Source organism: Poromitra crassiceps (genome assembly GCF_964638095.1).
Source record: "Poromitra crassiceps genome assembly, chromosome: 21".
Lineage (NCBI taxonomy): Eukaryota > Metazoa > Chordata > Actinopteri > Beryciformes > Melamphaidae > Poromitra > Poromitra crassiceps.
In genome coordinates, this window is record NC_139638.1 from 8,143,612 (window position 1) to 8,287,790 (window position 144,179).

General features: G+C 44.1%; 1 protein-coding gene across 1 annotated transcript; it reads left to right on the forward strand.

Moving 5' to 3' along the window:
• The first annotated feature begins 53,105 nt into the window (after positions 1-53,105).
• Positions 53,106-107,683, forward strand: LOC310795548 (uncharacterized protein). Its single transcript, XM_083657615.1, has 6 exons — positions 53,106-53,394; positions 78,257-78,355; positions 78,542-78,960; positions 103,532-103,616; positions 104,772-104,912; positions 105,187-107,683. The coding sequence occupies exons 1-6, from the start codon at positions 53,328-53,330 to the stop codon at positions 105,474-105,476; spliced, it is 1,101 nt and encodes a 366-aa protein (XP_083513741.1). The 5' UTR covers positions 53,106-53,327; the 3' UTR covers positions 105,477-107,683.
• Positions 107,684-144,179: the final 36,496 nt, after the last annotated feature.

Below are 144,179 nucleotides of genomic sequence, written 5' to 3' on the forward strand. Positions count from 1 at the left end.
ATTAATTCATAATTTTATAAAACAAAATGTAAATTGTGTAAATGTAATTAAAGTATCAGGAACTGTAGATACAGAGTAACTTTATAAACAAAATATAAGCATTAGATAATGTGCTTAGTCACAGAACCATAGTTAGTACTGTAACTAGTAACTCATATAAACAAAACAGAGGCATCAATGTGCTTAATCACTCCTTGTACCACCACAACAAGAGGAAATACACCAAAAATTAGCCTCAAACAATCACCACAAACAGTGACAGCTATACCAACATTAGCATGCTAGCTAGCTAGCACATTAGCACAACACACACATGTATCAGACAGAAACTAACTTAAAACTCTAAACGTACCTGGTAGGCTGCTTGTTACTAAAGGGGATAAAACGTCTTGCTTCTAGGTCCTCCTTCCTCTAGGCTGCAGGTTCGGAGTTTAATCTTTTATTTGCTTTCTTTGGTGAGCTCTTGGCTCCGTGGCGCTCAGTTTGCAATGTGGTGTGTGTGTGCTACCGTTAATCTCGTAGTCTAGAGGCGGAACTAATCTGACGCACCCGTGTTTATCGGACAATTGAGAACGTAACACACACACAGACCACATTGCAAGCTGAGCGCCACGGAGCCAAGAGCTCACCAAAGAAAACAAATAAAAGATTAAACTCTGAACCTGCAGCCTAGAGGAAGGATGACCTAGAAGCAAGACATTTTATACCCTTTAGTAACAAGCAGCCTATACCAGGTACGTTTAGAGTTTTAAATTCGTTTCTGTTTGATACATGTGTTCTGTGTTGTGCTAATGTGCTAGCTAGCATGCTAATGTTGGTATAGCTGTCACTGGTTGTGGTGATTGTTTGAGGCTAATTTTTGGCGTATTTCCTCTTGTTGTGGTGGTACAAGGAGTGATTAAGCACATTGCTAGCTAATGCATCTGTTTTGTTTATATGAGTTACTAGTTACAGTAACTATGGTTCTGTGACTAAGCACATTATCTAATGCGTATATTTTGTTTATAAAGTTACTCTGTATCTGCAGTTCCTGATACTTGAATTACATTTACACAATTTACATTTTGTTTGATTAAATTATGAATTAATGTAACTGCACTTTTGATACCTGAAAGTATAGATCCACACATTGTTGTACAACTAAAATGAGATTCAAATGTAAGTTATATGTAGGTTTACTGCAATAATACATTCCTTTTATTGTCACTGTAGTAGGGATGTTCATTTTGAATCAATTTCCATAATCGAAATTCGGGAAAATAAACGATTGATTATCGATAGCGTAATAATAATAATAATGTTTTTTTTTTTTTTTTTTACTCTAGTCTGTTGCGCGTTCTCAGCCAGGTATAATGGCGTTGCCACTGTGTAGTAAGAATATCAGACACTAGCGCTGTGGCCAGGTAAACAAACATGTTACATGATGTAAGGCAATCGGCGTCTTCCAGCTTAGCTGACCGCACAAGAGTCAAATCAACAGGCCTGAGCTCGGCGCGTCCTTACGTCATGAGTGCGCCTGCGGTAACGTTGACAACCACAGTCACACAGCCTTAAGCTTCTGGCATACTCTTAGCACACGCGCTGGAGGCGGGGCTCCGAGGAGGGCGCGCGCACTCTGCGCGGGCCAAAACAGAACATACTCAGTGCTCAGCTCGCTCCTCCAGGCAGTCTGAATGAAATTGAATGTAACGTTCCCAATTCTATGTATTAAATTCTAAAAAACGACCCTCAACATTTGGGAAGGCTAAGCCACACAACTAGTTCGTTATAATCGAACGCCATGCTTCAAAGGCAACTTTACGACGCTGAGGACTCAATCACAGCAGATATCCGCTTATAGCCTACCACGGAGATCTCACAGGCACAGGCAGCAAAACCCGACGCGCTGATAGAAAAATCTCCATGGACGCGCCGCGCTGCGCTCAGGCCTCGCCCCCCGACACGCCCCGTGCGATGACGTCATAATCGCCGTGCGCCCTATGCGCTTGGCTGGGCGCGAAGAGTATGCCACAAGCTTTAAGCTTCTGGCATACTCTTCGCACACGCGCTGGAGGCGGGGCTCCGAGGAGGGGGCGCGCACTCTGCGCGGGCCAAAACAGAACATACTCAGCTCGCTCCTCCAGGCAGTCTGAATGAAATTGAATGTAACGTTCCAAATTCTATGTATTAAATTCTAAAAAACGACCATCAACATTTGGGAAGGCTAAGCCACACAACTAGTTTGTTATAATCGAACGCCATGCTTCAAAGGCAACTTTACGACGCTGAGGACTCAATCACAGCAGATATCCGCTGATAGCCTACCACGGAGATCTCACAGGCACAGGCAGCAAAACCCGACGCGCTGATAGAAAAATCTCCATGGACGCGCCGCGCTGCGCTCAGGCCTCGCCCCCCCACATGCCCCGTGCGATGACGTCATAATCGCCGTGTGCCCTATGCGCTTGGCTGGGCGCGAAGAGTATGCCACAAGCTTTAAGCTTCTCGCATACACTTTGCGCCCAGCCAAGCGCATAGGGCGCGCGGCGATTATGACGTCATCGCACGGGGCGTGTCGGGGGGCGAGGCCTGAGCGCAGCGCGGCGCGACCATGGAGATTTTTCTATCAGCGCGTCGGGTTTTGCTGCCTGTGCCTGTGAGATCTACTCCGTGGTAGGCTATCAGCGGATATCTGCTGTGATTGAGTTCTCACCGTCGTACAGTCACCTTCAAAGCATGATGTTCGATTATAACGAACTAGTTGTGTGGCTAAGCCTTCCCAAATGTTGAGGGTCGTTTTTTAGTATTTAATATATAGAATTGGGAACGCTACATTCAATTTCATTCAGACTGCCTGGCACTGATCGCCGCCATTTCTGGAGCACTCACTATGTTCTGTTTTGGCCTGCGCAGAGTGCGAGCGCCCTCCGTGGAGCCCCGCCTCCAGCGCGTGCGCGAAGAGTATGCCAGAAGCTTTACACTAGCTAGCTAGGCTACTGTACTCACATTTTGAAAGTAGAACTCAGGCAGCTCACCGGCTGCGGCTTCCAGGCTTATAAACTCGCGACAAAAACCTCATCTGTCCTGATGGTCGAGTTCCATCCAGCTGCTCTCAGAGTCCGACGCGTGGATATTATTATTTGCCGAGATGTGTGTGAATTGATTCAGGTGGGCGTTAGCAGCTAAAGGCTAGCTGAGTCCATGCTGACTGCTGCTACTTCATAGTTCATAACATTATAAACAAATAAAACGACTTGAATTCACTTAAACACGTGTACCGCTACTCACACTTTGTTGAAAATTAGGAGAGAAGTGTGCGAAGTGTCATAGTTATAACAGCCTCGCTGAGGTCCACAGACCACTGGGTGCGTTTGTTTGTGTCCGCGGCGCATGCCGTTGTGAATTCCCCATGTTTAAAACAGTTTTGTTTTAAACTAAAGGCTATATGAAGCTCCACCTCACGTTAGTCGGCTGTGCAATGGAGTGGGGCGAGGAGCAACAAATTCCACCCAAACCTAGACCGCAAATAACAAAAATCGATAAAAATTCCACGTGATCGAATTCATTCCTCAACTATCAATTATCGATTATTGATGAACATCCCTACACTGTAGCTTGTAGATTGAATTACTATTGGTTTACTGGGATATTACACAAATTTTATAAATATTGTAGCCTGTACCAATTGATTTGATTACAGAATAGTAATTGAGAGAAATGGTGTGACCTTGTCAGATTTTTGTAGACGGGGACTTCCAGGATGAATCCCAGGATCCAGGGGAATACAGCGAGACTACAGATCTCCCAGTCGACTGGGATGGCGAGCCACCACTGAGCATCTAGAAGAGCAATCCACACATTCACTGCAGTAGCATCAAGGACTACCCTGCTGTACGACTGGAGCGGTCGTTACACACACAGTCCAGTGGATGAACTTCATCGGGACGCGTACAGACACCCATCGACTTTTGGCCCCAAACAATTTTTTATTTTATTTTTTGGACTGAAGGGACAACATATTTTATTTGTGGGCGCACTTTATTATTTTTGGGGAATTATAAATTGTCAACTGTGAAAAGCTGAAGTACTGAATTCATGTTTACAAACAAAAGGCTTTAAATTCATCTAACTCTTACTAAGATAATCTTGCTAAAAGCCAAAACTCTGTGTTGTCTAATTTCATTACTGTCATACATTTTTAAGGGCTCTGGTCATTCTGAAAATCTGGTACTTGTCCATGCTCATTTATATTAATATTCTATTATTATTATTATTATTATTCAGAATTACAGTACATATGCTACAGTCATCAAAGAGCATTAATTTACCGATTATCAACTCACTTTGTATCATTATAATGCTTGTTGATATAAGCAGATGGGCAATGTTTACCTTTGCTACATGTTTTCCAGACTGAGAGCTCCCAGTTCATCCTCTGGCAAAACATTCAGCTGTGACGCTTTTCACATCACAACGCATCATAACGGAATTGCGGAAGCTCTGCTCCGAGGGCTGTTGATTCGGCTTCCAGGGCGCTGTAATTGTTAAAGAGCATTAATAGATGGTTATTTACGGTTAAGTAATGCTTATTCAGCACTCTTGTGCTTTTATAAAATGTTCCTTAAGTGATACATGTTTTCAGATTTACAAGTGTCACAAAGAACATTAATAAATGGTTTATTACAGTTAAGTAATGCTTATTCAGCACTCTTACGCTTGTTGTTATTCAAGGGATGTTTTCAACTTTACAATAAGGGTCACACAGAGCATTAATAAATGGTTAATTATGGATAAGTAATGTTTTTCAGCACTTTAATAAGTTTATGAACTGTTAGTTAAGGCATATATGTTTTCAACTTTACAATAAGGGTCACAAAGAACATTAATAAATGCTTAATTACGGATAAGTAATGTTTTTTCAGCACTTTAATCTGTTAATGAAGTGTTAGTTAAGGCAGACATGTTTTCAACTTTACAATAAGGGTCACAAAGAGCATTAGTAAATGGTTAATTACAGATAAGTAATGTTTTTTCAGCACTTTAATGTGTTAATGAAGTGTTAGTTAAGGCATACATGTTTTCAACTTTACAATAAGGGTCACAAAGAGCATTAATAAATGGTTAATTACAGATAAGTAATGTTTATTCAGCACTTTAATGCATTAATGAAGTGTTAGTTAAGGCATACATGTTTTCAACTTTACAATAAGGGTCACAAAGAGCATTAATAAATGGTTAATTACAGATAAGTAATGTTTATTCAGCACTTTAATGCATTAATGAAGTGTTAGTTAAGGCATACATGTTTTCAACTTTACAATAAGGGTCACAAAGAGCATTAATAAATGGTTAATTACAGATAAGTAATGTTTATTCAGCACATTAATGCATTAATGAAGTGTTAGTTAAGGCATACATGTTTTCAACTTTACAATAAGGGTCACAAAGAGCATTAATACATGGTTTATTACAGGTAAGTAATGCTTATTAGGCACACTCAAGCTTTTATTAAGTGTTACTTAAGGGATATATGTTTGCAACTTTACAATAAGGGTCGCAAACAGCATTAACACATTGAGTGCCAAGGACGTCTGTGGACGTCCTAAAATCATAATTCATATTATTCCATAATTCTGCTGTTTAAGGTCGTACCTAGCCAGTGAGCATGAATCCCTTCAAGGGATCACACGGCGCCACCTTAAACATCGTCACGGAAGCTGCGCCACCCACCTCAGATCCTTTACTTTGTGCATGAGACAGCAGGGAAAGACGTGATCAAAGAGGAAACCGATGCATGCTTCAGCCAGAGCCGTACAGATTGCTCTGTCTGCAGCGGAGAGTGGGCTCGGCTGCATCCGCGCTCACAACTGAGCTCTTATGCTTTTATCTATCTCCACACGATTTCCTGCCAGAAAGCCAGCATCCGAAGCCGAACGGCCAAGCCTTTTCGTTCAGTCACGTTTGCCAGCGCGCATCATTTCCTTGATGCGCGCTGGGATCCGTCCGGGGCAAAAACGGAGTCGAGAAAACAAACTCTGTGCGTGTGGGAGGAGCCCGCAGCTCAGAGGTGGAGAGGGGGGGGGGGGGGGGGGGAGAGGGGAGGGGGGGCACGCAGGCTGCACAGAAACCACACCACGCCACCACATCAGAAAACACCAGCCAGAGTCAGTGAATGTGCTCGAAATTAGAGTGCAAAAGGTATTCATAAAAGTGACTATATCTTGGAAAGTAAAAAAAAACGACAGAAAACCCTTGAAAGTGCACTTTTTTCAGAGGCTGTCATTTCATAATGGAACTGTCTAGAAACAAAATTTCTTCTTTGGAAGAAGCAGGAGTGTTCAATGTTTCATTAAAGTCCAGCCCCGTCAATATAGCCATAATAGAAAAAATTCTATAGCTGTTTTCAACTGAATGGAAGTGAATCTGGCACAGGCTGCAGACAATTTTACTGAAGCGCTGTGGCACTCAATGTGTTAATATATGGTTAATTACAGTTAAGTAATGCTTATAGAACATGCATATAAATTAGGGCCACATGAAGAAACGGAACCAGCAAACCTCAAATTAACGTTAATTAAGGGTTAATGGATGCTTATTAAGCACTACTAGTCATGTTAATTACGGTGTGTTAATTAATGCTTATTAAGCATTAACCAACCCTTACTTAATGCACATTAGTTAATGTTAATTAAGGGTTAATTAAGGCTTACTAAGCTTTACTAACCCTGTTAATTCATGTTAATTCATGCTTATTAAGCATTAACTAAGCATTAATTAACCCTTAATTAATGTACCCTTATTGTAAAGTGTTACCTTTTTGGGATTGGAACATTGAGTAGACCTGCCCAGTCTGCAATGTCAGTGTATGTGGCTCCTGTGAAGATCGTTGAGGCGCTGATCAGCAGGTTATTTTCTGGCATGCCTCTTCTGTTGGGACAAGATTGCCACTGACCAGTGTGATTGCTGTCGCAGGTCCAATTAATTTTAATTTGGCTGCCTCTGGAGTTGATTACTCTGTTTGAGATAATCGATTCACACTCGTGGCACTTTATGAATAGTTGCAGGAGGGAAGACTCGTTCACCAGCCACTTCTTCTCCGCCCATGCTTCTGGTGGCTCGCCACGAGAGCTCTCAGAGGCAGAGGTAGTTCCTGGACTGGAAGGCGAGTCAGTACTTGGTTGCGCAAAGCTGACATCTGAGGGATCCAGGTCCAAATCCCCAAAGCTCATGCTGAGGTCACCAACTGCAGCTTCGGGTTCTAGTTCACTCTGGAGACAAAGGGGAGTTGTGGAATGGATAAGACACTGCACGATTGTACTGATTTTCGATTCATTTTTCAAAGTACTATCTACAATAGTAGTATTCTAAAAATGATGTAAGCTGGATGTTCGTTAATTTTTCCTGATTTTCTATATAAGAAATGCGAGCCTGTCGACTCACTTGGAAATCTGGTTCACTGGCTGGTTCCGGGACAGTCGGTGGAGCGGAGGATGTCGAGGCAATCTGACACAGGATATTTGTTTTGGAGGTAGACAGGGCCTCATCCTAGAAACACATAAATAAAAACAATACACATAGTGTCAGTGTAGCTAGGAAGGAGGGATAATGAAAATTTACACAAATCCTTGCTATTCATGAAAGGTGTTGTAACTGCAGGGCTTACCACTGATAGTGACCAAGTAGGAGGCCGGCCAAGATAGGGCCCAGTGATTGGACGCCTGGTCCGCGGTGTAGGCGTTGAGGGACTTGTGAGGACTAGAGTCACTGCTGTTGTGAGATCTGGCCCAACTGATGCAGATTGCTCCTCGTCAGCACTTGGTCGAGTCTTCGTAGGAGTGGACTGAGGCACAGCTGTAAAGTCTACCTCTGTTGGAGAGACCTCACCACTGGCTTTGTCCTAAATGGTAATAAAATAGAAAAAAAGTTGTGGGCACAGCCTAGTAACAAAATGCATATCATTACTACTCCTATAAAGGCCTATAATTGCTGGGTATATCTTTGGTCTTCAACAGGACAAAGAAGGTGACCCCCCGCTGTGTCCAGCATGGGGAGGGGAGTCGCACAAAGAAGCGTCCATCTTTCCCTTCTCCAGTTAGAACTTTATTCTGGAGAATAGTCCAGATAAGTTACACAATAGTATAGCATCTGCAATGCTTGAGACTATTATTCTATTAGTCTTTCCTGGTTGTGTTTATGACTCCTGAATGCAACACTCCGTGTGTACACACACAGACACACACACACACACACACACACACACGCAAACACACACACACACACACACACACACACACACACACACGCGCGCGCACGCACGCACGCACACACACACACACACACACACACACACACACACACACACACACACATGAAACACACATGGTTTCTCTGGTGCATCAGCTCTGCTGCAGTAAACATACACACACACACACTCTCTTGATATGCTATATGTGTGTGTGTGTGTGTGTGTGTGTGTGTGTGTGTGTGTGTGTGTGTGTGTGTGCACTCTCAAGCATTGCAGATGCTATACTATTGTGTAACTTATCTGCACTAGTCTCAAGAAAAAAGTTCGAACTGGAGAAGGAAAACATGGACGCGTCTTTGTGCGACTCCCCTCCTCCTGCTGAACACAGCGGGGGTTCACCTACTTTGTCCTGTTGAATAACAAAGACATACTCTGCAATTGTAGGCCTCTTACTATTATTCTATATATATATATATATATGTATATCTATATATAGAGATAGATTGAGATATATAGATATAGGCTATATATACACATATATACACAGGCACACACACGCACGCACAAACGAACAAGCACACACACAAAGTACTGTTTGGATCATGTAGGATCGATACATACCTCCATTGTGTCCGGGACATACTCCACTCTGGGTACAGCATTCCTCTTCAAAGTAGTACGCGTTCTTTCCTTGGTGGGGTCTCGAGCCCAGAATGGCCCACGGTAATCCTCAGGAGTAAAATGTGCACTGCAGACGCGGAGGTCGGCTTTTTTCAGCTCTGCGTGCGTTGTGTTTGGGTCCCTCTGGATGACGACTAACCATAATTTCACGATGTCCATATTTTTTAATGGAAGTCTGTGGAAGCTGAGCTTTGTCCAACTGGTCATCTTGTTGGTGCAATTGGGATATGCACAAAATCGAACCATGTTGTAAGATTTCTACAACTATTCGCCCAAAAACGTAAGTATCGTGGGACTTGACGAGACTTGGAGACCGAGATCACGAATGAGGTAATTTGATCCCTGGGAGACTCCAGGGAACAGCCCGGGGGGAAATATCAGTCTGGTGGTTGTTGAGGGATGAGATTATGACGATATGTGGCGAAAACGGGAATAAAACTGACTATTTAGATGCAGGAAAGACAGGCTGCCACTTGGCCCCCATGGAGCTCCATTTTACGACTGGCTTGGACGCTATTGATCTCAAAACAACGCTAGGACGGCCAGAAACGCTGCGGAGATCACTGGGTGAGTCATCAGATCATAATTAATGTGAGGAGAGGGGTCCAGGTAAAAAAAAACGAAATTCTCCTTTAAGGGGGCTTCAGGGGGTCCCCAGAAATAAGGAGGAGTAATTTATTTTCACTATAATCCCATCTATAAGTAACACAACTATTTTGGGCATGGGTCTCATACAGTACACTTCTGTAAATGCTCAATCAGCCCATTCAGTGGCAGGATGTGCCTAAGCATGCACATGAATGAGTGTACTGCGAGCACAGTCAAATGGCTCGCTTCAAGGTTCCCTTCATGGCTAAGGGACCATGTGTTGAGACTGATGTTAATATGCCAAGTCAGCATAATCAAAGAAGCAACTCTCGTAACGGACAAGCCCATCTTTTATTGTCACACGAACACCACAATACATGCATGCGGCCACAACACACTCATGCTGACGGTGGCCGGTGAAAAGTGTCCTCTGCATTTAACCCATCCAGGCATGTCCTTTCCTCCGAGGGGCAGGCCAGGAGCAGTGGTCGCTTTCTCGTACAGCGCCCGGGGACCAACTTCGGATGTTGTCGTCACTGGTCGGATGGCGATGACGATCTGATCTTCTGCATGTTTTTAGTGGGGGTGTTATATACGGAGGAACCGCCTGGGGGAGCACGGGGAGAACATGCAAACTCCACACAGAGAGAAGGCCCTTACGACGAGATAACCCACCTGGGCAGTAGGCACTGAAGATATGGGGGGAACACAACCACAGCGCCCACAGTGTCCCAGGTGAGAATCGAACTCAGGACCTTCTAACTGTGAGGCGACAGCGCTACCGACTGCGCCACCGTACACCGTAAGCAGTTGTCTTGGTCTCAAGTTGGGACTTAAATTAAGGTCATGTAATATATTCTGTCAGTCACATGTGTCAGCCATTTTGTAACTTTCTCTTAGTCAGCCATTTTGTTCAGGCTGGTGTATTCTGTTGTCCTCTGGCACTGTGCAGAGGGTTGGCAGGGAGTGAGCGTTTGGCTCATGGAGCCGGGCTTCCTACTTGGGAAAGCTCACGTTCTCGCGTCTGTCCTAACTCTCGTCAAATGCTCTGTTCTGTGTGCATGGTCTCAAATCATTTACGTACCCGGCAGCAGGTTCATTGTCATGTCTTAAATCTTTTGCATCATTTCAATTTAATTATTTATGTAACCTAGCTCGTTCTGAACCATTTAAACGTGTCGGCATTCGTCAGTTCTTTCCAGCGTATTCTAATTCAGTCATGTTGTCCGAGCTGCTTTCCCTCAGGTTGACTGGCGTTCCCATGAGGCGATGGTCGCAGCTTCCTCTCAAGTAGCCTTAACCAGGTCTCAACAGCAGCCATCGCATGCTTCCACGGAAACTTCAGCAAGTATTCATTCGCATCTGTTAACCTAATGCATTGCATTGCTTACAGACAATACATAGCAACTTCAGCAAAAACAAGCAATTCCTCCATCTAACCTAATTGCTTACTCGAATATAAATGTACGTATATTCATGTATACATGTGCTGATGTTCATGTGTCATCATGCTGTTTCGATGCTCAGCTCAAGCCCAGTATAAGCGTCAGGTTTCCCTCAGACGAGCTCACCCAGTCACTGCCTTGATGGTCAGATGAGGCGGAGCAAACGAGGGATCCCAGCCCAGCTGGCACGGGACGTCAGTTTAACGTCATATCGACGTTGGACTCCAACGTTGAACTGACGTTGGATTTTGGTTGAGAATGAAAATCGGGTTGACGTCAAAACACAACGTTGGCAAGACATCAGCGTCCAACGTTAGATAGACATCAGCCTCTGACGTTGGTTAGACATCAGCATCCAACATTGGATAGATGTGGAATTTTGGTTGGGAATGAAAATCGGGTTGACATCAAATCCCAACGTTGGGCAGACATCAGCCCCCAACGTTGTATAGACGTCAGTCTCCAACGTTGGATAGATGTAGGATTTTGGTTTAGAATGAAAATCAGGTTGACGTCAAAACCCAACGTTGGCAAGACATCAGCCTCCAACGTTGGATAGACATCAGCCTCTGACGTTGGTTAGACATCAGCATCCAACGTTGGATATATGTAGAATTTTGGTTGGAAATGAAAATCGGGTTGACATCAAATCCCAACGTTGGGCAGACATCAGCCCCCAACGTTGTATAGACGTCAGCCTCCAACGTTGGATAGATGTAGAATTTTGGTTGAGAATGAAAATCTGGTTGACGTCAAAACCCAACGTTGGCAAGACATCAGCCTCCAACGTTGGATAGACATCAGCCTCTGACGTTGGTTAGACATCAGCATCCAACGTTGGATATATGTAGAATTTTGGTTGGAAATGAAAATCGGGTTGACATCAAATCCCAACGTTGGGCTGACATCAGCCCCCAACGTTGTATAGACATCAGCCTCCAACGTTGGATAGATGTAGAATTTTGGTTGAGAATGAAAATCTGGTTGACGTCAAAACCTAACGTTTGCAAGACATCAGCCTCCAACGTTGGATAGACATCAGCCTCTGACGTTGGTTAGACATCAGCATCCAACATTGGATAGATGTAGAATTTTGGTTGGAAATTAAAATCGGGTTGACATCAAATCCCAACGTTGGGCAGACATCAGCCCCCAACGTTGTATAAACATCAGCCTCCAACGTTGGATAGATGTAGAAGTTTGGTTGAGAATGAAAATTGGGTTGATGTCAAAACCCAACTTTGGGCTGACATCAGCCTCCAACGTTGGCTAGACAGCCTCAAACATTGGATAGACATAGAATTTTGGTTGGGGTTGACGTCAAAACCCCATGTTGAGTAGACATCAACCTCCAACGTTGGCCAGGCATCAGCCTCCAACGTTATATAGACACAGAATTTTGGTTGGGGTTGACATCAAAACCCAACGTTGGCTAGACATCAGCCTCCAACGTTGGCTAGGCATCAGCCTCCAATGTTGGCTAGACATGGGTAGAAATTTAAATCTGGTTGATGTCAAAACTTTCGTATCACAAAAAGAAAAAAATCAACATTGAATACAGAATTTTAGAAAACAGGATTTATTTTCAGAACGTAAGAAATTAGATTATCACATTAAAGGTACATTCAGCAATGTTTTTGTGTTAAAATAAGTGTTAAATGGCTCTATATTCTGACAGCAATCACTGAAATCGAGTGTTTGATCAGTGACTTAAACCCCCAACTTCGCTGTCCTCTATGTCTCTCCTGTAGTCCTGCATGCAGGGCGGACGTATCTCTGCAACTGTAACTCGTAGAGACTCATGGATGGATTTGGGGTGAGAAAATATATTATAGTCCTTTATAGGCATCTCGATCTGACCTTCCGTTTCCGAGAAAATGTCAACTTTTGTCTGATTGGATAGTTTGAGGTCAGTGCCAATTTGTATCGGCCACCACTGCCTGGATCCAGGAGAAGTCCAGAGAACATAAGCAAGACCTGTATATGGCTTTCATTGATCTCTCGAAGGCATTCGACACAGTAAATCAAAAGCTACTCTGGGACCTACTCAGTCGATTTGGAGTCCCACCCAAATTCCTCTCCATTCTAAAGCTATTTCATGACGGCATGCAAGCCCACGTTCAAATAAGTGGACAACAGTCTGACCCTTCTACGTCAAAGTAGGAGTAAAACAAGGATGTGTCTTAGCCATCATCATCTTCAACATCTTCCTCACAGCAGTCACTCTCCTCTCCCATAAGCATTCAATTCCATCTGTCTTAGTTTGCCATAGTCTCTCCCCAGACTCAAATATTACGTTGAATCGCTGCGCTCCGTATACTACATAAGTGAGTCTGTGCCAGTTAACAGCCACTGCTGGTTTTGAAGGCGGGTTGAAATTGAATGAGTGACAGGTCGTAGCACCGATGAGAGAGCAAATGGGCTGCGCCTCCCGTGTTGTCTGATCGCAAAGTCGTTACTGATTGGAGAGGACTGAAGCCATCACTGGCATATGACTGGCCAAGTGAACGGTTCCCTCCCATAACCAGCCCTCTGAGGGAAAGTGTCCCAGACCCAGAGAGAGCTCTGCAGCATGCAGTAACCTAGTGTATCAGCGTAAGAACTCTCATGGGTCTGGCGTCGAGACTAAGTTTGCCATAACTTCTATGTACTGTATCAATTCAACAGAATTCAGATACAACAGAAAGTAGCTGGCCCCCAGGTATTTTCACATTATCAAATCTGGCCCCCATTCAAAAGGGTTTGGACAGCCTTGCCATGTATAGTCTCATATCACAATATTGATATAAAATCGATATATTGCCCACCCTTAATATTGAGTGCCAGAATCAACCTCCCAATGATGCAATTTGTAGAAAAACATTGGATTTCATTTATCAATCACTGCTTTCAATGTCTTTCTGATGTAAATGTTTTATTTTTACAACCAGATCACCCTATTAAATAAACAGCGTCATGACTCAATAATGTTACTTGGCAGAGGGTCGCTCGTACTGAGCACATTTCCTCGTCAAACTGACGGTGAAAAATGTTTGCTCGTCACAAAATAAAAAACTTATTTGAGGGAATGTAATTAGGTTATCGATCACATTCGCTAACCTGTTGCTCTTTTAAGTCGGGATGTTTGTCGGCGTTTGGTCAGCTCCCTTCGCCAGTTCGCCTCCGCACTTTTAAACATTGTTTACTGACGGGCTATGTAGTGTCAGTCCCTGTCACTGTCAGCAATGTAACGTAAGCAAAATAATCCCATATTTCGCTCTGTCCATGTCCAAGACAAGACCGTATGGGCTCACAGCAGCCATGTTTGTTGTGTTGAAGCTCTGAATGAGTGAAAGAGAGGAGGGGGGGGGGACGCCCACGACAGGGAGTTAAAGCAGAGCACCACTTGGAGCACTCTTCGCACACCCCCACATGGACACAATGTCACATGCATGTAACATAAAATTATTTCTTTTAAAAGCACGCAAATTATTTTTAACTCAGCGTAAATGAACATCATGATTGAGAACATATATATTCACATCGAGAAAATAACACATTTAAAAGGTCTTGAATGTGAAATGGCAGAACATGACTGTTACAACACAGAACTGAAGCTCAGACAACAATTGACAAGGTTTTAAGACATTTCTACAGTGATGGCAGACCAATATATATTTTTCCTCCAAAAAAAGAACACTCATGAAGGCCTTCCATTTGCCTGTCCCTCACTCTCTCACACTCACCTCACTCATGAAGGCCTTCCATTCGCCCATAGGCTTTTTGTAGGAAGGGGTTGAATGTCCATCACGGATGGCATCATGGTGGATCTCAGCTTGCAGTACTGAGAGCACTGTTGAGTCACACTTGGAGTAAGTGAGGTGTAGGACATAATAATATGCCATCGGGTAGACAAGTCCCTCTTTCAACCGATCTCTTTCGAAGGTCGCCACTGGCATGCTCCCATGGCGATCATGCAGTTTTCCTCACTGATGACCACAACTGGAGATGATAGAGGTTGTTGGCGCAGGAAACCGTTTGGGTCTTCTGAAACCTAGATGACAAAAGTCAATGTAAAAGATTAGAAAACTACCAATTAGAAAAACCATCACAGTTAAAACAATCATTATACATCAAATCGGAGAAAAATATTTTGTATAATTTTTTTGCTGACCAGATACTGAAACCAAGTTTCAATAAAGCGACTCTTAAAACAAAAATCACAGTGTGAACACTTCTCCTTATGTCATTGTGAAAATGACAAAGTACAAAACATAATGTAGGCATGCAGTATCCAATATACTGCACAAGTCTCACCGTAAAGACATGGAACTGGGCCTCGCTGCTTAAAGCTGGAGTGCATAACATAAACGAATGTTTATGTTATGCACATATTCAGCTATTGCAAAACGACTTCACACAATGCTGATTAAGCCTATCTGCACCACATAACTCTCTCTGTGCATTTCTCAGTATACCTGAGTTTTCTACCTGTCGGGCACGACTGTGTCGGATTGAAAACTCTGGTATATTGAGAAATACAGCATTGTGGGAACTTGTTTGGCAATGCCTTGAACGTAATGGACATTTGTTTATATAAACAAATTGTAAATGTACTCACTCCAGCAATTGTAAATGTACTCACTCCAGCTTTAAAGAGAAAGCCACAGAAACACAACCCCATAAGAGACGACTTTCCTGACATTTCCTGTTTTATCAGGAAAGTAGCTCCGGCTATCTATTTGCTTCGAAAATAAAATGTACAATGTCTCGTAATGTTATTACCTAGGTTATCCTACAAGTAGTCATGGCTAAGAAGTAGGGCTGAACGATTAATCGAATTTAAATCGAAACCGAGATTTGAAACAACTCAATTAGATTAATCGCAAAGGCTTCGATTTAACATGTGACATGACTGCATGTAGGTACACGTTACGTGACGTCGTTACGCAGCAGCAGCACGCCGTAGTAGACGGACGTATGTTTACGCAGCAGCACCAGCATCAAACGTGCCTGGATGGAGGAGGAGAAACCTAGCTGCAGCCCCATGGCTGCAGCAGTCTGCAGAATATAGCTAGCGAGCCGATTAGCGAACTTTACAAAAGTTGACACATTATTCACTCTGACTGGATTTTTAATAGTGCGCCACTGACTGGATTCTCTACAATGGAAGGGCAGCTATCTAACAAGACTCGGAAGTGTAATAGCTTCAGCCGAACAAGAACAAGAAGCGGCCGCCGGATGATTTAGCACCGAAGAAAGGCTGGAACTACTTTGGATTTAGAGCATCGGTTAGTTAGACAGTGTTAAGCAAGCGCGGTGCCGACAACGCTTCAAACGTCATAAAAGCTATGGAAATCAACAGATGGACCAGACTCCAGTGCTTCACCACAGACTACACCTCGCCATCGGTACGTTATTTAGCCTAGCAGCTAGGGCTAGCAACGTAGCAAGTTAACTTTACTAACGCTAGCTCTCTCCCTAAGGAGATAGCTCATTTAGCTAGTAAAGTTAGCTTGCTAGCCCTAACTGGCTAGCTCACGTTACATGTCCTCTTCCCCTCTCACTTAACATTATCAGTCTGACTCTGCCTGAATGCAGTAGGCTACTTGTATTGTAACGTTAGCTTGGTAAGCCCAGGCCCGCTCCAACCCATTACGCAGAGTACGCAGACTGCGTAGGGCATCACGTGACTGAGGGCACCAAAAAAAAAAATTTTTTTTTTTTTTTTTTGGTGCCCTCAGTCAGGCCAATCACTGAACAGCAGGCCAGGCGCCGCCTACTGGTTTACTAGTGGTTTTATTACTTTATTAAGGGTGCATCTCATTGTAAAATTGGACTCGGCCCAAATTGGGCTTCAAACGGCCCAAATTGGGCTTCAAGCGGCCCAAATCTGGCTTCAACCGGCCCAAATCTGGCTTCAACTGGCCCAAATCGGGCTTCAGACGGTCCAAATCTGGCTTCAAACAGCCCAAATCTGGCTTCAAACGGCCCAAATTGGGCTTCAAACAGCCCAAATTTTTCGCCGCCGCCCTTCGGACGCCGGCACGCACGTCGGCCTGTATCGGCCTGGCCTGCTTGGTATCTAATGCCCGGCCTGAATTATGATCCCAGTCCGCCCCTGCTTGCATGTACAGTTTAACAATCACTTGTTTGCTGACATGTACAGTCATTCTAACAATTGTTTGTTTCCCAAATGTAATGAAATGTGAGATACACTAGTATCGTTCATAATTAATGATTTTGCAGTCTTTCGTTTGACAGTTATTGAAAGTTTTACGGGGGGGGGGGGGGGGGGGGCACCACAGAACAATTACGCTTAGGGCACCCAAATGGCCAGGATCGGCCCTGGGTAAGCCTACAGTAATGTCTAAATGCCCCTCTTCACCTCCCCCAATATATTATATAGCCAATATATTGTCAGTCTGGGAAATGGAATGATTCTGTAGTAGCTAATGTCCTCTCTCCCAGCGTTCTGCTCTCTCCCTCCCCATCTCTCCTCCCTACTTTCTCTCCCTCCTACATCATCTATAATTAGTTCCAATCTTAAAAATGCAATACAGCCATGTAGTACTTATAGAATAATTTGGTTAATTATTTTGTTTTTCAGAAAAGTTGCGAACAAGCTACATAAGTGCAGAGAATGTCCCACAAATCAAGGCCCGGGTGAAGAGAGAGATGGAACAAGTGCAGGTGGCACTAAAGGTAACTTGCATTAATTCTCTCCTCTCCCACTCCTCTCTCCTTATCCTCCCCCTCTCTCCCCTGGCTTTCCTTGCAAAATAGGGCTTCACTGAAACACTGCTTGTGTATATAGCCTGCCCTGTGCCCCGTATTTGATGTGTGAATGAATGTGTGTGCTGTGAATTGCATTAATGTGAAACTTAACAGTTGTGTCTGTGTTTTGCAGGAGAAGAGGGCTGCCATCACCCCCAGATGCTGCTGCTGTGCCTCAAAGTGCAGCACAGGAAGGAGCCAGGCCATCGGCTGCAAAAAAGGCCAAGCGATCCTTGGGCAGTTACTTCAAGAGCTGCAGCGATGCTGGTGCTTTTTGTTTTGTTTGTATTGTTAAAGACTGAGACACAGAGAGAATTGCAGCTGTTGTTTAAAAGCAAATAAATGTTGCTGGAAGGAATTCTTATCCAAGTTCTCATCCTTGCATTATAATATAGAGCAGTTTGTTGATTGTGATGTTTGAATGTGGTAGGCAAATGCTCCATTGTGTTTTACATTTATTACAGTTAATATTGCACTGAAACTTGATTAAAAAAAAAATCGAAATTAAATCGAAATCGCAATATCGGTCAGAAAAATCGCAATTAGATTTTTTACCCAAATCGTTCAGCCCTACTAAGAAGCACTTTTACATTTGCAAGTGTTTTTTTATACTTTCATATTATAGACCAGAAATAGATTTTTTGCTAATAAGCATTTCCATTTTCCATGCTTCCATTTTAGAAATGGAAGCATTTTTTTCTCCTTATGCATAAAATGCGTAGTGAAACCATGACCCAAAAACAAAAGGTATGTGGACTGTGGGCTAATGTATTGTTGCAATATTGCATACAGAGTATTAAAAAATACATACATGTTTCATCACTGCTATCCTGGCGTTGCTCTGCGGTGCTCATTGCAGGTGACTGGCATTGCTGGTTTCAGATCGGCATGGCACTTGGGTGCTGGCTGCAGGTTACATCAGAAGAAAAAAGTATTGGGAAATATTAGGTTTCCAAACACTTACAAATGAATGGAATACTAAGATCCCTGGACAGACACTAAAGCTGTTGCGTGGCCTAACGTTTTCATCCAAAGACTCACAGATGCATACAGTATATTAAATGCAATACCACATACATGTTATCACTGTGATCTTGGTGTTGCACTGGGGTGCTGGTGCTTCCTGCAGGGGGCTGGTGTTGCACTGACGTGCTCCCTGCACTGACCCTTTTGTCTCACATCACAAGGTGCCATACAGCCTCAGGAAGTTTTCAGGACCGGGAAAAAGATTGTTGATTTCATCCCGGGAGAGTGAGTGCAGCAAGTCTTCTCCAACATTAGTAGCTGGAACAGAAGTTACAGTTAGGGGCAAGAAGACACTGAGCTTATCACTGAATTAATTCAGCCTTGTGTACATAACAGTTGAGGATATTCCACTATCTTTTTTTTTTTTAATTGTGACATTTCCTCTTTCCTGTACAATTGCCAGTGTTCTGAGATTTTGCTCACTCTTGCTACAGCAGACCTGCCAACCTTGGAAAATGATTTTTAGTGCCACACAGCATGTGTTTTGGCCTTGTGCTTAGTTCACATGCTTTCGCACTACAGTGCACATAACATCACTGTCAATGTGACAGTGTTAGCCAGATGGCTAATTTCCAACTGTTGTCCCTTGGCCAGAACTTAAGTTAGCCATTATTCAGTCAAAAGTTTGAGTACACTTGCTTAAACCATTGTCGTTTCATGATATATTTCAATTTGTGTGCTTACACCAGCTCAGTGGCCTTGTGGTTTGAGTGTCCGCCCTGAGACTGGGAGGTTGTGAGTTCGATCCCCGGCCGAGTCATACCAAAGACTATAAAAATGGGACCCATTTGCCTGCCTGCTTGGCACTCAGCATCAAAGCGTTGGAATTGGGGGGTTAGATCACCATATGATTCCCGAGCGCGGTGCTGCTGCCGCTCACCGCTCCCCCAGGGGATGGGTCAAATGCGGAGAACAAATTTCGCACACTCAGGTGTGTGACAATCAGTGGGACTTTACCTTTACTTTACTTTACACAAGCGGATAACCATAAGTGAAATGCAAGTAAACGTATGTTGTGATGTCAATTCTGAATAAAGTAGTTAAGTTAGTAGTAGTTAATAGTTAACACAATTGGAGAACATAGAAAAAATACTATATTGATCATAGTTTCACTGTTATCCATCTAACCATAGCAAAAAAATCTGTTGCTCATTCTGATCTCTTGAGACTAACTAGAGCCTCCTTATTTTTTAATCATTCTGTGCTCATTTATTTCTTGCTCCTAAAGCTGTGTTCACACCGAGATATTTATTTTTCTCTCTGTCGCTTGATTCAACCCTATGGAATCACTCTGTCGCTCTGTTTAAATCGCTCGTCAACAGGCACAATAATTGACGGACATCTGGGGGCTATAACGTTACGCAATGTCATGATATTTGTCCACTACGAGCCACTGTAGTTGTTTACAAGCTAAGCCTATCAGCGTGCTCCTAACGTGAGCTAGTACAGACTTCATTTCGGCTATGTTCACACAGCAAACATTAGTGCTTGAATCTGACTTGTTGCTCACATCTGATTTTTTGTGTGGCTGTTCACACAGACTTTTTAAAAGTGGCCCATATCAGACTCCAGTGTGAACAGGTCGCGGACCTGAAGTGACCCGCATGTGCAGCACACTGCTGTTCTACATAAACCCAGAAGAAGACAGCAGTAAACATGGCGGTAGCTGACGATGTTGTTTCATCTGTTGTTTACGGTTCAATTTACAAGTTATTGTGCAGTGGAAGACAGGGAATATAGTTAAGTTAAGTTAAGTTAACCTTTATTTATCCCCTTGGGGAAATCCATCCTCTGCATTTGACCCATCCTCTACTAGGAACCTTCCTAGAACTAGGAGCAGTGGGCAGCCGCAGTGCAGCGCCCGGGGACCAACTCCAGTTCTTTTGCCAGTACCTTGGTCAGGGGCACTGACAGCCAGGAGTATTAACCCTAACATACATGTCTTTCTTTGATGGTGGGAGGAAACCGGAGCACCCGGAGAAAACCCACACGGACACGGGGAGAACATGCAAACTCCACACAGAAAGGACCTGGGACGGACCGGGGTTCGAACCCGGGACCTTCTTGCTGTGAGGCAACAGTGTTAACCACTGAGCCACCGTGCCGTCATATAGGTGCAGATGATAGCGAGGAAGAGGAGAAAGAGAGCCTTTAGATTTTTTTTTAATAATGGCTTTCTGTGGAGCAATAGCTGCTACTTCTTGCTAATACTTATGAGGTCTAAAACCTCACTGTTCCTCCACTGATTACCTCCCTCGCAGCTGTCCTCCATGTTTGTAATCACAATCTGGTCCTCCCTCCTCCCGCCAGTGCAGAATAGTGACGAATGTCGCTCTGGAATGACGTAAAAGTCACATTGAAGCATTAAGTCAGATATGGGCAAGATGTCTGTTCACACCGGAGTCACATTCCAAAACATCAGATTCGAATCTGATGTTTTTCCACATTTGAAAGTAGCCCAGGTCGTCTTTAAAAAAGTAACTTTCAATGTGACTTGTACTGTTCACACAGTCATAAAAAAGACTGACCTGAGTCACTTAGGTGGGAAAAGATTAGATTCAAGCACTAAGGCTGGCTGTGTGAACGTAGCCTTCATGTCAGCTGTCAATGCGGTTTGTTGCCACACAATAACCAGCGGTTTGTTCCAAGCCAGTGTGATATTTGACACACTCTCACACGGCAGCCAATCAGCGTTGAACAGGGAGCGACTGATGCCAGCGTAATTTAGCTCGAGCTGGGATATTTCATCCCGGGCGGAGAGCGTATTTTCGATGCCAGCGAAAAACTTTAATAGGTCGGTGTGAACGCAGCTTTAGGGTCCCTTAGGAGCAATAATCTTTTTAGTTTAGGGGTTAGGATCGATTTTTTTAATGACTTGGCTCTCTCAGACAGCTTCTTTGACATGTTTTTCAAAGTGAAAACCAAGTTGTCAGGTGACGTAAGGATCCCACGCGAGAACGACCCACCCCCCTCTCAAAAGACCCAAATCGAAAATGGAATAATTTCTCTAGTTTTATTTTACAAGTATGAAATAATTTAGCTTACTACAATAATGATGTCTACTTTCTAGTGATGCGCGGGTCAGGTTTTTTTAAGGCCCGCCCCAACCCAACCCGTCATCGGAGCCAGCCCGCCCCGGCCGCCCCGTTAAAATATCTGAAAATTCCGAACCCAGCCCAACCCAGCAGCCCGCAACGGCCAATTTAATGTAATATGTCTCCGGACGCAGGAGGAGCACAGCAGAGCTTCCAAGGTGTGCAAAGCAGCTAATAACTCTGTCTCTCTCCCCCCTCTCTCTCTCTCACACAGACACACACACACACACAGACACTCACATGCTGCCCTGCGCGACAACAGTTGTAGCCTAGGCCTGCTCTGGATGAGTTGCGCTGCTGCTTTCATGTCGGTCTTTCTTCAATTAATCCATGGTCTTCAGATAGCACGACCGACTACGCTTCCCCAAAGTGCGGATGGCGTGACCGCGCAGTGTTTCAAATGGAGGTAGCAGGTATAGAGGTAGGCACTAGGCAGGCTACAGAAACAGTTCTTATTCTTCCCCATTTCTTTTAATTACCTCATGCGCTCTCAATTGTTGCAGTAGTAGGCTAAACGTAGTAGTGCAGCAGGTGCGCACACGGCTTGCAGATACGGCCAGACTCGCTGTCTGATTTCTTTTAATTACCTCATGCGCACTCAATTGTTCACAGCCTACTCACGTTGCAGTAAAATTGACAAATAGATCACAGTCGAGTCCACAACAGAAAATCTGCGGTGGCATTATATGGACACTTCAAATAATAATTACAGCGAATAATCCTTCCAAAGTGTTTGTTTTGAGAGCACATAGGCTACCTCATTGAAGCGTTTCTTTACTCCATGTAGGCTATAGAGAGTGCAGCAGGAGTCTGTCTGATTGTGTGTACCTACATGCGAGAGAGAGTTAACGTCTTTAAGGTTAATTACTCTGCGTGTTTCATTGCTCTAAATTATTTAATAATGTTGCTTTGTCACGTTCTGAGCCTGCCCCGCCCGCACCCGCAATATTTTCATAATTTGCCAACCCAGCCCGCCTGCGGGGCGGCCCAGCCCGCGGGACCCGGCGGGTTCTGGGTGACCCGCGCATCACTACCGGGCAGGCATCAAACAGCACAAGGAGGCACAGATCACCGGAAATGTCCATATCTGTGCAGATAAGCATGCAAAAGATTACTTGGATTAATGTTAATGCAAAGGCCTATGTAATTTAATTGGCTTTTCATAACTCTCATTCTAGAATATCGCTATTCACAATGTCCCATCCGCGGTTCATGGCTCATTCCTGGCGGCATGACGGCAGCGCCTTTCTCCCCGGCTGGGAAGCAGCATAGTGAGCCAGCCAGGGACTGTAAGCTGGATTTACATTATATAGAGAGGCAAAGTGAACGTCACTTCCTGCCTTTCTCTCTGTACCAGCATCTGAAAAAATATGAATGGAGTGAACGGCGAGAGACGATACTTTTTTGATCCTGTTTGAATTGTGCCACGGGGTACAAATGTAATTTTGTGTCAATTTAAAAGATAACCATGCAAGTCAAGAAAGTCGCAGTTTGTGGTAAAACTGTGCCACTATAAGTTATAAAATCAGAAAGACTATGCACAACCAGTCGCATAAGTGACATCTCTCCTGCCAGTCCACGTTGTTGATGGTGTGACGTATTGTGAGACACGAGAGATGTAGTTGATTGACAAAACTAAACCTTACGTTTCAGTTTCAGAACAAACTGCGACTTTCTTGACTTGCAAAGTTATCTTTTAAATTGACAAATGTACATGTGTACCCCGTGGCAGAATTCAAACGGGATCAAAAAAGTATTGTCTCTCACCATTCACCCCCATTCATATTTTTCCAGATGCTCGTACCGAGAGAAAGGCAGGAAGTGACGTTCACTTTGGCTCTCTATAATGTGCCCGGCAGTAAGTACATCATGATACAGAAGTTAGATACACGCTTACAATGCCAGACTTCAAGCTGTCTATCACCGTGGAAGTAAAGAGATTGTATAACAACAATGAGCCAATCACATTCCCCTGCATCCACATTTAATCCAACAAGTTAATAATAATCCTGTAATTTGGAGTAGATTTTTTTTTTAAGTTGCTTGTACTGCATATCCAGTGTGAGATGCAGATGTTTTCTTACTTGGGTCCAGCATGGGCTGTTGTCCTCAGACTGGGCAGAAGAGGTGTGAGGAGTTGGAGTGGATGGCAGTGGACGTGTCCATTGGCTGGACAGAGGGGGAGGCAGATGCATCACTTGGTTGGCCCTGGAAGCAGACACAAGAGACAAGATAGCAGACAAGTGTGTTACCATACAATGACGCAGTGTAATGTTATGTGTGGTTGTATGCAGTCATAATGCCTTATTATAAATGGTTTTAACTTGACAACAAAAACATTCTAAATTGAACCCCAGCTCACTTCCTGTTGCATTAAAAAAATCATTAAAGTGGAGGACTGGCCATTCTGTGAAAACCGTCTATAGTAGTGTTGTGAGATAATGCGCCTTTGTCAATAGTGGTCATCAAACTTCTGTTGGTCATCCATGTGAACATGAAATGAAACACACCACACAACAGCTCTACCTGTATCTGCTGGGCTCCATCATGTTGAGACGAGAGGCAGGTTGAAGGTCCCCAGCCTGACTGTTCTCCGTTCCTCTGTGGTCCACTCTCAACTAGCATCACACAGCGTAGCATAAGGAAATTGGGGAAGTAGAGTGTTCAAAACGCTCTCCTACCCGTCTCCGACGTCCAATCGCGGATCCAAAGATATAATAATATTTCATGAAGTTTTACTTCCCAGGTGCACTGGATAGATACTAGATAGATCAGTTTTATTTCTGTCATGCACCATATTTGTGGTGCCTAGCCTGTATGTCCTTACAAGACACAAATCATTCAAGTTCAACACTTGATTTGATGATTTGATCAATGTGCTGCCGTATCCGTGTGACTGCAATGTTGTATGTTTGCTCAGACGCATGCACCATGATAGTGAGATCAAACACCCTGCTGTAAATTCAGCACAGGCTGTGGAAAGACTGCTTTTTAAAGGTTGTTTCATGCAGGAATATCATTAAAACCGCCGCCTAAACTACTGGCTTCCATAGGGATATTATTATATCTTTGGATCTGTGATTGGACGTCGGAGACTGGTAGCTAGGGCTGCACGATATTGGAAAAAACTGACATTGCGATATTCCCTGCCCCTGCGATATATATTGCGATATGAAAAAATACAGATTTTCACCAGATTACCAGAATAGCTCTATTTTAAAGAAAAGAATACTTCTAGAATGATTGGGATGATTTTGTAGAGGAGTCCATCTGATTTTGGAGGGGAAATTAGGTATTTTAATGTTTCTCAACCACTGGGCTGTCGCCTATACTGTAGGCCTCAGAGCGTCATCTATCAGGGTGCATACACATTTTGACCAATGGATTTCCATGACTTAGGCTACATACATGAAAAAGTGAGTAAGTTATGACATTCTACTTTAAAATGTCACTAGCCTACACTTCACTTAGTGTAATGCAGCCTTTAAAACCAGGGAAAGACAACATGTATGCTGTATCACCATATTACCATATCCAACATCTAAGACCATATAGTCTCATATCACAATATTGATATACAATTGATATATTGCCCACCCCTAATATTGAGTGCCAGAATCTACCTCCCAATGATGCTATTTGCAGAAAAACATTAGATTTCATTGATTATAATCACTGCTTTCAACTTCTTTCGTTCTTCTAACGTTTCAATAAATCAACAATGAAACACCCCTGCCACTTTACACACTTGGTCTGACCTCCCGGAAACCCCCTCCAGAAACGACCAAGTGGTACACTCCGCATCTGCGGAGTTCCGGTTTTTGAGCGCAAGGCTGGCAGTACAGAGAGACGAGGATTCACATGCAGCCGACCGGTGACAAACAATTCATTCGTTAAAAGTAATAAATATACATTTAATTGCCCAGATATGCCTCTTCTCTTTTTATTTTCACCGACATGTTTTGTGTAAATGAGTCGCTATGTATGATTAACTCTACCGTAACGTTACTGCTATCATGTGATGCAACATCAGAGACTTGAAGGGGAGAGACAGCCACAGTGATAACACGGACAACTTATCAGTAATCAGCCTTCGTGTCATAAGTTGCGGTCTTGCTTTTTGGTGTTTCAAGAGTAAATATCTCCACTCCACGGACATGTTGAGTTACAGCAGCCAGCCTGCTGTATGCGAGTGCGCTGCAAACTGTGGACAAGTCCGCCTCCGCAACCACATCGTTTACAGACGGGCTACTGTCTGTCAGCAACGCAACATAAGCAAAAGATAATTCAATTGAGCTCTCTGTGCATGTTTGTTGTGTTGAAGCTAAGCACTAAATGAGTGAGTACAGTAGCGGGGCGTCTCTCTCCTTTGAGAGAGCCTGCATTTCACTCAGTAGCCTCCCCTAAAGTGAGAGTTTATCAAGCAACATGACGAGTTAATTTGCTTTTGACATTGCACGTCCTGCGATGTGACTATCGCGCATGCGCACATCGCAATGTCGATGTGTAAACGATATATCGTGCAGCCCTACTGGTAGCAGAGAGTTTTGAACACTTGACTCCCCAATTTCCTTATGCTATGCTGTGTGACGCGAGTTCAGAGTGGATCACAGAGGAACAGAGAACAGCGGAACATATGTGGCTAGACACACTGTAGCTGTTGGCAAAGATATGCAAAGGCATGACTTACATACAGGTTTCTCTGACATTTCTATAAAAGCGTCTCAGTCACTCTCTCATACAGTGAATTATGAATCATTCAAGCAAGTTTGTACTCAGAAGTCTAATAGATTTTACCTGAAGCATAGAGGCAGAGGGAGACAGATGAAATCCAGGTGGGGGAAAGCTGTGGATGGATTTCAGGGAGGACACTGCAGCAGCAGGTGGGAAACATCTTACAGGCTCCCAGTTATTTCCTGGTCTATAGAGTACAAACATCCTTGTCCTCAATCAATTTAATCAACCAAAATCTCATACTGTTTCATCATACTGCTTTCTTAGCTAACTTAACAAGAATACATTTACACATTAATACACAGCAATGTGTGCTGCTGAAGCTACCCACTACATTCTCATTTTGCATACAAACACTTTGATAGACACTGAGCTAATGAGCACATGTTGAGAAGTAAATCAGAAGACACAACTAAGTTGTGCTATCCATTACCCTGCACCAAATAAATTGAGTTTGGCCCAGAATTTCCATTTCTGCAAGCCATGCATTGTGAAGAGAACTCCTAGCTAGCAAGCGAACTAGTAACAACACACTTTAAACTAAAATAAGTCTAAACTCATTCAAATTAGCCGGACATGGTCTGAAAGTTAACTGGCAGGCTGTGGTACATCAGCCCAGTGTGTCCTGTACCTATAATCACGTTAGTAATGTAGGCTAACAGTAACAGCTTGCTGGGGAGTTGCAATCGTAGCCCATAACATTAGCGTTAGCTCAATGCTAACGTTAATGCTAACGCCATTAGCGTCACTTTGCGCGACTTAAAAACACAGATTTGGCTGGTCTAACCTCATTTGTTACTAGTAGTGGACTTACCTTTCCTGCTTACTTTAGTTGAATATACTGCTAATCCCATGAGACCATCCGATGAGAGCCAAAAAGTGAACATCTTCATGCTTTAACCCGCGCAGGAACTTCAAACTCAGGCCAGCTTCTTCTTCTTCTAGTAGTGTTTTATGGCGGTTGGCAAACAACTTATGGTGCATTACCGCCACCTTCTGAAATGGAGTGTGGATCAGAACGGACTTCTAAAACACTATCCTGACTATATTCTTCTATTTCGTCCAGTTTCCTCTAAAAAAAAATATATCCCTATACCCCACATTCCCTGAATTCAACTGCAATATTTATTTTAACTCCAGCTTGATTCGATTGCTCTCCAATCTGTTCTTGAGGATCTGTCTTTCCTGTTGGTAGTACAGACAATCAATCAGATTTTGATTTATGATTAGACCTCTGACTTCTTTTTTGTTATTAATTTTACTTATATTTGTGTTTGATCAAAATGTTGTAATTGCTCAGTCTTGATTTTGATATGACCAGAAATGACTAAATGTCAGACTTTATTATTATTATTATTATTATTATTATTATTATTATTATTATTATTATTATTATACTAATAATAATAATAATACTACTAATAATAATAATAGTAATCACAATAATAGCAATCATAACAATAATAATAACAATAATAATAACAATAACAATAATTATGTCAGTTGTTTCGGAGACTTCGCATCAACACCAGGGGCCGGCCAGCTCCCAGGGCACATTCTGGGCCTTCTGAGTCCATCACATGACATCCCTGAGTCCATCCATGACATCACAATGCTGCCCTGTGACATCATGACAGATGTGATGCCCCTGCCGACGATGTATGACATCAAGTAGAATGAGCTCTTCTTAACTATGCCACGAACACCACGCCCCATGCAGAGTGATTCAGGAGACGAAGCCAATAGCAGTCCGGAACAGGACGGGATAATTAGAAGTACTCAGAGATTTTTAGACCGTGTCCTGGCAGACACACCCGTGTCAACGCAAGCTTCAAGACCTGAGCCAGGCCCTTGAGAGAGACAGCTGATGGTGGGAACTGGTCCCCCACGGCTGCCTTTAAAACCTCTACAACATCAGTAGTAGTATGTGGTTACTAAAATCCTTGAAGGTATAACATTACCAGAGCCTGCTTTATAAAACAACTGGTATGATAACCCCTTATGCCATGGCCAGGAACACTGTATACACATTGCACATTTTAATTTATCTTTACTATAGCTACTGCATGGTTTCAAAACAAATGAGAGTGGTCCCTTAAAGGATTACAGTATCCCCAATAAAATATAATTAAAATTATAGCTGCTGCGCAGCAATGGGTTGTGGCCGGGCACGACCCATTGCTGACTGGATGCTTGGTGGTGGTTGTTATGTCTGATAACGTTATGTTACGGCCTGGTTGGCCTTGTTAACTTAGGTACATGTTACTGTGCCTTTAAGAGTTACTGCACCCGATGTACGGCATTGTTGTAAAAGCGTGGGTTTACGGCAGGGAAGTAAAGAGCATGAAACAAGCAACATGGTGTGATTATTTAGCCTATTTAGCGAGGATGGCTGACTTGATTTTGCCGCCGCCGCCACCTTTTTTACCCGTCCCCAGTGACCCAGCTGTTCCCTGGGATCGATGGCAGAGGTCGTTTGAGGATTATTTGCTGGCTTTGGGGCACTCGATTTGGAAGAGGATAGGAAGTGCGCGCTCCTCCGCCACTGCCTCGGCCAGGAGGGACAGCGGATCTTCGCCACACTCACGTTAACGGATGGCTCGTATGCTACAGCTACCGCGGCCCTAAAGTCTCACTTCAGCACGGGAAGGAGCCGACGCATGCACCGCTTTGAGTTTCGTCAGAGGGCTCAGAAGCCGGGTGAGATGGTCGCGCACTTTGTGTCTGCCTTGCGCGAGCTGGCTAGGCTTTGTGACTTTGGGGTTTTAGAGAATGGACTTATAGTGGACCAACTGATAGAGAAAACGTCCTGTAACCAGCTGAGAGAGAGGCTGTTACTGGAGCCAGACTCCATGACACTGGCGGATGCGTTAGTGATTGGGAAGCAGTTGGAAACGGCTCTATCGGAGGTGCGCAAGTTGGGCCGCGCTGTGCACGAGCCTGTGACGTCATTCGCCCCGTCAGTTCAGACTGTGGCTCAGGAGACGGCAGGGACCGCTGCTGCAGACGTGGTGAGTGACAGTTGGGATGTACAGAGAGTGGACAGAGGCCTTAGAGAGGGCGGGCCCAAGTGCTGTAATAACTGTGGCTCCTCTAGACATGCAACCAGAGATCAGTCATGCCCTGCTGTGGGCAAGCGCTGTCGTAACTGCAACATGATGAATCATTTTGCACGCTGCTGTCGCTCCCCTCCTGCCCACTCAGATACAGCTGTTGTTCCAATCAACACAATACAGAGCCCACAGACCTCACTCAAGCATTGCACATGTCGTGTGGGTGGAGCAAGCGTACCGCTCCTGGTGGACACGGGGGCAAAAGTGTCAATACTGAACAAATGCACGTATGATTGACTCTTCAAACACATGCCTTTGGAAGCAGCAGGTAACGCTCTGTCGGGTTATGGCCACTCCCCCATCTCCACTTTGGGTGTGGCCCGCCTTCCTGTCAGATATGACCAACAATTTGCCCCTGACACCAAGTTCTACATCACACAGAGGGGAGCCAACATCATGGGTCTTGATCTGTTCTTCGCCCTGGGCTTTACTATGACTGATGCGAGGGGCCTGCATGTCCTGCAGGTCGCCATTTCCTGGCCCGACCGTTTCCCACATCTGTTTAAAGGGCTGGGCTGCATGTCTGGATTTGTTCACCGGCCTACTGTTGACCTGTCTGTCCGCCCCGTTATCCAGCCACTGCTGTGCATTCCCCTCGCCCTCCGTGATGCAGTGGAGGCGGAGCTACGCTGCCTGGTGGAGGCGGATGTCATTGAACCAATCAACGCATCACCGTGGGTGTCCAACTTGGTGATAGCCAAGAAACGGGGGGGCGGGCTGCGCCTCTGTGTCGACCTGACGGATGTAAACAAAGCCATCATCCCGGATAAGTACCCTCTACCCACGGCCGAGGAGCTTACTAGTCATTTCCACGGCTCCATTGTCTTCAGTAAGATGGATTTACGTCACGGCTACCTGCAGACTCGCCTGGCACCTGCCAGCATGAGCCTCACAGCGTTTGTCACGCACGTGGGGGTTTTCAGATATAAACGCATGGCGTTTGGACTGTCATCGGCCCCAAGTTGCTTTCAGAAGATGTCACTCATCCTGGCCGGAATCCAGGGGGTCTCCATCTACCTGGACGACGTAGTGGTACACGCACCCTCCACCGTGCTGCACGATGCTCGCCTGGAGCAGGTTTTTCAACGTTTTGAACAGCAGGGGGTCACACTTAATGCTGAAAAGTGCGTGTTTGGAGTTGCGGAGGTCGAGTTCCTCGGCTTCAGGCTCTCCAAGGACGGTATTGCCCCGATCATGTCCCACACTGAAGCCATTCTGTCCCTGCCAGACCCGCAGTCGCCATCCCATCTCTCCTCTTTCCTGGGGATGGCCACCTACTATCTAAAAAACGATAAAAAAAAACGATTTCAGACGGCAGCCCGTCTTTATTGTCACACAACACACTACAACACATGCACGGAGGGCCACAACACACACATGCTGACGGTGGCCGGTGAAATTTGTCCTCTGCATTTAACCCATCCTGGCTTTGTCCTTTCCTCCTGGGGCAGGCCAGGAGCAGTGGTCGCTTTCTCGTACAGCGCCCGGGGACCAACTTCGGATGTTGTCGTCACTGGTCGGATGACGATGACGATCTGATCTTCTGCATGTTTTTAGTGGGGGGGTTATATACGGAGGAACCCCCCTGGGGGAGCACATGCAAACTCCACACAGACAGAAAGGCCCTTACGACGAGATACCCCACCTGGGCAGTAGGCACTGAAGATATGGGGGGCAACACAACCACAGCCCCCACAGTGTCCCAGGCGAGAATCGAACTCAGGACCTTCTGACTGCGAGGCGACAGCTCTACCACTGAGCCACCGTGCCCCCTGCGGTTCATACCACACTACTCTGACTCAACTGCCCCCCTGCGCCAGCTGCTCAGAAAGGATGCTGTGTGGGAGTGGACCCCTGCCTGCCATGAGGCCGTGCATGCCATCAAGCAGCAGCTTACGTCCCCACCCACATTGACGCATTTCAGTCTGAGCGCGCCCACCTTGGTCACCTGTGATGCTTCTGGGGTGGCGCTTGGTGCGGTGCTCTCCCAGGTCCAGGAGGGGGTGGAACGCCCTGTAGCTTTCGCCTCATGGGCACTCTCTCCGGCGGAGCAGAAGTACTCTGTGGGGGAGAGGGAGGCCCTGGCCTGTCTGTGGGCGTGCGAACGCTGGCACGTCTACCTGTACGGCAGGGCTTTCACCATCCGCACGGACCATCAGGCGCTGACGGCACTGCTGGCAACCCGGGGCTCGGGGCACAGGCCCATCAGACTGCTGAGGTGGGCTGATAGGCTGAATCAGTACAACTTCAGCCTTAAGTTTGTGCCGGGGCGTGCTAATACAGCGGCTGACCTCCTATCCAGAGCGGTCTCCGTGACGAAGGAGACGGGTGGGGTGACACCCGATTTGGAGGACGACGAAGACTGGGTCAACATTCTGCATGGGCCCCTCAGCACGGTAGTCACCCTGGCAGAGCTGCAGCAGGCCTCAGCTGAAGACGAGACTCTCAAAACCCTCCGGGCTTATGTCCAAGATGGCTGGCCTGCCACGGTGGACGACAATCTGCTTCCCTACCACCGGGTCCGTGATGAGCTCTCCTGCTGGGGGGCTGTGTGCCTCGCTCACGGCCACCGCACCATTGTACCGGAGACTCTGAGGGCCGGAATACTGCACATGGCGCACGAGGGGCATCTGGGGGTGGTCAAGGTGAAGCAACGTTGCAGAGATACAGTGTGGTGGCCCCATATAGACTCTGACATAGAGGAGCTGGTGCGTAAGTGCGCCTGTTGCCTTCTGAGCGGGAAGACAGGCCAGCCGGCTACAGCACCCCTCACTCCAATCCCTTGGCCATCTGCACCATGGGAACATATCCAGGTTGACCTCTGTGGGGAGCTCCGTGGGGCGCCCGCACATGCGCGCTACCTGCTGGTGGTGCATGACCTGCATTTGAAGTGGCCGGAGGCTGTCGAACTGAGCTCCATCACCACACACACAGTCATCGACCGCCTCACCAACCTGTTTGGGCGATGGGGCCTACCCAGTGTCATCACAACGGACAATGGGCCCCAATTTGCATCAGCAGAGTTATCAGAGTTCCTGGCACTGCGGTCCATCAGACACATCAGGACAGCAGTGTATCACCCGGAGTGTAATGGGGGGGTGGAAAGACTAAATAAAACCCTCAAAAATGGAATCCGAGCCTGCCTGGAGGAAGGGAAAACCTTCAGTGCCGCACTCAACCAAACTCTCCTGACCATCCGGGCATCCAAGCACTCCACCACGGGGGTGTCACCTGCACTGCTCATGATCGGGCGCGAGCTAAAGCAACCACTGGACTGTTTGAGAGCTGAGCCAGCTCCTGCACAAGAGAGGCCAGGGCTCCAGAAAGTCAGAGCCCGGGTCCAAGGTTCACAGGCCCAGATGAAAAGGAGGTTTGATGCCTCTCGCAGAGTACAGACCCCCACACTGTCTGCAGGGGACTGGGTCAGGATTAAACATCCCCACCGCCAGAACAAGCTGAAGTCATTCTGGTCTGAACCCCTCCAGGTGACTCAGCAGCTGGGTCTGGCCACGTACAGACTGGACAACGGGAGCCGCTGGCACGCAAACCGCCTGCACAGAGTGCTCCAACAGCACCTGCAAACCGCCTGCACAGAGTGCTCCAACAGCACCTGCACCACCCCTGTCTGCAGCGACGGCGCTCGGCTGGCAGCCCAGACCAGGAGCAAATCGGGTGGGGGGTAACCTACCGCCACAGCCAGAGGCTGTTCCCCAGCCTGCGCGCCCTCAGAGAGTGAGGGTCCCGCCCGCCTGGCATGGAGACTATGTGACTGGGTGATAAGGGACAGGGGGTTGTGGACTGAATGTTATGTTCTTTAAAAGGGGGGTGGGGGGAGAAAATGTTGTCTGATAACATTATGTTACGGCCTGGTTGGCCTTGTTAACTTAGGTACATGTTACTGTGCCTTTAAGAGTTACTGCACCCGATGTACGGCATTGTTGTAAAAGCGTGGGTTTACGGCAGGGAAGTAAAGAGCATGAAACAAGCAACATGGTGTGATTATTTAGCCTCTACCTAAACATAATAGTGGTGTTTTATGGGACTGGATGCTTGCATGTAAAAACACACATTGCTTCCACTTATATAGGGTGAGCCAGGACGGACACACTGCTTCCACTTATATAGGGTGAGCCAGGAAGGATTTATGACATCACAATTGCTCGAGTGACATCACTGATGGCATCACAATTGCTCGAGTGACTGATGACATCACAAATACAACCTAATTACCCTAGGTAATTAGGGTAATTAAGATGCTGTTTAGGCAGTGCATTTTGATGCACTGTGGGCTCAATTTTTGACCAATCGAAAAGCTGTTTGATACTTTTGTGTAGGACAGTCTAACGATGCAGATGCTGACGTTTCGTGTCGTTTGAAGAAAAAATGTGGGTTAAAAGGGCGGAGCGCTACTTTGTTCAGAATACCTTTTTTATGATTATTATTATATATTATTAAGTAGCCCAGACAGCACACACCAACACCAAGTAGCCCAAATAGCAGCAACTTATGTTTGAATGTAAATCTGACTATAGTATATATTCATAATATATGTATAGATTGGCGGTGGGGGAAGACCCACGGACATCTGTGAAAGAACGGATGACAGCTCGGAAAGACGGCACGCAACAGTGTTAGGGCTGGCACCCTGAGGCACTGCGCAAGCTAGCTACAAGTACAAGACCAAGTGCAAAGAGCAGAGAGTTAAACCACAGTGCCCTGGACCTCTTTGCTCAACCTGCTCAGAGCACAAGAAGAAGGGGTGCAAGATGGGTGTGGCTGACTAGAGCTCGCAGTTGGAGCCCTTCTACAGACGAAGATTAATCTTCGCAGCCCCACTCAGGCGAGGCGTACAGGCTGGGGGGGGCGAAACGCTGGTGACCCTGAGATACCTGCTGAGGATGTAGAAGGGTTTCCAACGGTGTGAGTGCTCTGGCCACACTCTCACCAAGGAATATCGCCGTGGGGGCGGCATGTCGTAGCTCCTGCGGTTTCTGCTTGTGGCAAGGCATCTTTGATGTGAAGTGAACGTCGGGGGTGCTTTGCTGCGGGCGGGGTCCGTGGGGGCCGCAGTGTGTTGTCCTGCGGTTTACTTCACCCATAGAAATGAGGTGTTATGTCAAGTTTCAAGTCGTTTCATCCATTTTTGGTTGAATGGCGGCCATTTCATTTTGGCACGACTGTGTATGTTCCAGCGCCCGCAATCTTGAAACGAGAAAAGCGATTGGCACCAAACAACACAAATCTACTCATATGGGACCCATATACAACAAATTAAAAGATTGGAGTGCTACCATGTTCAGAGAACGTTTTGCTAACATTGGACTCAGCGGCATAAGGGCTGTCAGGCCCCCAGGGCAGAGGTTGATCAAAGGAACTTTTTTTCCTGAAGGACTTGGGGAGTTTATTGTTTCATAATCATGTTTAGACACCAAAGACTTGTAATATACACATGAGCGTACCATCCCTCAGTAGAGTGACAGGCATGTGGGGTCAAAGTTCCAAGGTCACCGTGTGCACGTCCCACATTACCCAATGGAAAATATGGTCCCTGCACACCGGGAGGAAACCATGTGATTGATGTGGCTGAAGATTACCCTCAATAGACTTGTAGAAAAGGGTCCATAATGGCCCACCGTTAGGCCTGTTCTTGGGGCAGTCGATGCTCGCGAACCGGCGCGCCAATGACGTAATGACGATGACACTGCCGTGACATCATCAATGATGACGTCAGAGGTCACCTGTGAGGTCATCGGCGACGTCAGGCGGTCTAGGCTGACTGTGATGGCAGACGGGACTTTACGGGGTCACCGATGATGTCATAGCATAGAGTTCACCTGTGAGGTCATCGGCGATGTCAGACATAACATATATATACAAGGTGTTCTGTGACGCTGTATCCGGTATACTTACTTCTTATATACTTTTCTACTTCATAATGTCTACCCTTACCACGACCAAATCCGAACCCGAGCTGAACCCTGGCTGTCTTACAACCAGCCAGGCCCTGGTGACCGACTGCCTACAACCAGCCAGGTCACGAGTGGTATTCCTTCAACCGCATCCGAGGACCGACATCTCTGTGGTTCTGATCGACCACTGCCCGTGAGCCCTCAACTTCGATCCAGCACACTTCACGAGGCAAGCCCACAAGCTTCGCTACAAGACTAGATGCACAAGATGAGAGCCAATCAGGGTCGCTCAGAAGGCTGGGGAACAGCTAATTTGCCATAACATTGCAGCGGATGGAAAGAATGACTAAATTTTTTGCACGTGTGTTCAGCCGGAGGTCCTGAACTAGTGTAGCGAATATCGCCTCATTCCGTTAAGCCATGCCAAGATGAGATCCAATCAGGGTCGCTCAGAAGGCCGGGGAACAGCTAATTTGCCATAGCATTGCAACGGATGGATAGAATGACTAAATTTTTTGCATGTGTGTTCAGGGGGAGGTCCTGAACTAGTGTAGAGAATATCGCCTCATTCCGTTAAGCCATGCCAAGATGAGAGCCAATCAGGGTCGCTCAGAAGGCTGGGGAACAGCTAATTTGCCATAACATTGCAGCGGATGGAGAGTATGACTAAATTTTTGGGACGTGTGTTCAGCTGGAGGTCTTGAACTAGTGTAGCGAATATCGCCTCATTCCGTTAAGCCATGACAAGATGAGAGCCAATCAGGGTCGCTCAGAAGGCCGGGGAACAGCTAATTTGCCATAACATTGCAGCGGATGGATAGAATGACTAAATTTTTTGCACGTGTGTTCAGCCGGAGGTCCTGAACTGGTGTAGCGAATATCGCTTCATTCCGTTAAGCCATGCCAAGATGAGAGCCAATCAGGGTCGCTCAGAAGGCCGGGGAACAGCTAATTTGCCATAACATTGCAGCGGATGGAGAGTATGACAAATTTTTTTGCACGTGTGTTCAGCCGGAGGTCCTGAACTAGTGTAGCGAATATCGCCTCATTCCGTTAAGCCATGCCAAGATGAGAGCCAATCAGGGTCGCTCAGAAGGCCGGGGAACAGCTAATTTGCCATAACATTGCAGCGGATGGATAGAATGACTAAAATTTTTGCACGTGTGTTCAGCCGGAGGTCCTGAACTGGTGTAGCGAATATCGCTTCATTCCGTTAAGCCATGCCAAGATGAGAGCAAATCAGGGTCGCTCAGAAGGCCGGGGAACAGCTAATTTGCCATAACATTGCAGCGGATGGAGAGTATGACTAAATTTTTTGCACGTGTGTTCAGCCGGAGGTCCTGAACTAGTGTAGCGAATATCGCCTCATTCCGTTAAGCCATGCCAAGATGAGAGCCAATCAGGGTCGCTCAGAAGGCCGGGGAACAGCTAATTTGCCATAACATTGCAGCAGATGGATAGAATGACTAAAATTTTTGCACGTGTGTTCAGCCGGAGGTCCTGAACTGGTGTAGCGAATATCGCTTCATTCCGTTAAGCCATGCCAAGATGAGAGCCAATCAGGGTCGCTCAGAAGACCGGGGAACAGCTAATTTGCCATAGCATTGCAACGGATGGATAGAATGACTAAATTCTTTGCACGTCTGTTCAGCCGGAGGTCCTGAACTACAATGATAACCTTAAATGGAAGTGCGCGAGGCCAAGGGGCGTCACCCCCCACCCTTCTGAGATCAATTTAGATAGTAAGTAGCCCTGGTGGCATGTGGGCGGGCTGTGTGTGGGCTAGAAGGCTGACACTTGGTGGTCGTAGAGTAGCAGGGGGTGCCACAAACATACCAAAAGATCAGCCTTCTAGCCCTCACCTCTCTTGAGAAACAGCCGTGTTCACCCTGCATATGTTGGTGTACACCGCGCATGCTTTATCATGTAATATGTAAAAGCTTATATCTCAAAAACGACTCAGGCTAGCAGGCAGTTCCACCTGTGCCTCCCGCCTCCCAAGACCAGAGGCAGGCGTGCGTCCCGGCCTCAGGGTTAGCACCCCGGAGGGCGCCACCCACTTCACCGGTGCCCGCACCCCGGCTCAACATTTCACCCGTGCCTCGCACCTCCCATGACCGGGGTCAGGTCAGCACGGCAGCTCCAGAGCCAACGACGTAATGATGATGACACCGCCGTGACATCAGCGATGATGATGTCAGAGTTCACCTGTGAGGTCATCAGCGATGGCAGACGGTCTAGGCTGACTGTGATGGCAGACGTGACTTTATGAGGTCACCGATGATGTCATACCTCCCCGGACGTTGTGACATCACCAACGGTGTCATACCCCGAATGTGGGGGGGTATAAAAAGGTGTTGTTCTGTTATGATATGCTTCTTGGTCCTATTCCCCTTTCTGCAATCTGTAAGCTCTATACGTGGCTTCTGCCTTGCTCCTATCTGCCTGATATTTCATTAAAGCCTGAAAAGACATCTCTGTGGTTCTAATCGACCACTGCCCGTGAGCCCTTACCTAAGATCCGGCAACTTCACACTTCACACAAGGCAAGCACATAAACTTCCTTACAAACTGGTCCTTCGAGCCGGCGTGCGTACCGGCCTCAGGGTTAGCACCCCGGAGGGCGCCACCCACTTTACCGGTGCCCGCACCCCGGCTCAACATTTCACCCGTGCCTCGCACCTCCCACGACCAGGGTCAGGTCAGCACGGCAGCCCCAGAGCCAATGACCCAAACTACGCAACCCCCGGTTCCACTGCCCAGACAAGGGCAACGGCCATTGCCAATGCCACCAACACCCGCACCCAGGACACATCCGCCAACAAAGGTCGCCGACCCTGAGCATGCAATAGAGTGCAACGGGCACGGCTCCGCCGAGCCCGCCACTGGGATACACCACACTCAGGTAGGCATGGCGAACGTTGGGACCAACAGCACGGGGCACAGTCAGCCGGCCGGCGTCAACCATTCCCACAAGATAGCCGGACACGACAGCTGGGACCCCCCCAGAGGGCGGGACCAGCCATCACGATTACCTATTCCCGGAATTCACCTCCTGGCCCTGCCCGGGCTCATGGAGACAACTCCAGCCAAGGCCTCTAGGGATGCCAAGAAGTCCGAGCAGAGGAAGCCAAGAACGGGCCCCAAGCCCGTTCCCCCAGAAAGAAGCGGCCACCCGGCTCCCCCTGACGGATCAAGCCACCCTGCTCCCCCAGGGGGAACCGGGGGGGGGGGGGTGACTACACTGGGAAACCTCCATGGGGAAACCGTCATGCCCTCCGTAAGGTCTGCAAAGTGGTGACCCAACATGGGGACCAGAGGCTGGACACATACGCCATAATGGACGACCGCTCAGAGTGGACCGTGCTCCTACACCCAGCAGCACAGCAGCTGGCCCTTACAGGCCAGCCAGAGGACATGCCTTTGCGGACGGTGAGGCAGGAGCCCCAGATGCTTCACAGGGCGGCCGTCTCCCTCATCGTCTCGCCGGCAATTTGCCCAGAGCAGACCTATCGCACGCAGAGAGCCTTTACAACACAACTTAAAATCAACTAAATATCAATGTCTAATGATATTAGAATTTAACATTGTGTGGACGTTAATGTTAAAACGTTTAACAAACGTTGGATTTTGGTTACTTAACAACACAACATAAAATCAACATAATCTCAATATCTCATGATGTTTGGATTTTACGTCATATTGACATTAACATTGGGATGTTTAGAAGACGTTGGATTTTAGTTATTTTATAACACAACTTAAAATCGACTAAATATCAACGTCTGATGATGTTAGAATTTAACGTTGTGTGGACGTTAATATTGCAATGTTTAACAGACGTAGGATTGTGGTTACTTAAAAACATATTTTAAAACCAACAAAATATAAACGTCTAATGATGTTGGGATTTTACGTTATATTGACGTTAATACTGGGACGTTTAGAAGACGTTGGATTTTAGTTTCTTTAAAACACAACTTAAAATCAACTATATATCAACGTCTAATGATGTTAGAATTTAACGTTATGTGGACGTTAATGTTAAAACATTTAACAAACGTTGGATTTTGGTTACTTAACAACACAGCTTAAAATCAACATAATCTCAACGTCTAATGATGTTGGGATTTTACGTTATATTGACATTTATATTGGGATGTTTAGAAGACGTTGGATTTTAGTTACTTTATAACACAACTTAAAATCGACTAAATATCAACGTCTGATGATGTTAGAATTTAACGTTGTGTGGACGGTAATATTACTACGTTTAACAGACGTTGGATTTCAGTTACTTTATAACACAACTTAAAATCGACTAAATATCAACGTCTGATGATGTTAGAATTTAACGTTGTGTGGACGTTAATATTGCAATGTTTAACAAACGTAGGATTTTGGTTACTTAAAAACATATCTTAAAACCAACAAAATATGAACGTCTAATGATGTTGGGATTTTACGTTATATTGACGTTAATACTGGGACGTTTAGAAGACGTTGGATTTTAGTTTCTTTAAAACACAACTTAAAATCAACTAAATATCAACGTCTAATGATGTTAGAATTTAACGTTATGTGGACGTTAATGTTAAAACGTTTAACAAACGTTGGATTTTGGTTACTTAAAAACACAACTTAAAATCAACATAATCTCAACGTCTAATGATGTTTGGATTTTACGTTATATTGACATTAATATTGGGATGTTTAGAAGACGTTGGATTTTAGTTACTTTATAACACAACTTAAAATCGACTAAATATCAACGTCTGATGATGTTCTAATTTAACGTTGTGTGGACGGTAATATTACAAAGTTTAACAGACGTTGGATTTTTGGTTACTTAAAATCACAACTTAAAACCATCAGAATTTCAACGTCTAATGATGTTGGGATTTTATGTTATATTGACGTTAATATTGGGACGTTTAGAAGACGTTGGATTTTAGTTTCTTTAAAACACAACTTAAAATCGACTAAATATCAACGTCTGATGATGTTCGAATTTAACGTTGTGTGGATGTTAATATTACAATGTTTAACAGACGTTGGATTTTGGTTAATTAAAAACACAACTTAAAACCAATAAAATATCAACGTCTAATGATGTTGGGATTTTACGTTATATTGACGTTAATATTGGAACGTTTAGAAGACGTTGGATTTTAGTTTCTTTATAACACAACTTAAAATCGACTAAATGTCAACGTCTGATGATGTTAGAATTTAACGTTGTGTGGACAGTAACATTACAACGTTTACCAGACGTTGGATTTTGGTTACTTAAAAACACAATGTAAAACCAACATAATATAAACGTCTAATGATGTTGGGTTTTTACGTTATATTGATGTTAATATTGGAACGTTTAAAGACGTAGGATTTCAGTTTCTTTAAAACACAACTTAAAATCGACTAAATATCCACGTCTGATGATGTTAGAATTTAACGTTGTGGGGACGTTAATATTACAACGTTTAACAGACGTTAGATTTTTGTTATTTAAAAACACAACTTAAAACCAACATAATATCAACGTCTAATGATGTTGGGATTTTACGTTATAATGACGTTAATATTGGGATGTTTAGAAAACGTTGGATTTTAGTTACTTTATAACACAACTTAAAATCAACATAATCTCAACGTCTAATGATGTTGGAATTTTACGTTATAATGACGTTAATATTGGGATGTTTAGAAGACGTTGGATTTTAGTTACTTTATAACATAACTAAAAATCGACTAAATATCCACGTCTGATGATGTTAGAATTTAACGTTGTGGGGACGTTAGTATTACAACGTTTAACAGACGTTAGATTTTTGTTATTTAAAAACACAACTTAAAACCAACATATTATCAACGTCTAATGATGTTGGGATTTTACGTTATAATGACGTTAATATTGGGATGTTTAGAAGACGTTGGATTTTAGTTACTTTATAACATAACTTAAAATCGACTAAATATCAACGTCTGATGATGTTAGAATTTGACGTTGTGTGGATGTTAATATTACAACGTTTAACAGACGTTGGATTTTGGTTATTTAAAAACACAACTTGAAACCAACATAATATCAACGTCTAATGATGTTGGGATTTTACGTTATATTGACGTTAATATTGGGATGTTTAGAAGACGTTGGATTTTAGGTACTTTATAACACAACTTAAAATCAACATAATCTCAACGTCTAATGATGTTGGGATTTTACGTTATAATGACGTTAATATTGGGATGTTTAGAAGACGTTGGATTTTAGTTACTTTATAACACAACTTAAAATCGACTAAATATCAACGTCTGATGATGTTAGAATTTAACGTTGTGTGGATGTTAATATTACAACGTTTACCAGACGTTGGATTTTGGTTATTTAAAAACACAACTTAAAACCAACATAATATCAACGTCAGATGTCGTCAGTATTAACCGTCAACCTGACGTTGACATTAGACGTTGGACTGACATTGGATTATGGTCACGGACGTCACGACCTCCATCCAACCAAAGATCAACGTCTAATGACGTTGTGTGCCAGCTGGGAGGTGACATGAGGAGATCATCCTAATAATCAAGTCATGTTTAATTCCATCTGCTCATCTAGGTGTTTTCAGTCTACAGCTGTTCATCTGCTAATATTGTTGATCAGCTCTGAAGTTGTTCCAGCTGATCACACAACTTATGAGTTGTTCAGGTGTAAGAGTCATACTTGATTCGTGTTTTGGATCATATTCTTTCATGCCTCTAGGGGGTGTTATGCCAAAGACCTAAGTTGGCCATAGGTAATTTAAGTTGATGCCAATCGGTTGCTAATCAGAGGAGGCAAACGGTTTTGACTGTGCTGAGACCAACTCCACAGGGAATGGCTGTATTGGTTTTATTAATTTCAACTTATTGGAAGTGATGGACACTGAAGTAATTTGAATCACTATTGATGAGAAAATAAATTCATCATTATAACGTATGAGAAAATTATAACGTATGGAAACGACTGGACATAAAATTTACTGAGTACATGTCTAAACAATCAGGCCTATTAGCAGCCAGTAGGGCTAAAGTATAGGACATAGTCTCTACATCAGGTTTCCAAGATGACTCAGCTCTCGGCACCATGATGCAGTTCGGTGCCATGATGCCGCAGTTACTGTGCAGTCCACAGTTCTACAGCATGTTATGATTTACCTCTACCATACTGTTGTCCGCAGCCATGCTGCCTCATCGAGGATCTCACACAAATTCTGCTCGTCACAAGTCATCCAGCTATGTTTCATATCCAGGATCTCACAGTAATTCTGGTGCTTCAGCACATTGACGCATCCCATTCAATTGCTGTCCTCATTCAATAGTCACAATCAGGCATTCAGCATTTAACTCCGCACGTTCAGTCAGCTCAGTTATCTATCAGGGCCATCTCAACCATGCGCTTGCTCCTCTTAGCAGTTGCAGGTTACATGTCCGAGACTCATTCCTCCCAGTTCTTTGGGGGTTTTTTTACCCTAAAATAGCTGCAAATTTCAGGTCTGAGACCTGCAGTCATCACGGCTAAATCCATGCAGTATTCGGAGTTCATCATTAGCGTAATTAGCTAAAGCTGCAGCAGCTCTCTACCTGTCATCGGGCTTTAATATTGCAAGATATTGGGGCCAGCCTACTGTCTTAGCATCACTGGCCATGCTTTTGGTACAAGCAGGTCAGTCTAATTCGCTTGTGGCTATTCTGATTGGGGTTCCCTACTACAGCTCAATGGATGTTAAGTGTTACTCTTTCCCTCAAGTCATAGCGTTCAGACGTGTTCAGTTGATTGTTACTGCTGTCAAAATGTGCTATCTTAAGTCGTTTGGATAAAAGCGTCTGTCAATATAATGCTGTCTTCCCCTGCCTAATTCACATTATTTCAGTAATAAATTGGGAAGCTAACAAGTCTCCAACCCCTCTCGGGTAAGCTGCATCATACTGGTGGTGGTGTTCTGTGTATCGCATCTGTTCTCCGCTTCATACCTCTATCAATCAAGGCTCACATTTCCTCATAATTGCACATGCTAAGTCTTGCATAAGCTATGTCTCAAGTGGTCTCTCGGGGCCCTCTCACTCATAATTGCACGTGTCAAGCTCACGACACAAGCGGTCCGCCGGGGCCACCTCACTCCCGTATTTCTCGTAATTTCACGTGTTAAGCAGAATCCGCTGAGATTCCCTACACTTCGCTAGTTTATTGCAGTATGCAGTGTCTTCATTAGCTCAGTTGGCAATATCTGGTCGTTAATCATTTAAGGCTACTCTCCTTAAAATGCAATGTATCCCCTCAGTATTCAGGGCTCTGTTCAAAGCTTGAGTGGTAAGTCATGCTCATACTGGTGGTGGTGATTTCTCCTCAGTCCCAGTTAATTCCTCTGGGCATATTCTTGGTCACATTTCTATAATTCCACGTGTTAAGCAGCGTCCGCTGAGTCGCTCTACACATCCAGGCCATGCGGTCATAATCACCCTTATTTCTCATAATTGCACATGTTAAGCAGAAGCCGCAGAGTGTCCCAGAGTGGCCGCACTCTCTTATGGCTCTGCTAATAATTCTGCTCAAGTGGTCCTCTCGTGGACTCATCATCACACAACACAATCGCACATCAGAGCTGGACGCTCCTTCGCATTTCGGCTGCTGCGGCCACGTCACCATTATTATCACTGTTTAGCTCTAGGATGCGCTCCTCTCTAATCACACAGCAATCGCACATCAGAGCTGATTACACATCAGTCTTTGCACGCTGGGATGCTCCTCTAGTGGTCACCTGGCTCCAGCTCAGATCCAGTAGGCTTATGGCCATCATGGTCATCATGGCTTACTGGAGCTTTTTATTTGTCCTGAGTCTCATGTCTAATTGATGTTATTATGTTAATAGATATCCTTGCTGCCTGGTAAGGTATTGGTCGAGTCACCTTCCACTGGTATGTATATTCTCATTCTTCTTTTGGGGGGATATTCAATCTACTCTGGCTGCATCCATCTACCCCTGCTGATCATGACGTCATCATCAAGCTGATGTCATGATGGAGTCTAATCGCCAAAACTATATCTATATTTATGTGCCTACAGGGTCATGTATCTTATCATCTAATAAATCATCTGTCATTCAAGAAATTGTCTCTCTGGTTGAAATGAAGCTTAGCGATAATTCTTTAAGAGAGACGGTAATGTCATTCATTCACTCTCCTAGGATAAAACTCTAGCTGTCATACCCACTCCTTAACTCATTCAGGGCCAGTTTAGGACTGCCAATATTTAGCACAGGCCAAAGATTTTCATAATTGTTGGTCATCTTTCAAGACCCACAGTAAATTATCTATTAGCACCAGAGTGATTTGCAATACCTCAAAATGAAGATGTACGTCTCTGGGTTCACCAGGAAAAAAAAAGTGAGCTTTTAGCATGTTCTGTACTCTACTTATAGCCATTTATATACACCCTGTTTTCCCCCAGAAGGTCTCCCAGAGAAAATAAACAGGAGAAAAGGCAATTTTTGTAAAAGGGCACAATCTCAGGCATAACTCACTCTCAATTCTTTTATTTTGAACTGTATTGACATCAGACATGTAAATATTATTCGTTAGGACACAAATGACAAAAAAAATATATATATATATATATATATACACATGAAGTGCTTTTTTTTTTACATTCAACAATACAGTTTACTCGGTGTGAGTGTGCAGACAGACAGACAGACAGACAGACAGACAGACAGACACACCGACAGACAGACAGACAGACAGACAGACAGACAGACAGACACACACACACACACACACACACACACGATCCCCCTTTTAGATTTCTAACCCCACATAGGATAAGCAATAACCACGCCCTGTGGCGCTGGGATTGGCCAGGAGCAACACTGGAGGGCACGCAGCCCAGCGATTTCATGAACCAACTGAAGAGCTCTTGAGAAGGACAGCGGGCTGCTGTGACTGCCTTCTGCCCGCTGCTGCCTAGCTGTTCCTGTGTTTATTTTGATTTGTTCTGGTACACCCGTCCTCGTCCATGTCTCCCTGTCATATCCTCTCTGCTATTTGATCGTTCCCGTTTTCCCCTCGGCTATTCAACACGTCCTCACCGCCCTCGCAAACTGATCGATCATTTCCTCATTCCTCCGATGATCAAACACATCTCTTGATTACTTTCTCCCGTTTTCTCCTGGCTGGCACAGAGGAAGGCGACTCCAGCTCGTGCAGCGCGCCGAGGGCGTTTCAATGGCGTTTCTCCTGTCTGCACAAGGAAGCGTTACCAGTTTTCTGCTTTTCCTCTTGCTCAATTTCAAAACAACAGCTGCGGTATGTGTTTGATCGCGTGCTGTCGGCTACCCTTTGAAGGCAGGGACCTGTGTCTGTGTCACAGGCTGGGCAAGTGTTTGCTGCAGGTGCTGCACCAATAAAAACAAAAACACGTCAAACACGTCATTGGCGGGGAGGGCTATTTCTGATAACACGTCAAAGACGTCATTGGCGGTGAATGAGTTAATCAACCTGCATTTCCTGTTTTAGGAGAAACCCTTTAGTTGTCACGGGCTCCCATTCATCCCTCCTGTCCTCATTCACATCTTTCCCTGTCAGGAGAAAACCTTTTAACTCATTGAGTGCCGTCCAAGTAAATAGTGACGTAGAGTGCCAAGGACGTCGATCGACGTCAAATGCGTTTTTTGACGGTGGGACGTGGATCAAACCCTCAGGCATCTCTTGTACAAATATGGGAGCTATTGAAGGTGTATAACCTATTTTACGGACTCATTAGGTGGCGACAGTGCTCTCCAGATTAGAGAAAGGTCCCGAAAACAGCTGGAAAAAGCCGTGATCAAAGAGAAACCGATGCATGCTGCAGCCAGAGCCATATAGATTGCTCTGTCTGCAGCTGACGTTGGCTGCAACAGCAGTCAATCCGCTCCCATAACTGAGCCCCCCCTCTGCCTCTGTCTGTCTGTCTGCATAGTTTATCCACACGATTAGCCGCCAGAAAGGCAGCACCCGACGCCGAAGGGCCAAACCTTTCCCTGCAGTCCGGTGTGGCATTTCCGTGTGCGCTGGGAACAAAAACGGAGGCTCTGAAAATAGAGTGGGTGCGTGTTGGCTGTGTGTAGTGTGGGGAGGAGTTTGGGGGGAGGGGGGGAGAGGGGGGTGGGGCACGCAGGGCATCACACAACTACACCACGTCACTACATCAGAAAATATTAGCTTCAGACTCAGTGAATGTGCTTGAAATGCTTCATTTCACAAAAGGCGGAATATCTCAGCTAATAATTTGAAACGCCTGTATTTGCTCAAAACGACCTATCTTCTCCGGCTCATAACTAAAGAACGGAAAATGGTATCAATAAACTTTTTTTTGCTGATGATACAATAGAGCCAGCTCGTTATTTGTGCGTGGTCGGTGTTTACATAGTAATATCACACAATATTCTGTGGGCCTCGAGAAATCACTGAAAACGCTCTGAAAACTCTGGCACTGGGAGCGTCCGTTCTCCAAAAGTGGCTGGCACTCAATGAGTTAATGTCATGCCCACTCATTCATAAAACTCAAGTCATCAATCACCCCTTTCCCGCTTCTACCTAGCATCACTGTTTGGCCAGTAACATTTAGATTAAACCAATCAGAGCATGACACATCTTCCCATTCAGCCTATCATGGTCTACTGTAATAGCTAAAAACCTCCCGTTTCTCTCTGTGTCGTCTCATTGGGTTTCAGTGCGTTCCTGCATCCCTCCTCCACCCCATTCTCCTCCAGTCCTCTCTGAGGTCTTCAGATTCAGAAGCCTTCTCCAGCAAGACCAAGTCTACTTCACCACCACCAGGTCTAGACTCCAAGGGGGGATATTCAATCTACTCTGGCTGCATCCATCTACCCCTGCTGATCATGACATCATAATCAAGCTGATGTCATGATGGAGTCTAATCGCCAAAACTATATCTATATTTATGTGCCTACAGGCTCATGTATCTTATCATCTAATAAATCATCTGTGTGGCCGGTGACCAACAGGTGTTAGCACCACAACCGAGCATACGAATGGGGAGCCACCCAGAACCACCAGACATGGACAAGAGTTGGATCCACAATAATCTTTATTTATAACAAAATGATAGAAAAAGAAGGTAAAACCCCAGCCCCCCCTCAGTCCAGGTATAATGGTATTTTTCCCAAGTGTCCTCCGTAGGGCCCGCTCGATCCTCACTCCAAACACCTCCAGGGAAACTGAAGAGGGAACAATGAGTTAACAGTCACTTGACTGGGTAGAGACCCAGGCTCCCAAGGGAGATGGTAGTGGGTGGTCAGAACAGTCCAAGAAGCAACATAAGATGACACTGCAATTCCACACGTGACACTGCAATTCCACACGTGAATTAAGAACCTCTTGGGTATTCGGCTTTGTAAGCTAGAAAATTGAAGGGGGGGGGGGGGGGGACAAGGCTCCACGCTCCAATTATACTACACACTGTGTAAGTGCGGGGAATAATATAAATACACACGTTTACAATCCACTCCAATGAGACAGTTCTTGGCCCCCACGACAAGCCACTAAAGTGCATGAGAAACACAGGGAGTTTGGTTGGGCAAGCCCCTAAAGTGCATGATAAACACAGGGAGTTTGGTAGGGCAAGCCACTAAAGTGCATGAAAAACACAGGGAGTTTGGTTGGGCTGGGCCGAGGTAGATACAGACCGGGAGGTCTTCGCTAAAAGTACAGTGCTAATTGTTCAAATATACAGTTCCGGCTCGTCCAATGCAACACAATGATAAAAATGCGAGTAGAAAAAGCAGGAAAACAGGAATGGTTGCAACTGTGGGATAGTCACGAGAGGGGTACTTAGCTTAAAGAGGGGTGCGTCGTAACAACACCCCTCTACGTTTCAACGACGCGTCCCCTCTGTAGTTGTACAGTGGCAGTCTCTCGCGCTGCTGTCGGCGCTCCAAACAGTGGTGGGTCGGGATACCGTGCGCTATCTGGGGTTGTGCTACACTCCGTAGCTCTCCTGTCCAGACGTCCCGTCACTCTCAGGTTTGGCTGTCTTGCCCGGGACTGCCATATCCGTCTCCTGCGTCCGATTCCTGTTCCCCACTCTCACCTCCACGGCTGCCTTTTAAAAGAGAGAGAAGGACGCCAGCCCACTGCAAAAGCCCCACTCTCCTAATCAGCCGCAGCTGTGTTCAATTATGATTTTCCCACGCCATTCAGGTGGTCACATCACTCATTCGTCTCCTCCCCTTGAAGTTAATGTACAGGGACCTAAAGCATTTAAACTGGCTTGTGACATCTGTCATTCAAGAAATGGTCTCTCTGGTTGAATTCAATTTGAACCTCACTGCATGTTGTAGTGATCATGACGTGATTAAACACACACACACACACACACACACACACACACACACACACACACACACACACACACACACACACACACACCCACACACACACACACACACACCCACACACACACACACACACCCACACCCACACACACACACACACACACACACACACACACACACACACACACACACACAAATAAATCAGCTGCACCCAAGCACACAGCATGCCATGAGCAGAAAGATGGAGAAAACGCATCTGATCACTTTATTTCTTTAATTTAATGAACCTGGCACTGACTGGCTATTATTTTGTTTATTTTTTTGTCGATTTTTGCAGCAATTGTTTATTCTATGACTTTTCATATAGACATATATGTTCAGAGTGCTCCAGACAGGTCCCGCATTTCACGTTATGCAAAGCTCAGCTCTATTAATGCCTTAATCTGCTGCTGTGAAATAAATGTTTTATTTGATTTTGAATAGTAGTTGTTATTGCGCTTTTCAGAGGTTATTATGGTTAAAAAGTCCAGAAATAGGCATAGCGGGTATATAACCTATGTTTTACGATATAAAAATATCATATAAAAAAAAAAAATTGAAAAAAAAAAATCAGCCCCCTCCCCAGTTATAACCGCCCCCTCAGTCATTTCATTCTGGCGCCGGCCCTGGGCTGGAGGGAACACTGGGAGGTGTGTGTGTGTGTGTGTGTGTGTGTGTGTGTGAGAGGAGGCACATCATTAACTCATTGAGTGCCAATGACGTCGATCGACGTCAAAGTAAATAGTGACGTAGAGTGCCAATGACGTCGATCGACGTCAAATGCGTTTTTTGACGCTGGGACGTGGATCGAAGCCTCCTGCATCTCCTGTACAAATATTGTAGCTATTGAAGGTGTATAACCTATTTTACAGACCCATTAGGTGGCGACAGTGCTCTCCAGATTAGAGAAAGTTGAGTAAAAACAGCAGAAAAAGCCGTGATGAAACCATTCTCATGAGAATGGTTTGGCTTTTCGCTGTCGCGCTGGGAGCCGGCGCACAACGGTGGGGGGCTCCGAAAATAGACTCTGGGTGCAGCACACTTTGAAACGCGCAGCAGAAAGCCCAGAAAGCCCAGAATCGGACGCAGCTTCATCCCAGCTCACAACCGAAACCCCAGAAACGAGCGAGCCTGATCCAGACTCCAGACTCCAGACACCTACGTAAGAATGCTGTTCGTGGACTACAGCTCAGCATTCAACACCATAGTACCCTCCAGGCTGGTATGGAAGCTCAAGGACCTGGGACTTACTGTAACACAGCAATGTGCGACTGGATCCTGGACTTCCTGACAGACCGCCGCCAGGTGGTGAGGGTGGGCAACCTCACCTCCTCCCCACTGACCATCAGCATAGGAGCGCCCCAGGGGTGCGTCTCCAGCCCCTTCTGGTACGACCTCTACACCCACGACTGCGTGGCGACTCAAACTTCGAACACCATCGTGAAGTTTGCAGACGACACAGCGGTCGTGGGGCTGATCTCGGGGGGCGAGGAGATGGCCTACAGAGAGGAGGTAGGGGCCCTGGAACAATGGTGCCAGGACAACCACCTCTCTCTGAACGTCTCCAAGACCAAGGAGATCATCGTAGACTACAGGAGGGGGGGGGGCACACACCCCCCAATCACCATCAACGGCACAGTGGTGGAAAGGGTGGACAGCTTCAAGTACCTGGGAGTCAACATCCACCAGGACCTGACTTGGGCCGGCCACACCGCCACTGTTGTCAAAAAGGCCCAACAGCGAATACACGGACTCAGGCGCCTGAAGAAATTTGGGCTAAGGCCAGAAATCCTTACGGACTTCTACAGAGGCACCATTGAAAGCCTGCTGACTGGCTGCTTCACCACCTGGTACGGGAACTGTACCACCATGGACTAGGGATGGGCATCGAATTTCGAATTTTCGAATAATCGTTGTTATTATCAAGGTCGACTTTTATTATTGAAATTCGAAATTCGGATTATTATTATTATTTTTTTTTTTTTTTTGAGTGAAATGTTGCATTGTCTCCCCTGATTCTAAGTATAGTCAAATCGCTTGGTTTGAGCAAGTAAAACAATTTTTATAAGCATTTTAAGCAAGGTTTATGGAAAAATGAATGGCGGATGAAATCCCATGAAGAGGGAGAGGGGGTGACTTTGGCACCCCTTTGGCACTCAGACCTGAGCCTACTAAATATTTAATGAACCACTCATGATTGTCAAAACTGTTTTTTATTTTCGAAAATGTCAATGTCATGTAACATGTTCTTTACTTCAGTGGTGCAATGCTTGTTTGAGCTAAAAATCCACAGCAGAAGCTTTTTATATTAATTAATAAAGCCGTAGACTTAGAATCAGGGGAGACAATGCAACATTTCACTCACCAAAAAAAATAAAAATAATAATTTTTAATTTTTTTTACATTTTTATTTTTATTTTCGAATTTCGAATTAAATTCGAATTTGGCCAGCGAATTTCGAATAGTGTTTTTGCTAGAAATGCCCATCCCTACCATGGACCGCACGGCGCTACGGAGAGTGAGACGCGCGGCCCAGCACGTAACAGGATGTGAGTTGCCAGATCTGCATGAACTGTATAAACAGCGGTGCCTCAGGAGGTCCCTGAAGATCATCAAAGACACAAACCATCCCCACAACAGCCTGTTCTCCCTGTTACCCTCAGGGAGAAGATACAGGGTTCCGAAAGCACGCACAAATCGCTTGAGGAACAGTTTCTTCCCGCAGGCCACGAGACTCCTTAACATACACAAATAGTGCAGTAGCCGTACTGTAACGCACCATAGCTGCTACCATTACGTATGTCTAATGTTTAATTGTATGTTTAATAAGGAATATGCTATTTGCACCTGTATGTCAAATACGCCGAATTTAAAATGTTTAAGCACGGCTAAAGTATGCACAGGACATCTGCACCTATGTGCAGTGAATATGCCACTGCCTCTGACTTGTCTTATCACTATACTGCCTTATTGCTTGTTGTGTCTCTTGTTGTTTTTGCACTCATATGCCCTGTTATATTTGTACTATGTTGTAAACGGAGTCCACAGCACAAGAATTTCACACGTGATACTTGTATCATGGAGTGACAATAAAAATCTTGAATCTTGAATCTTGAATCTTGAGACTCCCCCGACGAGCGGCCGCCATCCAGGCAGCAGAGACTCGCCTGACACATGCAGCAGAGCGAGCAAAGCCACCAGAGACACACCCACGGAGGAGGAGTTTGCAGTAGAGGGGGGTGGGGGTGCTGAAGGAAATTACTGTTCAGATGTTTCAGGTCAGAAAATATTAGCTTCAGAGTCAGTGATTTGCTTGAAATGCTTCATTTCACAAAAGGCTCAATATCTCAGCTTTCCAGATGGAAACGCTTGTTTTTGCTGTTTTTGACCTATCTTCTCCGGCTGATAACTAAAGAACGGAAAATGATATCAATAAACTTTTTTTTGCTGCTGATACAATAGAGTCTCATCGTTCTTTGTGCGTGTTCAGTGTTTACATAGTAATATCACACAATATTCTGTGGGCCTCGAGAAATCACTGAAAACGCTCTGAAACTCTGGCACTGGGAGTGTCCGTCCTCCAAAAGTGGCTGGCACTCAATGAGTTAAGGGGGTATTTGAAGTTATAGGGCTTGATGGATTTATCAAAAGAGCTGTCATTTGATCACCTGCTGATCTTTAAAAAGGATCAGAATTAGTTTTCATTTTGTGCCGTCAGTGATTTTGTCAGATCAGATGTCATGTTTGTTTTTCAAATGATTGAGATCTCATTTCTGGAACCAAACTGCATGTGGCTTAACCTGATAAACCAGTGGTTCCTAACCGCCGGGCCGTGGACCGGTGCCAGCCCCGCAAAGCATTTGCTGCCAGGCTGCAAGTAAGTGACAGAGAGAAGAGAGAGAGAGAGAGGGACAGAGAGAGAGAGAGAGAGAGAGAGAGAGAGAGAGAGGGAGAGAGAGGGACTATTTGTGTGCGATTGGCTTGGTCTGTCTTTACAGACTACGGATCTGCCAACCTGCACCTTTCCTCAGCCCTGCACACACACACACACACACACACACACACACACACACACACACACACACACACACACACACACACACACACACACAGACAGACACACACACACACACACACACACACACACGCACGCAGACACACACACACACACACACACACACGCGCGCGCGCGAGGTAATCCAAAGGTGTAGGCGTAGCGACAAAAAAATTGTTTTGATGCTGAGTTTCATCTGCCTCAGATACTTCCTTCTTTCCCAGAGCAGTTTGGTTTCCGCTAAGCCAAGCAACTCATAGCTCCTATAGAGGAGAGAGGAACACTCTGTCCTCATGGAGATGTCGGTAAGGCAGGCGGACAATCAGGTCCCTCTCACCCTCTACAGCCTACAGATGAAAGGTGAGTCCCTGAAATAGAGCTTATATGAATCATTTCAAAGCTAATATCTGAGTCTCACCCTGGGCTCCAAGCTGATATGTAGATTTATCCAGAGTGATGAAGGATGAGTGTCAGGGCCGGACTGAGAAAATTATTCAGGCCTGGAAATAGTGCAAAATAAAACCCATCAGGCCACTTTTTAAGCGGGGGTTCTGGGCCTCCCCCACCAGGAAAATGTAGGAAATCATAGGCTACCTACGATTAGTTCATAAACTACTATAGCAAACAATCCTAAAAGTAGGCAAAACTTGAAAAACATTAGGCTACCTAGGCTCATTAGCTGCCATCACAACTCCAACTTAACTTTGGTTTTGAGACTTTTTGACAGAAAAAACAAACTCCCAATATCGGACTTCCTCTTCCCTGCCTGTGTGCTGCAGTTTTTTAAAATAAAAGTCCTCTGCTTCTTATGTGTTCTATGTGACGGTCTGGTGATTTTCATATTCAGCAAGTAGCAAACTGAGCTTGTTCACCAACTTTCATGGCTATTTGAACTCTGAATGTTCCTTAGGATTAGCCTACAAACATACTACTAAATCAAGCATATCCTCTTCAACTATTATCAGATTTCACTGTATGACAAGATTTGAAAGCTGACAATCTGAAGTCTATATAATCTGTAAAAAAAGAAAAAAGAAGAAAAATAACCATGACCTACTTCTTGTATACTTGTTCTGTGGTCTAGTATGGGGGGGGGGGGGGGGGGGGGGCTAGCGGAAGCTTGATTAGATCACCAACATTGAAGCAACCAAAACCAAAAAGAGTGTATGAGGAGACAGAGTTATGAGGAGTTTTACACGTCTTTGAATCTGTCCAACGACACATGAATGCTGTGTACTGGGACACATAGTAGGCTATGTGTAATTCAATCAGGAGACTTGCTGTATAAACAATGATTTTATTATAATGATGATTAATGATCTTTACAGAATATTATGATGAGAAAGTTAGTTAGTCTTTGGAGCTTGACACCACAGGGAGATATCGAGATCGAGCTGGGTCAGCTCGAACTGCACAGCCATTTATACTCCCCTGTGGAGTCAGGATACTGGTGCTGGTGAAACCTCTTGATGACTGATGGATCAAGGAACTTGGCGGAGGCGGGGAGGTGGTGGGTGTGTGCCAGCCAGCAGGGTTTAGAGAGACTGAATGAGACACAGAAAAGCATATTTATGCCCAGCAACCATGTGATAGGCTGCCTAAGGGGAGTGCCACAATGTGATAGGCTAGAAGTGCAGGTGAGCAAAGGTGTATGAGGTGATGTGTTGCTATGCTATTGGCTTATGGGAAACTAGGAGGCAACCACTGATTATTCAGTTATCACCAGGAAGCTGACAGGTTAACAGGTGAGCAAACAGGAGAAGTGCAGTGACTGTGAAACCGGTGAGGATCAAGATCGTCCTGTCTGAACCTACGTTAAAACTCCATTTTCCAGAAAATGAAGAAATAGTTTCTTTCTTTCTTTTTTTGGGGGGGTGGGGGGTGGGGGGGGGACGGGGTCATGGTTTTTTCCTCATTAATACCAAGTTAATACAAGTTTAGGTTTTGAACTATCCATTCTAGAGCTGGGTATTGGTTAAAATTTCAAGAATCGATTCGATTCCGATTCACAAGGTTGCAAATCGATTAATTTCGATTCGATTTGATTTGATTTGATTTGATTCGATTCCGATTCGATCAATTTCAATATTGATTTGGTTAGTGATACCAAAACGTGTTTTTTGAGCTTTAACCTGAATTACATGACTGTCCAGTTATGTAACACAATTACATAAAAGTTAAAAGTTGCAGACCTGTTGTCAATTTTAATGGTTTTAGTTACACATATATTTACTCACCAGGTGGTGACAAAGGGTAAATAACAGCCTTTTCATCTGTCAATAAAGACACTTTCACAATTATGCACAGTGATTTGATTTCAGCCTATATAATTTCTAAAAGTAGATATTAATGATCAAACATTTCCATTCATGTAGCCTACAGTATTTATGTTTTTGTTTAAACTACAAACATAAATAAACGTCAACTTGAACTATATGTTTCAACTGCCACACACAGCATAAACAGGGCGGTGTGCGGTCGAAGACTTTGAACCGGTTAGCGGCGGAGATTCACCTGTGGGCGTATCCCCGTCTCCTGTCAGCGTCGGCGGTCTATCTGCCGGGACGGCTGAATTACGGCGCCGACCTGCTGTCTCGAGGCTACCCCCGTCACACGGAGTGGTGCCTCCACCCTCAGGTGGTGGAACAGATTTGGGCCAGGTTCGGTCGTGCCCGCGTAGATCTCTTCGCATCGCGGCGCGCGACGCACTGCCCATTGTGGTTCTCAATCCAGGAGGACAGCCCCCCGTTGGGACACGACGCGTTGGCGAACGCATGGCCACGGGAGGGGCTCTATGCGTTTCCACCGATCCCCCTGATCCGTCAGGTGTTGGACAGGGTGAGGGAACAGCGTCTCCGGCTCGTTCTAGTGGCCCCGTTCTGGCCCAGGCAGACGTGGTTTGCGGACCTGGTCTCCCTGGCGCAGGGCCCGCCGTGGGCATTGCCGGTGCGGGCCGATCTCCTGTCCCAGGTGGAGGGGGAGGTGTTCCACCCCTCCCCAGGCAGGTGGAAGCTAGCAGTTTGGCTCCTGAACGGGACCAGTTGCTAGCACAGGGCTTGCCTGACAATGTGGTGCGCACTATTCAGAGTGCTAGGGCCGCTTCGACCCGCACTCAGTATGCGTACAAGTGGCGGGTTTTTTCGCGATGGTGCACAAGTAAGGGTGTGGATCCAGTGAACTGCAGCGTGCGTCCAGTTCTCTGTTTCCTTCAAAGCTTGCTTGACGCGGGGCAGTCCCCGCAGTCGCTTAAGGTGTACGTAGCCGCGATTTCGGCTTGCCACATGGGGATTGAAGGGACCCCCGTGGGGGTTTGCCCTTTGGTCTCGCGCTTCATGAAGGGGGCGCGTAAACTGCGCCCGCCGTTGCGGTGCGTTTTTCCCAAATGGGACCTGGTTACGGTGCTGGACGGGCTAACGGGTCATCCGTTTGAGCCCTTGGACTCCGCCGATTTAAAGGTTCTGTCCTTAAAGACTGCGCTGCTGCTGGCCTTATCGTCAGGGAAGAGAGTCAGTGACCTGATTGCCCTCTCGGTACAGCAGGCCTGTATGGTTTTTGGGGACGAGGGGCGCAGGGTTACGTTGCGACCTAACCCGGCGTACCAGCCCAAGAATATTAATGCCAGCTATAGGTCTATGGTAATAGACTTATCGGCATTCTGTCCCCCGCCGTTCAGTTCGGGTGAGGAGAGACGTTTGCACATGCTGTGCCCCGTAAGGGCGCTCTCGGCCTATGTGGCTAGGACGCGCTCATTACGCATTACAGATCAGCTGTTGGTTTGCTTTGGGCAAAGGGCTCAGGGCGGACCCCTTTCCAAGGATCGCTTATCACACTGGATAGTGGAGGCGATCGCGTTGGCATACTCTGCCGTGGGCAAGGTTCCCCCGGAGGGTATCAAGGCGCATTCTACGCGAGGTGTTGCGACATCCTCTGCGTTGTTGCGTGGTGTGTCGGTAAAGGACATGTGTGCCGCGGCCTCATGGTCCTCTCATCACACTTTCGTCAGGTACTACAGTCTCGACGTGTCCGGTTCGCAGTTTGCGCACGCTGTGCTGTCGGTGGCAAGAAAGTAGTATCGTTGCCACTCTAATATGTCAGACGGTTAGGCATAAACGTTGCCATATGGCCGTGGTTCACCGGTGCCTTTCGGGTCGCCCTGTGGGGTGCTCCCGGCAGCAAGGTCGGTTGAATGGAGGCACTAGTGAGAGCTTGAGTTCGAAACGAAGTAAAACGTTAGGGTTGTGCTACAACCCAGGTTTTACGAGTGAGAACGAGAGCTCTCACTACCCAGCCTTGCTGCGTCGATGCGTCTCTGGGTGCGTCGGATCTCAGCTGGCTGGAAGAAATGAGTGGCGGCCCCTGGGCTGACTGGCCGTGACGTAGTCACGGGGGCGAGGTGGGAGGCCCAGTCAGCCCAGGGGGGCACCATGTCACCTAAAGGGGCGTGGTCAGGTTTTAATGTAAAGTAATTTTTGGAGCAAAAATGACAGTCTTCCATAATGCTGCGTACGCAGCGAAGTAGGCACTAGTGAGAGCTCTCGTTCTCACTCGTAAAACCTGGGTTGTAGCACAACCCTAACGGTTTGTGTCCCCTCAAATGTATTGCATTCCAACATACATGTCTCTTACACCATATCAATGTTCACTCTAAATGTCTTTCATTCAATGTCAGTGTTCATTGAACATGCCTTTCATTCACTGTCAGTGTTCATCAAAATGTCTGGCCCAACATCCCCCCGATGGTTGAAAGGGTGTGTTCTGGCACAGTCTTTAAAGCATCTCCAGGGCCATGCGGCCTGCGGGTGGCGACCCATTGGTTGCCTAGTCCGTGAGGCTGAAAGGAGCAAGTTCGTTAGGTCCTATCTGGGCTCATGTCCGGGCTGATCACCTGTGTCCGGGCAGGACTTTTCTCAAACTATTCTATCATTCTATATCACACAAACAATACATTCAGATTGTCATCCTATACTATATCACACAAACAATACATTCAGATTGTCATCCTATACTACATCACACGAAGCAATACATTCAGATTGTCATCCTTCAAGTTTCTTAGGCAGGGCCTGGGCCCGGTTCTCTGTCTTGGTCACTTAGCTCTTCGTTTTTACACGATTTGCATAAGGGGAAGGGAGAGAAGGAGTGTGAGGTAGTGGGGTTTCTAATGACCTGGTTACATGTTTGGTGAATGGGGGTCCAGTTGCCTTGGGGCTGAACTAGACTAGTTTGGTCCCTCGGGGGACCGTGTAGAACACCGTCTGATTCATAGGCTCAGTTTAGTGACCGTGTCATAGCGGTTGTGTGACAGTGTTTTCGCCTACATGTTCTGCGGTTCAATGATTGGTAGGTTGACAAGGAATCCTATTTCTAGATGCTGTGGATCTATGAAAATTGGGATTGCACTGCCAAGACTATATGCCAAGTGTACCTGAGAGGGCTAGGCCACGGTGGTCGTGGCGGATTTTAAGATTTGTTCAACCAGAGATAGGGAGACTAGGTAGGGGGGTATGTTACCCCCACTCAGACTGGTGACTGAGGAGGATATCTCCCTGTAGGGTCTTGTGTCAAGTCTCTGGTCACGTGCACATAGGTCTTGTCCTCTCGTACTATGCTGGTTAGAGTCTGTAAGGCATGGAGGTTGAGTCTGAGTTACTGGCAGTAGGGCTCTATGTAGCCTAGGTTAGTGGTTAGTGCATACTGGCGGAGTGAGTGGACATGCACCTATCCTGGCTACCCTACTAAGTCTCGTTCACTACCTCTGTGGTGGGGCTTGCCCCCCCCCCCCCTTTGGAGGTGTGTACGAGCTGTTAACTGACACTCCCAGTGGCTGCCGCATCAGCGCTGGGTCAGGTGCATGCGTCGGGTTCTGCACCAGAGTGTTGGTTGAACGATTGTCCAACTTAAAAAAAGGAGTGCCGCGCATCGTCATGTTTTGTTCTCTGTGCCGGGGCAACGGCTGGGAGCATGCCTGCCTGCCAGGCAGTTTCTGTCCTGGGCTGATGGCCAGGCGTATGGGAACATTTGCGGTTTGAGCGGGAACTGACGTGCGGGTTTCGTTTGCGGAGAATGCGGGGAGCAGCCGCTCCTGTTTGCACAGGCGGCGGTACAGCTCGGGGCTAGCGGTGGAAACGTTGCGTGCCGGCAGCGATGTGCCAGCTTCCTTGATGACAGCGACTTGTCTGTCTGTGCTAGGCTGGCGGCCAGGTGACGCCCATGGCTTTGGCGTTTGAACCTGAGCCCAAATGCGATTGCTGGAGCAGTCGATGATTGGGACTAGCCGGTCCAGGAGATCCTGGCCAATGAGAAGCGGTTCGGTATCGAGAGGGCTGATGTGAATGGGGTGGCGTATAGTCATCCCCTGGAAGGTGATGTCCAGCAGAGCATGCTCAGCAATGGGGGTTTGGTCTTGTGTGTAGCTGGTGATGCTAACATCACAAGGCTCGATCTGAAGTGGCCTATTGGTGGCGTGCATGGCTATGCAGACCTTCTCGAAGGTGTTGGCACTCATCAAGCTGATGGAGGCTCCTGTGTCCACTAAGGCGAGGGTGCGAGTGCACCCCCCTACCACCACTGGGGTGTAGATATGATGGGCGTTGCCCTTGCGGACAAGGTTGCCCATGAAAGTTAGGGTAGGACGGTTTGGTGAAGCCTGAGAAGGAGACTTAGGAAGGGATCTGGTTCTTCGGGGTCCCCTCCGCCTGTTGACAAAGCGAACTTTGGCAGGTGGCGGAGGTTCCCCCCCGCGTCATGCGACCGGGGTTTTGTCTGGCTCCGGCGGGGAGCCAGCTGGTTTGTCTTTTTCAAAGAACATTTTTATTGTGTCAGCTAAAGCGTTCAGTGAACTGGCTCGGTGAAGAGTTAAATAGCTAGCGTGTAAACACTCGGATTCAGTAATGCATGTATGAGCACAATTACAGTCAGACACAACAGTCACAGATTCATTTACAGTATCGTATCAGTCAATCATGTATATCTACGGATATATATCATCTAACTCTAAACAATTCTAAGCCCGGACTTGAGTGATCAATTCAGTCTTACTTTGCTTGCGCGCTCAGTTCTGCACACGCGGGTGCAGTGGTTTGTTATGGTCGGTCTCGCAAGGTTCCTCCGGCGTGGAGGGGGGATGCTCGTGTAGCGGGCGTCCGCTGTCCCGGGAAGGAAGGAGAAGAGGGTTGAGAGCAGGCAGTCGAACTCAGCTGGCCACGCTGGGTTTTTGGATCTGCTGTCGTCTCAGTGGAGGAAAGGGGGATCTCACAGCTCGCTTCTCCGGGTTGAAGGCACTCGCCTGGTCGAGGCGATGCGGGTCGGGTTCAGGATATCAAAGCTAGCTTAGCTCTGATGTAGTCTCGTCAGGCCTGGTTGCGGCCTTGCTGCTCGGCTGCGAGGAGGGGGGAAGGGCGGTTTGTCTCGAGCTAAACCACACGTCCTGTCGCGACGATTTGTCACTTAGAACTTCTTAAGAGAGGACCTGTCTGCAGCTGGAGCTGCGTAGGAACTGAAGATTTTGGGGCTTCAACCCTGTATATAATGTGAGGTGCAGGGCGTGTCTTTGTTGTGGTGAGGCACTCTGATTGGCTCACCTTATCTCACTTACAGACAGGAGAGTTGGCTGTCCTTTTGTCAATCTTCGAAAACAAAGGAATGGCTCCCTTCCCTGCTGTTTTATCATGGGTGTGTGAACTCAAATGGCCGGGTGCTTGGAATGTGGGGGTTTGTGTCCCCTCAAATGTATTGCATTCAAACATACATGTCTCTTACACCATATCAATGTTCACTCTAAATGTCTTTCATTCAATGTCAGTGTTCATTGAACATGTCTTTCATTCACTGTCAGTGTTCATCAAAATGTCTGGCCCAACATCCCCCCGATGGTTGAAAGGGTGTGTTCTGGCACAGTCTTTAAAGCATCTCCAGGGCCATGCGGCCTGCGGGTTGCGACCCATTGGTTGCCTAGTCCGTGAGGCTGAAAGGAGCAAGTTCGTTAGGTCCTATCTGGGCTCATGTCCGGGCTGATCACCTGTGTCCGGGCAGGACTTTTCTCAAACTATTCTATCATTCTATATCACACAAACAATACATTCAGATTGTCATCCTATACTATATCACACAAACAATACATTCAGATTGTCATCCTATACTACATCACACGAAGCAATACATTCAGATTGTCATCCTTCAAGTTTCTTAGGCAGGGCCTGGGCCCGGTTCTCTGTCTTGGTCACTTAGCTCTTCGTTTTTACACGATTTGCATAAGGGGAAGGGAGAGAAGGAGTGTGAGGTAGTGGGGTTTCTAATGACCTGGTTACATGTTTGGTGAATGGGGGTCAAGTTGCCTTGGGGCTGAACTAGACTAGTTTGGTCCCTCGGGGGACCGTGTAGAACACCGTCTGATTCATAGGCTCAGTTTAGTGACCGTGTCATAGCGGTTGTGTGACAGTGTTTTAGCCTACATGTTCTGCGGTTCAATGATTGGTAGGTTGACAAGGAATCCTATTTCTAGATGCTGTGGATCTATGAAAATTGGGATTGCACTGCCAAGACTATATGCCAAGTGTACCTGAGAGGGCTAGGCCACGGTGGTCGTGGCTGATTTTAAGATTTGTTCAACCAGAGATAGGGAGACTAGGTAGGGGGGTATGTTACCCCCACTCAGACTGGTGACTGAGGAGGATATCTCCCTGTAGGGTCTTGTGTCAAGTCTCTGGTCACGTGCACATAGGTCTTGTCCTCTCGTACTATGCTGGTTAGAGTCTGTAAGGCATGGAGGTTGAGTCTGAGTTACTGGCAGTAGGGCTCTATGTAGCCTAGGTTAGTGGTTAGTGCATACTGGCGGAGTGAGTGGACATGCACCTATCCTGGCTACCCTACTAAGTCTCGTTCACTACCTCTGTGGTGGGGCTTGCCCCCCCCCCTTTGGAGGTGTGTACGAGCTGTTAACTGACACTCCCAGTGGCTGCCGCATCAGCGCTGGGTCAGGTGCATGCGTCGGGTTCTGCACCAGAGTGTTGGTTGAACGATTGTCCAACTTAAAGAAAGGAGTGCCGCGCATCGTCATGTTTTGTTCTCTGTGCCGGGGCAACGGCTGGGAGCATGCCTGCCTGCCAGGCAGTTTCTGTCCTGGGCTGATGGCCAGGCGTATAGGAACATTCGCGGTTCGAGCGGGAACTGACGTGCGGGTTTCGTTTGCGGAGAATGCGGGGAGCAGCCGCTCCTGTTTGCACAGGCGGCGGTACAGCTCGGGGCTAGCGGTGGAAACGTTGCGTGCCGGCAGCGATGTGCCAGCTTCCTTGATGACAGCGACTTGTCTGTCTGTGCTAGGCTGGCGGCCAGGTGACGCCCATGGCTTTGGCGTTTGAACCTGAGCCCAAATGCGATTGCTGGAGCAGTCGATGATTGGGACTAGCCGGTCCAGGAGATCCTGGCCAATGAGAAGCGGTTCGGTATCGAGAGGGCTGATGTGAATGGGGTGGCGTATAGTCATCCCCTGGAAGGTGATGTCCAGCAGAGCATGCTCAGCAATGGGGGTTTGGTCTTGTGTGTAGCTGGTGATGCTAACATCACAAGGCTCGATCCGAAGTGGCCTATTGGTGGCGTGCATGGCTATGCAGACCTTCTCGAAGGTGTTGGCACTCATCAAGCTGATGGAGGCTCCTGTGTCCACTAAGGCGAGGGTGCGAGTGCACCCCCTACCACCACTGGGGTGTAGATATGATGGGCGTTGCCCTTGCGGACAAGGTTGCCCATGAAAGTTAGGGTAGGATGGTTTGGTGAAGCCTGAGAAGGAGACTTAGGAAGGGATCTGGTTCTTCGGGGTCCCCTCCGCCTGTTGACAAAGCGAACTTTGGCAGGTGGCGGAGGTTCCCCCCCGCGTCATGCGACCAGGGTTTTGTCTGGCTCCGGCGGGGAGCCAGCTGGTTTGTCTTTTTCAAAGAACATTTTTATTTTGTCAGCTAAAGCGATCAGTGAACTGGCTCGGTGAAGAGTTAAATAGCTAGCGTGTAAACACTCGGATTCAGTAATGCATGTATGAGCACAATTACAGTCAGACAGAACAGTCACAGATTCATTTACAGTATCGTATCAGTCAATCATGTATATCTACGGATATATATCATCTAACTCTAAACAATTCTAAGCCCGGACTTGAGTGATCAATTCAGTCTTACTTGGCTTGCGCGCTCAGTTCTGCACACGCGGGTGCAGTGGTTTGTTATGGTCGGTCTCGCAAGGTTCCTCCGGCGTGGAGGGGGGATGCTCGTGTAGCGGGCGTCCGCTGTCCCGGGAAGGAAGGAGAAGAGGGTTGAGAGCAGGCAGTCGAACTCAGCTGGCCACGCTGGGTTTTTGGATCTGCTGTCGTCTCAGTGGAGGAAAGGGGGATCTCACAGCTCGCTTCTCCGGGTTGAAGGCACTCGCCTGGTCGAGGCGATGCGGGTCGGGTTCAGGATATCAAAGCTAGCTTAGCTCTGATGTAGTCTCGTCAGGCCTGGTTGCGGCCTTGCTGCTCGGCTGCGAGGAGGGGGGAAGGGCGGTTTGTCTCGAGCTAAACCACACGTCCTGTCGCGACGATTTGTCACTTAGAACTTCTTAAGAGAGGACCTGTCTGCAGCTGGCGCTGCGTAGGAACTGAAGATTTTGGGGCTTCAACCCTGTATATAATGTGAGGTGCAGGGCGTGTCTTTGTTGTGGTGAGGCACTCTGATTGGCTCACCTTATCTCACTTACAGACAGGAGAGTTGGCTGTCCTTTTGTCAATCTTCGAAAACAAAGGAATGGCTCCCTTCCCTGCTGTTTTATCATGGGTGTGTGAACTCAAATGGCCGGGTGCTTGGAATGTGGGGGTTTGTGTCCCCTCAAATGTATTGCATTCAAACATACATGTCTCTTACACCATATCAATGTTCACTCTAAATGTCTTTCATTCAATGTCAGTGTTCATTGAACATGTCTTTCATTCACTGTCAGTGTTCATCAAAATGTCTGGCCCAACAATATAGACATATATGTTCAGAGTGCTCCAGACAGGTTCCCCATTTCACGTTATGCAAAGCTCAGCTCTATTAATGCCTTAATCTGCTGCTGTGAAATAAATGTTTTATTTGATTTTGAATAGTAGTCTTTCTTGTGTTGTTATTGCGCTTTTCAGAGGTTATTATGGTTAAAAAGTCCAGAAATAGGCATAGCGGGTATATAACCTATGTTTTACGATATAAAAAAAAAAAAAAAAAAAAAAAAAGAATCAGCCCCCTCCCCAGTTATAACCGCCCCCTAAAGCTTCTGGCATACTCTTTGCGCCCAGCCAAGCGCTTAGGCCGCGCGGCGATTATTACGTCATCGCACGGGGCGTGTCGGGGGGCGAGGCCTGAGCGCAGCGCGGCGCGTCCATGGAGATTTTTCTATCAGCGCATCAGGTTTTGCTGCCTGTGCCTGTGAGATCTCCATGGTAGGCTATCAGCGGATATCTGCTGTGATTGAGTCCTCACCGTCGTAAAGTCGCCTAAAAGCATGATGTTCGATTATAACGAACTAGTTGTGTGGCTTAGCCTTCCCAAATGTTGAGGATCGGTTTTTAGAATTTAATATATAGAATTGGGAACGCTACATTCAATTTCATTCAGACTGCCTGGCACTGATCGCCGCCATTTCTGGAGCACTCACTATGTTCTGTTTTGGCCCGCGCAGAGTGCGCGCGCCCTCCGTGGAGCCCCGCCTCCAGCGCGTGCGCGAAGAGTATGCCAGAAGCTTTAGTCATTTCATCCTAGCGCCGGCCCTGATGCCTGTGCTGGGTTTACAGGGTTGCATGTTCTTTTCACACTGAAATAACAGAGGTGTTTTAGCTCTGACAGCTCCATGTTTAAAGAAGAAAGTCTTAAACATGTCGTCGCGCTTCTGTCGTTCATTGGGTCAGTCAGTAAAGAAAAGGGGGAAGAAAAAAACCCATTTTGGACAAAATTCCACATGGCGGGGAGGGGCGGGGCAGACCATGCTGTGTGTTGTGGTTTGGTGCAGATTGGACAACATTTGTCGTAGCGAAAAAAGTGTTTTATACAAAATTCAAAATGCTGGGAAATCTTGTGGGCAGAAATGGGTGGGGCCTATATGGATGGATGCAGAATGAACAAAGGAATCCAGAGATAATGGCATTTTTATTCTGGCCCATACAGTGCAGAAGTTTGCCCAAAATGTAAAGTTGCTATTTATCTGGTCAACACATGGGGCCTGGTCTGGCCTGAGTAGTAGTGGGCCATTATGAACCCATCTACCAAATGTGGTTGCTCTGGGACTTTACATTGGGACATTACAGTGTGATGGATGGACATACGGATGGACGGACCGAGACCAATGCATATAGTCTCCCTGGTGGGAGACAATGCGATGCCCAACAGGGAGGGCCGTAACCAGAGTTCCGAAATAGGGGAGGTCCAGCAAGGGGAGGCGGAATTTTTTTTAAGTTTTTTTTCCCCTTTTTTAGCCATATTTAGAGTAATATATCATTTTAAATCAACATTAGGATTATACTGTTGTGATGTCATTATTCAGTATATTCTCTTTCATGTCACCACCTGCTCAGCTCTCCTGTCAACATAATTGTAACTAACAAACACAAACTGTTTTAGCCAAATTCATATCAAAATGACACCTACAAACACAGGTACACAACCCAAGCCGTACACAACACACAAAGTCATCATCGATAATAAAAAAAACATACAGAGGGACATTTATTTATTCCTGATAGGAACGATTGAAAAATAAAATAAAATATATTATGTTGTTTTTAACACATTAAGTGCCAGAGACGACCTAACTCGTCTTACATAATCCAGCGCTTAAGTGCCAAGGACGAGCTAACTCGTCTTACATAAACATTTTTTTTTTTTGACGGTGGGACATCAATCAACCCCTTTTACATCTTCGAGATAACTATTTGGAGCAAGAGCATGTGTGTAATCTATTTTACCGACCACTAAGTGGCGACAGAGACCGAGAGAAGTCACAGCCACGGGACCCAAAAGCAGCCGCCTCCCGCGGAAATGGCTTGGCGATTTTACAGTCAGAAGCCCGGACACACACACAGAACGGACAGAGATCTCTTCCCCCCAGAGCCGCGGGGGCAACGCGCGAACACACACACACACACACACACACACACACACACACACACACACACACACACACCGCGGGAGCAAGCCATTCAAGGAAATGGCTTGGCGATTTTACAGTAATCCATTTCAGACTCGTCCCCGCACGCAGGCAAGCAGGCAGGCAGGCACGCAGACAGACAGGCAGGCAGCACAACGCGCTTCTGACACGCCCGCTGTTAGGAGGAAGGAGGAGAAGACACACGGAGGGAGGAGTTTGAATGAGAGGGGTGTTTCCTGTTGTTATGGAGGAAATTACTGTTCAAAACTATTGTTTAGAATGTCTGACGGTCTTACTGATGCCAAAAATGAATGGTTAAAGTGACTGTTTCACAAAAAGCCATTTATCTCTGAATAAATTTCCAGACGCTGAAACCATGCTGTACTCAACGGCTAATATCTACATAACTACTAACTCTGCAAACTAACTCTTTTAGACAGAGAAAGCACACATTCTATTAGTTATTTTTAGATGATTGGTGTTCATGAATTCTTAACAGAAAAGAATCCTCGGCTGTTCTAAAATGAGCCAGAATCGTCAAAAACACCCCTGGCACAACTTACCTACAGGAATGAAAACATGGCTGGCATTCAATGTGTTAACTTTACACCACCTCTTCTTGTTACTTATTGGGTCATGAAACTGAAACCATGCATATAGCCACCTGCATACCTGACTTCGGGAGCTTGGCAATTGGCATCATGCATGATTAGCCAGTAGCATCCCAACGTGTCACACAGGTAACATTACTTAACACGTTCACTGCCAACGACGTATTACTCCGTCAAAAAAAATCCAACGGTTCACTGCCAATGACGTATTACTCCGTCAAAAAAATGGAAAAAAAAAATTTGACCGTGGGATGTGCATCTAACCCTTTTACATCTCTTATATAATTATTGAAGCCACCGAACGTTTACAACCCATTCCACCGACCCACTAAGTGGCGACAGTGCTCTCCCAGACTAGAGGAAGGCAAGCAAAAAGCAGTTTCCTCGAAGCCATTCTCATGAAAATGGATTGGCGAAAACGATTTCGTTTTCGCGCTGATTGCTGGCGGTGCGGGATTGCAAATTTGCATAATAGATTACGGGTGGAACACACTTTGAAACACGCAGCATAAATATGACCAGAATCGCAAAAGCTTCATCAAAGCTCTCAACCAAAACTCCAAGAAACGAGCGAGTCCATGCAGACTTCCTCAAAGAGCGGCCGCGCAGACAGGCACAGCAGCAGCAGCAGTGAGACTGGTGACGCGAGGTTACAGCAGCAGCAACGAGCTTGTGACACGGCCGCTGCAGCCAAGAAGACACACACGGAGGGAGGAGTTGGAAGCAGAGGGGGGTTTCCTGCTGTTATGGAGGAAATTACTGTTCAAAACTATTGTTTAGATGTCTGACGTCTTACTGATGCCAAAAATGAATGGTTAAAGTGACTGTTCTATCGAATTTCACAAAAAGCCGTTTATCTCAGAATAATTTTTCTGACGCTGAAACCATGCTGTATTCAACTGCTAATGCTTACATAACTACTAACTCTACAAACTAACTCTTTTAGACAGAGAAAGCACACATTCTATTAGTTATTTTGAGATATTGTGTGTTCACAAAATCTTAGCAGAAAAGAATCCTCGGGTCTTGAAAGATGAGCCAGAATCCTCAAAAAACCCTCTGGCAGAACCTACCTACAGTAAAAAAAAAACGGCTGGCAGTGAATGTGTTAACAGACAGACTAGACACTTACTTTCTTGGTTGTTGCTAAAAAATCTGTCAGTGTCACTCACTGTCTGTCGTTCACTCGCTCACTGTCTCGCAGCTCGCTCACCTTCAATTATCTCTATTACGCGGCGTCAGATGACTTCCTGCCTGACTTGCCTTTCGTTTCAAAATAAAAGCGATCCCGTGTTTTTCATGCTTTTCCATGCAGATTGTTTTATTTTTTTCTCTGAAATATTAGGGGAGGTCCGGACCTCCCCGTCCTCATAGCTAGTTACGGCCATGCCAACAGGTTACTGTAGGTAAAAGGCCTTTAAAAGCCTTCTCAGAGAGAGGAGAGTAATCATATCTCACAGAAATCAGACCACAGTCAAAACTGACGGACATGTTTTTCATCTCTCCTGCATTGCAGTTCAGTGAGTGATCCAGTTAAAGTGGAAGTTGTTCATTTAGCATAAATGCATGTATTCACTCTTGTGCATCAATATCGTGCCCTCGCAACCTCTCGTTTTGATCATTGAGAATTGCTGGAAATCATCAGTATCTATTAGGGGTGTCACGATACACTCAGTTCACGATACGATACACGACATTGGGTTCACGATAACGATACGATACAATATTTTAACAATACTTTTTTGCGATCGATTTGTAAGTTGAGGGGGCATCCTCCACGCTAATTTGAGTAATTTCACCATTTTCATCCTCCGTGTCTGTAACGTCCCTCGTCTGTTCAAACAAAGCAATGAAAAGGAGAGCGAGCATGCAATCAGATGCAGATCAGTGCCACCATGTTCAGCTTCTTTTTCTCGCAATATGAGATCTCATCTCAACTATACATATTGTCACGTTTTGATATTGTGATATATTGTGGGACGATATATTGTGACATCCCTAGTATCTATTGACTCAACTGGCAAGGTAACTTTTGAGAGGAAAGGAATTCAGCCAATGTTCACACATCGTTATCTATGTTAATGATGTTCTGCAGAAGCTGATGCCAATCACCAAGCATCATTGTGCAACATTAGGGGCTTTTGGTTGGGTATGGGTTCAGACCACAGGAGGTTTTTCTAGTGAGGCAAGGGAGGAGCCCCCTCCCTTCTTTTTTGAGAAGAAAAGGGAGAGTTTATAAGTTTATATATTTCTAATAAATATACCAAAATATATTTTCTCCACTTTGAACTACGGTAATTCCATTATTGAAAATGCTTTAATGGTGACACCTGCAGGCCAGGGAAGGAAAGGGTAGTCTCTAGAGTACGGAGGACTGCCCCGCCTCCACAGGGGCACGGTCCATGCGGGCAGGGTCTTATGCCGTGTGTCATGTGTGTGTATGTGCTTCAGTATTTTTCATGCTAACCTATGATTGGTTAAACAGATAAGATTGCGCAACAGTGGAGGCATGCAGGCCTTGTAGGAATGCCTCCCTGCAATGATTGACATCAGCCCTGACCAATGAGAACCAGACTCAGGCAGGTGGGCAGGGCTCAGGACTGCCGCTGCATCCAGTCATCAGAGCTACAGTAGCGTTGGCTCTCTGGTCAGTGGTCATAATGTGACCAGCTAGCTAGCTGGCCAAAGCCATGACAAGAGTCATGCAAATGGGATTAAATGTGTCAGTCCATGGTTTGTATGTGGAAGATACAGCTACTTTCAACTGCAGCAGACAAGTGATCTGGCTGCCTACTAGTTAGCTACTGTGCTAAAAAAGGAAGAAGCCTGGTTTGATAAGTAGCCTCTAGGAACGCCCACAATAGATGCTGGGTTAGCCTGGGGGCGGGGTCAGGGTGGGGTAAATTCCCTCGTTCTATCCATTCAGCAAAGTTAGAATTTAGCTGATAGCCCAGCCCAGGCAGACACGATCGGGGATTTAACCACCGCAGTAAACGCACATCTGAGCAGACGTCTTGTGTTCTGCTCTAGAACCCCCAAACCTGTAGTTTAGAGCCGCAGCACCGTCTTTTGGTGAGTCAGCCCATGAGATATATCGGCGGTTTTACCCCACTCGCGCGCCAGCCGTTTAACATTTTGTGGGCGTTCCCAGACATGCGGACTGTCTATGACGAGACGTGGCCTCAACCTATACTGTTATCGCTATTATTTTCGCATGTGCGCTTTGCTTTGCCTCGACCCCTACTAATGTTGAGACCAAAACTATGTCCTTGTTTTCAGGAACCTGCGACTATCATGTCATCGTGAGACGAGATGACAAGGGGAAGTTCTTTGTGATGACGAGCCTACATAATTATAATGGACTAGTAGTTAGTGTCAATAGTCATGCATGTCTTCAATCGAAATTATGAACGGGGAACTCTGTTGTCTTTGTCAAATGGACAAACCTGGAGAAGCCTTGCAAACTCCTAAGGAAGAGGGACTTGTATATCTTGAGAGGGAGACTTCAATGTTATCAATAGCAATGATCTTCCTTGTAACGTCACGATTAGTCAGTTGAATGATGGTTCAGGCATTGCAGCAACTCTTAAATGGCATAAGGCTGTGTATCACAACATATGCAGGAGTTATTGTAATAGTTCTAAGGTTAAACGGGCGACAGAGAAGCAAAACAACGAAGCTGGCCCTAGTGCAGAAGAAGCTGTCCCTAGTTCCATGAAACTGAGGCCATCTGGGGATTTTCCACATCAGGACAACGTCAAGTGTTGTATAATCTGTGAGGGTGTGGACCAAGTTAACCTCCACAAGGTACTAACCAATGTCATAGATGACAATCTAAAGAGTCGTGCGAAGCACATCCACCCTTCAATACCATCATCTGCGCCTCAGATTCTGCGCTGAGATTATAGCCCTGATGGAACATTCAGACAAGACTTTATTCAAGCTCTCAGAGCTACGCAAGATGTATCAAAAGCTTATGAGTGATCAAGGTCATCCATGGGAAGATAGAGAGCCACACTCAACTCCATTCACGATTCACTGTTTCAACTTCCTACCTGAATGGGTGGAAGTTTCCAAGGAAAATAAAGGCCGGAAGGATATTTATCTATCACACAAGTTGAAGGTTGCTGATGAGCTTGCTAAGACATATAGGTGACAAACAGAGTTCCCAGTTCATAATTTCGATTGAAGACATGCTTGACTATTGACACTAACTACTAGTCCATTAAAATTATGTAGGCTCGTCGTCACAAAGAACTTCCCCTTGTCATCTCGTCTCACGATGACATGATAGCAGAGTCGCAGGTTCTGACAGACATCACCTGAAAACAAGGACATAGTTTTGGTCTCAACATTGGTAGGGACCGAGGCACAGCAAAGCGCACATGCGAAAATAATAGCGATAACAGTATATCAATATACACTGCTTAGTGCATACTTGACTAACTGTCCACTTTCTCACCTGGTTCTTGCTCTCTCTCTCTCTGTGCCAATTCCATCCTGCTCTCTCAATCTTTGTTCTGTCAACCAAAAGGCAAACATACCAAATTATCCATATTAATTTATAACATTATTCTAATTGAATAATGACTTTCTAATTGAATAATGACTTTCTGTGTGCAATGCAGTGAGGTAACTTTTGACCTTACCCTCTCACCTAAACCTTGCTGTTTTCTTAGAGAAATATTGTATCTATGGAAAAACAGATTTCCACGACAGTTCCAATGCTTCAATTAACAGCTCATAAATGTACTGTAAATATACCATAACGCTCAATTCTATCAGAACAGGAAACAGTGACTAACATTACTTTAAAGGTGCATCAGTTAGCTTGTTAGCTGCCAAGTGTGTAAGCAGACTAAAGTTTGCTCAGAGATATAACATTAGCCAGTAATCGCCGAGCTATGATCTAGCTAGCTAGTTAGCTAGCTATCTTGTGAACAAAACAATGTCAGGTAACATTCTTTGACAGTATTCACACCATAGAACCAGACACCAATTTGACTATGTTCTCTATCTGAACATTCAAGCACTTTGCTTACATTATTTTCAACTTGCCTGCCTGTCTTTTTAATGTTGACCATGAATCTCCAGTAGACCTACAGTACTTATTCTTCTTGTTTTACTGGTGACTATTTACCAAAGATACATGCTGTTACTGTTTGTCACGTTTTGTCCCCTCCCCTGTCTCTAATAGACACGTTTGAAAATCTAACGTTATTGGGCAAAACATTATTTCCGAAAATAATAATAATTAATAAATATAAAGAAGTTGGATTTACCCCCAAAACGACCTATATTCTAGTGACCTTGAGGAGTAAACGTCAAATAATGAGATGTCAAACTAATGTGACATATACATGTACAGCTTATAATGAGAAATACTTTCTTGGAGGTAGAATCTGCGATGACGCACCAGAAACACTGGATTTGACCCCAAACTGACCTTTATGCTAACTTTGAGGGGTATACTTGACCTCAAATAATTAAAATAACATCAGAATCAGATTCTACAACCCAGAAAATGCCTAAAAAGTGGTATAATTTATGATTCTAACCCTTTTCGTTTTATGGGGTGTTAGCCATATTGGATTTTGCAAATATGGCGGCCCCGTGGGGCGCCTATCTTGGCTCCCGGCAAAATTTGATTAAGTATGGTGTGCAGAATGCTACTGTAGTCTATCGTCCCAAGGAGCTTATCTGCCTTAGTGATTTCAGGCTGTGATATTGTCACTATAAGTCAGTATTTACTGATTGTAGTATTTACTCTGAGAAATGAAATAATGAGAAAAGGAACAATTATTGATGGTTAAAACTGAATAATGACATCACAACAGTCTAATCCTAATGCTAAATTAAAATGAGATATTCCTCTAAATAAAATAAAAACCTGCCCATTTTTTTTTTACATTTTTTGATGTTGCTGCCTCTGCAGAAGGGTGCGAGGGAGGATGAAAGTCATCCAGTATCCGGGGTCTAGAGGTAAACCCCCTCGTCAGAACCCCAGGTAGAAAACATCGGTTGGGAAAGAGAGAGACCAACACATCTCCTTCCCCAAAACCTGAGACAAACCCTGTCAGAGCACTCACTCGCTTGGATGCAAAAACAGCCAAAAGGAGGTCCCAGGTGGGGAGAAGAAGACACAACAATGGCGGTCTGCTCCTCCTTACCCTCTTCAAAGAATTGTGGTGCCAAAGGATGAAGTTTTAATCACTGGGACCATGCCGGCTGCATTCAACAGTGTGCAGCACCGTGACTCCTACATATCAACAAATCCAAACTATCCCTTTAATGTATCGAAGTTCTCCCATTACAATGTCCTGGAAGCTTCTTGTTGGCAGCGCACCACCTATATAGTTCCATATTTATGACTTTTCAAATGAAACATTATGGGCTCTATCTTCCCCCTGGCCTTAGTCGCTAAACTGCACGGACGGCGGGACCCCTTTGTTCGCTCTTTGTTCGCTTGTTCGCCCGCTGTTCGCTACAACAACACCCGCTTCCCCACAATGGAGGAGGGCAAGGACGCAGACGCGGATACCAGCGTCGGGATAAAATATAACAGGGACGCGCTGATCCAAATCAGGAACGAACGCCCCTGCCCAGCATCCTGCTGGCAAATGTCCAATCTTTGGAAAACAAGCTTTGTGAACTAAGAGCGCGCGCAAAATACCAAAAAGACATAGCGCGATGTAACGTTCTGTGCCTAACGGAAACCTGGCTTACTCCTGACACAACGGACCATTCTATCGCGTTACCAGGATTCAGTGTGTTCAGAGGAGACAGAAACGAACGATCCGGTAAGATGAAGGGAGGGGGCGTTTGTCTAATGATTAACGTAAACTGGTGTGTAAACATCACAGTCATTGGGAGACACTGCTCGGAGGACCTTGAATATGTAATGCTTCAATGCGTGCCGTTCTGGAGTCCACGATAATTCACGACAGTAACCGTAATGGGGGTATACGTCCCTCCACAAGCAAACGCCATGGTCGCACTGAAGGAGCTGCAACGAGCGATCAGCGCACAGGAGGCAAAACAACCGGAAATGGCCCTGGTGGTGACTGGTGATTTTAACAGGGCAAACCTGAGAGTTAGAATGCCCACGCTGTACCAGCATGTCCATTTCCCCACCAGAGGCAAAAATACACTGGATAAATGCTACACAAATATCCGCCATGGCTACAAGGCCGTACCCCGCCCACCTTTCGGCAAATCAGACCACGCCTCCATCCTGCTGGTGCCCAGGTACCAACACAAACTGAAAAAACAGCCCCCGGCATTCCGAACCGCCCACTGCTGGTCAGACCAATCAGACGACATCCTGAGGGACTGTTTTGACCAAGTAGCATGGGAGGAGTTCAAAGCGGCGGGAGACCTGGGCGCATACGCAGAGACGGTGTCATGCTTTATAAAGAAGTGCACCGACGACATAGTCCCCACAAAGAGGGTCAAAATAATGCCAAACCAAAAGCCCTGGGTCAACAGCGATGTCAGGGCTGCCCTACACGCCAGGACCACCGCCTTCAGTTCAGGCACACCGGAACAATACAAGCAGGCACAATATGCCCTCCGGACCGCTATTAAAAAAGCACAGAGAGATTATGGAAGGCAGCTGGAGTCAAAACTGGACACCAACAACCCCAGACACCTGTGGAGAGGTCTCCATGCTGCTACAGACTTCAAAGAGGTGAAACGACAGAACCCCAGCACGTCACCCACCCTACCGGACGAACTCAACGCGTTCTATGCTAGGTTCGACCCCTCTGCCAGAGCGCCTCCCCTCCTCCCCCCCCCACCTCTCCCACCCCTCTCCCACTCTCCTCCCCCCCATCACCTCCCACCCTCTCCTCCCCCCCACCACCCCTCCTCCTCCCCTCTCCTCCCCCCCCTGCCACCTCCCTCCCCCCATCACCCCCCCCTCCTCCCCTCCCCCCCCTGCCACCTCTCCCCCCTCATCACCCCCCCCCCCTCCGCCCCCCTACCACCCTTCCTCCCTCCCCCCCCCCGACCACCACCCTCCCTCCTCTCCCCGCCCCCACCAAAACCCCTCCTCCCCTCCCCCCCCCCACCCCTCAGCACCCCCACTCCCTCCCATTCCCACCTAACCACCAACCCCCCCCCCACCTCCCAACCCCCACAGATCCAGACCGCCCTCTCACCATCACTGAGGACGAAGTGTGCCGGTCGTTCCTGCGTATCAACCCACGCAAGGCGGCCGGCCCGGACGGCATCCCCGGGCGGGTCCTCAAAGCCTGCGCCCACCAGCTGGCAGCCGTATACACAGACATCTTCAACCAGTCTCTCTCCCTCCAACGAGTTCCCCCTTGCTTCAAGGCAGCAACAATCATCCCCATTCCCAAACAGCAAAAAGTGACCAGCCTCAATGACTGGCGCCCTATAGCCCTCACGCCAAAAGCCAGCAAGTGCCTTGAAAAGCTGGTCATATCAAAGATCCGCCCCACACTCCCCCCGGACCACGACCTGCTACAGTTTGCATACCGCCCCAACAGGAGCACAGCGGATGCAGTAGCACACGTGCTCCACACCGCCCTGTCCCACCTGGAGGGGAAGGACACCTATGTGAGAATGCTGTTCGTGGACTACAGCTCAGCATTCAACACCATAGTACCCTCCAGGCTGGTAAGCAAACTCAGGGACCTGGGACTAAACACAGCGATGTGCGACTGGATCCTGGACTTCCTGACAGACCGCCGCCAGGTGGTGAGGGTGGGCAACCTCACCTCCTCCCCACTGACCATCAGCATAGGAGCGCCCCAGGGGTGCGTCTCCAGCCCCTTCTGGTACGACCTCTACACCCACGACTGCGTGGCGACTCAAACTTCAAACACCATCGTGAAGTTTGCAGACGACACAGCAGTCGTGGGGCTGGTCTCGGGGGGCGACGAGACGGCCTACAGAGAGGAGGTGAGGGTCCTGGAACAATGGTGCCAGGACAACCACCTCTCTCTGAACGTCTCCAAGACCAAGGAGATCATTGTGGACTACAGGAGAGGGGGGGGGCACACCCCCCCCAATCACCATCAACGGCACAGTGGTGGAAAGGGTGGACAGCTTCAAGTACCTGGGAGTCAACATCCACCAGGACCTGACCTGGGCCGGCCACACCGCCACTGTTGTCAAAAAGGCCCAACAGCGAATACACGGACTCAGGCGCCTGAAGAAGTTTGGGCTAAGGAAAGAAATCCTCAGGGACTTCTACAGAGGCACCATTGAAAGCCTGCTGACTGGCTGCTTCACCGCCTGGTACGGGAACTGTACCACCATGGACCGCAGGGCGCTACGGAGGGTGAGGCGCGCGGCCCAGCACGTAACTGGAGACGAGTTGCCAGAACTGCATGAACTGTATAACCAGCGGTGCCTCAGGAGGTCCCTGAAGATCATCAAAGACACAAACCATCCCCACAACAGCCTGTTCTCCCTGCTACCCTCAGGGAGGAGATACAGGGTTCCAAAAGCACGCACAAATCGCTTGAGGAACAGTTTCTTCCCGCAGGCCACGAGACTCCTTAACATACACAAATAGTGTTAGTAGTCGTACCGTACCGTACTGCAGCTGCTACCATTATGTATGCCTAATGTTTAATTGTATGTCTAACAAGGTACATGCTATTTGCACCTGTATGTCAATTACGTCGAATTTAAAATGTCTGAACACGTCTAACGTATGCACAATGCCTAATGTTTAATTGTATGTTTAATAAGGTACATGCTATTTGCACTGTATGTCAAATACGTCGAATTTAAATGTCTGAACACGTCTAACGTATGCACATGAACATGTGCACCTATGTGCAATGAATATGCCACTGACTTGTCTTATCGCTATTCTGCCTTATTGCCTATTGCTGCTTAGTATTGCTTATTGATGCCTATTTCTTATTGCCTATTGCTCATTGCTTGTTGCCTATTTGTACTATGTCGTAAACGGAGTCCACAGCACAAGAATTTCACACGTGATACTTGTACCATGGAGTGACAATAAAAATCTTGAATCTTGAATCTTGAACTGATGTTAAACACAAAAAAACAAGCTTTGCGCCTGCCTCCCCGTGACTCGGGAAGATAGCATCATGTTTTTACGCCTCGAAATGCGCTTTACGCTGAAGAGGCATGGCGCAGTGCCAGAATGGGCGTTTCGGCCTTAAATACCACCCTAAAGTGATCTTCCCAACTGGCGTTAATTTTGCGGTTAGCGCTTTTCAAAACCAGGCCTTATTCACTGCGCTGGCTCCCCTATGAAACGCCACACACAGACACACATGTGAAATCTCCCAGCATGCATTCAGGCTTAATACATTTTGACAAGAAAAAGCAACCAAATCAGCCTAAGTAGGCTAAGTGGTAGATATAAATAATATTTATGTACATGCAATTCTAGAACATTTCAATATTAGACAAAATAAAACATAAAAATCAAAACACAACCCTATGTGAAACATACATGTAATCCAGGTTGTATATATATCCGTCGCAAATACAACGTGGTATAGTCGAGTGACAACCGTAACACGGTTGGACTGTGATGTCCGCTCCAACAAGACTTAGCTTACTTGACACATGTACTTTTTCAATAAAAACACATTTATGCCATGCCTTTACATAATGTATATTTATGTCACATCATTTAGCCCTGCTGAACAGATCTGTATTTGCCTGTAGGTTGAATCGTTTTATTCAGGCTGTGATGCGCTGAGATATCCAAATTGGCATGAAGAGATGACAGCATCTGCAGGTGTCTCAAAACAAGCTGGTTAGGGTTGTGATGGGGCTAGGCCCTCGAGACCATGTTGGAAGGAGGCACTTCCAAGAGCTCAACTGGCTACCAGTTGAGGCCAGAGTGACTCAGCTGAGGCTCAACATGGTACACAAGGTCATTAACAACAGGGCCCCAGCATACCTAAGCAGCTATTTTTCCAGTGCCGGGGAATCACACAGCCACAGGACTAGGTACAGCTTAGCCAACCTGCACCCCCTGAGGTGTAGAACCAAAATGGGGCAATGCTCTTTTGCGTACACAGGAGCACGGGAGTGGAATGAACTGCCTCTGTCCATCAAACAGACCACGAACCCACACAGTTTTAAGGTGAATGCTAGGAAATGGCTAGTAGCCAAAGTCCATGAATAGACAGGTAACGTTAGGGGAGGGAGGGATTGTTAGGATGTACAAAGTCAAGTCATTTATGGTGTGACTTGCATATTATGTAATGCTCGTGAGTTTGTTCAGCCATAATATAATGCCAGCATTGAAAAGCATTGAATACATACAGACTCAAGGTTAAAACACTACCAGCCCCGCTGTCGCGGCTGTTAGCCTAATTGGCCTACTACAGTCGTATCAATTGGCAAGAAATGCTGAGATGCTGCCTCTCTCTCTCTAGAGAAAGTTTCCTGCAGGACTCTGTTCATATTCTACTGTTTTCTATTGTTGTTTTCTGTTTGTGTTTCAGATGTGAAGTCGAAGCGGCCAAAAAGGCAGTGGTGCTTATATGTGCATATTGCTTACCTCATCTTGCTGACCGGAGTGATTATTCTCCTTCTCTATAAAGGTAGAACTGAAATGTTTTCATACATCTGTTGCTTTATCACTGATAGCATGAAGAGGCACATCATTAGTTTGTTCCAATAATTCAGAGTATGAAACGGACTCAAATTAATACATTCATATTTGTTGTAGCGATATACTGTTAATTTGAACTGAAATGTAACTCTTTGGTAATTTGTCTCTGTTCCAGTTTTCAGACTGGAGTCCTCACATTCTGCCACCAGTTCGACACCAACTAATTTGCAGAACAAACTGGAGGCGCTGCAGAGCAAACTGGAGGCGCTGCAGAGCAACCAGGGGATGCTGCAGGGCAACCAGGGGACGCTGCAGAGCAACCAGGGGACGCTGCAGAGCAACGTGCGGGCACTGCAGAGCAACCAGGGGACGCTGCAGAGCAACCAGGGGATGCTGCAGAGCAACGTGCGGGCACTGCAGAGCAACCAGGGGGCGCTGCAGATCAACCAGGGGACGCTGCAGAGCAACGTGCGGGCACTGCAGAGCAACCAGGGGGCGCTGCAGAGCAACCAGGGGATGCTGCAGGGCAACCAGGGGACGCTGCAGAGCAACCAGGGAACGCTGCAGAGCAACATGCGGGCACTGCAGAGCAAGGTCTGACTGACGCTTTACCGTTTCACTAAGCAGATCTCTTATTGGCCAGGCAGTTTCAATTTAGTTCATTTTCACTTTGTTTTGTTTCATTCAGATCAGTAAAGTTCAGTGAAGTTTAGCTTAGTAGATTTCACTTTAGTTCTGTTTGCGCCTTGTTCAAACTGATGTGGAACAACAACAAGTTGTAACAGTTTATTCACCACGCCCACTTTTTCTCTCTTCGGCGTTACACGCAATTGTATTTGTTCTTCCGGTTCAGCGCTAGTTGGCGGCCAATTTCAAAACAAAACATCTACAACAAAATATGAATGAAGTTTGGCAACATTCAGAAGCTACACTGCGGCCAACTTCAGTTGCATGTTCATAGCATTACTGCTGTGAGGAGCCGATGGCCAGGGCCGCTGGAAGTCACTTTAAGCAGGGGGTGCTAGGAGGAAGGGACTCTCGTTGGGGCCCGCAAAGGCCTGGCCGAAAAAAAATTTACGTTTTTTTTTACATTTTTTTGCCATATTTAGAGGGATTTTGAATTAACATTAGGATTATACTGTTGTGATGTAATTATTCAGTATATTCTCCTTTTCTCACTCATTCAGAGCAAAGAGGGAGATATATACTGCCCTACAAATCATAACCGCAGTAACTACGCCAACACTGAAACTGAGAAAAATGGCTTTAAAGTTTTTTGACTGTCCAGCCAAATGAGATATAGGTTGAAAAGTGGCAATGCGCTTATTAAATATGTATACGTTAAAGTATTTTTTGGGCGCAAAACAATTAGCAATTACTTGACCTATGACCCCAGAAATGCAGATACGGCACTCTGTCTGTGTATTACCTTAAACAAATGTGTAGGTAGTACAAGGGAAAAGTGCAGTAACTACAATCTAATGTGCTTCTCCTGTCTTGTTTTTCATGAGACAATTGTAATCGGTTTTGATTTTCGATACCATATCATGGGCCCTATTCTCCCACAGGCCTTCGGCGCTAAAACGGGCCTTAAACGCAAAAAAACGTGCCTTGCGCCTGTTTCGGGAAGATATCAATATGGCTTTACGCTGCCAAATGCGCTTTAGGCCAAATGGGCGTGGCGCAGTCCCAGAATGTCTCTCTCTCTCTGACTCCCTCGCTTAGACAGGCACAACACACTTCCCATATAGGAAAAATAAGTTGTAAGTTGCCTGGCATGTCCCAGCATGCATTGTGCTTCTCCATTTCGCTACTAAATAGCAACCAAATGAGGCGAAATAGATATAAAAGGTCGATCTAAATTAATGTGTAATGGTAACACAACCTGCAATTGTACACATTTCAATATTGGACCAAATGAAACATCGAAATGAATACACCACCCTATGTGAAACATATATGTCCTCCTGGGCCTATATATATCTCTTGTGGATTTAACGTGATTTAGATAAGTGACAGCGGAACGCGCTTCTACTGTCATGTGCTATACTGTGATGTCCGCTCCAATAACTTGGCCCTACTTCACATTTAGTTTTACAATAAAAACACATTCATGCGATGACTTTACATAATGTAGGGTATATTTATGTGCATCATTCTACCTGCAGCAGGGGAGAGAAAACGATATCTTTCTGGACAAACTTTCACCAATATAAAAGTAATCTCATCATATAGGGATAGGCTATATTTTTCTAGCTGATGCCTTTAGAACATTCTTTTCACTTTGATCTTGCTATAGTGTAGCGTATTTACATGCTTGCAGTATTTAAACTGCAGTTAGATTGGTTTGAGAAGCATCATAATATGGAATAATAGCCGATATATGGAGACGGACAGACGGGATGAAGGGAGGGGGGGGGGAAGCAGAGGCTTGGGTTTGTCTGGTTTTACTGGACCACTGGAATTGGAGCTTAAAAGGCAAGCTTGTGGTTCGTTTATTGCACTTATCCAATGAACTGACGGTGCATAATTTTACGCTTAAAAGGCGTGGTTGTAATGCGTTAGGCTGAGTGGAGCGCCAGCACCAAGATATAAGTGCGCTGGTCCACGCCCACTGATCAGCGCTGCGCCAGGCGCTCGGCCTAGAAACTACGCTGATGCAACGATAGGGGCCCATATCTGTATTTAATTGTTTTATTGTTTACATGTTTGAAACATTTAAATGGATGAGTAACAGATAAATTCAGGGAATCCTGAAGTCAGTTGATGTAATCTTCACCACTGGTGTTGCTTTTTGGTCATCATTCTGACACAATTAATTATTGAGCACAGTTGTTTTATTATCTTAATTTAGAACAGGTTTTCTTTACAAATCAGATCAGCTTTTCAGATTGATAATTCATACAAGAACATATACAGTATATTACATAGCATATTAAAATTATTTTGAATAAAATGAATTACAGACTGAGTCTGAATGCTGATAAGTTATGCAGCAATTAAAAAGCTTGTCCTGATGAGCTAGGTAGTGATACCAAACAATGATCACTATCTACAGCCAGATTAACACTTCCCAGTGGAGAACACAATTCCCTTCTTTATTGGATGATCTCTTATGGATTATTAGCTAGGAATACATCATTTATGATTTTAAAGACACTGAAGACTCATTCATTAACAATTTGGACAGCTGTCAGTGCGCTCTCATATTGGGAATTGACTGGATTAACCAAACATATTGTGCCATTATGAGTGATTGATATGTTGGGTTTTGTTATGGAAAGAGCGGGAAAATTGCAGTAACTACAAAATCCAACCAAAAACCAGTCTGAACCGCAGTAACTACACCTCAAAGTGTAGTTACTGCGTTTATCTCTGTTTAAGTCCAGCTGAAGCTCTGTGAAAGCAAATCAAACTGCAGTAAGTGTAGTTACTGCAGTTTTGTCTGGTTTTGGTTGGATTTCGTAGTTACTGCAACTTTTATACTCTGTTTTTTCAAATATTGTTTATTGTTTATTGTTTATTGAATGGATCCCCATTAGCTGATGCCGGGGCAACAGCTAGTCTTCCTGGGGTCCATGTAAAAGCATACAATATAAAAACATGAAAAATACATAATTACTAAACCTATTACAATATAAATAAATACATCATAGAGTTAAGATGATGGTAACTCCGGTCATATACAATAAATTCATCATATTCAACATAGTATTAAAAAAACCTGTCATGTGGTCAGCTGCAAGAGGTGTTTCTTTAAAGCTATCTTGAATGATAGCTTACTTTGTGAGAGATGAATGTGAGATGGCAAAGAATTCCAGGATGATATGGATCTATAAATAACTGTGTGTTTGAGGAGATTTGTTCTGGGAGCAGGAAGTGTTAAATGACCAAGGCTTGCATTTCTGGTATGATAATTGTGAGTGTTGGTACATTTCAAAAACTGTTTGTGAAAGTAGTCTGGCATTTGATTTATGATAATGTTCCTGAAGAACATTAATAGACTGCAGATCAGTTTTTTTCCAACAGGTAACCAGGATAGGTGCGAATGCATATATGAAATATTGGTGCGCGTTGAACAATTTAGTACCAGTCTAGCAGCTCTGTTCTGAACAAGTTGCAGTTTGTTCAGGTCTGACTTTGTTGCTGCTGACCATATGATAGGACAGTAATGAAGGTGACAAAAAACCAAGGACTGAACGACTTGACCCATAACTAAGGATGTCAAGTAGGTGGAACACTTTCTGACCATGGCTATGCCTCTTCCCATTTTCAATACAATACTATCAATATGATCCGACCATGATAGTTGACTGTCCAGAAACACACCAAGCAGTTTAGTTTTTTTAACCTGCTCAATGGGTATACCTGACATTGACAGATGCAGCTGCGGATCATCAATAAGCATGTGCCTGGAACCGAAGACAATGCTTTTTGTTTTGTCAACATTCAGTACAAGTTTGTTATCTTTTACCCATTCTGACACCCTGTTTAGATCCTGATTTAAAATATTTACTAATTCGTTCAAAGTATAGGCAGTACTATACAATGTTGTGTCATCAGCATACATTACCATATTGGTGTTTGTTGTAACATAGGGAAGATCATTTGTGAAAATAGTAAATAGTAAAGGACCCAAGCAGCTTCCTTGAGGAACCCCACAGTGATTGTACTTCGGTTCCGATAGGCTACCATTAAAAAACACTCTCTGTGATCTACCTGATAAGTAACTCATCATCCAGGCAAGTGCCATACTATTAAAACCATATTTTCTTAGTTTGGAAATCATTATTTCATGGTCTATGACATCAAATGCCGCACTGAAGTCAAGTAAGACAGTACCAACCATCTTCTTGGTGTCCATTTGTGTTAGCCAATCATCAGTTAACTGAGCTAGTGCGGTTGAAGTTGAATGACCTTGTCTATAGGCATGCTGGGAACTAGTGACCAGTTTGTTATTAATAAAGTAATCTTGAATTTGTTTAAAAACAATTTTTTCCATCAATTTACTCAGAACAGGAAGTATGCTAATAGGTCGACTGTTAGTACCAGTGAATTCTTTCTTTTTGTCCTTGGGCAACGGAATGACCTTTGCCTCCTTCCAAGCCTTAGGACAGACTCCGTTCGTTAAACTCCTATTAAAGATGTAACAAATAGGAGTGGATAAGTGGCATGCCGCATAGAGCAAGACTGAACTTAGAAAATTTGTCACATGATAAAACAGATATCTAAAAGTTAAATTTCAATAATAACTAAATTTTGACCAAAATTGTAGTTACTGCGGTTTTGATTTGGAGGGCAGTATAGCATGATGATAATGCTCTATATCTCCCTATTTGCTCTGAATACACCAGTTAACATGACAGAGTTAACATGATAGAAATATTATCAGCAAACGTAATGACTAGACTAATTATTCTGATCTGAATGGCAATGAGTATATCAAGAAACATTAACTCCTCTCTTTGCTGTATAGTGGGAGGTGCATTTTTGAGTAGGCTATTAAAATAGCATGTCAAGTTCACGTTTCTTTATTGCCACATTAAACAATTCCTATTGGTTGTCTTTCCATAGGCTACATAAAACATAGGCCTACAATACCAATAATTCAGTACTGACCAAAAAAAGCAGCATAGTGAGAGGTGCATTTTTGAGTAGGCTATTAAAATAGCATGTCAAGTTCACGTTTCTTTATTGCCAGATTAAACAATTCGTATTGGTTGTTGGTTGGTTCAACACAACATGTGCTCTCATGCTGCTTCTTCTTCTTCTCTAGCCTACAAGCCACTGGTGAAAGTGGGCCGGAACCCTCCGGTGCGCAGTTCCTTTAAGACTTTCTGTCCCTGGTTCCGCTTCCGGGTCGTCAAGCGATGGCAGCTTAAGGGAAGACCTCTAGACAAGAATAAACCAAATCCGCCCCGAAGTTAAAATAATGGAAGTATTATTTTAAAGTTTGCTATATTTAAGAAGGGGGCGAGGAAACAGTCGTCTATGATGGTAAAACAGAAAGCTCCGAGGAAAGATAAGGACAGCATGGCGCAGCAACAAGAGAAGGCTAACAATAGTGCTAGCGTTAGCTCCCCCACGGCTAACATGAGGGAAGGCGAGGAGTCCGCAGAACCGGTTGATTTAACGCTGATCCTCAAAGAGATACGTGACTTCAGACAAGACAACAAAAAGCAGTTTAACGATATCAAAGGAGAAATCACAAAGGCCAACAAACGATTGGATGAAGCTGAAACAAGGATTGAAGGGAACGAAGGCAGGCTACAAAACGCGGAAGGGGTAATGGCTGAAATGCTGAAGATAACAGAGCACCTCCAGGATAAGCTGACGGATCAAGAGGGGCGCTCGCGGAGAGAAAACATACGGATATATGGCGTACCCGAAGGCACCGAAGGCGAACCCAGATCAATGATCTCCTTTGTGGAGAAGCTACTGAAAGAGAAGCTTGATATTCCCGAAATGAAGGACTTACAGATAGAGAGAGCGCATCGGGCGCTGGCCCCACCACCTGCAGCGGGCGCCCAACCTAGAACGATCGTGGTCAAATTCCTCAGTTTCAGAACGAAAGAAGAAGTGCTTAGCCTCTTAAGCATCAGGCCAAATTTGCAAAAAACGCCTATGCAATGCATACCAAAAGTAAATTGAAAGCTATTCTTGAACCATTTGTAGCTGATGCATAGTTTTGGCCTCTTTTGAAAGGAAACACCTCAGAATTTCTTCCACAACAGTCAGAATTACTCCAACTGCTACTGTCATAGAGTTACAGAGGTTGACCACACTGAAATAAACGTTTTTTTAGTGTTTGTCTGAATTATTTTGCAAACAGATGCCTGCAGATGACTGTAGCTGGCAGTTATTAGCTGGAAAACACAATGGGGCCATAGTCTGAAGTCTTTCCTAGTTCAGGTCCAAATTTGATATAACAATAACACAGAAAATGAGTGTTTTACACATGTTTTTCTAATGATATTTTTAGGCGAATTTCAACAAAGGACATTTGGAGACTCCAAAAGGACACTTGGTGTCCACAGTCACATTCCTATGATAAAAACGCTATAACTCTTGAACGCTTCAACGTACAGTCATAATCTTGGGCTCTAATGAAAGGTTACACATAGAGTAACTGAATCATAAACATATTATGCTGCATTTTCCCCTTTGTGAAACTAAAGTTTGTGCATACAACGGAGTCAGTACAAGTGCTATGGTAGAAAAGCCGTTTTTATTCAGACTAAGGTTGTCAAAAGTATCAACACTGAAGATTTGAAACAGATACTAAGATGTCATAAGAGACATTGTGAAATCATCAATATTGTCAGGCATGGTGACATCATCAGTGATGTCATAATAGGGATTGTGACATCAGTGATGTCATAAATCATGTTATGACATCATATGTTTTGAACTATTGTCTGTAAAATAGAGTTTGTGAAAAAAAGCTGGAAGAGCTGCAAGGCTGTGTGTACGTAGCTGTATTTATGAGCCGGGGTCCTGGTGGATTGGCCGGTCTGAAAGTTGGCTGTGGTGGTGTTATGTCTGGATCATTGACATCATTCCACCTCTCTTCAGGCATGCTGGTTGATGTGCCTGCTTGACTGCTGCCTCTTCCTCTCCCCCATCCTCTTCCTCTCGCCCTCCCTCGTTGCCTGGGTCGTCTGCTGCCAGCAAAACCTCTCTGGGAATGGACAGGGAGCTCCTCCTCACTGTCCGGCTCGTCCTCACTGTCCGGCTTCTCCAATCTTGGCTGCTTGACAGGCTCCCACTCCTCATCTTCATCTTCAACAGATGATTGCCTGTTATATGAAAATAAACATCACTTAGTCATTTACAAAACTAGAGAAAACGTTTTTTTTTTTTTTACAGCACACCCTAACATATCAGCTGATCACACAATAACACACACACACACACACACACCTTTCCGCTAATGCTCATTTAGTACTGCTAATTGTGAAAGCTAAAAAAAACACGTAGTTTTAGTAGGCTGTAGGTCAGAGCCCAAATAGTGACCTGTTGACACACACACACACACACACACACACACACACACACACACACACACCCCTAATGCTCATTTAGTACTGCTTGTGAAAGATAAACTAAACACGTAGTTTTAGTAGGTTGTAGGTCAGAGCCCAAATAGTGACCTGTTGATTGTAATAAACGCACGAATTGCAAGTCAAGATTCACGTCATCTATGTCCCGTCCGGCTGGACGTTAGTATATTTATATAGAAACACCGTAATATAATAAAATACTCATGTGTCCAGTGTAATGTCCTCTCCTTCGCCCTCGCCCAATCTACAAATTGGTCGCTTTTGTTTTCCTCCTCGCAGTCTCTCGTGCTTTGAGAACAAGTTCCAGTGGGTCTCCAGTTGTAAAAGTTGTTTTTGACATTATCCCAACTCCACCAAACTCACACCAAACCATAAAACGAGAGAGAACAGTCGAGAAGCAAGCTACAAGCTGGTTTACGCACGGTTACGCACCGACCATCTAATTAGCGCACACGTGTGGAAATATCAGCGTGACTTTACACAGGTCTTACGCAGCGAGATACAGAGCTTCATGTTGAAGTGACTCCTTCAGCAAGCACATGGCTTTTACAGAATTTTAGTGGCTACTCGAACTGTCAATCATTTTCAGCGTCAATTGTGATTGGACCAGTGTTTTAGAGGCGGGACCAGTTGACGTCACGTTTTCAGAACTGAAGCTAGTTGGCTGTTTGAGCTTATATCCCGAGATTGGAAGCATATAATAGGCCAAGCATGGTGTCAATCAAACGACGACAAGCATAGCTTTCAAACGCTATGCTGGTTCAGTATATACTAAGACAATGGGCGCCAGCAGAGGGCAGTGAAGATGTTTTAATGTGTGGCGGCCCACAGGTGGGCCGCCGATGCTTAAGAGACTGACTTGGCAAAAGAAAGGCTTCATGTTGGAGAACAGTAAAATCAATCTTGATAATGACTATGCACCAGCAGTCCTGGCCAAACGGAAGGAATACACGCAGGCACGGAGGGTCTTGAAGGAAAAAAACATACGATTTCAGACCCTGTACCCAGCAAGACTGAGAGTATTCCACGAGAATGGGACAAGGACATACGACAGGGTGGAGGAAGCAACATCGGACCTGGCGGCACGGGGACTACAGGTGGAGGTGATCAAACAACCCGACTCGCTCCTGGAGAGGATTCGACGGTCGTCTTGGCAACGGCAACCAGAGCGGGGACGTCACCGGGCACGAGGCTACAAAGAAAGGCTGCAAGAGTTTAGACGATGAACAAAATAAGGAGCAGCGAAGGACTTGGAGCAGAAGAACAATATCTGGGAAGAGATCACTTTGACTCGGGTATCAGAAAATAGTTAATAATAATCATTATTATTAAAAAAAAAAAAAAAAATAGACGCAAGAATTTTGATTTATGATATGGTCGAGACATGGATGGAACTCTCCATGGCTGTTAACGCTACAGAGGGCCCTCTAGCCCAGTTAGGAGATAGGGGTTATCCCTCACTTTTGAGGCAGGTCAATGAATGGACCTCAATGTTGGAAGTTAAGAGTGATGTCCAACAATGTTTTTTTTTCTCATTCAAGGTTTTACTTAAAGAAGGAACCCCAACTGTAGCAATGTTTATGTTTAGGTGTTATATTACTGTATATAGTTATGTTAGAAAGTTAAGGTCTTCTTGGGTTTACAGTGAAAATGTGTTAGTTATAGTTGGTAGCACGTTACAACAGGAATACAGAATAATTACTCTCAATGTTAATGGGTTACAAAGTCCAATCAAAAGAGGTAAATTAATAGCCAAAATGAAAAGAGAAAACCAACATATAATTTTCTGGCAGGAAACTCACCTGGTTCAGGCTGAGAAAAATTAAAAAAAACTATGATTCAGAAACACATTCTACTCCTCTTATACTAAAGGACATGCAAGGGGAGTGGCAATATTGATTTCAAACAAAGTCGATTTCCAGTCCTCCAAACAAATTACGGATAAAGAGGGACGGTATGTCTTAGTTCAAGGGATTCTTGACTCTAAGGAAGTAACATTGCTTAACGTTTATAGACCACCAGGACAGGACAAGCTATTGATTAAGAAAATGTTTGATCTAATTGCTACAGAAGTCTCTGGCACTCTTATTTGTGGGGGGGACTGGAATATACAGCTAAACCCAGTCCTAGACTCTACTAACCCAACAAAGAGGATTAATTCTGAATCACTATATGTAAAAAAGTTGCTTAAAGAGGTTGGTTTGGCAGACATATGGAGGGAATTCAATCCTTCAGAGAAACAATTTACTTTATTTTCCCACCCCCATGCTGTTCACTCAAGGATTGATTATTTCTTTTTGTTTAATTCAGAGAGACATCGGATTGTTGACTGTACGATAGGGGTTAAAGATGTGTCAGATCATGCAGGAGTGTATTTGAAGCTGCATTTAGAGGTCCAAGCTAAGAACATGATCTGGAGGGTTAATACTAGCCTCCTGAACGATAGCCTATATGTAGAATATATAAAGAAAGAAATCGGGGAGTACTTAGAATTCAACAGTAAAGAGGATATCTCACCAAGTGTCCTATGGGATGCTGCGAAAGCGGTACTGAGAGGAAAAGTCATAATGTGGTCCTCTAAAATGAAAAAGCTGAAACAGGCACAAGTGACCTACTTAACAAACAAATTAAAAATATTGGAACAGGAGCACGTGAAATCAAGTGACTCTCACATTTTAGAAGAAATAAAAACAACAAAACACGAATTGAATGCAAAATTGGACAGCCAAGTGGAGACTAAATTAAAATATATTAAGCAGAGATATTATGAAACTGGGCCCAGAGCGCAAAAAATGTTGGCATGGAAACTACGTAAACAGCAGACGGAAAGGTCAATTTTCAAAATCAGGGACCCTGAGACCAAGGTGATGAGTTATAAACCAGAGGACATACAACAGACTTTTGAAAAATATTATAAAGAATTATACTCACAACCTGAAGCAGCGGATCCATCACTCATTAAAACGTTTTTGGAGTCATTAGATCTACCATCAATAGGTGAGGAACAGAATGAATTGGCAACTCGAGCAATAACGAAAGCAGAAGTGGACAGTGCCATATCTAGACTTAAAACAAGTAAGGCACCAGGAGGAGACGGTTTTCCAGCAGAATGGAACAAGACATTCAGGGACTCACTGACGCCTATAATGCTAGAGTGTTTCAACTATATTCTTCAAGGGGGAGAGACCCCAGTGTCATGGAGCCAGGCCATCATATCTGTTATTCCAAAGGCGGGGAAAGACAAGACGGATTGCAGCTCATACAGACCCATCTCTGTTCTAAACATAGACTACAGGTTATTTGCATCAATTCTGGTGAAGAGAATAGAAAACATGGTTCCTGATTTGGTCAATACAGACCAAACAGGATTTGTCAAGGACAGGCAAACACAGGATAATGTTCGACGAGTGTTGTATCTGATCGATAACATGAGCAAAAGCGAGACAAAGTCAATAGCTATTGGCCTGGAAGCAGAAAAGGCTTTCGACTCGGTGCGGTGGGAGTTTTTGTACCTGGTACTAGAGCGCTTTGGCTTTAATGATACATTTATAGGATGTCTTAAGTCTCTATACCATCTACCAACTGCTCGAATCAAAATAAATGGCAGCTTATCGGGAGTGGTTTCTTTAGAAAGGGCGTGTTGTCAAGGTTGCCCATTAAGCCCCGCCCTCTTTGCATTATTCATAGAGCCACTTGCTCAGGCAATAAGAGAGGACAACGAAATAAGAGGAATCTTAATTAAAGAAACTGAGCACAAGATATGCCTGTACGCTGATGACATACTCGTGACTCTCATCGACCCTGACTCCAGCCTACCAAAACTCATGTCTCGCCTGGAACAGTTTGGTTTTTATTCAGGATATAAATTAAACGTACCCAAGACACAAATCCTTTTCTATAACTACTCTCCACAGAATAATTTACGTAAAAAATATAACTTTAAGTGTGTAGAGACCTCAGAAATATAGCTAAATGAGAAACGTGATAACAGTGTGTTTTCGTATGGGAGAGTGTTTTTATTTCAGTATGGGTGAATTTAATGAGAAACTACATGTACCATGATGCTTTGTTTTCCTATTGGCGCAAAGTTCTTATTGTTGTTGAGTGACAGGTTGCTAAGCCAATCGGGGATCGCGCTGCTGTGCTCTAAGCCAATGAGAAATGACTCTGGGGTGGGGCTAGGAGGAATCCGGAAAAAGCATACCAGTCTGTTCAGAGAGAGACGCGTGATTTCTAACCCCACATAGGATAAGCAATAACCACGCCCTGTGGCGCCGGGATTGGCCAGGAGCATTGAAGCTTGGGACTAAAGCACCTGGGGGTTTTCATCTTTTAAAATAAAGATGTTTAAAAAACTATTGCTTGTTACATTTTCATTGCTGTACCTTTTCTCTGGGTAAGAATTGAGCTTGAAATTAACGATATGATACATTATGTTATATGAGCTATGAACGTGAACACAACACCGCTTATATTATTGCATGTTTTTGTAGATTGTGTACATTGTGTAGATTACAATTATTATGTTTATTATTATTATTATTACTATGCTAAGGAAGGTAGGTGACCATAATTAATTTCAATGTCCGCTCTCGAAATCGCTGTCCGTTCTCAAGAGCTATTCAGTTGGTTCATGAAATCGCTGGGCTGCGTGCCCTCCAGTGTTGCTCCTGGCCAATCCCGGCGCCACAGGGCGTGGTTATTGCTTATCCTATGTGGGGTTAGAAATCACGCGAGAGAGACACATGTGAAGACCTTGGAGAACTGAGCTGCGTGCAGTATAAAACAAAGTTGGACGTTTAGATATTTGTTGACTGAAATACGTCAAAGTATTGGCACAAATATTACTTTGCAGTCGAGACTCGTGTGCGTATCGCAATCCGAAACTTCTTTTCTACAGTTTGATGTGAAGTGAAGCCAAGCCGAACCGTTTTGTTGTTTTCTTACTAAAGTGATAACTTGCAAGTCGTAACTTACTATCAAGACGGACGTTTCTGCTTGAACCTGCGTGAGGGACAGTCAGCTTAAACAACGCCGGGCAATCGCTTTCACAGACGAAGGAGAAGAGGATTAACGTGGCTGGATCGTTAGCTTGCTGCTAATGAACATTTCCTTTGAGGACGGACTCAGCTGCTTGGATGCGCGTCGCAACACGGACCGGTTGCTTTGCTCTCGTTCTTTCTGCTGCCTCATCTGCCTGCTCGTGGATTCTCTGGATCTTTCCAAACTGTGTCATGGTCGCGTGAGTAACTATGGTCGCGTGAGTAACTGGATACTATCGTTTTCTCAAACACTGGAACTGAAAAAGTAGCGTGGTTTCTAACCAGGATTCCTATGTGCACCAACATGGGCCCCACCGTTTAGAAAATCCAAGCTTGGTTTAGTTGAACACTGGGTTAGGAGGGGGAACCTTTACTTGTCTTTTTGAGAAGCTATTTAGTTTGGGGTTACTGTGCTGACTACAGTCAAAGTTAACTGAAGCCTGTGGTTGTTGTTGCACACACACACACGCTCTCCCACACACACACTCGCTCTAACCCATTCTAACACATAAACACATCACATAGACACTGTTACACATGCACACATAACTCAGGTTTTGTTTTTGTCTTTACTGTAGTTTCCTATAGAGGGCGCTATTACTATATTGAGAGTGAAACTGTGAGTGATCTACCATACAATATTTTCTTTGGGTATTTTTGCACTTTAAGATAAATTAACACAAAGTACATTTTGTAGCTTTTATTTTATTACTAGGTAAACTTGAATGTTTATTGTTTATTTTGAGATTCGGGTATTGTGAATTTTGTTTTTCTAAAGGGTATAAAAAAATGGTTTGTTGAAACGTAAAAGAAATATTGTGATAAGAGAAAAATACTTTGAAGAAATCTAAAACGAACAAAAGAAAAACCAATACAACACAATCTAAATAAATTAATATTTGTTATTCCTTTTTATCTTGTTGTCCTGAACGATTTATTATTAGAAGGTTTACACTTACATATTATACTTACTGTTATTTCTGGGGAATACACATTTAGCTCATAGTGCATGAGTCTAGTAATTCCACAGTGGAGGCACCGCACTATTATTCATTTATTCAAGCCTGAACTGACTCTTACTGATAAATAGGAGATCTAGCCAGCTCAACACCAACCGCTAGAAACTCAGGATCCTGTTATTGAAATTTTATACTTAGCCCAGTATAACATCCAGCTCATTCTAGATACTGCTGTGTATGTGACTCTGCTGGTCAGAGCCTATAGGGGGCAAGAGGAGGTTACAAGTGGAATGCCAATGTTATTAAATATCTTGGTGTTACTATACCAAAAAGGTTGTCCGACATCTATGAAGAAAATTATGGCCCTGTTACTAAAGAAATAAAAACAGACTTAGAAAGATGGGCCCCCATAACACTCAATATGTACAATCGAATATAGACTATAGTCCATGAGCCAGATCACTGATCGGGCTCAAATGGGTGGGCAAATTCTTGTAGCTATTTTTTTCTTCCTATATATGTCCACATTATTTATTGGTATGATAACCTTTGCAGACTGGCAGCTTAGTGGTAGTTATCATGTGTTGAATATATGGACCCCTAGAGCAGAAACCTGAGAATCGCGCCTACTGCATTTTCGGTATTATGGGGCTTGGTGACTACCCAGGATGCCTAAATCCATGCAATGTACATTTTTCCTTGTACCCAGATATCTACTATGTTAATAATAATTTATTCACCTTAAAAATATGATATGCAAGTCTCTGAATTTTATGAAAATCACAACATATTAATGAAACAAGCATACATTTTTCCATTTATGCTGTGTATTTAGTCACAGCAGAGTAATATCTATCTTTTGTTTGACACCAGATTAAAAATCTCACGGATCTGACCTTTCCTCAGGTACCAAATGTATGCCTGTAGCCCCTGTAGTTTTAGAAATATCCTTATTTAATTGAGGGTACTGTATGTTGTTTTAGGCGGAATTTCAAAAAACATGTAATATCCAAAAAAGGATCCAATTGTAGAGAAAAGGCAGGAAGGGGGAGTAAAGCAAAATCCCTAACCAGGGCATTTATTCAGAGTCACATCAGGCAGACCACGTAAAACAGACTGACAACTAAACACTGACCAAACAAAGGGAACAAATGTATATACATAACATGGGTAATCACAAAACAAGAGACAGGTGGCAGACAACTAAAGACGGGCTAATGGCAGGATAGGAAACAGCTGGTGGCACACACTGGGAAGGAACTGCACAGGGAGACCTCTATAGGACCTGGGAGGAATAACAGGAGGGAGAGACATGAGGGAGGGGAGAGAGAGAGAAACAAGGTCAGTGCAAGGAACAACCGTGACAATTAAAGTACTGTATTTTACTTTTCCAACAACAACTTAAAATGAACTAATGAGCTTGTTCCTTATGTCACAAAGAATGTGAAGCACACTATCAGTGTGTCAAGTGTGAGGGGTCCTTACTTAAGATCAGTCCTCCATTTCAGTCCTCAGTTTCAGAGTCAGTCAGGTCTTCCTGCATGATCATCGTGTCAAGGTCCTCTTGGGGCTGATTGTCACATGTCTGCAACTTGCACATGTCTGTACATTTCAAGCCACTGCTTAAGCACTGGCAGTCAGATCCCCGCATCCACTCTATGGTGAGCTGGCCATCGTCATTTCTGGCCCAGCCCTGCTCGACTGGGCTTGGGACTTGTGGATGTTGCTGAAGACTGCCTCTCCAGATGCCAGTCTGGTAGTTGGCACGCATGGCATGCATGAAGAGGCAGTCCTCACACGGTGGCAGCTGGCTTGACTCAAGCTCCCCACGCCGCATGCAGAAAAGTTGGTGGCGGGCTGTGTTGATGTCCTCTGTTGTCATGGATGCTGTGTAGAGTTTGCATGTGAATGCTTGCAGCTTCTTGAATAGGTCTGTGGATAGTTCCCAGGACTGTCCCAGATCATGAAACACTTCTTGGAAATGCTCTGATGTCATGATGAGCTTTAAGGCTCTGAGCTTCCCCCGGCCTGCGAAGGCACTCAACGTGTCACATCAGGTGTATGTGTGCATGCCAATCAGAGCATTACAGACACCATCTCCCAGTGCTTGGCGTAGCTTGGTGATGTCAATATACCTAACCCGGTTCTTCGTTCCACATTTCTGGAACAAGGGACAGGAGATATTGGCAGAGAACGCCAGGCAGAGCAACAACACATCAGTGTCATCAGCTGTCACTACAACAGTGCTGTAGCCTTCCTCTGTGGCATGAGCTGCATGCAAAAGGATTCTTGTGTCAGCCTCTTCTTGGTTCGACTGCAGGCCTGCAACCTCTGCCCACTGATCCTTGGTGATGTGCAAGCAGCTTTCCTCACTCGCGACGTAGAGCTGCTTGTCGTTCAGCTTGTCCCTCAGCTTGGGTGTCTTCCACTCGACCACCAGGAACCTTATGAGGTTGGCCTTGTTGGCTGAGCTGCTGAGAAACTTTCTCCATTGCTGTATCTGGTGACCTGGTGCAATGCTTCGGAACTGTATTCCTGTGGTCCACCCCTATTCGCTCTCTCTGCATTCTTGATTGAGTCATCCAGATATACATTGAAGACCACATCGATTCTCTTGCTCCTGGCTCCTTCATGCAGGATTTGAGTTAGGGCTGAGTCTGCAAGTTGAGAGAAGGTCTGGTCATTGCCCTTCATCTTCTGAACCAGACTCATCCCATCAATGATGGTAGCAGATGGCCCAAGGATGGTCTCTGCTGGTAAGACCTGCTTCTCCAGTTCCCTGGCCACGACAGCTTTGTTTGTCTTCCTCAGTGTCCCGTCTCCATTGGCGAGTGCCCATGGCAATGGCCCGAGTGGGTGGGAAAGGACAACACTCATCTGGAGATGGCGGCTCTCTGCCACCAGGACCATGTGGGCAAAGAGCTTCCTGTCAGCCTCCAGAACAACTTTGTTTGGGTTGCTTCTAGAGGGCTTCTTTCGGATATCTGAAAATGTCTTCAGCTTCTTCTTTGTCATCCTGTCATGGAATTGGGTCTTTGGTCTTTGGTCTTCAAGCCGATCCTGCTTGAATGCCTCGTATGCTTCCGTGCCAATTTTGTGGGCAGTAAGAAGATCCCTTGCTACATCTGGAGGGGGAAATGTGCCTGTTGAAATGCTGACAAACTCACTTTTGTTTGGGTCGAAAGCGTTCGTCCAGTCATCTTCAAGAAGCTTCACAATGGACTGCACATCTGCTTCATCCCTGGTGATTCTACAGTAGCAAGCTAGTGATGACCGACAGCAGTAATCTAGCTACGTAGCTATGAGCATAACTAGCTAATTGAAAGCAGTTCATCTTCACCATCATGCCATGATTATATGACAGAACCAACAGCAATAATCTGCTAGCTAGCTAATTAAATTGAATTAACTATGCTCGTAGCTAGCTAGCTACGAGCATAACTAGTTAATTCAAAGCAGTTCATCTTTACCATCATGTCATAACTATAGCTAGCTAGATATGACAGGACCGACAGCAGTAATCTAGTACTAGCTACTAGCATAACAAGGTAATTCAAAACAGTTGATCTTCACTAACATACCATAATTAAATTATGAAGAGGTAAAGCTCTATTGAGCATATGCACTCACTTAAACAAAGTGTTGAATAATACCTTGTCATGGCTTCAACATATTGGAATGTATTGACAAAACTGCTCACAGCAGTATCAAAGCAGATTTTCTCCCACGCTCCTCCGCGTGGCTCCATCTAGTGGTGCAAACAAATACTATCTGCAGAACATCTCTGCAACTGAAAAAGTTATCTAAATTATGAGTAGCCTACTGGCACACAAATTGTGAAATTTTGCAACATCGGAGAATGCCCACTATTCACGTATGACATTTCTGTGGTCAAAATAGTGAATGCATGATAAGTATTGTTAAGCTAACTCCTACAAAGGTTATCATACCAATAAATAATATGGACATGTATAGGAAGAAGAAAATAACAACAAGAATTTGCCCACCCATTTGATGCCAATTAATAACCTGGCTCATGGACCAAAAAAATCCTCTTAAGCCCACAAACATGCTTTTTGAAATTCCGCCTAAAACAACATACCCTCAATTAAATAACGATATCTCCAAATCTACAGGGGCTACAGGCATAAATTTGGTACCCGAGGAAAGGTAAGATCTGTGGGATTTTAAATCTGGTGTCAAACAAAAGGTAGATCTTACTCATTAACTCTACTGTGACTAGATACACAGCAGAAATGGAAAATTTGATACTTGGTTCATTAATATGTTGTGATTTTAATCAAATTCAGAGACATACATATCATATTTTAAGGTGAATCAATTAATATTAACATAGTAGATATCTGGGTACAAGGAAAAATGTACATTGCATGGATTTAGGCACCCTGAGTAGTCACCAAGCCCCTTAATACCGAAAATGCATTAGGCGCGATTCTCAGGTTTCTGCTCTAGGGGTCTGTATATTCAATGCATGATAACTACCACTAAGCTGCCAGTCTGCAATGGTTATCATGCTAAAATGTGAACTAGAGATGTCCAGCAAGTCAAAAAACACAACTAGAATTTGCCCACCCAAATGAGCTAATTTGGTGAATTTTGGGGTCTTAGCTCATGGACTATAAAGATGAACGTCCTACCACGACTACTGTTCTTCTTTCAGTCCCTCCCTGTAGACATACCACTGAAACAATTCAATGAATGGGACCGAATGATTTCCAGATTCATATGGGGAGGAAAGAAACCTAGGGTGCGCTTTAAAACATTACAATTACCAAAAGGAAAAGGAGGTATGTCTCTTCCATGTCTGGAGGATTACTATAAAGCGGCACAGCTGCGATACCTGGTCTGTTGGTGTAACAACACATACGAAGCTAAATGGAAAGACATAGAATTGGGCCAATTAGATATCCCCCTTCAATTCTTGTTAGGCGAGAAGTCTGCTCGATCCATGTATTCTGACAGGTTGAGCAATTGGACTGTGGTACCTCTTAATATTTGGTTCAAAATGTGTAAAAATTTAAAACTGGAGAGATACGCACGTCTATTAAAATGGGTGGCATATGACAATGATTTTTTGCCAGCACAGATGGATCAGAGGTTTCAACTATGGGTTCGGAAGGGCATCACATCATATTGTTTGATTTCAGATAACATAAATTTGGAGAGCTTCCAATACTTTATTGACACCCACAACTTTGAAAAAGAAGACTTCTATAGATATTTACAGCTTAGATTTCATTTCAATAGAAATATAAAAATTAATGAGGAAGCTGAAGGGAATCTGGTTAATATTTTTATAGATGCATATAAGGGCAATGCTCACAAGAAACTAGTATCAAGAATGTACTCATATATACAACTTTCCAGGAATCACTCTACTCTAGGCTAAATGGGAAAAGGAAGCAGAAATAACCATAACAGAGGACGAATGGTTAAACATGTGTGATATGCAATCCACCACCTCCAGCTCTGGCCAATGAAGAGAATTTTCATGGAAGAACCTTATCAGATTTTTTATTACTCCATGAAGAAAATATTTACAGAACGATAGACCAGAATCCGGTAATTGCTGGAGAAAATGCAATAATTCAATGGCTGATCACTATCACATATTTTGGAAATCCCCAGCAATCCAAGATTACTGGTTAAAAATAATCTCAGATATCAAATTAATACTGGGTTTTGAAATAGATGACAGTTTTGGCACCATATACCTGGGAAATATACCAATCGAATTTAATTCCCAAGATAAATACCTCCTCAAAATACTTCTTGTTGCCAGCAAAAAAACAATAACAAGAAAATGGCTAAACCAGGACCCACCAACAAAAAAAGAGTGGATAGCAATTGTACAGGAAATATATGAGATGGAAAAACTGACCTTCTATCTAAGATTGAGTAAGGATACATTTGATGGGTTCTGGTCCAAATGGTTGGCGCATATGAATGTAGGAGGAGCTTCCATTCCCATTTAGCCTTGTCTGTGCTCGTGTGGTCCATGTGTATTTTCACATCGAATGTATTATATACATGTATATGTCTCATCCCATTTTATTATTCTTTTTTCTCTCCATCTTTTGCTCTATACTTCTCTCTCTCTCTGACACTGATTGGAACAAGTAACCGAACAACATAACTCAACACAAAGCTAACTAGTAAAAAACTAAGAATTGATCTGTAACACCCATCAAGATGACCTGAATGTTTACTGTTTTTTTTTGTTTTTGTTTTTTTATTTTAATTCTGTGTGTTTGCATTTGTAAAACTGTCACTCATGTGGAGAAATGTTGGAACATGATGTAAACAGTCTGTGCTACAACAAAAAACTTAAAAAATAAAGTTACAAAAAAAACCTGAACGCCGTTGGGGGAAGACATGCAGCTGCCTGTCAATCAAAAGCCGATTGCTGCAGAGTGCAGAAGCAATCACGATTGCATAATTTCCAAGGAAATTCATGGCTGACGTTATGTCGCATAAACAACAGTATAGTCTGTCTCATAAATTGCTTCTAAATTGTTCCAAGTGTTTTAGACCTGTCAGTGGTTTTAATCGTGCTGTCTATCCACCTTAATTTTGTGAGGCTCCCGCTGTAAAATAATTCTGGGAGCAATATCCGGTCTAGAACGTGAGCAGCTGTGTTTACGCTGGCTTGATGCTGCCTGGATAGTACTCTGCACTGCAGCCCATGACTGCAGCGCAGCGCGTCCCTCCTCGCATCGCATTTCCTTGTCGAACTCCGACGTTAAAAGTTTGCTCGTCACAAAATAACACTCGTTTTGGGAATGTAGCCTAATGAGGTTATCTATCACATCCGCTAACCTGTTGCTCGTTGATCAAGTCGGCATTTATCAGCTCAGCTGCACCGTTTACAGACGGGTACATTGGACGGGCTGTTGTGTCAAGCTAGACGTAACGGGGGAAGAGGATAGCAGAAGAAAGCAGAGAGAGAGAGAGAGAGAGAGAGAGAGAGAGCTTTTACGCATGGTTTCATGGCGCCTCCGATGCGTAAACGTCCTTCATCGTTCATTCAGGAATGTTTTCAAGATGGCATTTGATTGTCTTGTCTGCCCACCCAGTGCCCAATTCGGTGTCTGTTCTTTGATTCCTGGTGGGAATCTTTTGCTTTGGATAAGGATTTCTCTGCTGACTGCATGGATTTCTTCTGTGCACAATCTAATGTGCTTTTTTCCCTCTGTCTCCTGCATTATGAAAAGCTTTATTAATCCAAGCAGTAGGCTAATTCTCAGTAATTTACTTAGGTTACTGTAGGCTACATATTCACCTTCCAGACGGCTTCTAGAAGAAAAAAATGCTTTTAAATGAGCTGTTTGATAAAACTATTTATAAACCTTATTAATAAAAATGCTTATAAATGAGCCATTTAAATTAAATTAATTAAATTGACAAATGGAAGACTGATGCTGATTTGCAAAATGCAATTTAAAATGTGCATTTTTTAATCCATTTTCATATTCTTGCTTATTCATTTTCATATTATTTGTCCTTTGCATAATTCATTTCGCCTTTACTTTACGATTAGACAAGTGTTTTACTTGAAGCACAATTATGCCACACTGTATACAGGTTAATTAAGTAGGCTACTAACTTGCACAATAAATAATTAAATAAATAATTTGCTATAGACTACATGATGTCAAAAATATGCGTGTTCAGGAACGCATGAAGCTGGGGCGGGAGGAGAACAATGACGCGATGAATGTTGGAGTAGTAGTTCCAGCAAGAATTTCAATCCACTTTCACCCCTGCTACAAGCATGTAACTTCCTTGATTGTTATTGTTGATAATTCTATTTAAATAGGCTACATTTTCAGTATATCAATAATGCAATCATTTCCCGAAACATTCCCAAACAAGAAAGGAACATAGTGCACTGCAAAATATTTTTAATTACATTAATTTTGTAAAAAAAAAATCATCTCGCCACTATGGGGTGCAGCAGCACCTGCAGCACCCGTACTTCCCGCAGCCCTGCCGATGGCTGTACCCGGTTGGCATTTAACGCAGGGCCGGCGCCAGGATGAAATGACTGAGGGGGCGGTTATAACTGGGGAGGGGGCTGATTTTTTTTTTTTCATTTATTTTTTTTTTATATCGTAAAACATAGGTTATATACCTGCTATGCCTATTTCTGGACTTTTTAACCATAATAACCTCTGAAAAGCGCAATAACAACACAAGAAAGACTACTATTCAAAATCAAATAAAACATTTATTTCACAGCAGCAGATTAAGGCATTAATAGAGCTGAGCTTTACATAACTTGAAATGCGGGACCTGTCTGGAGCACTCTGAACATATATGTCTATATGAAAAGTCATAGAATAAACAATTGCTGCAAAAATCGACAAAAAAATAAACAAAATAATAGCCAGTCAGTGCCAGGTTCATTAAATTAAAGAAATAAAGTGATCAGATGCGTTGTCTCCATCTTTCTGCTCATGGCATGCTGTGTGCTTGCGTGCAGCTGATTTCTCTCTCTCTCTGTGTGTGTGTGTGTGTGTGTGTGTGTGTGTGTGTGTGTGTGTCTGTTTTAATCACGTTATGATCACTACAACATGCAGTGAGGTTCAAATTTAATAAATAGCTACATCTCTGACACCTTGTGACAACAAAAGCACAGCAAATAGCGCTTCCCTGCCAATTCTGAAACAACAGAGCTATGTTTACAGGGGGTAGCCTACATCAACTTAAACTGATCAAATGTGATGAAGACTGCAGAAACAGCAGCCGAAACATGTCAGGTACAAAAATTGCCTAACTGGCCTTTATAGATTAGTGAGGGGGCAGGAGGAGAACCAGGCGCCTGGTTCTCCTCCTACCTCTCCAACCGGCAACAGTTTGTCACAATAAATGAACACACCTCCACCCCTGCCCCAGTACACCACGGCGTGCCTCAAGGCTCCGTGCTTGGACCTCCCCTCTTCACCACCTACATGCTTCCCCTCGGCCAGATCATCCGCCACCATGGTCTAAACTTTCACTGCTATGCTGATGACACGCAGTTATACATCTCCACAAAACCATCCACCCACCTCCCCCCTCAGGCCCTTGTCAACTGCCTCCGTGAAATCAAATCCTGGTTGTCATCAAATCTCCTGAAACTCAACAGTAAAAAGACCGAGCTCATGGTTGTGGCACCGGCGGCACTGCTCAGGAAGGCTGGAGATCTCCTCCTCGACGTAGACGGCTGCTCCATCTCACCATCCACTGAAGTCCGTAACCTGGGCGTCATCCTCGACTCCACTCTCTCCTTCCACTCCCACATCAAAACCATCACCAAATCTGCCTTCTACCACCTCAGAAACATCTCCCGACTCCGGCCATCACTCTCTGATTCCGTTGCTGAAACCCTCATACACGCCTTCATCACCTCCCGCCTGGACTACTGTAACGGACTCCTGTTCGGGGTTCCCAACAAAACCCTGGACAGGCTTCAATATGTACAAAACTCAGCTGCCAGGGTTCTGACCCGCACCAAACCCTGGCAGCACATCACTCCCACCCTCATCCACCTCCACTGGCTCCCGGTCAAGTCCCGTATCCTGTACAAAATCCATCTCCTCACCTACAAATCCCTCCACGCCCTCGCCCCCCAGTACCTGTCTGACCTCCTGCAACCCTACACCCCGTCCCGAAACCTGAGGTCCTCCAACTCGGGTCTCCTCTCCATCCCCCACTCCCGCCTGCGGACCTTTGGGGCCAGAGCCTTCAGCGTGGCGGCCCCCACCCTTTGGAACTCTCTCCCAGCCGAAATCCGCAATGCCGCATCACTGGCTACCTTCAAAACTCTACTCAAAACTCACCTGTTCAACACAGCCTTCCACAACTAGTCTTTCCTGTTCTTTGTTGTTCTTTGTTGTCATCTATGTGTGTTCATCATCTTTCTGTGCTCTGTGAAGCGCCTTGGGTTCCTTGAAAGGCGCTATATAAATCTAAATCTAAGCTAAGGGGGCAGAAAATTGAACTGAGGGGGCAAAGCCCCCTTAGGCCCCCTCGTGGCACCGGGCCCGATTTAACATCAGTTACAAAAGCACGTTGACAGTGTTTTCTCACTGCCAGTAGCCTACAGTAGGGTTTGACAGATAGCTAGTCCGACCGGTCAGCACAGCCAGCATGCTCAGTCCTCGCTACTCGTTAAATATTTCCAAATAGGCGTTATTCTGATAAAGTGGTCACATATTTGGAATGTTCTCATCCGAAAAAATATTAAAACTTTACAACAGTGTTTTTTTTTTGGCTTGAAAACAGCTTTTTGGCAAGTCTAAAAATTACTACGGTAGGCGTAATCTACTTCCGTGTCTAAAACGGAAAGACGATTACAAAATGACGTCATGCAGAAGCGTCCTTGTATGGGCAAAGAATAAGGTGAATAAAATAGAGCTGAACAGTCATGTGACGTCCCTCCTGGAAGGGAGGGAAGTCTGGAAAGTGAGACTATAAACTGAATAAACGTGTAAGCAGCAGTCTGCTGGGCTCTGTCTGGGTGCAGCGGGGCTGTTTGCTACAGGTCACGGTCGTGCTGAGGCGGGCTCAGGCTGGTTGAGCGGGACCAGGGCCAATAGATTAGACATTTTCTGGTGCATAGTTCATAGAAAACTTGGGGAAACTTTGGATGTATTTTACTCTGTAACAAAGTGATTTAAAATGTAGCATGGTACATTACTCCAAACACAATTAAAGGTAAAATTACTGCTTTTAAAAAGTACAAAAACAGTAGAAGTAGCTACACAAAAAAGCTACTCAATTACATAACAAGAGTGGTTCTCAAAGTGGCGTCGGGGTCCTTAAGGGGGCTCCAGGGGGTCCCCAGAAATAAGGAAGAGTAATTTATTTTCACTATAATCCCATCTATATGTAACACAACTATTTTGGGCATGGGTTTCATACACTGCATGTAACAAAACACACATCTAAATGAAAAAATCTCATCATTATCAGAGGGGGAACCCTGCAACAAAATCTAATGGGGGTCTGTGGTCTAATGTGTGTCAGTTTAGGGGTCCTTGACATGAGAACGTTTGAGAACCACTGCTTTACAGTAGTTGTATTAATGTCTCAGGTGAACAGTGTCAGTGGAGCGGAGCTGGGCCAGCTGAGGACTGACCTGAGCCGGGTCAACACCAGGCTGGAGGGAACACTGGCAGGTAAGTGTGTGTGTGTGTGTGTGTGTGTGTGTGTGTGTGTGTGTGTGTGTGTGTGTGTGTGTGTGTGTGTGTGTGTGTGTGTGTGTGTGTGTGTGTGTGTGTGTGTGAGGGCACTTCATTAAGGGGGTATTTGAAGTTATAGGGCTTGATGGATTGATCAAAAGAGCTGTCATTTGATCACCTGCTGATCTTTAAAAAGGATCAGAATTAGTTTTCATTTTGTGCCGTAAGTGATTTTGTCAGATCAGATGTCACGTTTGTTTTTCAAATGATTGAGATCTCATTTCTGGAACCAAACTGAACATGTGGCTTAACCTGGTAAATCAGTGGTTCCTAACCGCCGGGCCGCGGACCGGTGCCGGCCCCGCAAAGCATTTGCTGCCAGGCTGAGAGAGAGAGAGAGGAGAGAGAGAGAGAGAGAGAGAGAGAGAGAGAGAGAGAGAGAGAGAGAGAGAGAGAGAGAGAGAGAGAGAGAGAGAGAGAGGCTATTTGTCTGTCTTTGCAGACTAGGTTTGCCAGCCTGCACCTTTCCTCAGCCCTGCGCACACAACACACACACACCCACACATACATGCACAACACACACACAACACACACACACACACTATTGGAAACGTGGCTTGAGAGTTTGTTCAGAATAGGTGAGATAAGGAGACCTGACCTAACGAGGATGACAGCACGGAGGGGCGGAGACTGTAAGAAAGAAAGAAAGAAAAAGCTTTCAACTTGGCATCAACACTTGCAAACGATGAGCTGAAAAGTATGTTTGACAACATGTCAGCATTCTAGATCAAAGTCAAGGCTAAATATCATGAGATAACACAAAAGCACTGAAAACGTTGCTTCTATTTCCAACATGATCATCCTCATATCTCTCCCATCATCCTCCATGTCGATGATGAGACAGTCTTATCTTGTTGAAGACAGACGAGGTGACTTACAATGTTTTTATAGGCAGTAAGGTTTTCAGTTCATACGAGGAAAATACGCGATGTGTTATATCCAACTTTTGAACGATGCGCGTAACCGGCAAACGCCTGTATTTAAAAAACACACACAAAACAATTCTACACAAAGATGACTTTTTAATTTCTAACTGTGTGCTTTCCCCCCCCCCCCCCCCCACCCACCCCACCCCCACACACACACACACAGCCATCCGGAAGGTGGCGTTCTCCACTGCTCTGACAGGTCTGCAAGGTGGAATGGGGGCAAGGGGACCCTTCAGTGGCGACACAATGCTGATCTACAATTACGTCTTCACCAACACTGGACAGGGATACAACTCCAATACAGGTAAGTGACCCAACACACACACACACACACACACACACACCTAACCTTGTGTTAAACGTCAGTTTTATTTGAAATGCATGGGAAGTAAAAATGTGAAGGTTGAAACTGGTCCAGCTGCATCTGATGTTGGTGAGCAGAATATACTCTGCTTTTCATAATAAGCCCCATGTTGAAACTAAGTGGAATATTGCTTTGAAGACACACTGTTCTCCTGGAAGGAACAGGAATGGGAGTTCAGTTCATGGAGACTTTTATTTTGGACTTTCTGCTGCAGGCGTCTTCACAGCACCGGTGAGGGGAGTCTACTACTTCAGCTTCACCGCCTCTGGCTACAAAACCCCAGACACAAGGACGGGAGTGGAGCTCTTCTGGAACGACCAGCGGCAGATTTCGAACGACGGGCCAGCCACCAAGAACATCCCCGAGGTCTCCTTCTCCAACACTCTGGTGTTGGAGCTGTACACTGGAAACAGGGTTTACATGAAACTCAAATCAGGGAACACAATCTTATACGGTAGCGGCTGCCACTCCACCTTCAGCGGCTTCCTGCTCTACACTTTGTAAATTTCACTTTAAAAATATATCTCAGCTCACCCTTAAACCCTACACACTGTGGACATGGGATGCTATTTTCTGTTGCAGCTTTCTGATTTAAATAGAATACAATATTTTTTATAAATAAATAAATAAAGTGTAACTATGTGAAATCAAATCAAAAGCCTAGTGCAGCTTTAAAACTCGGAACCACTTAAAAGTATTTAGTAGATATAGTAGATACGGGGCCGAAACCAAAGGTTTGCCTGCAGCGCGGGCTCACCCCACGCAGCTCGCCGGCTGCGCGGCCTCGCCCGCAGCTCAGCTGCTGCATGGCCTCGTGTGCTGCGCAGTGCACAATCGCCTGCTCTATTAGCATGCTTTTTCTTCACCTGTGGTGTTTTGTGGCAGTTGGCATCCTTTTTGTTGCATTAGCGCCTCCCTCTGGATTTATCCATCCACTGTTTCCCTATAGCCGTTTTCCCACATGCGTACCGGAAAATTACCTGTAAGTCAATATCGGACATTTCCCTTCACACTTCTGCTCGCGCATGTGGGAATCTATCAGCGAATTTTCCTGTATGTTGGGGGGGCGGGGGGAGGGGGGAGCTTATTTGGGGGGTCGGCAAAACTCGAAATAAGTTCGCTTGTCAGTTGTCACACAATAAATCACACTCGTTTGACTTAAGAGCAGCGTCAAGCCGCCAGCGTAATCAACACAGCCGATTTCCCCCTCCCCTCTCTGCTCGAGAGCAGCAGCCACAGGACAGACACAGCGAGAAAGGCTTGCAAGCTGCTCAACGCTTGTATGTATGTAGAGAAAGCAGACTGGCTTCGTTTGATGTGTCCGGGGTTGCCTTCGGAAATCAGCAAGCTGACACTGCTCTTATTAGGCTATCACAAGATCATTTCGCCAGTTTGCTTTAATGTGCGCGAATGATTAGATTATGCCCGCTGGAACATTAAGCAACGTGTGTAGGCTACTCCTCGCCCATGATTGAAGGACCGCTGTCGCGGAAAATGACTGGAACCGTTTCCACTTGCGTCCCCTTAAGAGCATACCGCTCTTCTGACTAGGTCGAAAGTGGTGAAATGTCGGGGACGACGGGGTCGCGCTTATACCGGCACAGCGCCTTTCTCACATGCAGGCATTACACCACGTTCCGGTCATTTTGCGGTACAAAGCGCATGTGGGAAAACGGCTTATTGCTCAAATTCGAAATCACTGATGACATCACTGTCATTGATTATGTCACAATGCCTATGACATCACTGATGATGTCACAATGCCTATGACATCATCAGTGCCTATGACATCATCAGTGATGTCATAAGATGATTTTGGTCAATAATGATGTCACAGATGACAACACTGATGAGAGATTGTGACATCATCACTGGGACAAAAATTGAAAGAAAATTAAGTACAGTCCGCACACTGAAATTTTCAGGCTCCTCAGGAAACTGACCAGGAGCCTGAAAACTCCTCAGGAAACTGACCAGGAGCCTGAAAATTTCAGTGTGCGGACTCTACTTATTTTTCTAGTTATTTGCCTTATTTGTCCACTACCTGCCTTATTGTAGATGTGCATGCTCTACCTTTTCTTCACAAAAATTGAAACCGAGAGACAGACAGCAGGCAGATATTGCACTTGCACACTTTTAGGAAGGATGGCAATGATTATAGCTGTGGTGTGCAAATATTTTTCTTGGAGTGCCACATGAGAAACCCAGATTGTTGTCGGGGGGGCTTTTGTTTTCTTTTCTGTAATGTCGTAACACACTCTTGACAGACAAGTGTTTCAAAATAAAAGCCAATTTAGGTCATCTCATTTGATTTGTCTAGCTAAGTAAATAGTGTGGTTTGTCTTAGACCTCCCAGGCCAGGCAGAACCATCATTAGGGCCGCATCTGGCACCCTGGCCAGATAATACCCGGGTCTGAAAATAGTTTTTCAACTTTTCCATAGTTTCACATTTCCATGACCAGATTTGTATCAGACTGTATTTTATTCCTGTTTATTTTGTTTGTTGTATACTTTCGATACATTGTTTTATATATCCACTGTTTCTATTTGTTTATTGTATACTTTCTATAAATTGTTTGATATATATCCACTGTTTCTTTATGTGCTGTTTTTAGTCTGTTAAATTGTGTTTTATTCTTTCTTTTAACAAAACAACCACTCAGCTAAATTCCTTGTATGTGCAAATATATTTACCAATTAAAGGATTCTGATTAAAGATTAAATGAGCTACATTTCTTTAAGCATTAGTTTATCACTTTAAAATAAAGGATTTATTATGGATTATTTTACACTTGTGAACTGACACCCGATCTGGTGACAACCGTCAGATCGGGTGGAACTGAAGACAGTCAGCAAAGAGCACACACACACACACACACACACACACACACACACACGCACGCACGCACACACACACACACACACACACACACACACACACACCACAATTGTGTCAACCTACAGTATATACTCGATGTACCTGGCCTCGTTGCCGGCATAAATAGGCACAAAGCGATATTTTTGTGTAGGCCTACATGTTCAGGAATGGTAATGTAGGAAGCAGTACAGGGAGGAGGGAAAGGGTTAAAACAAATCTCAGTTGACAGACAGAGAGTTCGGTAGAGCGAGCTACAGCCTGCATGAAGTGAAAGCCGACAGCACTGCACTCCCTCTTTTGGAAAGCGCAAGGTGCTCTCAGTGGACAGTGAAAGAGAGAGAGAGGATTTACATGTGTGTGTTCCCCCCCTCCCCCCCACACCCCACACTGGTCTGCGGGCCGGTGTGACTTGGTTGGTCTTACCATAAACTGCCTGTCCAGTAGTGCAGTCTATGCAAATCTGCAAGCGCAACCTTGCACATTTGGAGGAAGAGGTGGACTACCTGGAAGGAATCACAGTGGGGATGTTTGGGGATGATGAGGAGTTTTAGCGGTAACACTTTATAATAACTATAGATGGGAATAGATTTTTTTTTTAATCTAGATTAATCTAGATTAATCCTGGTCATTAATCTAGATTAATCTAGATTAAAATGGGTCATTTGAAGTCTGTCGAAGCCATTCAAAATATGTGTGTGCAACATAAATAATGACTAGAAGTAAGTCCTTGTGAACAGGTTTCTGTTTATTCAATTCAACTTGAATAGCCAGTAGGCATTTAAAGGTAAGAAACCAGCAGGTTACAACCCGCCTCCACTTGAAAGGTCGTCGCAGCGAGCCGGAAAAGGTGCGAATGGTCAGCTCATTCATAAAAAAATGACAGGGGAAATCACCTCATGTGATCAAGAAAGTGCAGGAGTGAAAGTAAAAAAAGTAGCCTATACAATCATGACTGCAGGGACGCCAGGAGGAATGCTCCGTGCGGTTAGGCTTTATGCTCAAACGATGTTGACATTAGTTAACGTTAAGTAGTCATGTGCATTTATAGCCTATACTATTCCCCCGACGAACGTTATGCAGACTGCAGCTGTTTGATATGCGGGCGGTCATGTATCGTTCCAATTTTAGTAGGACACCATATTGATCTGCCCGCCCACCATGCGAGTGCACTATCCTCCCTGCTCAGCGGACTAGGAGGGAAGTCTTGTTGAATGAATTCGTTCATCATACAGTAGCCTAGGCTACACTAACCTATGAAAATATTCATTTGGGCTAGGAGGAGCTGGAAATCCCTCCGCTCGCCTTTCAATGCGGGAGCAGGGGATTTCACCTGAAAGTACAGAGCAGCACGGTAATGTGGCCGTGCTGCTTGGCTCGTGTGAAAGCAATTTCTGTGGCGAGGCGGCTGGCTTTACGGGACTCCTAAACGGCAATTTTTCCGCGATCTGTGTATGAAAGAGCCTATTGTTTGTCTTCATCTGGACAAAGTTCTATCCTGAACTACCCCCACAGCAGCCAGGATGGGGGAGGCAGACATAAATGTCCGCGCTTACATACCTGTTCCATTCTAAAGTGATAATCATCATGGCCTGCTCAATATAAGTGGACCCTGCTACCAGACAACTTTGAGAATAGATTAACGGCGATAATTTTTTTATCGCGCGTTAAGAGTCTCGCGTTAACGCAGCCGTTAACGCCGTTAACGATCCCATCTATAATAATAACGTTCAGTCATAAGTCATTCATAAGCCTTTAGTTAATGATGAACTAACCATTTACAAAACATGAATATACATTTGTAGATGATTAATAAATGTTATGTTAACATATAGGGGATGCAGAAAGCCTTGTAAATTAATTGTAAATGATTTACACATTTATAACAGGTGAGGAACACTTCATTTACTAAAAGTTTATAGACAATGTAACACATTTGTGATATGTTAACATAGCATTTATTAATCATCTACAAATGTATATTCATGTTTTGTAAGTGATTAGTTAATCATTAACTAAAGGCTTATAAATAACTTATGACTGAACGTTATTACAAAGTGTTACCAGTAGTTTTTCCGTAATCCTGCTATAACAAACAGACTAATTGAGGGTGGTAGGACAGCTCAAGATTCAAGATCCCATCCCAATCTTTGAAAACTGTCTGAGCCATCAAAGCTGAGTTGTCTCTGGCTAAGCTCATCAAAGAAAGCAGGTTGATCATCTGAGATGAGATATTCAATGTTCACCGCACTTTCCAGGGGTCTGGAATGAATCTGTTGCAAAACAAGCGCAAATTTGTTATGCCAGGCAACGTTACTGATGACATCACTGATGATATCACAATGTCTATGACATCACTGATAATGTCCCATGGACCTTATTCACAGCGCGGCCATCTTGGAATGACATCACCCGCTGGTTGGGAACACAACGAGACTCTCATCCAAAAAACCCTGTCTGAACATGGGAGCAATAGACCAAAAGTTTGAGTTCTGTCACACCAATTTAATTTGATCACATCGATAAATGGGCAGATGAATGTGTACAGGATTTAAAAAAAAGGGCTACAGCAACTGGATCGAGTCTTATATCCACGATATTCAAGGAAGCGCAGCCGATGGTCTGGATTTGTTAACTTACAATACACCCTCACACCACTGAGCACCGAACCGATACATCTGGCGCTGTGGAGCAGTTGAACCCGAAATGACACAGCCGAAGAAGGCTGTGTTTGAGCTTAAAGTTGAGCTGAACTCATACAGTAAATGACTTTTCTTTTCTTTTAGTTCAAATACCTGAGTATGCAGTGCACCTATTTAATAATGTATGCAAACAAAATCACAAAAGTCTAATTAATTTAGTTTTTCACAGTTTTTCACATCAAAAGTTAATTTTTCAAGATTTCATTGATAACAGTAATGTACAGTTTGCTGACGTCACCCAGGCCAGTACTATCAAATTTCTACCCCATTTCAACCAATCATATCACGACATGCAGCTGTCAATCAAATCTTCATTTCAGGATAATTTTCTCTTCCAAATGAAGTAGAAAATGGCGCCTAGTGCCTGTCATCTGGCAGAATTCCTATCCCATAAACTAACTACTAACTTGGCCAATTGTTAGAACATGAACACAAAACAAAAACTATAATCTCTAAGAATGCAAAGAATTCCAGGGATATCGTATTTACAGAAATAGCGTAAAAGGCGCGCGCTTGAGAGCGTTTGTGAGCGTGGTTGTCAGGGGTCTGCCCTCGGAGATTCCAGGCGGGCGGGCAGCACCCATTCATCGGATTGTCCGCTCCCTCCGCACGAAGCAGCTGGCTGCCTGGTACTCCGCGGATCCCACTCGCGTAGCACAACAACACGCTGAATCCCACTCGATTTGGGGGTGGAACACGCCATGATTGACCAATGCCAAAGCCAGTCGACAGAATTGTCAAATCAAATAATCGACATGATACTATGACCCGCCTCTCAATTTGTCATCTCAGACAAATTATGTTTTCAGTCTGAAACGGACTGCGATACGTGACGATACGGGTTCAGTTCGACTTTAAACTTAGGGACTGGCATGTGAATACATGTGAAACTACGCAATATTTGGGAATACCATGGCATTAAAATCTTGGATAACAATATTGTGTCGGTTGTGTTGTTCAATATCTGCTATTATCGGTAGCCGCTCAATATGGAGGAGGCGCTGCTTTTTGTACCCATGAAGTGGATACTGACCGTTATCTTGTCTTACAGTATAACTGTATCTGTCAACCTGTCATTGTCATCATCATGTGTGGTGTTATCTTTTCTGTGTATGCATTGATGTGGTGAACAAATATGGCACTTATGTAACCTGAGCCGGGTCAATACAAGGCTGGAGGGAACACTGGCAGGTAAGTGTACGTGAAGAAGAAGAAGAGTTTGTGAGTTCTAACCTGGGATGTGCACAGATTGAAGACGTATCTGTGTTTTTGAGGCAGCAAAGTTATTTGTATTTGAATAAAAGTATAAATAGGCGTAACAATCTTCTTTTAGTTTTTATTAGACTTCTAATTAATTTGAGGATATTAAAGCTGGCCACTAGGCGTAAACAGCTGGTGATTTTAAAGACCGGGCAGTGCTGTAATATGTCTACTCCATCGCGAATCGTACCAATAGTCCACCTGTCAGGTAGCAACACAGACACAAGGACTCATCCTGCTGATCTATGAGCTGTCCGGGGATCTTATTTTGAATTCTACACAATGTGTTCACACTGACAACAACACAGAGAGCATAGAGAGTGAGATAGGTTGGAAATGAACGAGTGAGCAGCTGTTTTTCTGACTGAGCTAGAGTCAGAGACTGACTGGACTCCTACATCAGCTTATTTCTATCAGTGTTCAAACTACTGATTTAAAAACATTAACATGTTTATCTGAGTGAGCTATAGCTCAGTTCCTCTTACATTGTTTCATATTGTAGCTTTAAACCTTGATCTGTGACTGTTGAAGTAGGTCTGACAAGAAGGAGATATGAGAGGAATATATATGAGTGTGTTATTTGAAAAAGAAAGTTGCGCTTCACAATTAGGAAGTTCTTTACCGGACAAAAGAGCCTGAAAATCTTCCGTAAATATCCTGCAGTCTTTTTTTTAAGATGCTTCTTTGGGGGCTTTTCTGCCTTTATTCAGATAGGACAGTAGGCAGACAGGAAAGGTGAGGATAGAGAGAGGGGATGACATGCGGCAAAGGACCTGGGGTCGGATTCGGACCCGAGCCTCCATCGTACGTGTTATACCAGGTGAGGACGCACGGTATCCTGCAGTCTTTGATATGTCACCTGGACCAGCTCTTTCCAGGTACTAAATCGGCTGGGATCCAGTAGATCTGGATGCTGACTGATCTGTGTGAGGCCACCAAACAGGTTTCCTCAAGTCAGGGAGTAGATCATGGGTGTGTGTGGTGAATAGGGCTGTCACTTTTTCCCAAAATAAAGTTCTAACGAACTTTAATTGCCCGAAATTCGTTCGAATATATTCGAAGTTTTTTGGTTAATTAATTAATTGTTAGCTTGGATGCTCACAGTCACAACACTGCCTCACAAACTTGGCTGCATCCAACTCGAGACAACTTTTCAGACCCTGGAGACAATCTTTCTCAGAAGAGACTAACGCGACAAATCTGGAGACTTTCTCTGACATGGGATTAACATTACCAGCAAGCAGCAGTTGGTTAATTTTGGTTCATAAAAAAAAAAGATATATATATATATATAATAAAAAATAAAATAAAAATCGAACAGTCAATTTACATATCGAACATGAACCCCTCCCCCACATTCGAAGTTGCATTCGAATTTCGAATGAAAAGTGACAGCCCTAGTGGTCAACAGGTCATTGTTCAGAGGGCATAACGAGAAAAGCTCTGCTCCATCTGTGAGCTTCTGTCAGATGTTTTTACTCTGATGGCTTTGGCTCCAGTTTGGATCCTTATCAGTTTCTCATCTTGCTGCTTATTCCTCAAGGCTATAAAGACCATTACAGTTTGTAACCTTGATACTCTTATGACAAAATGACTGCAGTTAATTGCTTGTGAAAAATTACTTGTGTCATGAGGAGTGAGGAAATTGATGGGGATTTTCTCAGGGTTTAATGCAGCCAGCAGGGGGAGTCGTTTGGTTACTTTCCCTCCCAACAATCACTTTCAGCCATAGAGTCCTCTGCCCTCCTGCAGACTGGTGATATCAGCATTACAATTAATTTCTTGTTTATTAATCTCCTTCTTCCTTGGCAACAGCCGTACAGCTGCTGGGTCGCGTGCTTCTTACACAACAACTTGCCTGGTATGGTAATGTTGCTCACAACTGCAGTGAGTGTGGCTTATAATATAATTATATTTTTAAGAGCAACTTTTTTTTCAGTTAAAAAAGGAACTATGCCAAACTTGGAATGAAGAAAGCAATGTCAGAGTGAGAGTGGAATGAAAGTCAGAGTGAGAGTGGAATGAAATCATTGGTTAGTAGACATAATTTAGAATATATATATATATATATATATATATATATATATATATATATATATATATATATATATATATATATATCGTAATTCTGCCAATAAGAGCCCGGGCGCTTACTATGCTAAAGCAATTTGGACCAGGCGGTAAAAGGAAGACCAGGCGGCAATTAGAGTCAGGCGGTTATTTCCATTTGGGCATAATTGAGCCAGGCGATTATTATTTTTTGAACAGAAATGCCTGCTCAGCAAAAATGGAAAGTATCAAATTGCTTATTTAAACCAGTGAGATAGTACTTATACCGCATTCAAGACAACTCGGACCGCCGTAAGTTTCAACACGGAACCTCGGCCCGGACAGATTTGCGTTCACGCTGCACCTCCCGCTCGGGGAAGATAACCCAAACTTTTGCTATAGCAACCCATGTTAGCATGGTAGCTACCTACTAGTGAACAATGCTAACCGAACATGCTGAATGTTGAATTTCACACAGAGCGAAACCAGGGCCGTAACCAGGATTCCGAAATAGGGGAGGTCCAGCAAGGGGAGGCGGATTCGGTGGCGCCCGCAAGGGTGCCGCCGGAAAAAATTTGAGGGTTTTTTTCCCCCTTTTTTACCCATATTTAGAGTAATATATCATTTTAAATCAACATTAGGATTATACTGTTGTGATGTCATTATTCAGTATATTCTCTTTCATGTCACCACCTGCTCAGCTCTCCTGTCAACATAATTGTAACTAACAAACACAAACTGTTTTAGCCAAATTCATATCAAAATGACACCTACAAACACAGGTACACAACCCAAGCCGTACACAACACACAAAGTCATCATGGATAATAAAAAAAAACATACAGAGGGACATTTATTTATTCCTGATAGGAACGATTGAAAAATAAAATAAAATATATTATGTTGTTTTTAACTTTACACCACCTCTTTTTGTTACTTATTGGGTCATGAAACTGAAACCATGCATATAGCCACCTGCATACCTGACTTCGGGAGCTTGGCAATTGGCATCATGCATGATTAGCCAGTAGCATCCCAACGTGTCACACAGGTAACATTACTTAAGAGACAGACTAGACACTTACTTTCTTGGTTGTTGCTAAAAAATCTGTCAGTGTCACTCACTGTCTGTCGTTCACTCGCTCACTGTTCACTCGCTCGCTCACCTTCAATTATCTCGCCAGGCAGACAGACAGTCATCACTCACCACCATGCTGCTGCTCTCTCGGAATCAAGTTACCGCGGACGCGGCGTCAGATGACTTCCTGCCTGACCTGCCTTTCGTTTCAAAATAAAAGCGATCCCGTGTTTTTCATGCTTTTCCATGCAGATTGTTTTATAAAAAAAAAAAAAAAAAAAAATCCTCTGAAATATTAGGGGAGGTCCGGACCTCCCCGTCCTCATAGCTAGTTACGGCCATGAGCGAAACACAGATGACACAAACACATTAACATTACATCATTAAGACTTCAAATTGTGTGTTAAAACGTCAACAAACGTCTTTATAATCATTTTGTGATTATCATTAACGATGCAAGTTGCCATTGTGATGTGGCTGTGACGTCAACTCGGAGAAACCGGAGCTCTGAATGATACCCGAATTTCCGAGCTGTAATTCTGACCTGAACGACCGTTCAATTCACTTTTTACAGGTCGGAACCTATTTTTTCCGGCGGTCCGAGTTGTCTTGAACGGGGTATTAGTACACACAAGAGGGTAGGTACAGGCAGTTTTGAACATACCTAGTATTGTACTACCTATTGCCTTCATCATCATTATCATTCATTCATTAAACTACGGTACATTACAGTATCAGTTCATTGCTCTCCTCTTCTCCCTCTGCCAAACAGCCATACCATATTTTAAACAAGTCACATTAGCCTACCGCTCACACATTCAGTTGTTTGTGTTTCATTGGAAAGAAGTCATAGCAACGTTATTAATCTCGCTTGCCAGACACTCCCAAAGCAACATTGAAGGCACGCTAACGTAGCTAGCTACCAAGCTAACGCCAACCAAACAAACAGCACTGCAGCACTAGCGTTAGACAAAACAAGGAGACTTACCAAATAGTAGGTAGACGCCAAGTTTCCAATACATGTCCAGTATAATGGGTATAATCCATACTGCATTTATGATCGCTGTTCCGCTGAGAGAAATGCACTTTTACAAGGCACAACTGGGGTAAACCGGCGGTAAAGGGAATTAGAGTACAGGCGCTTATTGGAAGAATTACGGTATATATATATATATATATATATATATATATATATATATATATATGTATACATAGAAGAGGGATCCCCACACACTGGAGTAACTTTACTGTGATTTATTAGCGAACAACGCTTTTCGCAAGTCCCTTCCTCAGGTTCGCTCAATTGATTGAGCTAATGTGTGCCCTGCACTCATAGCATTCATAGCTTAACTGATAGCTTAGCTAGCCAGGTTAAACAAAATAATAAAAATCACGTGATGCCATTCCTAGCTCAAGTCATTCATGTATCTTCCCATAGGCTTTATACTAAAATAACAGCATTCGGTTATCTGCTTAATCAGTATCTCTCCAATGTCTTTTGCTTTTTCCACATCCTCTTTTTTCTCTTTCATTTTGACTTCCAGATACAGTAACTTGCAAGACAAATTTCAGTGTGAACTGACAATAAAGTATATCGTATCGTATCGTAACTTCTTCATTTCCTTTACCCAGAATACATGAATGATGCAAGTTTGACTGGAATCTCGTACATCCTCTTGAATACAAGGTGAAAGTGAGTAGAGTGAAACAAGGGCAAATTCGGCCCCAGACCACGTGCGGCGTGTGGCATCTGCGGGCGCAGGCATCCCCGGGTTGTGGCTAGATGGGGTACAGCCACGGATGGAGTGACGTGAAATTGTGGCAATTGTTATTATTCCATGTAATTTGTGTTACTTCTTGTATAGTGTCATGACAAAAGCAAAGATACAACAGGGAGAGATAAAGGATACATCCCTCCAATATTCAAGTAGCCTCTAATAGAGTGTGTGTGTGTGTGTGTGTGTGTGTGTGTGTGTGTGTGTGTGTGTGTGTGTGTGTGTGTGTGTCGCGCGCGCGTGTGTGTGTGTGTGTGTGTGTGTGTGTGCGCGTGTGTGCGTGCCTGCGTGTGTCTGTGTCAGACCCAGCACCCATGGGTGCTGGGGCCAGCGAGGGCCAGCGCTGGGGCCAGCGAGCCACTCACAATCTGAAAGGAAAACGAAATTGATATGGGTAGGTGTGGAACTCTGTACAAGCCTGCAAAGGCTTCGTTCCCACCTCGCACAGATGTGTACCTTAATTTGTGCTAAACAAATAAACTAAACTAAACTGTAAAGCTCCATTTTAGCTCGGCGTCTGATCTATTTTCTCCCATACCACGGCACATATTTCACAAAACCACAAAAGCACAGATATAAATGACCAACTTAGGGTCTTCACTGTTGATGAATCCAGCTGCAGGTTTTACATGCAACACATTGTAGGATGATGATCTGTCTGATTTTGAAATAGCACTGGCCTCAAATCAAAATCTAATTGTGTCTGCTATTGAATTACCACAAAAATACACAAGGACACATGTTTAGGTTTGTTTATTTATAGGCTACTTAATTTAGGCTTATGCCATTATTTAGAGAGAGAGAGACAGAGAGAGAGAGAGAGAGAGAGAGAGAGAGAGAGAGAGAGATCTAGGTCCCCTAGGCCAGTGATTCTCAACCATTTTCATATCGAGAGCCCCTAATTTAGTCCACCTCAGGGCCCCTTTGATGAGATTTTCTCTCTCAAACCAAAATCAGTTGTCAAATGTTTCTGATATGAATTTGTCCAGAGTTCCATGCAGCTAGAGAGATAAAAGTGAAACTATGATCACAATAAACATTCTCTACGGCTTTCGACTATCATTTCAAAAATGAGACTTCCCCTATAGCAGCCACAGGGAGAACTGAAGACAATAGCCTCAGCAAAAGTTGGTAAAAACTGGACGCTTGCCCAGACGCTGATTCAGCTGAAGAAATCACCCAGAATGATTCAACACTTGACTATGATTGGTTAGAGATCTCACAGAGATAGACAGCCGCTGGACGAGTGCTTCTTGCCATCAGCTTGATATCCAGGTAGAAACCTACAGTATGCTGCTACATGTCCAATTGACCTATCGCTAAGCCCCACCCCCCGTCCTCACTCGGACAAACACAGGGCAGGCTGACTAGAATAATGGAAGCCGTCACTGTCAAAGTTATATCCCAAGACGTATCTCTCCAATGTCTTGCTTTTTCCACATCCTCTTTCTTCTCTTTCATTTTGACTTCCAGATACAGTAACTTCTTCATTTCCTTTACCCAGAATACATGAATCATGCAAGTTTGACTGGAATTATTCTCCTACATCCTCTTGAATACAAGGTGAAAGTGAGTTGAGTGAAACAAGGGCAAATTCGGCCCCAGACCACGTGCGGCACGTGGTCTGGGGCCGAATTTGCCCTTGTTTTCTTCACACACTGCCACCATTATCAAAAGCTAAACCAGCTGAATGACAAATAGGCTGTGAGACACACAGACTTCCACTGACATTCTGCTGTCTGTTATCTCAAACATGTGACATTTTGGATTTGATATGGTCTCTCCAACCATACCTGCAGACAGGAGTGGTCAGACAGAAATGCTATAGGGGTCCAGTCTCTAACCATACCTGCAGACAGGAGGGGTCAGACACAAATGCTATAGGGGTCCAGTCTCTAACCATACCTGCAGACAGGAGGGGTCAGACACAAATGCTATAGGGGTCCAGTCTCTAACCATACCTGCAGACAGGAGGGGTCAGACACAAATGCTATAGGGGTCCAGTCTCTAACCATACCTGCAGACAGGAGGGGTCAGACAGAAATGCTATAGGGGTCCAGTCTCTAACCATACCTGCAGACAGGAGGGGTCAGACAGAAATGCTATAGGGGTCCAGTCTCTAACCATACCTGCAGACAGGAGGGGTCAGACAGAAATGCGATAGGGGTCCAGTCTCTAACCATACCTCCAGACAGGAGGGGTCAGACAGAAATGCTATAGGGGTCCAGTCTCTAACCATACCTGCAGACAGGAGGGGTCAGACAGAAATGCTATAGGGGTCCAGTCTCTAACCATACCTCCAGACAGGAGGGGTCAGACAGAAATGCTATAGGGGTCCAGTCTCTAACCATACCTGCAGACAGGAGGGGTCAGACAGAAATGCGATAGGGGTCCAGTCTCTAACCATACCTCCAGACAGGAGGGGTCAGACAGAAATGCTATAGGGGTCCAGTCTCTAACCATACCTGCAGACAGGAGGGGTCAGACAGAAATGCTATAGGGGTCCAGTCTCTAACCATACCTCCAGACAGGAGGGGTCAGACAGAAATGCTATAGGGGTCCAGTCTCTAACCATACCTCCAGACAGGAGGGGTCAGACAGAAATGCTATAGGGGTCCAGTCTCTAACCATACCTGCAGACAGGAGGGGTCAGACAGAAATGCTATAGGGGTCCAGGGCAGAATTCTCCCCTGGGAGGACATCGTTTTTAAATCTGCTTTTAAAAACTAGTTTCTGGTGTATTTTCCGCAGTAGCACATGTCCCTACCTTGAGGGAGAAAATACAATACTTTCATTTAGTCCAACAACACAACAAGCTAATGTTTCCACTTATACAAAGGCTTATTCATGAAAACCACAAGCCAAAAATTAGGTTAGAAAATACAAATATAGTAGCCTATTCTAATCATATTATTGCAAAGCATACATTTTATATAAGCATTAAGCAACAGCAAAGTACCCATAACCACAGTAAAGAGTGCCATACATTATTATGGCTTATGTACAATGGTCAGAGATGGGGAAAGGTACACACTTTCTTTATTTAAGTAGAAGTACAGTTAATTGTGTAAAAAAAGACTGGTTAAAGTAGAAGTACTGATTCAACTTAATTATTCAAATAAATGTACAAAGTATTTTCTGTGCCAGGCGAATAGAAACTCACATATAATTCAAATACTATTAAACTTAAAAGATCCCTTCAAAACATATTTTGGTTAATAATTTGTGTGTTTTCCCCCCCACAAAAAAGGTACACATAAAAAGCTGAGAGCATAAGATGAGAGAGACAGGCACCATAAATGGAACAAATATTCAGTAACTGTTGAAACCCAGCACTGCTAGGGAAAAAAAAAGCCAAATCGTCATAATTAGGCTTACTACTTTAATTTAAAATGTTGTGTTGTGGATGTGAGTCCAAGTTTGACCATGTTAATTGTGTTATAATACTCATGCACGAACTGGAAACTAGAAGATGTTGGTCCAGGAACAACTGTTACTTGGTGAAATCAGATCGTGCTAATGAAGTCTTAGACTATTTTCAATAATGAAGACTACTTAACAGCAACGCCCAATCTCGTCATATCACAGTGCACGCCCCCTTTCTTTGAGGTCGTATAACCTATTCATTGTTAGGCTCGCCCCCTTTCTCTGATGCTGTCCCCTCACCCATTCACAGTTTACCACACATGTGGCAATAACCAATCAGCCCAAGGTATTCCTCTCCAGCTGATCCCAATCACCTAATCAGCGTAGTATATCAGGGTCCATGTTTACTCTGTTTGCTATGTGCTGTGTATGTGTCATTCTCAGTTGCTGATCATCATCGCTGAAGCAGTTGTTTTGCTCTTACCGGCTTCGCTGTAGTCGCTGTCTGATCGTCCTCATGTTCTGGTTGTTTTGCTCGTCGTCAATCTTTTCCTTGCTAAGGAATATCTCTCCATTCATGGAGTAAATCGGTTCAAGCAAAGCGGCCATTTCCCTCCAGCCAGGAGTCCGTCTCAAGTCAACAACAGACTTCAGACTGTCAATCAGTGACCAAACATTTTGTTCAGCAAGCAGCAATGCATGGAGGCTCACTATTCTTCATCGGACGGGTGTTCAGGCGTCCAAGCATGGCTTCCGCACCATGATCATCGCGTCCCCAGGCTTCTCCAGGCAAGCAGGCAGCACCAGGCCGTCCCATTCCACTTCGCCTGTGGTCAATTGTACTACAGGCGCGGATCTGCTATCACCAGGCAGTTAAGTCTTTACTTAAACCGTAAATAAACGGGAGTTTGTGCGAGTTGAAAGATGTCATATCGCTGCCTGATGACGATGACGTCATCACCGCTCATTGTACATTTAATTCACAATTGATTCACGTTGTTGAGATCATGTGATATATGGTAAAAAATCACGCAATGGGTTATTCAAAACACCCCTGGCTCATGGAGCATGTCTGAGCATCATTTTAGAAAGAGTGTTTACTGTATAACCTTAAGACCTAAGTCAGACGGCCCAGGGAATGTTGACGTTTTTCCGTGTCAAGCTACCCAGTCTTAACACACCACTTCCTGTTCTTAACGAATTTCAAAGTAAAATGCCTTTGGCGTTTGTTTTAAACCATAAATAATACCAAAGCTAAAATAATTAATACAGTGTCATGCTAGTCATGTAACAAGAGGCTGCCAATCCCATCGTTATATGTTGGCCAACATATATCACTGCGAGTTGCAACTAGCAGTCTATGGTGCATTTGCAAGGCGGTGAAACCATTGTATTTCTCTTATTTGCTTATTAACCAGTTTCTTTATCTCATGCATTACATTTAAGCTCTATAGGGTTGCCGCCAGAATGAACCGTTTGCCCCATGGATCTTTCGGTGTGTCCAGAGTGCCCGAGATGCTATGGCACTTAAGCATCAGTGCTTCTCCAGGCCGGGTCCCGTCAATCACCGTGAATCTGCCCAGACTTCCCCATGGTCTGGCCTCAGCTGCGCCAGCATGGCTATGAGCAGTCCGTAGTAGCAAACAGGCGTTTGTTGGGGGAAAAAGATGGTCGTTATCTGATGACATCATCACCGGCCATCACTGTATCTTTTTCATTCAAATAGCTACTAATAAGGCTTGCATTCCCTTATGGAACAAAAATATATTGCAGTATATTGGAAAATATCATGGGATATATTAGATAATACATTCCCATATATGGAAACTACTGTTTATATTTTCCAATATACTGCAATATATGCATAGACCATGCATGGCTATATATTGATACATATAAAAAGATATATTGCAATGAAGACCAAAAACTGCACTATATTTTTTCATGTAATAGTTAGTCTTTATATTTTCCAATATATGCATGTACATGTATGGATATATATTGCAACATATAAAAATATATTGGGATAAAGAACTGCACATTTTTACATTGTATATTTTCCAATAAACATAATTAAGCATGGATCATGCATGGCTATATTGATACATAGGCTATAAAAAAGATATTGAAGACAAAAAACTGCATAACATGTTTACGTCTAATATTTTTATTGAAACAATTGATTTTTCTTTGAGTTAAGACATAACTTTACAGATATTAATATACAGTCATGTTTATTCTTTGCAGTTACACATTTCATCTCTCTCTTCATTTTATGAAAATGAAAAAATGTGTTTACTGAAACCAATACTCAATTGTATGCCTTGTTCGTCATGTTGGCAACATGGTGGGAGGAAAAGACCTTAATAGATTGAGTTCTCATTTTCAAACTGTTTATGAAACAGTTGAGTATTTCCCCATTCAATTATTCAAAGATATATCCTCAATGTGCCCACAAAGGTCTGTAATTCTTTACAGATTCTGGCAAATAAAGAGACAAATGTACAATGAAATTTTGTCCATACAGTGTTTCAAATTGTTTGACAAAATATACAATCAGTTTTTCATATATTTTTAACTGTTATAATATCATGAACATGAATGTGACAAGGATTAACCAGGAATGAGAAAATAAAACAATTGTTTCACTGATGTCACAATGTCTATGACATGCAAAGTTGAGCAATTGTGCGCTGAGTGATGTCACCTTGAGCAATTGCGATGTCATCAGTGAGAGATGTCATCAGTGATGCGAAGTTGGGCAATTGTCCGCTGCGCATGCCAATAGAGCAGGCAAGGCCACGCAGCAGCTGAGCTGCGGGCGAGCTCACGCAGCGGGCAAGCTGTGAATGCGAATCTGCGCAGCGGGCAAGCACGCTCTGTGGGCGAGCCTAATGGGGGCGAGGAGGTGAACAGGGACAGTGAGTGACGTGGACATGGGGGCTAGGAGGTGAACAGGGACAGTGAGTGAGGTGGACATGGGGGCTAGGAGGTGAACAGGGACAGTGAGTGATGTGGGCATGGGGGCTAGGAGGTGAACAGGGACAGTGAGTGACCTGGACATGGGGGCTAGGAGGTGAACAGGGACAGTGAGTGACGTGGGCATGGGGGCTAGGAGGTGAACAGGGACAGTGAGTGACGTGGGCATGGGGGCTAGGAGGTGAACAGGGACAGTGAGTGACGTGGGCATGGGGGCTAGGAGGTGAACAGGGACAGTGAGTGACGTGGACATGGGGGCTAGGAGGTGAACAGGGACAGTGAGTGACCTGGACATGGGGGCTAGGAGGTGAACAGGGACAGTGAATGACCTGGACATGGGGGCTAGGAGGTGAACAGGGACAGTGAGTGACGTGGACATGGGGGCTAGGAGGTGAACAGGGACAGTGAGTGACGTGGGCATGGGGGCTAGGAGGTGAACAGGGACAGTGAGTGACGTGGACATGGGGGCTAGGAGGTGAACAGGGACAGTGAGTGACCTGGACATGGGGGCTAGGAGGTGAACAGGGACAGTGAATGACCTGGACATGGGGGCTAGGAGGTGAACAGGGACAGTGAGTGATGTGGGCATGGGGGCTAGGAGGTGAACAGGGACAGTGAGTGACCTGGACATGGGGGCTAGGAGGTGAACAGGGACAGTGAGTGACGTGGACATGGGGGCTAGGAGGTGAACAGGGACAGTGAGTGATGTGGACATGGGATTTATTTTTATTATATATATATATATATATATATATACTTAGTTTTATTCAGTTTTTCCTTCTTTTTTTTTTAAAGGTACTTTTTATCTTCACCATTTCAAGGACAAACACGTCCATTTTTTCACAATAGACATTTACTTTGCCCTTCACTGTTCAATCCTCCACACTGGATCTTGGAGGTATGCATGCATAGAGGCTTGCAAATTGTGGCAGATCAATTAGCATACATTTTCTTTTGAACATTGTCACATCAAATATCTGTTTCCTGCCCCGCAAAACCCTTTTCAGGCCAACTACATTTTCAACATTAATCAATGTACTGTGTGATCTATCATACTCTCTTCCAAGAGCAAAGCATTTCCTGTTACCATGTTGCTCTACTATAACATAATAGTATACAGTGATTATGTGTCCATTCAGCAACAAAACAGTGAAGCTGTTCCTTTTCACTACTCTTGTGAACTCCTGTGAGTAATACAGTTCTCCGCTGACTAGAAGTCTACTGAATATTTTCACAACTCCGCGGTGACTGGAAGTTGCTCTCTCATGACCAGTGTCTCTTCACTACTAAGTTTTCGTGAATAATGCAAACCAAGGGTAATAACCTGATCGCCTACTCTTTCAAACTGCTTCAGTCTTTTTTGACCAGTTAAGTTTTTATACAGTTGGATGCATTCAGGCACAGCATTTCTCAGTGCATCATTCCTCAAAAGAGGCAATACTTGCCGATATGTGAATTCTTTCATTATCTGTAAAGGAACACATTGAGTGCCATGAAACATTTTTAGTATTTCTCCATTAAATGACTCAAATATATACCCAGAATGAGCCCACAAAGGTCCCCAATTCTTTACAGATTCTGGCAAATGGAGACATAAATGTACATTAAATGACACATTTTGCTTTCCATACAGTGTTTCGAATTGTTTGACAAAATCTACAACGAGTTTTTCACATCTGTTTAAGTCCTCTGTTGTAATAACATCCTTGCACAGTAAGAACATAAATGTGACAAGGACTAACCAGTGCTGGTAAAAGGCCTGGGGCAGAATTCCTTTTAGCACAAAGATACTATAAAACAGTAACCAGTTCTGCCATTCACTAGCCTTCCAAAACCTCCTTTGCTGAAGAGATCGGGGGACTCTTGTCACATTGCAGGGAGGCTTAATTAGTAAGAGTTGTTCATCAAGCTCAGTCACTCTAGTCCCAATGTAATATGGCTTCTCATGGTTTTCACTGTCCAGCCACATGCTTGCCATTTGCCTAACCACACCAAGATGTATATTATGCATATGGTCAGGAGGCATGCCAGATACAATGTCAAAGTGTGGAATGTTTATCAGACATGTGGGCCCTTTAACACCCCTCACAGATTTTGTGGTACGCAGAGCCTCCCTTGCATCATTTATGGTTGAAGCATGGTCCCTTTTTGGAACGTCTTTGTATGGGTATGCCCTAACAGTACCATTACCCTTTTGAACTTGTTCACCAGGATGTAGACAGAGGCTGCACCCATATAGACCATTAAACTGGGTCATGTTTTGAAGTATGGGCCTGGCTACTGAATCACACATCATAACAGCTGCCACAACTCGACATTGTTCCAAAATGCCGTTTCTTTTTAACTTAAAGCCCACAGTCGACAACTTCTGACACTCTAGAGTGAATGGCTTTAAAAATGTATTAACATTTGGCTTTTTATTGCCAAACCACAAGCCAAAAAGTAAAACATTTTCTTTCCGCACAGGGTAAGGAAGCTCATTTACAATCCCTTGTAATGGCCAAATACTATACAGCGATGATTTGAAAACAGGCACTCCGTCACAGTTGAGTGTTAAGGAGTATCCATGAGGACAATCAAGCGGGCCTCCATTTTTGTTCAGATTATGGTACATTTTACCACTGCATACATCATCATACATTTCAGAATTACACGTGCCATCTCCTGGCTTGAGACAATGTGCAATATCTTCCCTTTGAAGAAGATGTTCTAACTGTGTTTGGATTGGCAAGTATATGAAGAAGTTTCCATTCTTCAGCGAGCTCTTTTTATCCCACGTTGTGTTGCATACAACACATTGCCCTTCACTATCCTGGTCACCGATGTAATACTCACAGTTTGGACAGTATATGTGACATTGTAGGTGACCTTGTACTGGCTTAAGCTCTTTTAAGAACAGATGCTTTGAGGTTGACAGTGTGTTTTCTGGACAGTGAATATTAATCAAATCTAGAAGATCAGAGAGGGCCATGCCTGTGAGTCTGTGTCTCAAAACAAATGAAAGTATAAGTAAAAAACTCTGAGCTTGGGTTAGTCGTGAACCAGTGTAAAGTGGGTCTTCATTTCCCAGAGGAAACTTTTCATGACCGACTTCTCCCAAATGTGATTCCTCATCTACTGACTCATCAGGACTGTCATATACAAGGGGAAGTTGTTCTCCACTGCCAGTAATGGATTCAGAGTCAGAGTCCGTAAAAGACTGCCTTGGTTCTAACACACCGATGCCAACACTGTCATCAGGAACGAAGTTACCGGTATTTTGTGAGTCTGATGCGGGGCTACAATTAGGTAGATCATTGAAGTGAAGTTCACTCTCTGTGGAAAGTTCATCCTCAAATAAGAGTGGGGATGTTGGATATCTGGGCATAGAATCACCAGTGTCAGCATCCAGGCTCTGTAATAGGGAGAAAATAAAAAGCAAATTCTGATCAGAAATATTATCATTATTATCATTAACCATCAAGTTGTTTTGTGAGAACAATGATCAACTAATTTTCAAATTAAGCAGTTTCACTTCATCGCACACATTCACACAAGAAAAGGCTTATAGGCTACTTTGTTTTTCATCTACACAAAATAAATACCAGCACATAGTCTACAAATCTGCATGTGACCAAATTGACCAAGATGCAACATTGTTGGTTCTTAAGACAAAACCTTAATAAACATAAAATGTACACTATACTTACAGCAACATGGGTGACATCAGGTCCGTCTTCAGAGCCATTGTCAGAGCCGTGGTGAGAGGAATTATGATTCAGGTTCTGTTGTGTAAGAATAAAGTCTTGATTAACTTTTAAGTAGCTTGAGTGAAATAGTCACTGGAGCTGCAACCAGTAGACACAATCTGGACATGACAGTGTTGTACACAATTGAACATATTTATTTATTTAGTTAACTATGAAGATACTTAAGGGGAAATGTAAAGTAAAAACATTTGAGTTCAAGGGCTTAGGCCAGTCAAGCAAAACAGTTAAAAGTTTAAAAGATAAGATTAAAGGTGAACGTAAAACAGTTCAGTCAAGGTTAGGGTAACATAAAAAAAAATCACGCCCAGTTAATTTTTGGACAGTGAAATATTCTATGGTCTCTCCTGATTCTGAATATACTGTAGCTGAATGGCTTGGTTTGACCAAGTACAACTTCACCAGTACAATTGGGGAGTAAACAGTAGACAGGGTTCATACAGACATTACAAGTGCTTTTTCAAGCACAATTTCTTTCATTTTCAATGACTTCACGCAAAGCAAATAATTCATTTTCAAATGTAAATTTGCCCCAAATTTGATAGCATTGCTAAAAAATACATTGTTTGTTTTCTGATTCGCCCCCCACCCCAATTGTACTTGGCCAACTTCCCCCTGCTGCTCCACCCTCTGCCGATCTGGGGAGAGCCATAGACTAGCAACTTGCTTCCTCCGACACATGCGCAGTTTGCCAGCCGCTTATTTTCACCTGACATCGGGGAGCTTCACCGGCAGGACGTAGCACGTGGGAGCTGATCCTATTCCCGACAGTTCAATTTGGCCCCGACCACATACCCTCAATCCGGCTTCCCACCCGCAGACACAGCCAATCGTGCCTGTATGGACGCCTGACCAAGCCGGAGGTACCACGGGAGCGTGAACCAGTGACTCTCGTGTTGGTAGGCAGGGAATCTACCGTTACACTACCCGGACGTCCACTAAAGAATACATTGTTCAACTAAACACCACACAGCTGAAACTTACAGAGACGTCTGCTCCTGACAAACGTCCACTGAGAGGAGCCCACGGTTCAGAGTCGTCATCAGTTACCTAAAAAATATTTACAAAATAAATGCCCATACATCATCTACAACCCAACCTGCATGTTACCAAGATGTAACATGGCTAGTTTTTAAGATAGTTTTAAGACAAAATGTACTGTACACTATACTTACGGCAATGTGGATGACATCATGTGTGTCTTCAGACTCGTGGTCAGAGGAATTTTCATTCAGGTTCTGTGGTGTTAAAAATACAAAGTCTTGATTACCTTAGTTTTTTATATAGCTTCAGTGAAATAGTCAAACGTTTGACTCAAACACCAAGTAGAGCTAGAGACATTAACCTGAAACATATAGCAAAACATATCACAATACACCTTGGTCTGCAAAAGCATCCACTTCAGTTATTTTTTTTCTCTACATTTCCCTAGTGCCAAACTGTCACAGTCCAATAATGTCTCTTTTTGGAGAGTGAGAACAGAAACACTTTGCGTAGCTGAGCCTTGGCGTTTTAAATTGCAGTTAACAGTGAAATCGGTTAATCTTTGTGGCCCTGATTGGCCCAGTTACATTGTAACACAGTCTCCGATTGGCCCGGTTACATTGTCAGTTCAGGAAATCGATGTCGGCGGCTCAAAGTCCAGACTGATATTTAGAGCAAAACAGAATGTGAGGTCACATGATCAGGATAGTTTTTATAAGGCTAGCAAAACCATCCACTTTGGTGCAATGTTTGTGTTCTTATTTTCTGCTGGCTCGGTGGATACCAGCAAAAATCAAATATGTTCTTACTCTATGTTAGTTCTACAGGCCAGATTCTTGCTCAAGTTGATAGCATTGCTAAAGAATACATTGTTCAACTAAACACCACACAGCTGAAACTTACAGAGACTTCTGCTCCTGACAAACGTCCACTGAGAGGAGCCCATGCTTCAGAGTCGTCGTCAGTTACCTAAAAAACATTTACAAAATATACATCATCTACAAACCAACCTGCATGTTACCAAGATGTAACATGGTTAGTTCTTAAGATAGTTTTAAGACAAAACTTAAAATGTACTGTACACTATACTTACGGCAATGTGGATAACATCATGTGTGTCTTCAGAGCCATTATCAGAATCATGGTCAGAGGAATTTTCATTTAGGTTCTGTGGTGATAAAAATACAAAATCTTGAATAACTTAGTTTTTAAGTAGCTTCAGTGAAATAGTCAAAAGTTTGACTCAAGACACGGAACCCAGTACAGCTAGAGACATGAACCTAAAACATATAGTAGAATATATATACATCATACTACACCAGTACCTTGCCCTGCAAAAACATACACTTCAGTGCATTTAATTCCCCACCCCCAATACATTTCCCTAGTACACAACTGTCACAGTCCCATAATGTCTCTTTTTGGAGAGTGAGAACAGAAACACTTGGCGTTTTAAACCGCAGCTAACAGTAAAATCGGTTCATCTTTGTGCCCCTGATCTTGTGCCCGGTTACATTGTAACATTACAGTCTCTGATTGGCCCGGTTACATTGTAACATTACAGTCTCTGATTGGCCCGGTTACATTGTCATTTCAGGAAATCGATGTGGGTGGCTGGAAGTCCAGACTGATGTGTAGAGCAAAACAGAATGTGAGCTCACTGATCAGGATAGTTTTTACAAGGCTAGCAAAACAATCCACTTTGGTGAAATGTTTTATGCTGGCTCGGTGGATACCAACAGAAATCAAATCTGTTCTTACTCTATGTTAGTGCTACAGGCCAGATTCTTGCTGAAGATGATAGCATTGCTTAAGAATACAGTGTTTCCCGCCCCATTTTCTCCCCAATTGTACTTGGCCAATTTCCCCCTGCTGCCCTGGTCGCTGCTTCATCCTCTGCCAAACTGGGGAGAGCCGTAGACTAGCACCATGCTTCCTCCGACACATGCACAGTTGCCAGCCGCTTATTTTCACCTGACAGCGGGGAGCTTCACCTGCAGGACGTAGCACATGGGAGGATCACGCTATTCCCACCAGTTCTCTTCCGCCCCGACCAGGCGCCCCGACCAACCAGAGGAGGTGCTAGTGCAGCGACCAGGACACACACCCTCAATCCGGCTTCCCACCCGCATACACAGCCAATTGTGCTTGTATGGACGCCCGACCAAGCCAGAGGTAACACTTGGCGCGAACCTGCAACCCTCGTGTTGGTAGGCAGGGAATCTACCGCTACACGACTTGAACGCCCACTAAGGAGTACATTGTTCAACTAAACACCACACAGCTTAAACTTACAGAGACTTCTGCTCCTGACAAACTTTGTTGTCCACTGAGAGGAGCCCACGCTTCAGAGTCGTCATCAGTTACCTAAAAAACAAGATTACAAAATAAATATCCATGCATATTCTACAAGCTAGATAGAGTACCCTGTTGTACTCTTTCACAACATGGACAGTTTTATTTATAACAAAAAATGGAGCATGGAGAGAAAACACACATGGGCTTAGGCCGCATACTCTAACTCAGTGCTGCCAGTGATCCTGCCGCCCCATGCAATGGTGTGAATGAATGAGACAGCGAGTGCAGACTTCACACAAGAGTGAGGAGGGGAAGCCAGGTGAACTTAATGGGGATAATCAGTGAGGGAGCAAACAGATGAATAAAATACTTATCAGTGAGGAGTAAAGCTAGGGAAAGAAGTGAGGTAAAGGAAGTGAACTAGGTGAGAAGAGGAAGTGGAAAACTAAGAATAAAAGGAAAATAGAATCTTTAGACAAATACCGTGACCATCTTACGTGCTATGTACTGTCGGTGTAACTCCACGCTGTCAGGCGAAAAGAAGCGGCTGGCGACTACACATGTATCGGAGGAAGCATTAATTTCAGCTCTCCCCAGATCGGCAGGGAGAATCGAGTGCCAAAGTCACTTTTCCGGGTTCCGCATGGGACCTAAAGAATTTCATTCCCCATTCATTTTTCCATAGTCGTTTTGAAAAACCCTTATAAAAATAGTTGTACTTGGTCAAAGTTAACCAAGCGATTCAGCTATTCAGAATCAGGGGAGGACACCACAGAACATTTCACTCTCAAGTTTTGGTCCGAGTGAAATGTTGTATGGTCTCTCTTGATTCTGAATATAGCTGAATCACTTGGTTTGACCAATTACAACTTCACAAGTACAATTGGGGAGAAAACAGAAGAAAAAAACAAGGGGTGGTGGTCAAAAAGTACATTGTACTTACGGTAATGTCACCACCATTGTGTGCATCTTCAGAGTCTTGGTCAGATGGATTTTCATTCCGGTTCTGTTGGGTAAGCATACATTGTCTTGATTAGTTCTTAAGTAGCTGATTAACTTAGTTCTTAAGTAGCTTCAGTGAACAAAATGAACCCAGTAGAGCTAGAGACATTAACCTGAAACATATAGCAAAATATATCAGAATACACGTTGCCCTGCAAAAACATCCACTCAGTGCATTTTTTTCTCTGCATTTCCCCTAAGCATAAAATGTCACACTTCCACAATGTCTCTTTTGGGAGAGCGAGTGACACTTGGTGCAGCGGCTGGAAGTCCAGACTGATACGTACAGCAAAACAGAATGTGAGCTCACATGATCAAAATGTCAGGTTTTTACAAGGCTAGCAAAACCATCCACTTTGGTGCAATGTTTTTGCTGTTGTTTTATGCTGGCTCGGTGGATACCAACAGAAATCAAATATGTTCTTACTCTATGTTAGTTATACAGGCCAGATTCTTGCTGAAATTGATAGCATTGCTAAAGAATACATTGTTTACCTAAACACCACACAGTTGAAACTTACAGAGACTTCTGCTCCTGACACACTTTGTTGTCCACTGAGAGGAGCCCAAGGTTCAGAATCGTCATCAGTTACCTAAAAAACAAGATTACATATAAATACTGATACATAGTCTACAAACCAACCTGCATGTTACCAAGATGTAACATGGCTAGTTCTTAAGATATATTTAAGACAAAACCTACACTAACTAATACTAATACACAAACTATACTTACGGCAACGTGGGTGACATAATGTGCATCTTCAGAGGCATTGTCAGAGTCATATAATGTATCACGACTATCTTGGTAACTAGAAATTAAGCAGCTGCAACTTACATCGACTTCTTCTGTAGTTCCTGATAGTCTTTGTGAAGATAGTCCACTTAGGGGGGTCCAGACCTCAGAACTGGCATGGGCTCTTGGCTAAAAACACAAAAAGGGACAAATGTTCAAACACTTTCCATGTAATGAGTGCAGCAAATTTGGCCAAACTCTGTATCTCGAAAACGGTCTGAAAAGGCATATTGCAAGATCACACACAATCTTGGCATTGCCAAAATGTACATATTATAGGCTATACATATGTGAATATATTGATATTTGATAAAGACCTCTGCTGCAGGAGAGGAGTGTGGCAATACAATACTGCATGTTAAAATGTTTTTTCACTCCATTTTGTGCCTAGTTGCATGTGCTGGCTACAGTCAAAAGAGACACACAGCACAAGTAATGTAGAAAAGGTCTATAAAAAGGTCTAACTTTATATTTACATGTTTAAAGTTCATCACTCACCAGATCCTGGATTGGTTGATCAATCTTGTTCTTGGCCTCTGTCATTGCTTTCCTGGATGCAAATGAGAAAACATTGCTTTATTTTAATAAATATGTATCCTTCAAACACCAAAGGATTTTAATGTTTCCATAGGAAATACATGCATCTACTAGTAACCACCCAATAGTCTAGAAATGTAGTCTGTAGTTTATGCACACCGGACTCTAAATTACTATGGTTCATTGTGTTTTATCTGCAGACTAGGAGCCATAGGCTTTTGGTTCTATCAAAGCCTTTATTTTTTGTATTGAGTGATACAGCAGATAGTTAGCATGCTAACAGTACCAACAGGTGGTATGGCTTAACCAGTCACCGTGTTAACTGGTGACTTTTAGCGGAATGTGTCCATAAGGTTGCTCATAGTGACTTAATATACTTATTGTAGACTGAAAACAAACACAGATCATAAAAAGGGACTGCACAGGGTATTCAGCCATGTTAAGTATGCTACTAGCTAATTGGAACGCAGCCCTGGTTGTACCACTACGTTACAGAAACATATTAGTCGCCCAGGATCAAGCAAAAACACAAACCTTCTTTTCCATCGTGTTGTTCTTTGTGGAACATCCGTTTGATCGGACCCAGGGAGAATATATTGCCTTTTCAATCGGGTTCGGTCCATTTCTGCGTCTGTCTGTCTGCCTGTCTGTTATTTGGCGAGCTAGCTGCAGTCACTGGCTGTGGAGAACGCACAATGCTTTGCGCAACTCGCGCATGTGCAAAAGCATCTTCCCTCCGTGTCTAACGAAAACCAGCCAATCACAGTGCAATAGGCGTCTTGTGACACAAAGCGGCAAGCGGGAGAAAGCCCGGAAGAAGTTGCAAGCGCGAGGAAAGACCGGGGGAAAGACCAACAGAAGTGAGACATTTCTGAATTTAATTGTCCGAATTAGCAAAAAATGTCCAAGTATCGGTTTGCCCTTGTTTCTTGGACAAAGGGACCGGACAAAGACGCTACCAGCATCGTTCCTACGAACTGGATAATCGACTTTGACCCAGATGATACTTCCAGCACATATCTTGTGGAATGCCGTGTTCCTCACAACAAGAAACCTATCAATGGATGGCCAGTCGAACATGCAGTGGTGCTGCAGTTAGCAGGCAAGTCGGGCTAATGGTACTATTTAGAGCAACTGGAGCAAAGGTTTAAAGACTGGTTGGCGTTTGTCAGTGTAAAATCCGCTAGCTTATTTTCAACAGACACGAGGGAATGGCCTAGTTGGCCACGTTAAATGCATGTTAATCTTGGTGTACATTAGGGCAACTATAAGGAAGACTTTAGTTTGGACTATAACATTAACCCACTTGTCTAAAATGTGTTAAAAGGTGACTGATGAAGCAGCTGGTTGTCAGATATCCAGAATCATAAATTATGTTGCACAACATTGTGAATTTTACATGAAAGCATATAATTGGGTACATTTATATAGCCATGGCATGTCAGTTTTTTTCGGTTAGCCACAGACTGGCAGCCTATGGAAATTGTAAGTGCAATAAAGTTATCTAGATTAATCTGAAATGGATGATCTTGGTGTCAAATCACACATTTCTTATGATGAGGAATTGCAATTTAGAAGTTTAGAATTGTTCAGAAGCTTCCTTCTAGTTATAAATTTCGGATTTTTTTTTTCGGATTTTAGACACACTGGAATGCTTTTGCAAGGTAACAGTTTGGACTCAAGTTTATTTCCTTTTCAGTTATTACATTAGCAAATACAGCAACAGAATGTAGAGCTAGGGACAGTTTAGAATGTTTATGTTGTCATTGAAACAGTCTGTGTATCTGCGACTTTATTTTGCAATAACGACTACACAACCAGGTACACTACTTTATAAAGAAATCTATAACATCATTAATTTTGAATTTATTCTGTAACCTTCAAGTATACAGTTATCATAGCATTGTAATGGTGTTGATTTTTGGCATTAAAAATTATATCTCCCTCCATTAATGTAGAAAAAGAGTCTACACTGAAAGCTGCTGAGAGGGAACTTTACAAAGATGACACGCCACAAAACCTCAAGAGATCCAGGAAACCGAAAAGCCTGGACTTTGGCCAAGATGAGGATACTGGCGAGAAAGCCTCTGGAAATCCAAAAGCGGTAATTGAAGTTATGCATTGCACTTGGGGAAACTAGATTGCAGTTGGATGCAAACAAATTATGGCTCTTTGAAGGGAGCCGGATCTTATGGCTCCATTCCTTTCTGACAGCCGTTCAAAATAGCGGCTCCTCGTTCCCTTTTTTTTAGGGGGCGGGCACTAGCCTACTGTTGATCTGCAAAATCACTAGGATAATGATATGGTATGATTTGGATCAGATTTGATCTTAGACCCACCACTATTTCATTTTGCATCTGTGAACTGCAGCAGCATTAAATTACTCATAGTATGTGCAGACCTAATGTCAATGATCTGCATTGTAAACATTACACAAGGTGACACATTATCTATCTGCGCTTAGTCAGTGAATTTACTTCTATGAAATGTGTTGTGTAAATAAAGTTGGCTTTCTCTGAATGAAATTCATGCAACACTTCGCTGCTCAGAAAGTCGGCAGATGCACTCCGTGGCGTAGCCCATTTTGATGAGTCCGCCCACCCAGGCCAGTTACAGCATGCGCCGGTAGAAATTAACGAGTGCACCTATCCTCCCGGTTCAGCGGACTAGCAGGGAGGTCTAGCCTGTGTGTGTGGTGGGGAGCGGCAGGCAGTGAAATTTAGGCACAACATTAAAATGAACGGCTCTCAAGTAGGACTCGGTTCCCTTCGTTCATAGCAAATTCAATAGATTTGGATCGTTCGCGAACGTCACATCACTACAAACAAAACCTATCTATACCATCTATATGGGCTACTGCCTTCTCCACATTCTCTCATTTGGACAATGCATTGGTGTGCATTACTTAGTATTGCTTTGAAATATATTTTCTGTTTATAGAGCCACAACAATTATGTCAGAGTTCTGTAAGATGATTACCTTTTGTTTTAATACATTAGGAATTGAAACTTGAGAATTTCCTAAAAACTGGAATTCGTATCACATTAGATATTATTTGTGTATTGGTTCATCAAAAATGAATATCTTTGCCCTATATAGAAAAAACCCAAAGTTGCAGCCCAGAGACAGGCGGAGGAAGAAATTCTTTCGGAAGACAGCCAACTTGACCCAGGGCTCCGGAGTGCAGGAGAATCTTCAACAAGCCAAGAAAATCCTGGCCAAATCAGAGAACTCCAGAACCAGGTCAAGGTTTTGCAGAAGGAAAATACCAAACTGCGCAACATGGTAGTTAAAGGCAAGTATCTAGTATATTAAATAATAACCAACCTCTTAATCTTAGATTAAATTCATAGATGTGTACTTCATTTTGGATGAAATAGATTAATGTGGTAGGAGGAAATAGCTTTGCTGCCAAATGAATATAGACAAATATATTTGTCTAGCAAATTATCAGGATATCAGGACATTATACCTTCATCCTTCCCTTCATAGATTTGTTGAACTCTGGTCTGAGCAGCTGATCAGGGCTACAGGTCAAACTCAAGAGGGTCCTGCTACTGCACCCTTGAGTATGACTTGAGTAGCCCTGAGTCTGTAGCCAGAGTTCAACAAAGCTCTTAGGGGGAGGATACATTTATAAACAAGGAACTGCCTTTGCACAAATCAGCTTTTTCATTTAAGTCTTCATTCCCCTTCATCTCCCTTTTACAGACATGCCCATTTTATGATAATCCTATGCAGTTTTTTTTGTGGGGCGGGGGCAGTTGTTTTTATTCTAATAAAATATAATACTTAAATATTTCTGCATACTGTGGTCCCCAAACAGTCTTGGAATTGCATAATTTGGGTATGACTGGAATGGTGAGAGACTCTTGTGGATTCAATGACCCCAATTGTATTCATGTCTGATGATATTACATGTCATTGTAGATAGGGCTGCACAATTAATTGAATCGAAATCGCAATATGGCCAACTGTAATATCCAAATCGCAGGAGCCTGCAATTATTTGATAAAGGTAAAATGTAAAATGACTGCTGAAATGGAAATGTCTCTGATTTGCATTTCAGAAATCTGGTCACCATAGGCTAAACTGCAGAGGGATGTATGTGAATTCCATTTCGGGCGTAGCTTAGGCTATTTGTCCGGGTGTAGCTTACGCAAATAGCATAGCACAGAATCAGATGACGTGTGACTAATATATAGCAGGCACTCATAGAACGTTTGAAAAATAACTTTAATTAATTTATATTTAGAAACACTGATTGGAGGGTTGTTTAAGGCACATCTTAGCCACCATGCATGGTTGCCACCTGTATAATTTTGTAGCACGTATTTTTTATGAAAATTATTTTCAGAGATTCCAGCTTTGTTGGTGGACGTGAGAAAGCTTATCACCACCAAAGATGTCGATGACTGTGAGGCTGAAAGTGAGGGCCCAGGTGAAACTTCACTTTGCACACCTTGCAAACCTTCAGAAGTAAGTATTTTTGCATACATAACATAACATAAAGGGTAGCATTCTGTTGCTTGTGGTGATTTTCTTTGTTTTTGCTGTTTTTTTTTTACAACTAATAAGGTGAAAATAGGGAATGATGGCGCCACCACTGTCTCAGCTCATTGTTGGGAGACTGCTAAAGCACAAGCTTCAGCCAATGGGATGGCACGAGTGCTGCTGATGGGCCTCTTCAGTGTTGATGTTCTCCTGAAGTCCAACCTGACGGGAGGACTCAACAAGCTTGATCCCACTGCAGAGCGACGACAGCCTCTCGATCCGAAGAAACTGCAAGCTTTACTTGGTAAAATATCCATTGTTAACTTTCCTGTTTTGTTTTTATTAATGATTCTATTATTATTTGTAGCTATTCCAGAAAATCAATGTTGGTCCCTAGTGGGCTGGTTTACCAAGTTTTGTCTTTAAGCTTTAAAGGACAAATTGCCTTCTGAGTCAGCTGCCCAATGGCATAGGGGTGCAGCTTATACCTTTTCTTTTTTTTATATCAAACTTACCGCTTATATCAGGTAGGGTTGGCACGATGGACGATTGCATCGACCATCGTGATTGGCCGACCCCCCATCGACCTCTGAGCCTTCTACATCAGATCATCGTGATTAATTATCTGTTCGAAATAAAGTTGTGTCGTTTTAATCATAAAAAATACCAAGTCCACTTACCGTGACGCATGGGGGCCGCTCCGGCGGCATTAAACGAGCACGCCCAGTTCAGACTCAGAGAAGCCTCCCCTCCCCCTCCTCCGCTCTACTGCTTCTTTGCACTGGGAGCGCTTGTTTAATGTCGCCGGGGGGTCCCCCGCACATGAGAAGTCAGTTATTTTGTTGCAAACACTTTTAAGACAAAGAAGAAACTTCACGTTCTTTCCTGTTTTCAACCCAAAGTGAGTACAAGTCTTCAACTGTGAATTTAACTCGCCTGTTTCCAAAGTGAAAGTTGAAGCCGCTCACAGCAGCAGCCTCAACGCTAGACTCATCTGACTGATGAGTCTCGCGTTGAGGCTATCAGCAGCTGTGTTTCTCTCTCAACTCTCCTCTCGTCAAATCGCTCTCATTAGGTTCAAAAGCCCACGCGAATCTAACGTTATATCAGCCAGTAATTCAGTCAGTTTACTGCCAGCTAGTTAAATTCAACACACACACGTTGTTGGTGAGGACCTGTAACGTTAACGTTTTGTTATTTGCGCCGTTCAAGTTGGTGGTAGTGAGAGCCACTGCTTCATTCAGTCGCCTGGCTCTGTGCTGTTAGCACAGAGGCTAATAGTAGCCTATCGAAGCCCGCTGGTCTCCGTGAAGAGCTCAGCTGTCCAGTTGTTAAGGAACGCATTGCAATGAATGGCATTACCGCACCGCAGCGACTTAATTAATTATTAATTATTCGCCCCATCCCCGCCAATGACGATGCCATCGTGGATCACGATGGATAATTTACTGACATCGCACAATCCTAATATCAGGGTATCTGTGCGGTCTTGAAAAGTATAAAAAAATGTATTAAGTATTGAAATATGAATCATCCATCCATCTTAAACCGCTTATCCAGGATCGGGTCACGGAGGTGGCAGTTCCAGCAGGTGACCCCAAACTTTCTCTTTCCCTGGCCACATTAGCCAGCTCTTATTTGGCGATCCCGAGGCATTCCCAGGCCAGTGTGAAGATATAATCTCTCCAACTAGCCCTGGGTCTGCCCCGTGGTCTCCTCCCAATTGGACATGCCTGGAAGACCTCCCTAGGGAGGCGCCCAGGTGGCATCCTTACCAGATGCCCAAACCACCTCAAACAAATCAATTTATGGAAAATTAAGGTCCTTAAAAAGCATTAAAGAGTCTTAATTGCCAGTTTACGAGGTATTAAAGTTTGTAGCTATTGTGCTGATGGTGTTAAATGGGCATATATCACCTCATATCGTTCGCAGACCCCTGATTTGAAATGAAATCGTATTGTGGCAGACTTTGTGATATCAGCAAATATCGTATCCTAGTCCAAAGAATCTATAATATTGTATCTTGATCAAACTTGGGATTTACACTCCTATCGCTAATGTGATGAAAGTTATGGAATTATTAGCTAAGCTACACTGCTGTAACATTGGGTGCTCACCTGACTCAAACTACTTGTACTAACCTGTCCTCCGAAGGCTATTTGTCCTTTAACATTTAGAATAGCAGACCAGAGGAGGCACTACTGCAGTGACCAGGGCATATACCCCTAATCCAGCTTTCCACCCGCAGACACGGCCAACCGTGCCTGTATGGACGTGTTACCTCCAGCTTGGAGGTTTGAACCTGCAACCCTCGTGTTGGTAGGCAGGGAATCTTACCGCTACTATCCAGATGCCCAGTTATAGTTAGGTTGTCTTTGACACAAACAAATTTAGATATGTACAGGGTAGTTATTTGTTTGATAAATGGAGCTATTTATTTAAAATTGAGTGGACAATGTATCCTCCCCCCACACACACAAACGGGTCTATGTTCAGTTGGCATACAGATAAAAAAAAAAAAACACTAAATAGACATTGAAGGGATAGTTCACATTTTTTAAAGTCTAGCCCTCTACTTAGCAATGATGATGTTGATTGGTTAGTGTTCTTTCTCAGCATAATCCATGCTGTTCCTCATAATACTCTGGAAAGTTCAATGGGGTATGTACTGACTGAGGCTCACTAAAATGTCATCCACAAAATAAATTTCAGTGAGCCTCAGTCAGCTTCTACATACAGGAGCGTGACCCCATTGACCTTGCTTTAGTTTTTGCCCAACTTTCCAGAGCTACTATGAGGAACAGCACCATTGCTAAGTAGCAAAAAGGGCTAGATTAGACTTTTTTTTAAGTGAACTATCCCTTTAACACATGCTTCTGTAGAGTTCGAGGGGATGCAGTGACCATCATACGACTGGATATGATAGTGATGGTTATGACAGTGAGTAACATTGGGTCATCTGGATCCTTGGCTATGAGCATCAGTTTGCAGTTTAGTTTTTATTCCTCTGGGTTTTCACAATGTTTCCTGTAGCAACACTCAGCCTTCTTGAGGCGTCCTCTCTGCCCCTGGTAGGATTGACTTTTCCCCGGGAGGGTCTGGTGAGACGTAGGAGGAGCCCGGCCTGGAGTCACCCACACAGGGCCTAGACCAGTGATACTCAACTTGCGGGCCGCGTGGCCTGCGATGGAATTGCAATTTTTTATTATTATAATTTTTTAACAGTGCACCTGAACGCAACATGCAAGATACCCGCTGAATAAGTGTCTAAATGTTCATGTCATTCTGGCCAATTCTCCACTTCTGTTATAGCATTTCAGTCTGGAATATGGAATATCTTTCAATAATCTATGATTTAGCTGCTAAATTGTCAAATACCGCCGTCTGCTTGCTACCCAGGCACTTATGTATGTACTTAACCTACCTAACTTAACCTAACTAACTATCCGATGTGCACAACATTGTCAGACTAAACTCCGGCTGACACCCCAAAAACCTACAATCTGCTACAGAAAAAGTTATATTGTTTGTTTATTAACTGGCCCCTGGCCTTCTATCATGTCACGAAAGTGGCCCCCGGGCAAAGCAAGTTGAGTATCCCTGGCCTAGACCCTCCATGCACCGAAGGGTCTTGCAATACTGCGGTGTAGCACTAACTCTATTGCAGCGGATTGGGCATGATCAACCCTTCAGCAGGCAACGTTGCAGACAGAGTAGGAAGGCTGATCCGTGAGCGGCTGCTTCTGGGACGCGGGTCGGGGTCTTAATCGGCCTCGGCTCGGTCTACTGGGCGAGGGTGTATGATGTTGAGAGACCCGAAATGTACAAACTCCATTCTTCCATTATTTGCATTCCTCCATTATTCACCAAGCCAGCTCATGATTTAACGTATATTATGGATATTGTTATAATTCCTGTTGTCTTTTGTGAATGTCATTGATATTGTTGTCTTTTGTGAATGTCTAATTATTTGTTATTGTTCTGTTCCACAGATGCTGTTGTAAACCACTTTCCAGGGGCCAAGAAATCGGATATCAGAAAATCCATCAACACTCGAATCTGCGAGCTAAGGCACCAGGTGAAGCGCAAAAGCGTCGAGGTTAAATAAGATAAGTCTCTGTTCTTTTTTTTTTGTTTTTGTTCCACACCTTTTACACACTGTTTAAATAAGTGAAGACACAAGATGGACTGTTAACCAGGATAACAGACTGTTCTTTTGGGCCGTTTATTTCTTTGCTTTTTCATGGTTCACACAGGTCCTTGAAAGTTTGTATTTGAAAAAAGCAAGGCCTTGGATGTTTTGAAAATAGACATTGTTCATTGAAAGTGCTTGAAATGTATATTTTGTGTAAATATTATTTTACATAATGGATAAGTTCACCCAACAGTGAAAATTCTGTCATTCACCCCCATGCCAGTAGAAGGTCAGGTAACGTTTTTTAGTCTACAAAACATTTATGTTGTGGAGACCAACTTCACCCATGGAATTAACTGTAAAACATGTAATATTGCAGAATTTTTCCATAATTGATACAAGTATATATAATTATCAAAATTAAAAGTAGACAATTATTGTAGTAACCTAAATTATGTCATCATTGTAAAATAGGCCTATAGAGAAATTATTCCATTTTCGATTGAGGTATTTTGAGAGGTGGGTCTGTCTTGCGTGGGACCCTTACGTCACCTCACAACTTGGTTTTCACTTTGAGAAAGATGCCAGGTCACCCAAAAAAAACCAAGAATGATCCTATCCCCTAAATAAAAATGGAACAAACCGAATTTGGAACAAAATCAAACCGAATTTGGAAAAAATATAATTGATTTCATATGGCCCTACATGGGGGTGACCAGATAATGACAGAATTTTCATTTTTGGGTGAACTTATCCATTATCCATTAGTAAAACAGCACAGTTTGTTTTATTATAGACAAAGACATTGGTCATTGAAAGTACTTATTTATTTATTATTTATTTATTATTATTTGTATATTAAGTCTTTATATATATTTTACTTTAGTAAAAGTTTGAGCACAGCACTGCTGAACTTTATAGACAAAGACATTGTCCATTGAAAGTGCTTGAATTTATTATTTATTTATTATTTGTATGTTTTGTGTTTAACACAGCACTGTTTAGAAATGTTCACACATTGAAACCTTTCATTTTAATTGTTGTCTGATCTTCTAAGTCTCAGAAATTCTCAAGGTTTTAATAGGCCTGTGTCTGTGCCAGCTTGCTCTCTACCTCAGATTCTCAGGGTTGTAATAGGTCTGTGTCTGTGCCTGGGTCCTAATTAAAAAAATAAAGGTGGCTTTTGATAGATTTACCCATTAGTCTGTGTTAATACATGGTATAAGAGTGTGTACATATATTGCTCATACATGTACCGGTACATATATTCCACATACATGTATATATTCATATATTTGTACATATATGTTACAATGTACATGTCCATATATTTCACATAATGTACATACATATTCACATACGTATCCATATATTGCACATACATGTTTCCATATATGTGCATATATTTCATAAATATATGTTACCTTATATATGTACATATATTGCACATACATGTTCCCATATATTTCACAAATATATGTTACCATATATATGTACATATATGTACATATATTTCATACATGTATGTTACCATATATATGCATATATTGCGCATACATGTTCTCATATACATGTGCATACATTGCACATACATGTTACAATATATAGGTACATATATTTCACATGCATGTTTCCATATACTTGTAGATATATTTCCGATACATGTTCCCATATAAATGTAGTCATAGATCATATATGTTTACATATATGTACCCAGTATTTATCACATATAAATCTAAATACATTATGGAGGGTATTTTTAAATATAAAATTACATATATTATGAGACATAAACACATATATTATATATTCATATTCAATATATTGCCATATCTGAAAACGGCAATTCCTTATATATTATTCACTATATTGAGATATATTGAAATATATTGATGCAATATATATATATATTACATAATATATATATCAACATTATATTATTCTATATATAGCTCATACATTTTCAAATATATAATATCTTGCAATATATTGCAATTTAATATATGACATATAATATATTGTAATATATTGTAATATATTTCATGTAATATATTGGGAAATATATTTTCTTTGCATAAGGGTTCCCATGAATTATTGGCTTGTTATTTTGAAATAATTGTCCCTGAAAGGGCTGAAAGTGTTGAAGCTATTATCAAGTCTGCCTGCCTCTCCAGCTAGCGATCCTGTCCATGTGTCATTGTTTATTTTCAGCTCATCAATCTCATCATGTGATGACTGCTGACCCATACAGCATTGCTGGCTAAGCCCAAAATCATCATTGTTCTCATCACCAGTCATGGTTTGGCTAAGCTGGAAATCTTAAAAAGCTTCTGATTTAAGCTGTATCCAGTCAGTTTGTTGATGTTGACTATGCCAAAATCAAGTCATTGTGTTGTCTAACTGAAAATCAATTCATTGTGACCAATCAGCTGAATTCAAAGTCGTTGTTGATTATCCACTGCCATTCCTTTAAACCATTGCTGGCTATGCTCATGCAGGTCATTTGACCTTTTATTCACTGCGTTCAAAGCCCTGCTAATGCAGGTCGTTGCTGATCTGGGTCAACTCAGTACTGACCTTAAATACAGGTCTTTGCTGACCTATCTATCGCTGTCCAAAGCCCCAACAGCTGTCTAAATGGACCGGGGGTCGAACCCGGGACCTTTTGTCGTGAGGCGGCACGGCTCACCACTTATCCACTGTGCTGTCCGTGTTGTGCATTTTATTTCTGCCTACTTGTTCAGGTATATTTTCCTTGTTTTATGAAGGTTCATTGCATTGGGTAATCTTGGCTGTCTCTCCCGCTAGTGATCCAGTCAAGGCATCATATCATTGTTTCAGCTCATCAACTCATCATCTGATCATTGCGGTCATTCCAGTCCGGACCATACAGCATTGCTGGCTAAAATCATTGTCATCATTGTAATGTCATGGTTTGGCTAAATCCGACAGTCATAGTTGGTGGGCTAAGATGGAAATCATATAGCCATTGTTGGTGGCTAAACTGGGAATCAAATTATTCGTCACTGTTTAAGCTGAAATCATAGTCATTGTTGTTGACTAATCCGAAATCAAGTATCCTCGTTCTAAGCAAAAATCAAACATTGCAATCAAGATGAATTCAAAACCA

Bases quoted from the DNA above. Each gene is read 5' to 3' on its own strand.
- LOC310795548 (XM_083657615.1), top strand. From the start codon at position 53,328: ATGGAGATGTCGGTAAGGCAGGCGGACAATCAGGTCCCTCTCACCCTC. The intron at 78,356-78,541 runs GTAGAACTGAAA...TCTCTGTTCCAG, and splicing joins TATTCTCCTTCTCTATAAAG to TTTTCAGACTGGAGTCCTCA. The intron at 78,961-103,531 runs GTCTGACTGACG...TTAATGTCTCAG, and splicing joins TGCGGGCACTGCAGAGCAAG to GTGAACAGTGTCAGTGGAGC.